General features: G+C 40.5%; 2 protein-coding genes, 2 long non-coding RNA genes and 1 pseudogene across 29 annotated transcripts; 2 read left to right on the top strand and 3 right to left on the bottom strand.

The window, feature by feature from the left end:
* Window positions 1-20,119: 20,119 nt before the first annotated feature.
* On the top strand, window positions 20,120-66,992 carry TTC1 (tetratricopeptide repeat domain 1). Of its 4 annotated transcripts, none has more exons than XM_038534878.1 (8): window positions 20,120-20,265; window positions 22,174-22,538; window positions 43,176-43,236; window positions 44,905-45,017; window positions 49,184-49,220; window positions 53,741-53,889; window positions 56,788-56,842; window positions 66,371-66,504. In XM_038534878.1, the coding sequence occupies exons 2-8, from the start codon at window positions 22,206-22,208 to the stop codon at window positions 66,502-66,504; spliced, it is 882 nt and encodes a 293-aa protein (XP_038390806.1). In that variant the 5' UTR covers window positions 20,120-20,265; window positions 22,174-22,205. The 4 variants fall into 4 exon arrangements, with proteins under 4 accessions (XP_038390806.1, XP_038390808.1, XP_038390809.1 ...); XM_038534880.1 differs by having other exon boundaries at window positions 20,236-20,311; XM_038534881.1 differs by lacking the exon at window positions 20,120-20,265 and adding an exon at window positions 20,596-20,850.
* On the bottom strand, window positions 35,839-66,514 carry LOC111095568. Of its 5 annotated transcripts, XR_005358353.1 has the most exons (4): window positions 65,764-66,514; window positions 65,377-65,510; window positions 64,281-64,363; window positions 59,767-62,321 (listed from the first exon to the last, which is right to left on the bottom strand). It is a non-coding gene; the product is annotated as an uncharacterized LOC111095568 (long non-coding RNA). The 5 variants fall into 5 exon arrangements; XR_005358354.1 differs by lacking the exons at window positions 59,767-62,321; window positions 64,281-64,363 and adding an exon at window positions 35,839-36,354; XR_005358352.1 differs by lacking the exons at window positions 59,767-62,321; window positions 64,281-64,363 and adding an exon at window positions 46,609-47,232.
* LOC102157293 lies at window positions 39,481-40,402 on the bottom strand (annotated as a pseudogene).
* Window positions 66,993-68,734: 1,742 nt separating the features above from the next.
* Window positions 68,735-81,344, top strand: LOC119871520. The gene is made up of 4 exons (XR_005358349.1): window positions 68,735-70,232; window positions 73,037-73,198; window positions 80,039-80,164; window positions 80,651-81,344. It is a non-coding gene; the product is annotated as an uncharacterized LOC119871520 (long non-coding RNA).
* Window positions 74,095-111,359, bottom strand: PWWP2A (PWWP domain containing 2A). Of its 19 annotated transcripts, XR_005358335.1 has the most exons (7): window positions 110,322-110,460; window positions 109,797-109,865; window positions 108,678-108,836; window positions 104,792-104,861; window positions 89,523-91,220; window positions 78,628-78,747; window positions 76,287-76,304 (listed from the first exon to the last, which is right to left on the bottom strand). XR_005358335.1 is itself a non-coding variant. In XM_038534875.1 (4 exons), the coding sequence occupies exons 1-4, from the start codon at window positions 111,291-111,293 to the stop codon at window positions 76,291-76,293; spliced, it is 1,710 nt and encodes a 569-aa protein (XP_038390803.1). In that variant the 5' UTR covers window positions 111,294-111,354; the 3' UTR covers window positions 74,095-76,290. The 19 variants fall into 19 exon arrangements, 3 of the variants coding, with proteins under 3 accessions (XP_038390803.1, XP_038390802.1, XP_038390804.1); XR_005358343.1 differs by lacking the exons at window positions 108,678-108,836; window positions 109,797-109,865; window positions 110,322-110,460 and adding exons at window positions 104,011-104,073; window positions 110,683-110,774; XR_005358338.1 differs by lacking the exon at window positions 108,678-108,836.
* Between the last annotated feature and the right edge of the window lie 17,563 nt (window positions 111,360-128,922).

Genomic DNA, 128,922 nt, shown 5'->3' with positions numbered 1-128,922 from the left:
GTTTCTTACACAGCAACAGATGACTAGAAAGGAAAGATTTCTACTTAGATAGTCTGACCCTGGAACCCCTGCACATAACCATTACCCCTAATGCCTAACTGGTGCCCAAAATGTGTTCACTCTCTTGACGAAGCTAATGAAATACTGGGCAAGATATGAGGTCTGGCCCCTTCTGGTCTTGACTTGCCAAGGAGACAGAGGATGATAGGAAAGAATAGGAGATTGGGCCAGGAAGGGATGTACTTTGTGGTTTGATTATTTGTCCCCAGCTTTATTGAGATATAATTAACAAATAAAAATTGTATGTATTTAAGGTATACAACTTGATGTTTTGATACATGTATACACTGGGAAATGGGACTACCACACTTTAATTAATTAATATACTCATAGCCTCACATAGTGACTTTTTGTGTATATCTGTCAAGAGCACTTAAGATCTACTCTCAACAAGTAGATACAAATGCAGTATTTTTAAGTATAGTTACCATGCTGTAGATTAGATTCCCCAGGACTTACTCATCTGGAATCCAAATAGCTAGAATTTTAATACCCTTTAACCAGCTTCTCTCTTTCCTGCCCCCCTCTGGCAACCACCTTTCTATTCTTCATTTTTATGACTTCAACTTTTTAGATTGCACATATAAGTGAGATCATACAGTATTTGTCTTTCTGTATCTGGCTTATTTCACTTAGCACGATGTCCTCTGGGTTCATCCATGCGGTCTCAAATGGCAGGATTTCTCTCTCTCTTTTAAAAAAGACTATCTATGTATTCATGAGAGACACAGAGAGAAGGCAGAGACATAGAGGAAGAAGCAGGCCCCTCACAGGGAGCCTAATGTGGGACTCGATCCCAGGACCCCGGGATCACACCCTGAGCCAAAGGCAGATGCTCAACCGCTGAGCCACCCAGGCGTCCCGGATATCGCTCTTTTTTAAGGCTGAATAATAGTTTTTTTTGTATACATCCAAATGGCTTTAATTTTTTCCCCGTCCAAATTAGGGGAGGCAGATTTGTGCTCTCCAACCTCCAGGACCTCCAAAGTTTATTTAGTATTGTGTTAGTTTGCTAAGGCTGCCTTAACAAAGTACCAGAAGGAGAGGACATCAATCTACAAGCCAAGGAGAGAGGCCTCAGAGAAAATCAACCCTGCTGACTCCTTGATCTTTGACTTCCAGCCTGCAGAACTGTGAGAAATAAATTATTGTTGTTTAAGTCACCTGTGTCCTCACACAATCCTTTCTCCATGCACGCCCTATATCCAAAGTCCTCTTCTTATGTGAACACCGGTCATAATGGGTTAGGACTCACTTTAATAACCTCATTTTACATTATTTAACTAACCTCTGTAAAGACCCTATGTCCAAACACAGTCACATTCTGAAGTCCTGGAGGTTATGGCTTCAACATATGAGCTGGGGATGGGGGGTTGGGGGAACAAGTCACCCCATAACAAGCACAAACAATCCAGAACTTTGGGACTAAAGCTATAATGTTATGAACACTTGTAACATGTTCACTGAAGTAGGCACCATAATTGTCTCATTTGTAGACTTAGAGAAGTTTAAGTGGTCCACAAGGATGTGGCTTCCAGGAGGCAGAGCCAGGCTTTGAATCAAGCAGTCTACCAGTCTTGCTTTGCACATACCCAGCCTCCTTTGTGTGCGGGAAGAAGAGATTCTCACCCTCCCGCTTCTCAAACTCCCTTCTCCTCTGCACACTCCCAACTCTGCCCTCTCTCTGGTCTTGGGCTTTTAGAAAATAAAGCGAGGACACCTTGTATGCTTCTCCTGCTTCCCCCATCCAGGCCTCACAAAACCTGCTGCCTGCCTGAATGTAAGGAAAGGGATGTATGGGGCAGAAATGTGGATGAACATCACAAATTGTCATCCAGTCATTCACTATCCGAATGTCCAGTCAATCCCCATCCAAAGGGTGAATCCAGCCATGAAGATGTTCTGTGTGTGTGCACGTTTATGAAGGATGAAGCACCCTGACTCAGCCAGGTGTGGAGGGGTCCAGCCCACACAATGAATCCAGCTCAAGGCCACTGCTCCTGAGCTTCTTCCAGAGCAGGGTTTGGTAAGGAGGCATCTGCTGCACCATCCAGGATTAAAGCATCCTCCTTCCTTCCCTCCTTCCCTGATCCCAGGATGAGCTCAACAGATTTCTCAGGAACGGACTCCAAAAACAGACACTGGTAGCTTCCCCAACACAGCAGACTCAGCAGGGTTTCCTCAGCCAGACCACTCTGCTGCTCCAGAGAGCCCCAGGGGAGAGCCAGCCCCCAGCTATGGTCCTTCCAAAGGAACACCTTGGGCAGGTCTTCTCTCTCCCCGCACCACTGGGAATTACCTGCAGGGAGATGTTAAGGGGCACCAGGTGCCTTCTCTCAGGATCTTCCCCACTGTAAGTTTCAAGCCCCAGATATTCCAGTGCAGTTGCTCTGGACCTTCACTGGCATTCCTAAGGTCTCCAAGAGTCAAGTGTTCTTTCAGCACCATGTACCATATATTACTGACCTCTTGTTTCTCTCCCACAATGTCTTCTCCCCCAATTCCATTTGATGATTAGATGTCATCACCTCAAAGAGGCCTCCCCTGATCCTGTGCTCTAAAATAGATCACCTCTCACTGTAGCTCCTTACCCAGCTTTCCCTTTTTTATAGCACTTGTCATGAACTGATCTTATTTATTTATTTGCTTGCTTGTTTACTGACATTAAAATGTGAATTCCACCCTGGCAGGAACTTGATCTGTTGTATTCACTTCTGGATCTCCAGATTAGAGAGTAGTAATTGGCACACAGCAGGCACTCATTAAAAATTTGTTGCGTGAATGAATGATGTCTTGGTATCTGGTCCCTGGCCAGGCCTCAAGTAGTGGCATGCTAAAGTTGCCTTTTACCAGCTATGAGGCCAATAATCAGCATGTCTTTCCAACCTTGCACTCAGTGACGAGACACTGGTAGCTTGAAGTCTGCTGACGTAGGAATATTTATACCACAAAATTTGGCAAATATGACAAATCAGGGCTTTGGTTTTCTTTTTTTGGAAGGCAGTTTACCAGCACACCACTTCTAATCTCTGAAGAAGCTCTTTCCTCAAAGGACTTTGGGTCACCTGGGAGCCCAAGCAATGCTGCCTCTGGGCCCTGGTGACAAAATCTGATCCTGAGCTAGAAATAGGGGCATTCTGCTTGGAACAAAGCTTGGTTGGGGCACTGTGAGACCTGACAGGTGACTTCCAGGTGTGCCATGCCTGCCATCGGCCTTAAACCCAGGATGGCTTTAGAGAAAGTAAGCCTCTCACCTGACCCATAAGTCTTAGATTGTTGACCTCCCCACTCCTGCCTCCAAGGAAGAAGGAGCCAGGCCTGGAGGCAAAAGGGCAGTGTTGTAAAAAGCTCCCGGAGACCATTTCCAGAAATCCTTCAGCAGTTGTTTCACGCTTTAGTTTAAATCACGCCGAGAGATTTCAATTTCCCTCTTTTGCAGGCTCACAAATATTTGGCGTTAGGTTTCTGCGTTTTCTGCCACAGCCTGGAGCCCAGATCTTCCGGCCCCGGGCGGGGGCGCAGCGCGCCCAGGTGCGCGGGTGTCTCCTGTGCGCGCCCCGCGCGGGCGCCCTGGCGTCTCCAGCTGCGCGCGGCAGAGGGCCCAGCTTCCCGGGGCCGCCCCTCGGCGCCCTTGGGCAGGGCGTCCTTCCTCCGTGCGTGCAGAGACTGGGAAACGGTTCTTTAGACACCGCAGTGACCCAGACCACTCCACGCTCCGTTCCCCTGAGCAGGTGCTCCGAATGGGCCAAGTGCGGCGGTTGAGGCGGACCCCGGCGCCACCTGCTGTCCCCCGTGCCTAAGGACAAAGTTGCTTTGCAACTCAGCTTGTACTGCTCTGCCGCTTCCTCTGAGCCCCGCATTGGTGTTTCAGCGAGCCAGACATTCTGGAAATCTGAGTCAGGACAGAAAGACATTTGAAGATGCTGCGCAGCTGACTTTGAAGATGAGAGGAGGGGACCAAGAGCCGGAAGACGTAGGCGGCCTTTGGAAGCTGCAAAGGGCAAGGAAACAGCCTCCTCTAGAGCTTCTAGAAGGATCTGCTGACACCTTGATTTTAACCCAGTGAAACTAATTTCAGACTTCCAGCCCGAAGAGAACACATTTGTGTTGTTTTATGTCATTAAGTTTGTAGTGATTTGTTACAGCAGTAATAGGAAAATAACATACATCTTAGCAGGCATCACACCCTGAAAGTGATTAGAGACCTCCATACTCACAACCCTTTAGCCGGTCTCTGTATTACAGATCCTTATCCTCTCCAGGAGGAGACAGAGGCAGAAAGTGCAAGTAATACTGATTTACTGAACTTGAGCCCTGTGTCAGAGAGGTCCCTCTACATCTGAGTCCCTTTCCTGGAGAGCTTTGAGGCTAGGGTGGAGAATAAAACCCAGGCTGCTTTTTTTTTTTTACCTGGGCTGTAGAGATGTGCCAGGGACTCCACACCGCTGTAGGATAAACGTGGGGCATCTCCTGGAGCAGCAATTTTACTGGATGAGATGAGATTTAAAACATTTTTAATATAAAACTACAATTTTGAGATAAAATAAGGGACTTCAAAGAAATTTTCCTCTCCCTTTAGCCACTTGCAATTGTGCTTCCCAGGAATACATTCACTTTGCCATTAAGGATATTTTGGTGGGAAAATCCAAAAGCTCCAGATTAAGAGATGTTGAACAAATGGTGGAATGTATAGTTAGATAAACCTTGACTACACAGAGGCCTCCAGGCAGAGGCTGAGGCAGAAACGTCTGAGGAGGGAGAACTGCAGCCCACCTGGAAGGATTTAGAAAGGCAGGGGAGGGGCACCAAAGTGGCTCAGTGGTTGAGCATCTGCCTTCAGCTCAGGGTGTGATCCCTGTATTGGTGTGCTGGGATCAAGTCCCGCATCTGGCTCCCCTGCAGGGAGTCTGCTTTTCCTTCTGCCTATGTCTCTGCCTCTCTCTGTGTGTCTCTCATGAATAAATAAAATCTAAGAAAGGAAGGGAGAAAGGAAGAAAGGAAGAAAGAAAGAAAAGAGAAAAGAAAAGAAAAGAAAGCAAGAGGGCAGAGGGGAAGGGAAGGTGTTCCTGGAGGGAGAGATTCCCAGAACATAACCTGGCGGGTTGGCTACTGTGTCATTAGAAAAAAAAAATACATGCAGAGTGGCCTGGGTTCTAGAGGCCTCTGATAGCACAGCAGGAAATTTTTTTTTCCATTAACCATCTATTGAGTGAGTAGAGACAGAGGCAATCACATATAGTGCTGGGGGATGGAGGTGGGTGAGGTAGTGCAGATATTTTGGAGGCAACTTGGCAACGTCTAAAACATTTTAAGCAAACACCCTTTCAATAAAATGTATGTTCTTGTACAAAGATGTGCAAAGGTGTTTATATTGTCTGTATCAGAGAAAAAGCAGAAGTAATAAGCTGTCTATCCTCATCTTTCCCCAACTATGGAAGAAGGAAGTCAACCTCATTATGCCCTTCTGGTCCTAACTTTTTAAGATACCATAACTGCTCAAGTGGTGTACTTTGCAGTGAGCCTACTTCATGATGATTTAAGAAAACACTGAATGGGCTGTAATACTAAACCACAGAATGAGGAAGTACTCTCTTTTACTTATGATTACATCGAATTGAAAGACTCACTTCGGTGCTCACAAATCCTTAACAACCCTCTCACACTTGCCAGTCTCTCCCCCCAACCCCGACTTTTTTTTTAAGTAAAAAGATAGCAGATCTCCAGATGAGAGCTTTCAGCAGACGACCTCAAAACTCCAATTTAATCATACTGTTTTATTTTCATTGTATTCAGTGATACTGAAAACTTATCTTTAGAGCAAGTGGCACTAGTGTTTCAACTATGCAGATGACATAAAATTTTCCTTTTAAAACAAATTTTATTAAGTGATGAAATCATTTTTCACTTTACCTAAATAATAGAGGACCTCAGAAACGACAGAAATCATGATGTGGTTGTGCTAATGACTGCAGTTTGGGAGATGTAAGTACACTGTTCAATTTCTGCTGTTAATTCTCAGGAACCATAGCACATCAGACCTTGAGAAATTATATGCTGTGGACAAAGTTCTGGTTCAGACTTGGATTGTACAGCCCCATTCACCCCCACCCTGTCACTGTGTCACTGTAGTGGAACAAGGAGAGTGAGCCAGGGAGGCCTGTGGTTTGGAAATTAAAGCTAAGCAGACAGGAGCTGGCTTCTGGTCCAAGGCTTTACAAGCTGACCCTGATGGTAATATAGGGCTCTGCTGTGACTCCATCACAGAATTTCTCTGCAGGGGAAGTGATGGCAGTTGGCAAAATAAATGCCTGGTCAATCTCACTGCCTCCAAAATCGCACCTCATCTTCTAGATGTGAAAGAATCTTCTAGAAATAGGTCTTCCTGAATTGCGCTCACACTACTAGTCCTAGTTATCTTCTCAAGAGGATGCCACTGGCAGGATCAGTCCCCGTGAGAAGTGAGGTCAAGATTATAATCATTCAAAATTTTTCTCATCATCCATCCTATTCCAAGAGCCCTCAGAGCAGTGATTACTAAAAAGCCCCCAAATGAACACCATCTCTAAACCTGAGATCTAGAGGGCTATTCACTTTAAGTTACAACAAAAACAACTGTCTATGGTTTAACCTTTAGAAAGATCTTACTAGATAAGAGAATAAGGAGTTCCCAATGTGCCTCAGGCTGATACCTTGAAAGGCCTGGGATTTTAGAGTAGACAGCTGGGTTCAGTAGTCAGCCAGCTGTGTAGCTTCTTGGGGAAAGGGGGACTCTAGAAGAAATGCTAAAACATCACTGGGATGAATTAGTAGAAAAGATAATTGGTTTCATTCCTGTTCCAGAAGATAGTTCTTAGAGATTTTTTTTAAAATCCATTCCTTCCTAACACAGACCTGACTCTGTACATATTTGGTCAGAGTCAACAAAAATGTTAGTAATCACAGCATAGAGCATATTTCATAAAGTTCTTGTTCTGCCTGTGTTTGGGAACATTCTCATGCAAATGCTTCTGCTCCTTTTAAGAATAAAGTTAAAAAATAAAAATAAATAAAAATAAATTTAAAAAAAGAATAAAGTTAAAAAATAGGTTATCAAATAGTGATTTTATTTTGGCTCAAAAATGTGTCACAAATCAAAATATAATTTTGTGCAGCCCCCTAGGAAGCCCAGCTAAAAGAAAGCCCTCGTTAATTGAACTCAGCTCCTAGGATAGAATAGTCCTGTTTACAAATGCGGGAGAGTTGGGCAGATAGAAGCTGGTTCCAGGAGGGACAAGACTAGTAGTTCAGGCATGGAGATCCTTGTCACATCCTTGTACTGCTTCTTTGTGTCATTGTGGTCATCAGCAACATTCCTCACAACCAACCCCATCCTCGGCTCTCCCAGACATGGAAGAGGGGAGATCCAAGTTCTGAACACTGATCAGCAGAAGCCACTAACTTCGGGTAAGAAAACTCTATCAAAAAATAGCCCCACCTTGAAAAAAGTGGGCCCCAATCCATGGTTATCTTCTGCCCCAAAGTCAAGAGACAGGAGAATGAAAGATAGACAATTGATACCAATTTTTGCTCTTCCTTTTTTGTACACACTGGAAAATAATGAATTCCCTTTCTCTAAGTGTCTGCTGGTAAAGAGTAATTGATTCACTTGAACTATGTGGGTGGCTAGAACAAGAATACACTAAAAATAATAGATGTTAGGCACACAAAGTCAGTGGGTGCCTCACCATCACTGAAATTCTGAAACCAAACAATGCATAGTGTGGGTCTGTTCCTGAGGAGTGGGTGATGTGTTTCATTATCTTAATTTTGCACTCTTTAACCTGTGTCCCCAAAAGATATCCAGTTCAGGAAAACCACAAAAGAGACTTAGAATAAGTATGTGAGATGCTCTCCTGAATTTTTCTTTGGAACATTCGTTTGCTTCACCAGTGCAAGGGGGCACCACTGGGTGATTTCTCTGATTTTTTTCTTAATATTTTATTTATTTACTCATGAAAGACACACACACAGAGAGAGAGAGGCAGAGACACAGACAGAGGGAGAAGCAAGCTGCATGCAGGGAGCCCAACGGGGGACTCAATCCTAGGTCTCCAGGATCACACCCTGGACTGAAGGTGGCGCTAAACTGCTGAGCCACTCAGGCTGCCTGATTTCTCTGACTCTATGAATTTTTATTTCTAGAAAATCAGTTCTTCCTCATTCTCACTAAATAAAATCTACAGGCAGAGTTTGACAATTTGCCTTTGAGGTGAACGTGGGCAAACAAATATTTTCATGCAGTACTCATGGGAATGGAGATAAAACTTTTCAAGAGAAGGTACATGTTAGCCATCCTTCAGCCAAGGAATTGCAAAAGCTGACTGCCTACTTGGTAGAAGGAGAATGGGAAAAATACAGAAATTAAGCACATATTTCATACTTTGATGAATTGTCCTGCTTGTGTATTTAAATAATTAAGTCAATGTATTAGCTCGTGCTTCCATAACAAAATATCACTGAGAAATTTATTTTCTCATGGTTCTAGAGGCCCAAAGTTCAAGATCAAGACATGGTTGGTTTCTACAAAGCCACTCTCTTTGCCTTGCAGATGACTGCCTTCTTGCTGTGTCTCCACATGGCCTTACCTCAGTGAGAATGTACATCCCTGGTCCCTCTTCCTCTTCTTATTAAGGCCATCAGTCCTATTAGAGTGAGGCCCCACCCTTACAAGCTCCTCTAAGCTTTATTACCCCCTTATAGGTCCTATATCCAAATACAGTCACATTAGGAGTTAGAGCTTCAGCATATGAATTTGGGGAGGACATAATTCAGTCCATAACAGTGTATTGAAATCTTCTGGAAGGATACACAGCACACCATTGTTAATGTCACTTTTGGGGAATGGCACTGGGATTTCAAGTGAGGCCTGTTCTTCTACTGAATTTTTTAAATGGTGCGCTTTTTTATTTTTTTATTTTTTTTAAGAGAGGGAGAGAGAAAGGGGGGAGGGGTGGAGAGGGAGAAGGAGAAATAATTGTAAGCAGGCTCCACACCCAGCACAAAGCCCGATGTGGGGTTCGATTTCACAACCCTGAGATCATGACCTGAGCCAAAATCTAGGGCCAGACCCTTAAATGGCTGAGCCAACCAAGTGCCGCTAAATGATGTTAATTTAAAAGTTGCTGGATGTGCAGCCCTGGTGGCCCAGTGGTTTAGTGCTGCCTTCAGCTTGGGGCATGATCCTGGAGACCCAGGATCGACTCCCACGTCGGGCTCCCGCATGCAGCCTGCTTCCTTCTCCCTCTGTCTTTGTCTCTGCCCCCCCCCCCCCGCCCGCCTCTCATGAATAAATAAAATAAAATCTTTAAAAATATAAAAGCTGTTGGTGATAAAAGGATATTAATTGGGAGGGGTGCCAAGTTTTAGCCTGCCCAGTACATCTACAGAAGCCCCACCAGCCCAAAGGGTGGAGAGACACATGCCTCCCTTCTAGGTCCCACAGAGAAGGAAACCTACTTTGGCAGGCAGCGGCATCCCACTCAGTCCCCAATCCATCAGTGCAAAGCGAAGGAAAAGGACCCAGTGGGGAAACAACTCCGTGCTGTACCAAGTCAGTAGCCAAGTGTATCTTTGGGAAGCCCGACTTGCATGCATCTTTACCCATTGGCCCCTTCTAAGGCCCATGGCATTACCCATGGCCCTTCTAAGGCTTCCACATGAGCCTTACAGCTTTGATTATAGGAGGTACAGCAAAGTGGCCACTGGAGCAGGACATGACCAAGGGTGGGACGGCATTTCGTGTTAAAAGATCCTTCTCCAAAAAAAAAAAAAAAAAAAAAAAAAGATCCAAAAGATCCTTCTCAACCTCCTCACAACCTCTCCAATCACTTCTCATGCCACATTCTTCCTGTAAAGTCAGCACAACTGGCAGAAACCACTCTTGCGGCTGATGCAAGAAACCTGAGGACTAGTGGGACGCTGCCTCAGTCCCTGAATTTGTATAAACCACCTAATTGCCTCCATGTCTGTGGTTGTTAGCCACTAATTATTAGGTGTTTTGTCTCTGTCAGCATTTTTCATCAGCTGTCTCTTTCTGGGAGACATGATAAGCATTCAGTCAAGGCCAAATTGGAGGCCTGTGTCACAGAGCCACAGCGGGAGGGTGGCCTGGGTGTGGGAAGCTGTATGTGGTTTTGAAGCCAGGAGCCAGTCGGGTAGAGAGCAGAGAACCATGGGGCACTGAAACCATGATGGTAATAACAACTGCCTGTTTCTGTGCACTTGAAATCGGGCCGGGCACCACCTTAAGTCCTCTCACCCTTGAACCCTTGCCAAGCAACGTCGAATTGAAGCTTTTCTAGGGAAGAGCCCCGAGAGGCTCCATCACCCTACTAGAAGAAGGACTATGTCAGCGAGAGAATGAGTTTGGCTGCACATAAGAGAGCACAAGTAACAGAGGCTTGAAGAGTCAGAAGATTTTGGTTTTCTCTCATGTGGGTAGACTGGAGGTAGGCCGTCCAAGGAAGGTGTGGCCACCTCATACTGCTGGGAAAAGCCCATGTCCCATCTAGTATTTGCCTGTACCATCCTTCTAACGTGGCCATGATGTCCTTCCTTCACTCCCAAAGAGGAAAGGCACAAGGGCAAAGAACTGACTCTGTCCCCCTTTTAAGGAGACTTCCAGAAAGGCCCATATGTGTGCCTCTACTGCATCACATTGACATTCTTTTCTGCAAGATGGCTATTGTGTGTCTGATACTGTGCAAAGCATTTACATATATTAATGTGTTTATCCTTCATAAAAACCCTGTAAGGAAGGTCTTTTCAACCCCTGGGTTCTAGTTTATTCTTTTTTTTAAAGTAAGCTTCACACCCAGCATGAGGCTTAAATTAATGACCCTGAGATCAAGTATTGCATGCTCTAATGACAGAGCATCCAGGCACCCTCACCCTGGGTTCTAGTTTAAGCCCTGGTAGTACATGGTAAGTCATCCCAAATAAGTCTCTTTCCCTCCCTGGCCCTCAGTTTCCTCATGTTTATGAGGGATTGGACTAGAGTTCAAAGTTCTTGCTTGGGCTCTATAGACTCCTATAGGGCCATGGATAAAATTCAGGGGGGATGGTCAGGAATTTGGGGAAAAACATTATATTCTTATTTTCACTGACCTCTAATTGAAATGTAGTATTTTCTTTTATTACGACTGTAGGCAACAGACCACAGTAATATTAGTAGAATCTGTGATTTTTTCAACCAAAAGAAATCACAGGCTTTTTATAGCATATTTTAGTTGTTTTAGATATGTTAAAATATTATTTATACTCATCACTACTGAGAAATCATGGTAGTTACTACTCCTGCCATATTTAATGGGTTACATACATATATAACATATATATCACAAAAATATATTTTTAACATTTCAGTAACTTTATTTCAGTATGATTTATTCTGTTCATAATCCTGTGGATTTTGTCTCATGCACTTGAAAACATTTTTCTGAAAGGGGGTCCACAGGATTCAGCAGACTGCCAAAAGAATCCACAGAATGAAAGGAGATGAAGAACCCCTGAACTGTGAGATTTCTGTGTCCTTCTGACTATAAATGAAATTCTGCCATTCATGGCCACCCTGAACAAGTCCCTCAGTTTTGTCTTCTGTAGAATGGGAATAACACATGCTTTGCCTAGCTCAGAGCTGCCAGGAGAACCAAAATAATTACATTAGGCACACTCAAGTACACAGGTTATGCATGTTCAGTACACAGGGTCACCTTCTGAAATGCTAAGTAATTGCTGAGTGTTGTTAAATCACTTAACTTTAGACCTATTTTCTAGAGATGCTGATGTTTTTTTTATCACTTCCAGATATGTCTCCTGCTCTAGCCATATATTCTCTAGTGCCAGATTGCAATTAAACTAGTATAAAATTCAATAATAATGGGGGAAATTCACCTTGAATGCACTTGGTTGAAGCTACTTAAGACCACAAGGAGACAAAATGAGATTTTACCAATGGGCCATATAGCCATAATTATCTTAGACTTTTTGAAAAATTTGAGTCAACATACCATGGTTTAAAAAAAGTCATGGATCAACCAGTCATTTCCTTTGCCATCTCTAAACAGAGGCAAATAACAGGGAAGTTGGGAAAGTTGGTTTCCTTCCTAATTTGTGCTTTTAAAATATCTGTGAATACTTATTACATATTTATTCATCCAAGAAATCTTCCAAGGTAACCATAATTAATGTTTTAAATAGCAAATAAAGATCTACAAATATCTTATTTGTTAAATTATATTTTAGAGAGGACTTCGAATTATGTTTAGGGTAGTACTGAGTGCTTTTACAGTCTTGTACTCAAAAACACAGGGCACTCTGAGGTGGTCAGCTTGGCCAAGAAAGATGCTTCCTAAACAAGCTGGTATTTTGGCCAATTTTCCCAAGAATTTATGGAAATACATACTCTGGGATGTCTTTGTTGGGGAGAATATTTGGTTTGCACAATGGAAGCTGCCTTTTCTTCTGGCTTTGAGAGAATTTTAGTCTGGTGCTGGGGTCTGAGCTATGTAGAGAACCTAGCTAAAAGTTAGACTTGGGGAACATTTTTACACTACTAAAAAGGAAAAACCTATTTTCTATTTTTTAAAAAATCAACAAACTCTTTTTTTTTCATTCTGAGGCTAATAAAAGATCATTCATCCATTCATTTCTGGACATGTGTTTCCTGACTGCCTCCTTTTTGCAAGGACTCCTTTGTGCCAAGGACTCAGGACACAACTCATGTGGCCTTTGCCCTTGTGAAATGTAAAGGCTAAGATTAAACACTTTTAAAGACCTGCTCTGCTCTGAGTATTTTACATATGTTAATCCATGTATGCTTCCCCATCAACTTAGAAGGAAAATACTATTATTATCCCTGTGTTACAGATAGGGAATCAGAACCTTATTGAGGTTAAGGAGCTTGTCCAAGTTTACAGGACTAGTCAGGGGCTGAGCTGCTATTCAGTCTTGTCCAGTGTGGTGCTACAATCTGTGCTCTAAAACACAGGTTGGCAAACTACAGCCCTTTAGCCAAGTCCGGCCTGATGTCTGCTTTTGTAAATAAAGTTTTATTGGAATACAGACATTCTCATTCATTTACATGGTGTCTATGGCTGCTTTCATGTGACACCAGCAGTCCAGCAGGTATAGCGGAGACTGCATGGCCTAGAGAGTCTAAAATATTTACTACCTGGCCATTTACAGAAAAAGTTTGCCAACTCTTGCTCTAAAACTCTGCTATACATTCTCTCTAGAAAAAAAGAAAAAGAAAAACAAGAGGTAAGTAAAATAATTAAAGATGATTTTTTTTAACATGTCATGATTTGTGAAATGGAGTGCTGTCAGACAGTACCTGGAGTGGTAGGGTCAGGTAGGAAGCATCCTCTTTAAAAATGCAAGCCCCCAGAGCAGGAGCCTCCAAGCTGAGATCTGAATCCTGGGATTGAGCTGCTTGCTGAGGAATTTGTACTTTCCTTAGCTGTCCAAATATCCACTGTCTCCACCTTGACCTGATCAGAAGCTTCTGATCCAGTTTTTCTGGAGTGAAAATATTTCTTTCCCCTTCAAAGGGAGACTGAGAGGATTCAATGAGGGGAATGACAGATGAAAATGTTCAGCACAGTGTTTGACAGACACCCAGTTGACAACCCAGTTGGCACTCAACATACATCCACTTCTTCCTTCTGACTATTGCCCTTGCCACCTGCCAGACCAAAATTGGCCCTCTGAGCTTGCAAAGGTTTGTACATCACGAATACAGGGCTTTATGCTTTGAGAAGGACATTGACATTTAATATGGCAAAATGAGGTTAGGAGTATGGTTCCTAACTCAGAACAGATTGTTTGGTCCAGCTGATGAGTCCCAAGGGAAAAAAATGTGCTAGTTCAGTCATTCCATTTGTGGTTGAGGCACACAAATTCCCTTTCTTGGTCCAAATGACCTAAGGTTGAGGGCAAAGAGGGGTTGCACAGTCAGGCAAGTGGGTGCAGGATGCTTGTCTTGGCATTTTTCAGGATGATTCACTCCAAGACAGTCAGTTCCATTGTATATGGGACCTTCATCCATCCATCATAAGCATTAGAGGCCTCATCTTTAACCAGGCTCTGAGCCATTTGCTTGACACTAAAAAACTTCTGAGTTTTCCTGCCAAGTATATATCCACATACATTTTTACAGATATAAATCACCTTCAAAATCACTCCTTTTTGCAGTTAAGTTTACTCTATCTGCCCACCCCTTTTGTTCTTTAGAAAAACATAGAGTTTGTGGTTAGACCTAGCTTTATGTTCTCAGTCTGTTCTATTAGCTGAGTGACCTTGGGGGAAACTTTTATCCTCTCTAAGCCTCAGTCTTTTTTTTCTTTTAAATTTATTTATTTAGTTAGTTTTAATTTATTTGAGAGATAGCACAATCAGGGGTAAGAGAAAAGGGAGAGGAAGAAGCAGAATTGCTGATGAGAAGGGAGCCCAACGGGGGGCTGAGCCTGAGCCAAAGGCAGACACTTAACCAACTGAGCCACCCAGGTGCCTTGAGCCTCAGTCTTATTTATAATAATACCTACCAGTGTCATCCATTTCTATAGTATTTGATTGCCTATTAAGTACCAGGCACTGTGCTAGGCTCTACAAGCTTGACGGCAAAAAAAAGAAGACAAATCTCTGTAGCTCTTACATCCTAGTAAAGGGACTTATAATATTGGAATAAGTAAATACTCAAGATTGCTACAGACATGATAAATGATAGAAAGGAGATATACAGAGTGATGTAATAGAGTGAGCTACTTAAGTGATATTAAGGCAAAATCTGAAGAATGAAAATGAGCAAACCACAGGAAGGGCTCTTAATGTCTTTAGGCAGAGGGACTATTGACTATTGAGTACAAAGATTTGGACATGGGGCAAATACTATTGTGTTTTAGGAACAGAAAGCAAAGTAGTATCCCAAAGGGAAAGTGGCACAAAATGATGTCAGAGAGGTGGGTAGAGACCAGATTTCATGGGTCTTATGAATCATGATAAGGAATTTTGGATTTTATTCTTATCAGAATGGGAAGTCAATGCCAACAGATAAAACTTGTACAGGATTAATCGTTTTTTATTATTATTTATTTTACTTTTTTAGAGAGAGAGAGCAAGAGTGAGTAGGTGGGGAAGGGCATAGGGAGAGAGAGAATCTCACTCAAGTTTCACACCCAGTACAGAGCTCAATGCAGGATTTGACCTCATGATGCTGGGATCATGACCTGAGCCAAAATCAAGAGTTGGACACTTAACTGAGCCACCCAGGTGCTCCAAGATTCATGTTTTTGAACATCAGCCTGGTTACTGCATGGTGAAGGGATTATAAGAAACAAGAGTGAAGGGAGGCCAGGGTCATCATAAGGATTATCTACAATTACAAATGTAAAATAATGAGCACAGCCCCTGACACATACAAGTTCTCTATGAATGTTAGCTAATGTTCTGAAAAGTCTAAGCCTACTACAGTAGAGACTAGCTTCATGTGCCTATTGAACACCTGAAATGTGGGTAGTGCAACCTTGAACTTAAATTACTTTTTTTTGAAAGATATTATTATTTATTTGAGAAAGAGCTCAAGTGCACAAGTAGGTGGAAGGATCAAAAGGAGACAGAGAAGCAGGCTCCCCACAGAGCAGGGAGCCCAATGTGGGGGTTGATCCCAGGACCTTGGGACCATGACCTAAACCGAAGGCAGATGCTTAACCAACTGAGCCACCCAGGTGCCCCATGGACTTAAATTTCTCATTTTATTTAATTTTAATAAAATTAAATTTAAAAATTAATATTTGATTCAGTCATTGGGAAGTAATTTGAATTTTTTTAATTTTTATTTATTTATGATAGTCACAGAGAGAGAGAAAGAGAGAGAGAGAGGCAGAGACACAGGCAGAGGGAGAAGCAGGCTCCATGCACCAGGAGCCCGACATGGGATTCGATCCTGGGTCTCCAGGATCGCGCCCTGGGCCAAAGGCAGGCGCCAAACCGCTGCGCCACCCAGGGATCCCCGGGAAGTAATTTGAAAAAAAACCTGGATTTGTGAATTTACTTAACTGTAAATTTTATGAAATATAAGAACAGATTCAAATATTTTCAATGAAAATCTAATGTCCAAATTGAGATGTGCTATAACAGTGAAATATTCACATGTTCCCAAAGACTTAGTATGAAAAATAGAATGTATTCTCTTGATTTTTATGTTGATTACATGTTCACATGAGATTATTTTAGATGTATGGGGCTAAAGAAAATATTATTTAAATTAACTTCACTTCTTTTACTGTTTTTAATGCTGCTACTAGAAAATTTAAAGTTAGATATGTGGCTCACACTATATTGCTATTAGACATGGTGATCTAAGGGAAAACAGAAATCTAAGAATTTAAATGCACAAAATGTTAGCTCTTGATTATGTCTCCTATCAGAAATTTCATTTTGAGGATTGGAACTGCGAATAAATAAGAAGCAATAGCATCTTTTGACAACACTATAGGAATACAGGATCTGCATCTTAATTATATATTTTATGTAATACCTCTCATCTTCAGGAATTCTTTTAGCATCCCTGGCTATTTCTGGACATTGGACCTCTCTTTGGCAAGTTCATGCACCCAGACTCTGGGAGAATGTGGAGAGTAGAGTTCAGGACTTAGAGGATCCTAGAGCATAAAGCTTTATCTTCAGAGCTAGGCTCTGTAAGCCCCATGGTCTGAATATATCCACTTTGGGCACAGAAAAAAACTGAGTCAGTCTAGCATAGATTTAAATCTCTAGTTCCGGGGAGGGTAGATGCACAGAACCTTCCAAAAGTTTAGCATAGTGTATATATAAGTCACCAGGGAAGGCAGGAGTGATTTCCATCCCTGCCTGCAGATTCTCCACAAAGCAATCTATTTTATGTTAAAGTTTGTGCAAGGATCTGTAGGAAGTGCGTTGGTTTGTTATTTCATTTAAGCTTCATGGAACCTTATGAAGTAGATATCAAGGTTCAGTGATTTGTCTAAGATCAGATCACACAGTTGCTAAGAGGCAGAGCAGAGATTCAGACCAAGGAAGTCTGACTCCAGAGCCTACATTCTTAACCACCATACTGGACAGTAATCCTATTGTCATGGCAGTGACCCAAAGAACCATCTTGAGTATAAGACTCCTCTTGAAAAAAAAAATAAAAAAGACTCCTCTTGTATCATCTCATGCCACTAAGAAATCCTAAGAAATCACCCAGCTGCTCCCCCAGAAAGAAAAGCAAAGAGAAAATGGTTCCTTTGCTATTTTCCTGATTCATTGCTGCATACACCATAGGGTCTTGTATGATGCCTAACATTCATTCATTATTCATTCATTCATGTTCAGCTTCCATTTGTTCAATAAACTTAGGGGTTCAGCCCTCTGAGGAGTGTAAATAAAAGCTTCACAAATATCACTCTTAATATTATCATAAGTAATGCTATTAATAATTAAATTACAAGTACTATAGTAATCATAATGTTGGTAATACTGTGAGACCATTAATAATAGTAATACAATAACTGCAAATGTTTATTGAGCACTTACCATGCTAAGAGCTGTTAATACTATTTTTTTCTGTCTTGAGCACTTCACTTATGCTTTAGATAAAACATGACACCATTTAATTCTTACAACAATCCAGTGAGATGACTCCAGGAGTCTCAAAATCTTTTTGTACAACTCATCAGAGTACCACATTACCCAGTGTTTTGGCCATAAATCCCTGAAAGAGAATCATTCACCCACGTGATAACAAAATGTTCATTGACCCCTTACAGCTGTAAACAAGACAGACATGGTCTCTACCCTGGGAAAATAACAACAGAACAGCCCTCTAGATGAGAAACCTTTCTTTTCCTTTTACATAGTGGCTTTGAGCACTAAGACAAAATTTCTGTGGTTCCAGGATCTGATTGGTGGACTTCTATTTGTAAAAATGTGTTTCTTGCTTTGTGCTCTCTACTTTAGCAATATCCAACTATTTATCATTTCCAAAAATATTCCTGAGATTTTTAGGATAGCCCTCAGCCTGTCCTGTTTGTTTTGTTTTTCCTCTTAATGAACTATTACTCTTTCAACAGTATAACTCAAATATCTTATTAGTGAAGACTTACCAAACTCGGCCAATTGAACGTTGGCTTTTCTTGGCTTAAAAAAAAAAGGGGGGGGGGATTGCTTCTTTCCTTCAGGCTCAGTAGTCCTTTTATCTTAGGCCCACTCTCTACCTCCCCTAATAGGTTGTGAGCTCCTGGGAATGGGGAAGACAGGAACAGTGTCTTATTAGGTTTCCTGTGACCACTACTGTCAGAAGGCCTGTCACATATTATTATTGGCTCTAATTTTCATTAAACACTATGTGTCAAGCCCTGTGCACGTTGTCTTCTAGATTATATCATTTCTTTCTCCCAAAACTTAAGGGGTTTAACTTAAACCCAACCCACGTTTACATATGGGGCAAATTTATATATCAAAGTTTAGAAGCACTAATTTACACTAACGTCACAAAGCTAGTAAGTGGCAAACCAGACTTAGATTTCAAATAATAAATAATCCACCTAAAGTGTTTTTCACAGCATGTGACACCTAACAAACACATAATCAATAAATGTTAGTTACTAGAATTGTCAAAGTTGGACAACTAGTAAAGTAAAAATGCTGACATTGCAACTCAAGTTTATTTTATTTATTTACTTATTTTGCTCCAAAATGCATAGCCTTTCTATTATACCAGAATTTATTTAACAGAACTTATTTATTATTATTATTATTATTGTTATTAAAGTGTAGTTGACATACAATGTTATGAGTTTCAGACATACATGATTTGACAATTCTGTACATTACTCAGTGCTCACCACCTAACTATGGTCACTGTCACCATACAGAATTATTACAATATTATTAGCTATATTCCCTATGCTATACTTTTCATCTCTGTGACTTATTTTATTTATTTATTTATATTTATTTTATCTCCTTGCACCTCACCAGACCTCTTAAAGGTCATAAGAGCACTAACTACTGAACAGTTTTTAAGTTCCTGCCATATTTTAAATTTTTTAAATATTAAAAGGTTTCCAAAATTCTGATATATTTTTAATGTTTTTTGTATATTAAAGCTTTTGACTTACACAAAAATGCAAGGGTGTGCACAACCTCATTTAGACATAAATTCAAAAAACAAGTTTCCTGAAAAAGCCCCTCCCAGCTATCTCTGCAATAGGTTCTGTGAATTACAGAAAACTAAGTAATAATCTGCTGTTATTGCTGATTACCTGTCTGGCTTCCTTAAGGGATATTTCGGTTCTGTATTTCTGGCATGGGGTCTAACAAACATTCAACAAGCATTTCTTGAATGGGTTCATTGGGCAAAAGTTCATTTTTGGTTCCAGGACCACTTAACACTGTTAATATTAGTGAAGACCACAAAAAGCTTTTGTTTATGTGGGTCATACTTATCAATATTTACTGTATTAGAAATGAGAACGGAAAAATATTTAATATTTATTAATTTACGAGAACAACACACCTATTCAATGCCACTGTATTTTCCAAAACAAAAAAAACCCTTTTAGTGAGAAGAGTGGCATTGTTTTACATTTATGCAAATATCCGTCTTAATAGAAGACAGCTGGATTCTCAAAGCTCCCTCTGCATTCAAGCCATTGCGCGATCACATGACAACATCCCCTGGAAAACAGTATATTCATGAAAGGAGGGTGGAAAAGGCAAATAGCAACTTAATATTATTATGAAAACTATTTTGATCTAGTAATGGGCCCCTTGAAAGGCACACTTTGAGCAAACTTTATTTTGGACAAGGTTTATGCTTCAAGATTCCCATCTGCATGGCCAGCTTCAGAAGTCAGAGAGGAGTAAAAAGTAACAGCCCGGACGCAGCCTCTTTTTCCTCCGCGCAGAGGAAGGCGGAGTCTTGCCGTAACCCAAAATGGCAACCGACACTTGCAATTCCGTCCGTACAATGGCGTCACATCACGCGACAGCAACGCGCTCTCTCCCCGAGGCTTCCACTACATTTCCCAGGATGCTTTGCCAGCAGCGACGCCATTGGTTGGCGCCGAGGGAAGTGCACTTGACGGAGCGGATATAGAAGATCCCGGAGGCTGGGAAGGTGAAGACGCGAGGAGCAGGGGACCTGTGAGTAGCTTCCTGGCTCCGTCCGCTTTGGCTGGGAGGGACTCAGGTAGAGGACGAGCCGTTGGGAGGCGCAGGGGGGGCCCTGGCTTAGCCCTGCGGCCCAAACTCGCGTTCTCACGGTAGACCCGGGAGCAGAGAGAAACAAAACATTGCTGTGGAAGCCAAGTCTTAATTAAGATTTTGCTGCTTGAAGTTCTCTTGGGGCGAGCTGGGACGAATTCGGGCCCGTGTCGCGGCACAGGGGTTGTTGGCGTGATTTTGCCGCGACGAGGGGGGTGGGGGGGCGGGGCTGCTGGCGGTCTGACTCAGCTGGTGCAGCCGCGGTCCTCAGCGAGGTACAGTAGGGTCCCCTGGGCTGCCCTTTAAAAGCACAGGTGCCCTCTGGGCCTGCGCCAGACCGGTGAGTCAGAGCCCGCGGAGGATACGGTTTGGGCAGCAGGACTTGCCAAAGCCTCCCGAGGGCTATGATGTCTGGCCAGGATTGAGAACCGCTCTTAGTGTCTGCGGCCGACCCCGCGGGGACCCCGAGGAGGACCAGATTCCCATTCCACTGTGACCTGCGTTGGCTCTACAACACACGTTTGGGTAAAGTTGACCCTCAGGGTTCCGAGCTCCATCAGAAACTTACTCTTGAGCTTCATACGGTGGTACTGGAAAGACAGGCCTGCATTTTTTAAATTTACGAGCGGGCTATTAATTCCGAATAAAGATTAGGGCCGTTTCATTTTCTTCTTGCCGTTAAACAATAGTTTATGCCTGTGTTTTGGCTACCCCGGCAAAATTCGAGCAGTGGAAAGAGGAAGAGCCACATTAAAACCAGTCTCCTGTAGAAAACAAAACAAAACAAAACAAAAAAAACAAAACAGTCTCCCGTTGCTTATATGAAATTCTGAAAGGAGTGTCAGTAAAAATTTGGCATTATGAACCTACGATAACCAGTTTTTTTTATAATAAATTTCAGTGACAGGAAGTTAGGCTATGTTTTGGGTTTTGATGCAGAAGTTTATATGTAATAGGATTTTTTTTTTTTTTTTTTTAGATTTTATTTATTCATGAGAGACACAGGGAGAGAGGCAGAGACCTAGGCAGAGGGAGAAGCAGGCTCCCCATGGGGAGCCCAGTGCGGACTCGATCCCAGGACACAGGAATTCTGACCTGAGCCACCGAGGCATCCCGGATTTTTTTTAATTGTATTTTATTTAAAGATTTTATTTATTTATTAGAGATGGAGAGAGAGAGAGAGGCAGAGACACAGGCAGAGGGAGAAGCAGGTTCTATGCAGAGAGCCCGACGTGGGACGCGAACCCAGGTCTCCTGGATCAGGCCCCGATTGGAAGGCAGCACTAAACCGCTAAGCCACCGGGACTGCCCCTGGATTTTTTTTTTTTTTTTAATTTTTATTTTACTTATGATAGTCACACAGAGAGAGAGAGAGAGAGAGAGAAGCAGGCTCCATGCACCGGGAGCCCGATGTGGGATTCGATCCCGGGTCTCCAGGATCGCGCCCTGGGCCAAAGGCAGGCGCCAAACCGCTGCGCCACCCAGGGATCCCCAGATTTTTTTTTAAAAAACAAGTTTCCTCTGCTATGCAAAAGTTGAGTGTTCTTGTCAAGCCTTTCCTGAGCTGAAATGGCCTAAAGCAAAGATTATCCACATTATCCACATGCACCCCTACCCCCATTTTCCAAAAGGTGGAGTTCTACCACTTTCCGTTTATGAAAGACCTACATGAATATTTACCTGTTTTCACTAATTGAAAGAAAACTGAAGGGGATTTTCACTTTTTTGGAAACTGTAACCATACTAACGTAGGTCTCTGTTAAAAGCTAAGTGGAATAAGGCAGACTTTTGGAAAGTGGTAGATAACTGTATAAGCACCATTACCTAACATATTTTCTCTTTCCCCAGAGCTTCAGCTTCACTTCCCTCACTGATACAGCATGGGGGAGAAGTCAGAAAACTGTAGTGTTCCAGAGGATCTCTTCAATGGTTTGAAAGTTACAGATCACCAGGAAGCAGAGTGTGCTAGTCCTCCAGTTTCTGATCCCAAAGATCACCATCTTCACAACAAGCTGCTCAAAGATGTTGAGGCTCATTCTCAGGAAGAAGACCAGGGAGAAGAGTGTTTTCATGACTCTAGTGCCTCATTTGAAAAGGAGGAGCCAGGAGTGGACAAGGTTGAGAACAAACCTGATGATAATGTGAATTCCTCTGAACTTGATGAAGAATACCTAATAGAACTGGAAAAAAACATGCCAGAAGAGGAGAAACAGGTAAATATTTATTGTGCATGATCTGCCGCATAAACTGCTTTTTAAAGTGAATAAATGTGGCTGCTACTAAAACACAGATTGCATCATGTGGTAAAGAGTTACTTGCCTATCTGTGTCCTTGTTGCTTCATTAGTGATGGAGCTAAGATAAATCAGTATCATGGCAAGGAAGCATTCACTGTCTGCTTGGCAGATTTCTTTCTTTTTTTTTACTTTTTTTTCTTTTTTTTTTTTTGTTGGTCAATATTGAGTTCTTATGTCTATCTTATATAATTTATTTTCTAGCACCTATATATAGCTTTTAGCTCTCAAAAAAAAAAAAATGCTATCTGTGCACCTGGATGGCTTAGTCCATTAAAGTGTCCGACTCTTGATTTTGGCTCAGGTCATTATCTCAGGGTCGTGACATCGAGGTCTGAGTTGGGCTTCGAGCTGGGCGTAGAGTCTGTTTAAAAATTATCTCTCTCTCCCACTCGTCACCCCCACCTCTAAAAAAAAAAAAGTCTTTATTGATTGTTGGTTGCTGAAATTCCATTCCTTTATGGGACACTTGTTAGACTTTAGAATTATGGTATGCTGTCTATTTGTGTTAATTCCTTAATAGCAACAGATGACTGCCTGAATATCCTAGTGGTGGTTTGGTGCAGAGTGCAGTGACTAGGGCCTGCATTATTTACATAATGTTCTTGAGGAACAGAATCATGTGGGATAGTAGTTATCATTTGTTAAGCACCTATAATAATGCCAGACACTGAGCTTATGAAATTATTTGTGTTTTCATGTAATCTTCACAACACACCTATGGAACATACTGTTCATACATACTTTCCCCACAAAAGAAAAGAACTTAGTAACTTGCCTGAGATCACACATCTAGTAAATGGCAGAACTGATTTTCAAACCTAGATCTGTTTGATTCTTAAATATAATGTTGAATTTAGTAACAAAAATAGCTGTCTTTCTACAAAGCAGATACGCTAATAAAATGTCCACTTTCCTGCTTCTTTGCCCCTGGGACATATCCTTACCTGGGCAACCCTTCACTTTTGGAGACAGAAGTCTTGGTATCCCCCATGTATCCTTCCTTCTCATCCCATAAGCAAGGCTATCTGAAGAGTTACCGTAACAACTGAGCTTGTCTGCAAAGAACTTGAATGAGATTTGTAGCCTTGGCTTCTGAAGAACTCACTCACTAAACAGCTTATGCTATTTTGATATTGGGCCGGGATACTAAATGTGCATTGTAACAGTGGGAGTGGGGAGGTAATGTGACATGGAGAGGAACATCTTGTCTTTCCTTAGGCATTTTTAATTTTCAAGCCTGTTAGTTTTAACATGCATGTATTAGCTTTTGTGCTAATGTGTGCTGCCAGAAGAGAAAAATAAAGGGCAAAGAAGAGCCAATTTCATAAACTACCTCAGCAGAAATGGCTCAGAAAATTAAATCACATACTCTTTGATAATTAGGGAAATGATTTTCCAGAAAGGGTTTGGTTCAGTTTTCATTTCCCTGGTGCAGGCTTTTTAGAAATGTTGATTAAATGTCTGTGTTGAAATGTTAGCAGTGCTTTTCTGATACCTTAATACATTTTGTCCTGATAGTGAATTTTCTACAGTTCCATTGGCTTGATAGTTGTGTGGTTTGGCTCTAGATATTACATACTCTGCTTTCCATTCCCCAATTTAGTAAAACTGTGTTTCCTGACCAGGAATCACATTTAAGTTCTATAAGTATTTAAAATAATTACTTTTATTACCTATAAGTTGAATATTCTAAATAGCGCAATGCCTATTAAACTTTTTTCTTCCTTTTAAAAATTAGGATGTAACTTCCATATAGTGAAACTGTTTAAGTTCTGTGTATAGTTCAGGGAGTCTTAACAACTATATATACCTGTGCAACTCACCCTTATTAGGATCCAGAACATCTCCATCATTCCAGAATCTCCCTTCGTATGCTTTACCACTCGTTCATTCCCTCCACCTCTACCAACCCACAGACCTACTGTTCTAATTCCCGTTAGGTTGGTTTCTTGAATTCCAGACTTTTGTGTAAATAAAATCACTTTTCAAATATAAACATTTTATATTTTATATTTGTATATCAACTCATGTTTTCATAGCTTAATTCAAAAATTTGTAACAATACCTCGTAGAAACAATGTGCTGTGGTATTAGCCATTGTTATAACTCCACTAAGGAAACAATCTCATGAGTGTACAGACTGCCTTTATGTAATTGTGGTGGTATTCTTAGTTATTTTTATGGCATCTTGATAAATATCTTTATAAAGTTCTTAGGAAACCAGCAAAATAGATGAAGAAATGTCTCTTCACTGCACATATGTTTTGGTTTTGTAGGTGATCTGAAACAGGATAGCTTTGATTTCTTTTAAAATAGACAAAGTTGAGATAATTCAATAGCAACAAAGTAAACAGAGCCAAAAAATGTGAAGACTTGCAGCTTCACTAATTTTTTTAAAGGTTTATGTATTTATTTTGGAGAGAGAGAGAGAAGAGAGAGAGAGAGAGAGAACATGCGCACTCAAGGAGGGGGAGGGGCAAAGGGAGAGAATCATCAAGCAGACTCCCCACCAACCAAAGAGCACTATATGAGGCTCAGTTTCACAACCCTGAGATCATAAACTGTGCTGAAACCAGGAGTCAGAGGCTCAACAGACTAAACCACCCAGGTTTCCCCTCACTGATAATTTTTAAAGGCAAATTAAAGCACTATGTCTCATATAGTTAGCTGATACCGTCAATGAGAGGATGTAGGAGTGCGTATACTAATTTCAAGAGTTTAAAGTGTTATATCATTTCTGTGGGATACAGGTATCAAATTTTTATATGGATGTTTCTTTAGACCAGGGCTATCAATAGAACCTTCTGCAGTGATGGGAATGTTCTATATCTACTCTGTTCAATACGGTTGCCTACTGGCCATCAGCTACCACATATTAATAATTGTCATCAGCTGGAGTATTTGAAATGTGACTAGTAGAGCTGAGGAACTGAATTTCAAAATTTTTTATTTCAGTTAATTTAAATAGTCACATGTGGCTAGTGTTTACCATATTGGGCAGCGCAACTAAACCTGATTGTTTTTAATGATTTATTTTAAGGAGTTAGAGTTGTGTACAGATGTTTATATAATGTGTACAGATGTGTTGCAGCATCATTTATAATTTTGAACATTAGAAATGATGTTCAACAGAGGGTATTACTTTAAATATTTTTGCCATTTTTATGAGGTAGCGTATTATGCAGTCATTAGAAAGATAAGTCTTAATGTTGACATGGAAGAAATGCCTGTAATGTTAAATGATTTAAACAGGTGTGATAATATGGCTTATAATAAGAGATATGGATATGTATTTGGTTTTTGTCCAGTTCCTGGCACAGAGTTCCTAAAACCCTTGGAATTGCCTAATAAGAGATAAGGGTATATATTTTTTTATTTATAACAATCCCCTTTCAACCACACATGAGGTGACTTTTGGAAGGCCCCTAAGGATGAGGTCTGGTTTTCAGAGTTTGAAGCTTTCAGCGCCACCTAGCCCACCCCCACCTCTGAGAAAGGGACGGGGCTGGAGGTTGAGTTAATCACTCATGACCAGTGATTTGACCAATCGTGCTTATGTACTAAAACCTACAGTAAAAACCCTAAGGAGGGACACCTGGATGGCTCAGTGGTTGGGCATCTGCTTTTGGCTCAGGCCGTGATCCTGGAGTCCTGGGATCGAGTCCCACATGGGGCTCCCCCTGGGGAGCCTGCTTCTCCCTCTATGTCTTTGCATCTCTCTCATGAATAAATAAATAAAATCTTAAAAAAAAAAAAAAAAACCTTAAAGAAGGGTTCAGAGAGCTTCCAAGTTGGGTGAACATGTGGAAGTGCAAGGATGGCACACCCAGAGGTCATGGAAGCTCAGTGCCCCTTCCCACAAACCTTGTCCTATGCATCTCTTCTATTTGCCTATTCCCAGAGTTATAGTCTTTAGAATAAACTGATAATCTAATAAGTAAACTACTTTTCTGAGTTCTATGAGCTTCTTTAGCAATTTAATTGCACTTGAGGAAGAGGTCATAGGAACTTCCAATTTATAGCCCATGAGTCAAAAGCAGAGGTGACAACCTGGACTTGCATTTGGCATCTGAAGTAGGGGTGGGGTTTGGGCCAGTCGGGTGGGATGGAGCTCTTAATTTGTAGGATCTGATGCTGTCTCTAGGTGGATCATGTCCAAATTGAGTTAAGTTGCAGGACAGCAACTGTAGAGTTGGAGTTGCTGGGTGTGGGGGAACTTTGCACATAGGGTTCCATGTGAGTATTAACAGTAAAGGAGACACACAAGAGGTGTTTTTCCTTTATAGCAGGTTATAGGATGCTATAACCTATATAGCAGGTTATAGGATGATTCCTTTTAAGTTAGAAACCTATGTGAAAATATGTTCATACATAAAAGTTTGGAAAGATATGTGGTATGATTATTGGGGAATTTTTATTTATATTTAATATACTTTTTGGAAGTATAGTTGATATACAATATTGTATTACTTTTTGGGTGTACTACATAGTGTTATGATAATTGTGTATTTCTTACCATGATAATGCTTACCATCTATCAGGATACAAAGTTATTACAGTATTATATAGACTGTATCCCCTATGCTGTACTTTTTGTCCCCATGACTTATTTTATAACTGAAAGTTTTACCTCTTAATACCCTTCACCTATTTTGCTCATTCTCCACTTTTTTTTTTTTTTTTTACATGAAGCACTTGTTACATTTATAACCAACAACAATGCAGGTTATTCTGTTTTGAGACTATAAATAAATAAAAATTGATTCTTTACAACCAACATAGGCTTTTTACCAAACAGCACATGAAGCTGACCTTTGAGGATTTGGAAAGAAATGTTATAATAGGATCTGCTAAGTGTTCCTCTTCAGGCAGAATCAAGTATCAATAGCTAAAGCCTGTTATTCAAGCTGACTTGACCAACCCTGTGGCTGAGAAGATAATCCGGGCTCAAGAGAAGTTCCAGTTCTCAGCAGAATTCATAAATCAAGAGTAATGGAGAGGAGGAGGGGTGGAGGCAAAAACAAAAAAAAGAAGTAATGGAAGAGGAAGGCAGTTAAGATTTTTAAAAAACAGGTAAAATCTCTTAAGAAAAGCACTGTATATGTGTGCGTGTATATCCTAATCTTTTGTGAAAACTTAAATGTCTGGGGCACCTGGGTGGCTCAGTGGTTGAATGTCTGCCTTTGGCTCACGTCATGATCCCCAGGACCTAGGATGGAATCCTGTATCAGGCTCCCCATGGGGAGCCTGCTTCTCCTTCCGCCTGTGTCTCTGCCTCTCTCTTTCTCTGTCTCTCATGAATAAATAAATAAAAATCTTAAAAACAAAAACAAAACTTAAATATTCACATGACCACCCAGAGCAATGGAATTTCAGGGGACATTTGAGATGTACTAGATCTGTGACACAAATAAGTGATTCTCAAAGGCTTGGCTGAAGTAAGGACAAATCTGGTCGCAGATGAGAATTGTTGCTATAATATCAGATGCAAAGGTGCTTTATAGTATGGGGACCTGTGGAACATACAACATTGTAGTGCTGTTGATCCTATAATCGAATCAGCTTTTATGGGCAACTTGTCACCATGGAGTTTAGGCCTCATGTATAAATTCCCTAGGTAATTCTTACATTTCGCTAAAGTTTGAGGACCTCTGTCTTGGGGCCTTCATTAAATAGCTGTTGAATAAATGGTATGATTATCTGGGCTGTAAGAGCCAAAAATTGATCTTACAAGTTACAGTTTATCTCATTCATTTATTCTGGAAGTGTTTGCACTTCTTCCACATGTTAGTCATTATTTGAGGCTCTTAAGGATACAGTGGTAAACAAGATAAGAGGGTTTCTCTTCTCTCATAGCAGCTGTATTCTAGTTGAAAGATATTTTTTAAAAATAAGATGAAGTGACGAGAGGTTGTGTATCAGCAAAGACTTGAAGGGAAAAAGGAGTCAAGTGTGTGACAGTCTGAGAGGAGAATATTTCACGCAAGGGGAGAAGGTATTAGCATGATTCCTTGGCTTCAGCTACTGGGTTGATGAATACCATTTACAAATACAGAGGAGAAGACATTGGGACTTTGAGTTCCTTAGAGCTCTAGTGATTTATTTATTTGTTTATTTTAAGATTTTATTTATTCATGAGAGATACACAGAGAGGCAGAGACATAGGCAGAGGGAGAAGCAGGCTCCTCACAGGGAGCCTGATGCGGGACTCCTCTCGGATCCCGGGATCACACCCTGAACCAAAGGCAGATAGATGCTCAACCGTTGAGCCACCCAGGCGTCCCTAGTGATTTAATTCTTGATGTAAATGAAAAAGTTTATTTGTAAGCCAAAATGCAGATTTAGTCATTTTAATGGGTTTGCTCTGTCCTGCCAATTGTTTGCACGTGGTATTCATTTGCAAATGGGTATATACATAGATCCCTTTAAGTAAGGGATACAAAAATCTGTTGCTGGGCACCTTGGTGGCTCAGTCAGTTAAATGTTTGCTTTTGGCTCAGGTCATGATTCCAGGGCCCTGGGATCGAATCCCACACCAGGCTCCCTGCCCCATAGGGAGTCTGCTTCTCCCTCTGTCGCTCTCCCCGGCTTTCTCTCTCTCTCTCTCTCAAATAAATCTTTAAAGGAAAAAAAAAAAAAGCTTGTTGCTTGGTGAACATGTATTCAGAGCACAAGGTTTCTGGGATTTTAAAACATTTCCCTTATTCTGAAAACATAAAGGATTGTTCTTTCCTTCAAGATGGTTTATGTTTAACAAGGAACCATTATTGAAGTATTGATTTGGAACAGAAGTTCTTTATCGGTTCTTTCCCTATCTCTCATTTTTCCTAAATCCTACAGTACTTAATCCTTTTAATTTCCATGTTTCTGCTACCTCATTGCATTATTTTCATAATTGTTTTCAATGTTGCCACTAACAGTGGGCATGTTTGCAGGGATCATTCTCTTGGTTGCTTCCCGAAAGTTTTCAGTAACTTCTATAGTGGTTTGCATCTTCTGTTAACCTTATGAGAAAACTTCTGATTTGTTGTTTCCCTTTCATTTCATTTCTAATGGGCATCCTTTTGAACTAAGATTGCCAAATTTATTAATTTTGAAGTTTATTAGTACTGAATTCAATGAACACTCTTGACAAGTGATCAAATAAAGTCCTAGAATTTAAGAATTGGAAGGAACCTTAGATTTCTGATCTTGAGTTTAAGTCAGGGGAAATAATATTTCCAAAATGTTTACTCCAAAACATTTGTAAGTTTGTGGGATAATTGTGGTTTGTTTACTGATGAACCAGTTAAAGTGGCATTCAGTCTTCCCTGTGTTTATTAAGGAAGATCACTTTATGTTTATGATCACTGGTTCTCTTTTTTTTTTTTTTTTAATTTTTTTTAATTTATTTATGATAGTCACAGAGAGAGAGAGAGAGGCAGAGACACAGGCAGAGGGAGAAGCAGGCTCCATGCACCGGGAGCCCGATGTGGGACTCGATCCTGGGTCTCCAGGATCGCGCCCTGGGCCAAAGGCAGGCGCCAAACCGCTGCGCCACCCAGGGATCCCTGATCACTGGTTCTTAAACTTTATTTTGCCTGAGTCACAGGAAATTTATTAATCATACAAAGTCCTGGGAATTATCTGATAGCACAGACTTGTAGGTGGCAGCCAGGAATCTGCTTTATTAATGAGCATCCCCAGGTCATTTTGATACAAGTAGAACTGTGGCCACTCTTTGTGAAATAGGAAGCCAGATTGACATACCACCAAGCTTCCAAAACACAAGTGTACCTAGTATACTAACTGCATCTAATATCAAAAGAAGAGTTTACCAATGGGATTTTTTTTTTACCCTCATCTGTGCTTGACATCTAAAAAAGACTTGTTGGGCAGAATTTAAGCAGCGCTAAATAAGGAAATTATTTCTATTAAGTTGAATTTTGGGAAATAGAATTTTTTGAGCTAAGAACCATGGAAATATTTCCAAAATTAGTTCCTCATAGAGCAGTCATCTTTGCTAACAAATATGGGACTTAATGAGAGGTCAGGTTCTAACTACAGCTTCAATCCAGAGAGCCTCCCTCCAGACTCCCTAGAGGGTTTCTAAGAGTGACTTGTGGAAAGAAAAAATGTATCTGTGTGTGTGAAGCAAATGATTCTGATTTCAAAGAAAACAAAACTGAAGCTTTTCCTTTTTAATGGCAAAGGAATTCCCTTCAGGATGCTTTGTAGGACAGGTATCTCTAGCTCTTTAAGTGTGTAGTTTTTTCATCCCACTCTGGATAAGAGCAAAGCAGAAAAGTTTTGTTTTATGTGCCTCCATTTTCCAGCCCTTTAGCAAGTATGTAGCTTTTCTTTTAACACTCTATTTTGACCCAGCTGTGGTTGATCTCTGTCTACACTGCTTGACACTTTTTATTTTGTAGCAATTACTTTGCAAAACTGCAGAGGGAAGCAGAGAGCTGCTGATAGATTTACAATATGGAAATTGACTTGCTGGTGTAAACCTTTTGGTTTTCTCCCTGTTGTCTGTTAATAAACACATGGTCACTCAGGATCATTAAGAGAATTTATAAAAATGTATTTAATTCAGGTTTTTGTCATTTAATGATAGAAGAGCTATACACTTAAAACCTCTAACTTGTTTCATTTGTATTCACTGATCTTAACTATATGGACTATTCCCTAGTCCAGGACAAGGTAGTGGTTTGATGATTAATAAAGGAATGAAGAGTACCTTCTGATATTTTTGCCAGTTTACACTAAGATGAAAATTGTATCAATTTAAATTCTCCAGAATTTGGAATTACAGAAAGCTATTCCTCACAGAGATTAAAGAGGAATTCACCTATATTCTCTTCCATTACGTATGATTTCACTTATTACATGTAGACCTCCAATATCCTTGGAATCTATTGTGTAAGGTGTGAAATATATTCTAATTTTATTGTTTTCCAGATGACTACCAGATTTTCCTAACATCATTTTCTTTAAAAAATTTTTTAAAAGATTTTATTTATTCATGAGAGACACAGAGAGAAAGGGAGAAAGGCAGAGACACAGGCAGAGGGAGAAGCAGGCTCCCTGAGGCGAGCTTGATGGTGGAACTTGATCCCAGGACTCCAGGATCACAACCTGAACTGAAGGCGGACGCTCAATCACTGAGCCACTCAAGGCCAAACAACACTCAAGCCCCCAAACAACATTTTTAAAAGTCCATCTTTGCCTCAACAATTTAATTATATTTTAATATCAACTTGGACTAAGTTTGTATCCTTTTCCAAATGCTCACCTCCTACTTTTTTGTCAGATTATCAATTAAAATCTTAGTTTAGCATTTAGGGGCGCCTGCATGTTTCAATTGCTTAAGCATCCAACTTGATCTTAGTTCAGGTCTTGGTCTCAAGATCATGAGTTCAAGCTCTGCATTGGGCTCCATGCTGGGTATGGAGCCTACTAAAAAAAAAAAAATTACACTTAGGTTGGATCACCACTGGAAGATTGTGGTGGTAATGAGATTTAAAAATAACTGAAGGATTGATTAAAGTATAGAAATGTGTTGTCGGGATGGTGTTTTGCAATATAATATTTCAAAGTTCTTTTATCACTAAGTATAATTTTCTATATCATATGAAATTCCTTTGCCCTGGGGGAATCCCTGGGTGGCTCAGCAGTTTGGCACCTGCCTTCGGCCCAGGGCGTGATCCTGGAGTCCCGGGATTGAGTCCCACATCAGGCTCCCTGCATGGAGCCTGCTTCTCCCTCTGCCTGTGTCTCTACCTCTCTCTCTCTCTCTCTCTCTCTCTCTCTCTCTGTGTTTCTCATGAAAAAATAATTTAAAAAAAAAAAAAGAAAGAAAGAAAGAAAGAAAAAATCTTTAAAGAAAGAAAAGAAAATAAAGAAAAATTCTTTTGCCCTGTGAGCCAAGAAAATCATTCCCTGGAAAATAAAATTAAAGATCCTGAGCATACCTGTATTTGTGAAGGCAAAGAATAGATTTTAAACATTTGCAAATTGAATTGATCCATCAGCAAAGGACACATTTTACTAATTCAATGGAAAATGGCCTTAGATTATGTATAGAAGAACAACTAAAGATCTGTGGTGTAAGTCCCTGATTCAGTGAGGTAAAGGTTTTTTTTAACATAGGTCTCAAAATGACTAGAGATGAAATCTCTGGGACTAGATGACATGTTCTAGAGCAGTGTCATCTTTTCAAGTGCCTTAATTCCTGATAGCAAGGGGATAAAAATATTTCAAAATTAAAGTTTAATTTTTAAAGATGAAAAAATGTAGTGCTTTCTTTTATATTTGATAATTTTTTAGTGTACCATTTTAACATTTTTTTTTCATTTTAACATTTCTAATTTTTAAACTTTTTTAGCTAAATTCTTTTAGTGGTTGCTATGTGGATTACATTATGCACCTTATTACAGTCTAGTTTAATATTACATAATTCCAGTAAAATATAGAAATTTTGATTCAGTGTAATTCCATTTCCTCCCCCTCCTTTGTGCTACCATTGCCACATACGTGTTATCAATATATGTTATAAACCCAACCAAAAAAAAAAAAAAAAACCCCAACCATATCATAATTACTGTATAATCTTTTTGTCTCTTAAGGAAATTAGGAGAGAAAATAGGGCACTGGGGTGGTGCAGTTGGTTAAGTGTCCAGCTCTTCGTTTCAGCTCAGATTGTTAGATCAAGCCCTGCATTGGGCTCCATGCTGTGCGTGAAGTCTGATTGAGATTTTCTCTCCCTTTCCCTCTGCTCCTACCACTTATGTGCATGCACGCACTCTCTCTCAAAGAAATAAATCTTTAAGAAAAGAGAAAACAATATATTTATAGAGCCTTTTATGTATTTACCATTTCTAATGCTTTTCATTTCTCCGTGTAGATTTGAGTTACTATCTGGTGTTACTTCCTTTCAGTCCAAAGGATTTCCCTTAGTACGTCTAGTAAGGCAGGTCTGGTAGAAGCACATTTTGTCTTTATCCATGAATGTCTTTATTTTGCCTTCATTTTGAGGTATAGCTGCATATCTAATTCTTGGTTGACAGTTTTTTTTCTTTCAGCATTTTTGAGTATGTTATCACAACTGCCTCTGGCCTCTTGGTGAGAAATCAGATAACACTAATAGTTTTGTTGTTCTTCTATACCTGATAAGTGTTTTCTTCCTGTTGCATTCAGATTTTCTCTTTGTCTTTGTCTTAACAGTTTGGCTCTGGTGTCTCTAGGTATGGATCTATGTACTTGTGGTTCATTGAGCTTCTTGGATCTTTAGATTAATATTTTTCATAAAAATTTTGAAATTTTCAGCCATTATTTCTTCAGATATTTGTTTTATCCTTTTTTCTCTTCTGGGACTCCCATCACATATTGTGAGGGCTCTGTTCATTTTTCCTATGCTTTTTCTGCCCTCATTTTTGCTCTCACTTCAAGTTTACTTATTTTTCATGCCAATTCAAATCTCCTATGAACTTTTCATTTCAGTTTTTGGACTTTTCAACTGTTTCTTCATTTTAAATAATTTATGTCCCTTTATCATGGTTCTCTCTGTTTTTTAAATTATTGTCATCATGCTCTCATTTAAATCTTCAAACACAATATCCTTTAGTTCTTTGAGCCTATTTATTTATAGCTGCTTTCAAGTCTTTGCTAGATCTAAAATCTGAATGTTCAATGTTCCTCTTAACTTTTTTTTTTCCTGATTGTAGGTCAGGCTTTTCTATCTCTTTTGATATCTTAAAATTTTTTGTTAAAACGACATTTTAAGTAATACTGTAGCATCTCTGGATTCTAGTATCTTCCCACACCCTCCTTGTATTATTTTTGTTGTTGCTTTTTTATCAACTTGTTTGTTTAGTAATTTACCTCAACTTAAGCTGTGCAATCTGTTTCCCCTGCAATATGTGGCCACTGACAGGTCTGCTCATTTGGGTTTTATTTTTGTCCTTGTTTTTATTTTTAAGTTTGGCCTTCTTGGGATTGCTCCTGTTTCTGCACAGCTTAGTGGTCAGCCAGTAACTGGTCAGAGATTATGTTCCAACACCTCAAACCAACAAGGCTTCCACCTACTGATTTGTTTGTGGATTTAGAAGTATATTACAATTTTAGGAAATTTCCAACTCTGCCCTGGCTGGACTTGTGTCTCCTCAGCATATATGTACAGGCTCCTGATAAGACAAGGGTGTGTAAATAAATTTGGCCCTCTTCATTCTTCCCAAGAATGTACACTACATCCAGTCCATCAGGGGTATTTGAAGAGCTTGTCAAGTACTTCTCTGTGTCTTCTATCTACCTGTTATATTTCTGTCTGGTCCATGGGTCCATAGTTTGCCCAGCCAGGGCTGTAGCCACAGATTAGTAGAACCTCTGACTTTCCCTGTTTGCTTACCACTCAGATTGCTACTTACTACTGACAATACCACTAGGCATGGATTGTTTTACCTTCTGCTTTGAATCATATCAGCCTTCTCAAACAGTGGAACTGCTGGTTATTCATGGCCTACCTTGCTGTATTAGAACTACGGTGTCAAATGCTGGGAGGAAGAAGAGGAGCAGTCCCTTGCAAATAAGCCACAGATTTCGTGGTTATTTCCTGAAGTTCTATAATTTTTCATGAGTGTTACTCACTTAGTTGTAAGCTTCTAGTCAGTTTTTAGGACACTGAAATGGTTGATTTTGATTATTTTGTCCAGTTTATATTTGCTTTTTAAATTAGAGGATTTGGTAACCTCTTCACTTTGCCACATCAGAAGTCCTACCCAGTAGTGAGTTTTGATCTGTGTAAATATTTTACACACTAAAATATTAAAATTAAACCAGAAAGGATAAGGGGGAAAGTCTTAAAATAGATTACAGAAACAGTATAACTATATCAAATTGATTACATAGCAAAGATAATTCCAATAACTTTGGATGCAGTACTCTGGCTGTTCACTCTTAGTAGGATACATTCTAAAGTTAGAATGAAACTTTAGAATGAAGTTTGAACTTCATTCATTTCATGCAATGAAATCTTGAACTTACATAGTAGGTTCGTTAAGAGTACTGATATTCATGTTGTAATTTCAGAACTTTTTTTTTTTAAGATTTTATTTATTTATTCATGAGAGAGAGAGAGAGGCAGAGACACAGGCAGAGGGAGAAGCAGGCTCCATGCAGGGAGCCTGACGTGGGACTCGATTCCGGGTCTCCAGGATCAGACCCAGGCAGAGCTAAGCCACTGAGCCACCCGGACTACCCTCAGAACTTTTTTTGTTGGTTTTAGGATAGAGCAAATGAGTAGATATATTGCTGTTATTGGAAACCAGAGTTTTCATTGTGGGAAAAGATGAGGAAGACTCCAGTGGTGTTCACTTGTATGACTACATACAAGATTTCATGTGTATGTATTCTTTGACGTGGGATTTTTGTGTTTTTCTCCTTCAAAGATGTATTTACTGTGTTTCTTACAGAGAGGGCCTAAAAACAGTGACTCACTAGTAACGGGAAACATACTAGCATCCAGATCTTGTTTTCCAAATACCATTCCCCACCAAAAGGATCCAGGGCTCCTTGGAGAAATAGCTGATTCCAAGGCTGGAGCAGGCATAGTACGAAGTTTTGCATGTGGAGCATAATGTACACTTGCTGCAAAGTCCACCTTTAGGACAGACCCAGGCAAAGGCTCATGCAGCTTCTGGAAGTGAGCTGGGGAGACTTAGGCAGGAAATGCTGGAGCACAGTCTAAAAGGGCCCTATGAGAGGAAAGGTGCAATTAGTTGAGGGCCTGGACAGGGGTCCCTCTTGCCTAGGTCTAAGGGCTGCACAGTGTTTTGTACCCATGAAACCATTTAAGCATTAAGTAATATTCCAAACATTCTGTGATGGTTTTATTATATATATGTATGTGTGTATGTGCACACCTGGTGCTCAGTTAAGTGTCTGCCTTCGGCTCAGGTCATGATCTCAGGGTCCTGGATTGAGCCCGGCATCAGGCTCCCAGCTCAGCAGGGAGTCTGCTTGTCCCTCTCTCTCTGTTCCCTGCCTTGATGTGCACATGCACTGTCTCTCTCAATAAATAATGTTTAAAAAAATTATCTCATACACACAGACATATTTTTTAATATATATAATCTGTGAGGCAAAACTGAATCCCCAAATTAGAGGTACTAATGTACAGTGTATTCAAAGAAAGATCATGCAGGATAAGAAGCAAAAGGGCTCTGACGAGAAGATATGCTTTGTGCTAGACTTGAAAACAGGAAAATCTGGACAGTTGGGAAGAAGATACAGAAAAAAGGGCATTCTAAGGTGGGGATCCATAAACAAAGGAATGGAATGAAGGATAAGCATGGTGGGTGTTGAGAGACAATAGAGATCAGACTGTCTAGTGGAGGGACTTGTGTTGGGTGGTAATGAGAAATGAGGTTGAGTAGAGTGGAATAGAAGTTTGATGTAGTGTTTAAAAAAAAAAAAAACCAAGTGAGCTTTCTGAGTCTTGATTTTCCTACCTATAAAATGGGTAGTTTAATACTTTCATACTCACATCTAGAATTGCCTTGCAAAGCAAATGAGTTTAGATTTTGAGAAGTAAAATACTATACTGATATAAGTTATATTAAATTTTGAGCACCAGGCAGAAACACTTGCAGTTGTGTTAATAACAAAATAAACTCCATTCATCAAGAGCATTATCTTGTTGGGGTTTTCCTTGACAGCCCTTGTGATGATTTATAATGCAGAATGTCACTCTTTCTCCCTGAGTTTTCAGTGATGGGGAGGACTATTGAGTAAAGAACCCTGTAAGATTTCTTTGGTTTCCATTGTTATGGAAATATATTCTAGAGCACATGTTTCCCTGTGAGGCCCCTGGAATGTATTAAAAGACATTGTTGGAACGGCGCCTGGTTGGCTCAGTCAGTAGACCATGAGACTCTTGATCTCTCGGGTCATGAGTGCAAGCCTTACATTGGGCATAGAGAGTACTTAAAACATTGTGGAGACATGAGAGGTCTCCTAACCGCATTAGACCAGAATCTAGGATGGTATGAACCTTATGATGCTGCTGAATGTCAGCACTACTAGTTCTTTTATGTGTGTATGCTCTTGGCATTTAGCATGCTAAGTAACACTTATTTGCTGTAAAATCTGTCTTTGGATTCCAGTAACATTACACAATATGCATGCCATCTTTTGGAGAAAGAGAATGTTCCAGCAGCAGCATAAACCTTAGTCTTTGTACTGGAATCAAGTTTGTCTCTTGGCATAGCTGGGAGATAGTGCAGCTTTCTCCTGAAAGTGCTATTTTTAGCTGTTTCCAAGGAGATGTTCAGCATGATATTGATAATTGCATTAATCCTCAATTTACACAATCTGTGGAAGCAGCAGCTCTTTTCCAGTGTTTACTGCTTAATGGGCCACTGACTTGTGATTATCAGCCAAAAAAATAAAATGCCTTCCTTCAAATAATTGGCTTCAGAAATATGTTCCGGATCTCTTCCCTTTGCCAGTTCAACTTTTAGACCTAGTTTTCTTTTTTTTTTTTTTTTTTAGACCTAGTTTTAAAGACACTGAGCATAGCATAATGTTTAAACTTACCTAATCTTCATACACCTGTAATTAATGTAACATATGTCATACACCTGAAATTAATATAACATTGTATGTCAACTACACTCAAAATTAATTTTAAAAAAATAGGGGGAAAAGGACATTGTGAGCTTTTCCCAGGCTGCCTACTCAGGCTGGCCATTATCAGTAATTCCTTCTGGGTATATCTTGGGTCTAAGTTTTGCCTACCTGGTATCTTAATGTTCTAAATTTACCAAAGCATGATTAAATTCTGCGCACACACACATACACAGGAGTCTGGTCTGGCAGTCCGAGTGCCAGTCTGTGTTCATAAAACATTCCTGATGAGTTCGCAATGGAGAACAGATTATATAGATCAGAAAGTAGCTTGAAATTAAAGTTAAAACAGAGGAGACTGAATGTTCTTAAAGGATTACTTTTAAGCTGTAGTAACTTGATGAGTTGTTCTTTAAAGAATTTTTGTTTTTGAAATAACCTTTCTAAAATATTTTAAAGACCTTTAGGACCTGTTATGCATTTATTTGTATGATCTCTTTTAACTTACTAATATGCTGCCCGACATTAATACATGTTCTATCAAACCAACTTTTCATTTCACTATGAGAACATTATTGGCCAATTATGCATAATGTGTGTGTGCATGAATTTAAAAGTAGCAATGAGTTTGCTATTACCTAGGTTGTAAGTTTACTTAATTGAAATTGTTTTGTAATTTTTAATATTATTTTTTTCATACCTCTGTCACCCATGTCTCCCTAACCCTGCCTCTAGCAACTGCCAGTCTGTTCTCTGTATCTATGAGCTTGGGATGTTTTTGTGTTTTGTTAAGATTCCACATATAAGAGAAATTTTAATTCTTTTTAAAATTCATTTATGATAGTCACACACAGAGAGAGAGAGAGAGAGAGAGAGAGGGAGGGGCAGAGACACAGGCAGAGGGAGAAGCAGGCTCCATTCACCGGGAGCCCGACGTGGGATTCGATCCCAGGTCTCCAGGATTGTGCCCTGGGCCAAAGGCAGGCGTTAAACCGCTGCGCCACCCAGGGATCCCCACATATAAGAGAAATGATAAGATATTTGTCTTTCTTTCATTGACTTATTTCATTTGGGGTAATCACCTCAAGATCCATCCGTGTTGTTGTAAATGACAGGATTTCATCTTTTTATGGTTGAATTATATCCCATTGTGTGTGTGTGTATGTGTGTGTGTGTGTGTGTGTATACATATACCACACAATTTTTAACGAGGCAAAAACTCTATTAACCTTGTTTCAAAGTTTATTCCCAGGCTTCTTCACCTTAATTAGCTGCAAAGAATGAATTGTATAGAAGCAAAAATTGAAAAGAGCTGCAGTGTCCAAGGGACTTGGGCTTAAAGATATTAGAGATCTAGATTTTATCAGATCCATGGACAATTTTAAAAAACAGTCATAATATAAAATATCAGCTCTCAATAACTTCTTTAAGTTTTGTCTTCTTCAGAAGTTGACTCAATTCAGTTTGCTTCATTCTTGGCAACGTCATCAAAATTCTGCACAAGATCTGGAACTTCATCATCCTCATCCTCTCCAATAAAAAGTGGTGCTTTTCCATCCACAGATTGTTTGGGCAGAGCTCCAGCCAGTCTCCTTAGATTTGTCAGACTGTCTTCACCAAACTGGTGTAAGACACAAGGTAGCATTTCTGTCAGCTGCTGTGTCTCCCCATGGCCTGGAACAGTGAAAGTGGTTGCTGCCAGGGATGCCTGAACTTTAGGGTTGTTAAAGTGGATCAGTGTTCCTTGGTGTGAACATTTTCATTTCTTCAATACCAGAAATACTGTTTACTGTTAGCTTCTTTAAGAACTGAAGTTTTTTATCATCTGCTGTAGCCATTCTGTGAACTACTTTCTTTCAGTGAGCAGTTCCTTTCCCATCAATGTGTATGTGTGCTTACAGTTTGGTAAGTTTCTCCTGGTCCATAATAGTTTCTTTAATTTTGTTCAACTGGGAATGTGACTGAGCAGGGGACTAAGGCTAGTGTTCAGGGGGACTCAGGCAGACCAGCTGAGATGCAGTTGCATAGATGTGAGTATGCAAGGTGGCAGCTAGAGAGAGGCTGGAAATGATGGCTGCACCACCATTTCTTTATCCCTTCATTCATTGACAGACACTTAAGTTGTGTCCGTATTTGGCTGTTGTAAATAATGCTGCAGTGAGCATAAGGGTGCATATATCTTTTCAAGTTAGCTTTTTATTTTTTTTTTCAAGTTAGTTTTTAAATTTTCTTCAGCTAAATACCCAGAAGGTAGATCATATGGTAGTTCTGGTTTTAATTTTTTTTAAGTAGGCTCACACCCAGCATGAAGCCCAGAGGGGGGGCTTGAACTCACGACCCCAAGATCAAGACCTGAGCTGAGATCAAGAGTCAGATAGATGCTTACCGACTGAGCCATCCAGGCACCCCTATTTAATTTTTTAAAGAACCTTCCTGGGCAGCCCCGGTGGCTCAGCGGTTTAGCGCCACCTGCAGCCCGGGGCGTGATCCTGGAGACCCGGGATTGAGTCCCATGTCAGGCTCCCTGCATGGAGCCTACTTCTCCCTCTGCCTGTGTCTCTGCCTCTCTCATTCTCTCTCTCTCTCTCTCTCCACCCCCTCTGTGTATTCTCATTAATAAATAAATAAAATCTTTAAAAAAAATAAAGAACCTTCCTATAGTTTTTCATAGTGACTAGGCCAATTAACATTCCTACCAGCAGTGCACAAGGGTTCCCCTTTCTCCACATCCTCATCAATGCTTGTTATTTCTCGTCTTTTTTAGAATAACCATTCTAACAAGTATAAGGTGGTATTTCATTGTGGTTTTGGTTTTCATTTCCCTGATGATTAATGATGTTGAACGTATTTTCATGTACCTGTCGGCCATCCATATGTTGTCTTTGAAAAAATGTCTGTTCACATCTTCTGCCCATTTTTTAATCAGATTGGGGTTTTTTTTTTTTTTTTTTTTGCTTTTAAGTTGTATGAGTTCTTTATGTATTTTAGATACTAACCACTTCTCAGATACACGATTTGCAAATATTTTCTCCCATTTATTAGATTGCTTTTTCTTTTTGTTGATGATTTCCTTTGCTCTGCAGAAGATTAAAAGATAATGCTTTCTTGTTTCTGGACTTAACAGAGCTACCTTGAGTCCCTTTTTATTCTAAGCCTGTGTTTTAGGTCTCCCAGTGATTCTGTGAGCCCCCAATATCTTTCCAGTGAATCTTCCCTCTTTAATTTTTTTTTTTTTTTTTTTACCTAAGATGTAGTCTTTTAGCTTCCGTTAGAGAACGTTATGATCCTAGCACCTCTGACCTAGGTAATACTAAATAAATGTGACCATATTCTTTTTTTTTATTCCCATTACTACTTATTTATTATTTTTTCACATTCCCTTAGAATAGCTCTGTTCCAGAAGTTGTATCTAAAATACTGTATCTGCCATACAGCTGGCACATAGTAGATACTATAAAAATGAGATTCAGTTTATACCCATCCTTTTAGTTTCTTTACTGAGATTCATCATCTAGCGTGTAACAATAAAGTATTTAGGACACACCCTTGTCTCAGCAGCATATTTACAAATCTACAAAGACATAATATTTTTACTTTGGTTCCTAATCTTAAGAGTACCAGTTGTTCAGGCTCCAGGCTTCTCCTGTGCATGAAATACCCTGCTGGCTATATTTCCTTCCTTTAAAGTTTTTATTTAGTCAGAAGCTCCAAGAATGAAGGAAGAGATTCATGGAGGTTCATTCTCTCATTCTCTCTCTCTCTCTCTCTGTCTCTCATTCTCCCTCCCTCCCTCCCTCCTTCCTCTTTCAAGCTCTTTCAGAAGGAGGCAGGCTGACACTTCTGGCAGTTCTGCTTGTGCCGACCATATTGCTAAGATGTTCAGGGCTGAAAGCACACAAGAACTCAGCATGTGCCATCTTTGCTCGGCAGAGTAACACTCATTCTGCCCGCCTTTGAGTAGAATGGGTGTTTGGCCATCTGTGTGAATTTCAGAGTTGTGAGAAGCAGCTCAGAAGCAAGAGATTGTCTGGGTTTCTTCAGACTTCACAGGGTTGGTCTGCTGACAGAATATTGCCCTGAACCTGCAGATGAAGTTTGCTCCCTATAGTGCACTCTGCTGGCATACCAGATATCTTCTTCACGCCCTAAGCCACATAACCCACTTGCTTGCTTGCTTTATTTATTTATTTATTTATTTTTATTTTATTTTATTTTATTTTTTAATTTTACAGAAAAGTAATAGCTCCGGCAGACCGAGTGGCTCAATGGTTTAGCGCCACCTTCTGCCCAGGGCATGATCCTGGAGACCCAGGATGGAGTCCCACATCAGGCTCCCTGCAGGGAGCCTACTTCTCCCTCTGCCTGTGTCTCTGCCTCTCTCTCCTCTGTGTCTCTCATGAATAAATAAGTAAAATCTTAAAAAAAAAAAAAAAAGTAATAGCTCATACTTATGGAGCCCCTCTTTGCCAGGCACTGTATTAGAAGCTTTATGTATATTATCACATTAACCCATAAAACTATAAAACCCCATTTTTTTAGATAAAGAAACCATGGCTTAGAAAGATCTGGAACTTGTCCACGAACACACATTTAATAAGTAGCAGATTAAAAATTTGAATTGATGGTGGTGTGCATGCCAGTGGGTATGTCATTTAGTTTGATTTTGAGTAAATAGAAATTAAATGATACCTGAATTGCTGTAAACATAGGAAACCTAGGTTTTGTGTTTTAAACATCAAGAATGCAATGGATGACTAGCCAGACAGCCATGTGTTTCTCTATATCTATTTGAGATTTAGATAAAACTGACCCAGTTCTCAAAGGTCAAGTTGGAAAACAAAAACAACAAAGTCAAGTTGCTGCCTATTAAGTAGCCTAATGAAAGCTCACCTTTTTGTATACTTTTAACATATTGTGAGAAATGATATAATTGTTGGATCTCTTGCAGAAAAGAAGAGAAGAGAGCACTAGACTAAAGGAGGAGGGAAATGTGCAGTTTAAAAAAGGAGGTAAGGCACTGGTCTCAGCCCTGGTGTCTGGTCATCTTGATTCCTCATTATGTCTTAGAGTGTGAAGAAACACCAAATACATTTAGATACAGCTAGCAAATCTAAACTGCTAACAGTACATTGTTGTTTCCCAACAACTTGGAATTTCAGTTTTCAGCAGGTCCAGATCATTCTCACCTGATGGTGACCACTTACCATATATCCCTTGGCACAGGCATACTTTTTCTTTTCTATAATCCATTACCAATCTAGATGGTAGGAGAGCAGATCTTCAGCTGATGCTTTGGAAAACTAACCTGGAACATTAAAAGGTTGGTTGCTTCATTGATGTAAAAATAGGGTCCCCCTTTCTCACTTGGAACAATGCTATAAAAACTGGCCCACTGGTTCTAGCATGGCCTAAGGAAGGATTTTGCTTATACTTTGGCTGGTCTTTTATGTGCCTTTTTTTTTTTTTTTTTTTTTTTTTTTTTTTTTTTGGCTGCCTTAAGTAGAGAGATGTTCTTCACGTCCTTCTGCATTTTTTACATTTCCTTAGGAATAATTTGGGTTCATTTGATTAATTTGGGTAACTATTTGATCTTATAATAGCTTATCACATATGTAAAGTATATATGCTTTAGAAACATATCAAAATGTATATGCTTTAGAAAACTAGGAGTAGTAACATTTCCCTTATTTTTTATTTATTTTTAAATATTTTATTTATTTATTTGAAGAGAGACAGAACATGAACAGGGGTTAGGAGGCAGAGGGAGAAGGAGAAGCACACTCCCCGCTGAGCAGGGAACCTGATGATCCTGGGATTGACCTGAGCTGAGACAGATGCTTAAATGACTAAGCCACCCAGATGCCCTATCCCCTAGTAATTTTTTAGACTTAAAATTTTTTTTCTTATATCCGATTTAGCAGTCATCACTTTTTTTCTTTTCCCCTAAGAGTTAATGATTCTGGGATGCGTGGGTGGCTCAGCAGTTGAGCATCTGCCTTTGGCGCAGGGCATGATCCCAGGTTCTGGGATCGAGTCCCACATCAGGCTCCCTGCGAGAACCCTGCTTCTCCCTCTGCCTATGTCTCTGCCTCTCTGTGTGTCTCTCATGAATAAATAAATAAAACTTTAAAAAAAACACAAATCTAATGGTTTTTATTTTGAAAGCATATTTCTTTGTATTTTAGTGTTAAATATTTCAAACCTAAGAAAGGAGTGAACAGACAATTTTCTTTTAGTGCCCCTACCATAATTCTGTGTGTGGCAATAAATAAATAAAATTATCATCATTTTCTCTTCTAAGGTTTTTAGTCAACCACTGATTTTTACATTGTTGCTTTTACCTCCATAAAATATCTCCAAACATTTTAGAGAAGCAGTTTTGGCCAGGCTGTCTCCATGAAAGCACAGCATCTTTAATGAAAATACATACATAGAATTTTTTTCTTTATCCCAAGCCATTAATCCCAGACTTTAGTCTCTTTCATCTGTCCAGTTCTCTAATCCCTTTTCAGTATTGCTTACTAAATTGATAAGCCAAGTGAAAGTTAAATATACAGAACATTCTACTTGAGACCTTTGTTCTGTGAATGGAAAGCTATGTATTCTGAGATACTATGGAATACAGTAATATGAGGAATAAAATCATAATGACCTCTCATCTTTTACCTTATTCTCAGATTATATAGAAGCTGAGAGTTCTTATAGTCAAGCCCTTCAGATGTGCCCATCCTGCTTCCAGAAAGACAGGTCTATTCTGTTTTCAAATAGAGCTGCTGCAAGGATGAAACAGGTATGTATCTTTCACCTGTTTAAGAAGCTCATGAACTTACATACAGTGTTTTCATAGGGTAGCTTCTCCCGCTCTCTCTCTCTTGTTTTTAAGATTTCATTTATATATTTGAGAGAGAGAGCATGAGGGGGAGCGGGCAGAAGGAGAGGGAAAAACAGACCTCCCCCCACCCCCACTGAGCAGGGAGCCCAATGTTGGACTCAGTCCTGGGACCCTGAGATCATGACCTGAGCTGAAGGCAGATGCTTACCTCTCTCAGCCACCTCGGTGCCCAGGGTAGCTTCTATCTCAAAACTAGCAGAGGAGCTGCAACTCTTGATTTTGGGGTTGTGAGTTTGAGCCTCACAGTAGATGTAGAGATTACTTAAAAATAGAATCTTTAAAAAAAAAAAACCTAGCATAGAGGCTTAAAGTTGCTGCCTCCCTTTTCCTGCCCATGTATTTCCCTGATGTAAAGGTCATATGGAAGATAGAAAAGTATTCTTGAAAAACTTGAGTCAGATTACTGCTGCCAACATTCTTATTAGAGTAGCTGTTTGAACACTTTCATGGGAGGAAGGAAGGCTGACAAAGTCTCCACCAAACTAGGACAGGTTAATGAAGCAAAAAGTCAAGTAGTACGTGTCCTAGAATAGCTGCACCTGCTTATTTTAGGCCTCTGGAATTCTAGATAAAGACTCAAAGAGAGGGAAACACCGATTAAAACTCTGAACTTCAAAATGCTTATTGCTAGGATTCTGATTTTCTGTCAAAAGTATGGACACAGGGAGAAATGTCCAACAGTTGGGATGAGAGGTGCTCCTAAATGTAGAATAGGTGTTAGGGAAAGTTCAAAAACATTTTGTATTTCCAAAGGATTGAGACCTAGCATAACAGTTAATGTAGAGGAGAGTGCAGTTGTATTTGTTTTGTGCCATATTAGTGTTAAAACTAAGATTTTGGGTGCCTGGGGAGTTCAGTTGGTCAGGCGTCTGCCTTCAGTTCAGGTCATGATCCCAGGACCCTGGGATTGAATCCCCTGCAGGACTACCTGCTCAGTGGGAGTCTGCTTCCCCCTCTCTGTCCCTCCCCCAACATGTTTGAGTGCCTGAGCTCTCGCATGCTCTCTCTGTCAAATAAATAAAATCTTTTAATAAATAAAATCAAAAGTTAGATTCGGTGTTGATTTGTCTGCTATTCCTATGGACTATTCAACATGGTTTCAATGGATTGAAATGTGAGTTTTGAAAAAAACATTACCACTTATTTATTTATTATGGCTATTTATATCCAAAGCACCAAGAGTAGGTTGTTTAGCATACCTTTAAGCAACCACAAAGCACAATCAAGATTGGGTTAAGTGGTTTTTTTGTTTGTTTAGAACAGATATTTATGTCACTTTCTCTTGTTACATGAAATTCTCTAGTGCCTCTACCAAAGTCACTTTTGATGACCAGAATTTTTTTTTTAAAAAAAGGGAGTGGGCTGGGGAATACTTGAATAATTGGATTTGAGGAAAGGGGGATCTTTTTGTATGTTTAAATATTTTATTATTGGATTCAGCTTCTAAGGTGAAGTGTTTTTAGAGTTATTCGTGTGAATGGGAGAAGAAATAATTTTTTAAGTTTACTTAGAACAATATTCATTAATATATTCTACCACTGATCTGAATTCACACTTAGCTGGAACAATCTTATCTTTTGCTTTTGCTTCTCGGAGATGGCTGGCCACATTCTCAGACTGGAAATTGTCATTGTGAAATGAGATCTGGGATATCTTCAATTTCAAAGAAAAGGCATCATCCCGTTTGGCTTCTGGTACTTGGAATTCTTTGTTTCCACAGTTGCCAAGTTATTGATACTGCCTGGGTTGAGCTCACATAATTGACCAGTTTTCTTGAATTAGGAAAGTGTATGGTCTTGCTGGTCTTTTGTCTGTCACATCCGAGGAGAACTCAAAAGAGAGTTGTTCTATGACTGTTTCCTGTACAAAGGATAGTGTTGGTGCATGTTTTGTTTTCTTTTATTCTTTTAAATTGTACTCTTAATGTTTTAAAAAGATTCTATTATTAGAGACAAAAACTTGCAGGATTAATACACTGAAGTGATTTAAGGAGCATATTTTGAGTTTTTCAAGGAGTGGTGCGTCAACTGCTTTAACAAGAATTTCTGAAAGGCACATTTGCAGGCTCAGCATCCCTGACTGAGTGACAGCGGCCAAGCTTTACATTTCACATCTGGAGAGAAAAGGCAAACTGGAGTTAGGACAGAGTTTCAGCTCTAAGAATGGCTGCACAAGAGCACATGAAGCCCTAAAAGTATAGGCCCTAAGTTTTAAAAACTGTCCTTATATGTTCTATATATTCTGTTTGTGTGTATGTGTGTGTTATAACTTATATAAGTTATGAAAGGATGGCAAATAGGCACTTTGGAGACTACCACTCTTAGCAACAGACACCTGGGTCCCCTGAGAGGTTAGTAGACTATGACCTTAAATAAAGGGTTCTGCAGTAAAATACCAGATTCCTTGATCTGCAGAGGCTGATTATTGAGAGGATGTACTGCAACTTAGTGGGTCTCTTAGGAGCACAAAGAATATCACCACAACAGTTGTACATACAAGTTGTAAAGATTTGCTGTTTCAGAAACTTTAAAAATATGAAATTGTCTTAGATTTATAGGAATATGGTAAATTGGAAAAATACTGAGTTACCCAAAGTTACACAGATTTCTTTACTACAGAACTTCATAGAGTTTTTAATATGTGAATTGTTAATGATGAACATTGGAAGAGATATAATATAGTTAGTGCCTCCCATATCACTCTATCCTTTTTTGTTTGCTATGGGTAAAATGCAAATGATATAAAATTTACCATTGTAACCATTTTAAACTATACAATTCAGTATTAAATGTGTTGACAATATTTTACAGCCATGACCACTGTCTGGTTCCAGGACTTTTTCATGACTGCAAAAGGAAATGCAGTACCCATTAGATAATCATTCCCCACCTGGAATTTTGGATGAATTCTAAAAATCAATTTGTTAGACATTGCTCTGAAATATTGTACAAAATATTAATATTTTCAATAGTAGCCATTATGGGAAGTATTGAACATTTATTCTTTGTTGTTTTAATATTTATTTCTTTATTAGTGCATGTGTGTATGTGAGAAAGGGGAAGAGCAGAGGGATGGAGAGAATCTCAACCATATTCCCTGCTGAGTGTAAAGCCTGATATGGGGTGATCTCATGACACTGAAATCATGACCTGAGCTGAAATCAAGAGTCAGATCCTCAATTGACTGAGCCACCCAGTTTTGAACATTTATTTGAATTCATATTTCTGTAATATGGTAGAAAACTTATAATTGGGGGGAGAATAGACATTTTAGAGCTTGAAGAGTTAAATAGTAGGCTAGTGTTAGAGCTGGAATTACAGTCTAGTTCTTTTGGCATCCAATGTTCTTCTCACTCTCCCATGCTTCTAGATTCAGTGAGGTAAATTAGATATCTTATTTCATGAATCATTTTGTATTTTTGTATCAATGGAGAAATTAAGATTTACAACCAAGGGGTGCCTTGTGGCTCATCAAGTCAGTTAACTGTCTGACTCTTGGTTTCTGCTCAGGTCATGATCTCAGAGTCTGCTTGAGATTATCTCCCTCTTCTCCCCCTGCTGGCTCTCTTTCTCTCAAATAAATAATAAAATCTTAAAAAAAATTTTTGTAGCAGACTAATGACAAGCCACTCCGTGTCTCTAATGGGCCCTCTGTATACTTTGTGGAAGATACCAGTTTGGGTGTGATAATACAACAGCTAGCCAGAGAGGGGAATTATGAACAGTTATTCATATATCAGTCATTTGCTCTGCTTATTGATAATTTTTTCTCAATATCAGCATTCTAATGCGAAGTGCCTTGCAAATTTAATAGATCAGTTGCAACAGTCTTTAAAGATGTTAGGAAGAAACTACTTGAATAATTTGTTGCTAGGAAGCTTTCACTTCAGAGCTGTCACATTTTGAATTTTAGGTTGGAAGTAACATTCGTGTTTTCATGTGATTTCTTTTAAGAGTACTGTGTATCTCTATAAGTAGTTATTAATGATCAGCTTATGTCATTGAGCCTTTGGGCCATTAAGATTGAACTAGGGTGACACATAATAATGTTTTATTTCCTTTTAGGACAAGAAAGAGATGGCCATCAGTGACTGCAACAAAGGTATAACTTTTTAATCTTGTTATATGTTAACATATAAGCATTACCTCAGCTGAGCAAATAGAGTCAGTCAAATGTGTGTAGTTGACCCTTGAACAACACGAGTTTAAACTGCATAGGTCTACTTATACGTGGATTTTTTTTTTCAATAAATACAGTAAAGAACTCTAAATGTATCTTTTCTTATGATTTTCTTAACATTTTCTTTTCTCTAGCTTCTATTACTATAAGAATATAGTATATAATATATATAACATGCTAATCAACTGTTCCTGGTAAGGCTTTGGGTCAACAGTAGGCTATTAGTTAAGTTTTGGGGGATCAAAAAGTATATGTGGATTTTTGGTTGCATGGGGGTTGGGGGTCAGCGCCCCTAACCCCTGCATTGTTCAATGGTCAACTCTACTTGTACATGTGTATCCCTTACTCTGGGACTTTGAAAGAAGAAGCTTTATAGTTCAGCCTTCTTAGAAGTACTGTATAGTAGTCATCTTAGCATAAACACACTTTTAAATGGAAAGTTCTGTCAGTTTACCCTGTATTAGTGAATATGTGAAGAAAAATTCAAAGCTGCCTTGGCAACAGAACTCATGGAACAGAATTTACTTGTATGTAGTGTCTAAATTACTTTCCTTGGGGATTGAAATTGAAGCTCTTAGCTGTTGCTAGGGCATCTGGATCTGTGTGTTTGTGGAGAGGGGGGCGGCTATCGGAGGGGCAGCTTCTGTTAGGAAATTGGGACTCTCTTCACATGCAGTAATTCTTCCAGACCCACTTGCCATCATTTTAATTATCTCTTCAAGTTCCAAACAGTGAACCAAGACTTTGCTCTCTCATACCTGAGTTTCATTACAGTCTCTTCGTCCCACCAACTTATAGAGACACTCCCAGCCATAGGATCACTTTTGGGTTGTTAGTTGGTTGGTTTTGGTTTTTTCCCCCAAAGGTTTCCAGATAGGCCTGACCATTGTCTTGCCTTTCTGACCAGCTTGGTTTGGAGAACACACTTTTCCTTGCATCCTACTACTCTTAGGAATTCCTAGAAAATTACTAGTTTTTGTAATTTCTTTTTCCAGTTTTTTCCATCTTTGGATAATATTTTCTCTGAGAAAATTAAAGAATTGGAAAGAACTTTGTATGTTATCTAGTCCTACTCATGCTCGGCATGAATTCCTCTTTTTTTTTTCTTTACATTAATTAATCACCTTATTTCTGGCTTTCTTGGAGATATTTGGTATTTCTTGATATCTGAATGAAACTGTTAGTACCTTTGAATCCAGCGAAGTACTTTTAATCTATTATATGTTGGGCTGGAACTAATTCTGAATGTGCTGTTTTGTTTGGAGAGAAGAAGGTGTTCAACCTTATTTTGTGTGAGATGTGTGGGTTAGAAGTGTTTAAATTAGGAACAAGTTACTGATGTTTAGACCTTTTTCTGTAACCAAATCATGAGAAAATGCCTTTTAAGCGTGATTAGCAGGGCATACACCAGGAAAAAGTTCATTTCCAGCTGTACCTCAAAGTGTAGGGGTATAAAAATGAGAGGAAGCAAAGTGTTTTCGAGATTTGTTTTTGGATTTGCTTAAACTAATATTCATGTGTTTAAACATAGTCATTATTAGCTGTATACATTGTACTCATAGACAAAACCATTGACAGTAGTATGGTTTACTACCTACCCACACCAGATACATATGTATGGCTCACTCAGTTCATAAACCTTCTTGGTATAAGACTTAACAGCGTCTTTGTGAGGTCATATTGGAGCTCATTAGCACTAGTCATGTGGAATAATATTTAATATTAGTATTTAATGTCACTCACCTTAGACATTTTGGTTTTGGCATAAAGTTAAGTTCATTCTCTTTACATGGATCAGGAAAGAAAAATCACATGGTTAGGGTGTTGTGTTGATTTTAGAGGTTTTTATAAAGTGATCTTGGGACAAGTTCTTTCTCTTCAATATATATTTGCATTATTAGAATTTATCCACTAGTTGAAAAGGAGGCAGTGTCTGGGTTAAAATGTAAACTAGGGGGTTGAGTTTTTTAAAAAGATGTAGTAGAGGTCACTGGAGAACTTTTCCTGTGGATATTATGATATTGCAGTTGGGAATATTTTAAGAGAAGATGATGTACGAGACTAAGGGGAGGTTGACTGCATGTAAAGTTGAAATGTTATGGGATTTGGGTTCTTCTTTCAGAAAACCTTCTCCTGAACCAGTATCCCCCACTAACTACTGTACCATTTCTCTGACCCTCTTCATCACAATAATTATCTGTCCTTGCTGTGTCTATTTTGTCTTCTCCCATTCTCTCCTCATTCCACATCCATTAGGCTTCTGTTCCATCCATAGCACTGGGAAACTTCACTTGTAAAGGTCATCCACCACTTGATCTTGCTCAACTCAATAGTTGCTTCTCTATCCTCTCTTTTTTACGTGCCTTCCCAATGCATTTAATAACACTGTATCATTCCTCTTTTTTGTTTGTTTGTTTGTTTCATTGGCTATTCCTTCTTAGTTTTGCTGGCGTCTCAATCATTCTTGACATTTTTAAAGTTGCTAGGTCTTAATCACACATGGGGCCCTCTTCTTTTTTTTTCTCTATAAATTTTCCTTATGTGATATCATCCAGTTCTTAAACATTAAATGCCATCTGTATGCTGGAGTTTATATCTTCAGCTCTTCCCTTTGGTCTGGACCCCTGTATCCTGTCGCAAACTTGACATCTTAAGATTCTTGGATGTCTGGTTAAGCACTGAAGATTTGAGGTGCCCAGAACAGACTGAGACCTCCTCAGTCCACTCTCCCACATACCCATAAACAACTTATAGTTTGGTTTTTCCATTCTTAAAAGTGGCATTACCATCCACTCATTTATTCTCTTTCATTCCACATGGTTAAATGAATTAGCATGTCCTATGGGCTCTAATTCAAAGGCATATACTCAGTCTGGCCTTTTCAATCCCTCTCCACAATTATCAGCTTAGCCAACATTTTCTGTTATCTGGACCACTGCAGCAGCCTGCCAGCTGCCTCACTGCTTTCATTCTTGCCCTCCATGCTGTGGCCAGAGGGATCTTTTAAAACTGTAAATTAGATGATGCCTTTAGTCTGTCTACTTGAAACCATTCCAGTGGCTTCTCATCACACTTAGGAAAAAGTATCAGCTCCTTTCCCTGGCCAACAAGGCCTCCATGATCTGGTCTGTGTGTATCTTCAGTTTTACCCCTTCCCCAGCCCTGAACTTTGTCACTAACATGCCGATGCCATTACTGTTTTAGAGCCTTTACTCTTGTTGGTCCCTCTTTCTGGTACACTCCTTTCAAATGGCTGCTCTCCCTCAGATATTCCCTTTTCACTGTCTTTGACCACTCTCTGAGGTTACCTTATTTCCCCCTTCATTTGCATTTACTTATCTTGTTTTATTTTTATGTGGAGCACTGTGACAGTCTGAAATGACATATCTGTATGCTGTCTGCTTTTTGCCTATTAGAATAGCTTAAAGCTTCATGAGTCGGAGGACCTTGTCTGTCTTGTTTACCACTATACTCCAGAGATACACTGGTGAGGTACATCTATTAGGTAGTAAAGAAATAGTTACTGAAAACAGATATGAATAAAAATTGAATATATTACTTGAAGGAAAAAGTTCTAGAGCCATGACCTTGATTTTTGACAGAAAAATAAACAATTAAAAGGAATAGGAGAAATGCAGTATAGTTGATCTAAAACCTGGCCCAGGGGTTTTTTAGGACAGTCATCGCTGATAAAATAAAGGATATTATGCACTGGTGACCTTAAGGTGTTGGAATAGAAGTCTGAAGGAACAATGAGGTTTTAGCTAAAAATGTAACCTCAGTAGTCACGGCATAAGCTCACTTGTCGAGGCCTAGGAAAAAGAGAATGATAGTCTGCCACCAAATGGTTTCCCCTTAACTCTTAATTTATACCTTCAGATTCTCTCTCACTTCTGCACCATACACATGGGCTCCGTGTTCTGGCCTGTTCTGAACTAGATGAAGGGCAAGTATGTGAAAATAGGACTTTGGGTATAGACCTGGATTTAGTAAACTACAGCCAACAAGTCATATCCAGCCTTCCACCTGCTTGTGTTATAGTGCATGAGTTAAGAATGGCTTTTACATTTTTAAATGCTTGGAAATCAAAAGAGAAATATTTTGTGACATAGGAAAATTATGTGAAACTCCAAGTCCAGTATCCATAAACAAAGGTTTATTAGAGCACAGCCATCTTGATTTACTTATACATCATCTGTGGTTGCTTTTGTGCTACAGAAGCAGGATTGAGTAGTTGTGACAGAGATGGTCTGTCCTGCAAAGTGGAAAATATTTATTATCTTGCCCTTTACAGAAAATGTTTGCCAGTGCCAGCTGTAGCATTTGACAAATGACTCTTCCTTTTAGACCCTTGGAGGATGGTTAATAAAGAAACACAATATAGCTGGGGATGTGCAGGCCCTTTTTCTTCATGATAACAATGATATCTTCTCTTTTTACAGCAATTCAGTTAAACCCCAACTATATCAGGGCAATATTGAGGAGAGCGGAGTTGTACGAAAAAACTGACAAGCTAGATGAAGCCCTGGAGGACTATAAATCCATATTAGAAAAAGATCCATCAGTATATCAAGCAAGAGAAGCCTGCATGGTAAACCTAATTTTTAAAAAATATTTTTTATTCTTGTGCCTGTGTTGCTACTCATTGAATCTTAAGTAATCCTTTGGGACCCAACTACCTTCCATTTATATATTTTTTTCCATTTACATATTTTTAAGGGCTTAACAAAATATATGGGAGATCTAACTTTGAAGTGGTGGTCACAGACCCTCTGTGACCATGTACAATTTAATTTCCACTCTGTAAGCCTTAATTGTGCAAACCTTTAATCTATAGGATTAATAAGAACTGTTTCATTGTTGGACTAAGGAAATCTTTTGCACTATAATTGTACAGTTTAGTCCAAAATGAGTCTCAGTATTAAAGGTAAGTATTACAGGTAATAAACTTCTGGTTTTCTGCCCATCCTTTTCAGTCGCCAAGTTTCTATTTACTATCATATGGCCAGCCTATTTCCAATTAAATATATTCCAGATTAGCCCTATTACATTAAAATTACTCTTACTCTTGTCCATGGCACTACAGGTTTTGCTTTTAATAAATGTCATAATATTTTTATGTCTGTTGTCAATTAGCTAAATGTTACTGGTTTTCTCCCCTTAAAAACTTTAACTCCAGGGGCACCTACATGATGCAGTTGGCTGAGTATCCAGCTGTTGATTTCAGCTGGGGTCATGATCCCAGGGTCAGGAGATTGAGCCTCACTTCCGGCTCCACCCTTAGCGGGGAGTCTGCTTGAGATTCTTTCTCTCTCTCTACCCCCTCTGCCTCACCTACCCATACTCTTTCTCTCTCTCTAAAATAAATAAATCTTTTAAAAAAAATTACAAATTAATTTTTTTTAACTCCAGATCTGTGCATCTAGCTTTAACGTACTCTTTATCTCTTAAGATGCAGAGCAGCATATACTCTAAAAGATATGCTACAGAATCAGATGTGTAAGTGTTATTGCCCCCAATATAGTGGATGTTCAAATAAATTCAACAAACACTGACTTCATTAAACAGATTTCTTCACTGCCAGACTTTTCAGAGAGCCATCAGGATGGAGAGGGGTGTCATGAACACCAGCCCACAACACAGATCACAGGCCTCCAGCAGACAAGGGGGAAGGGAAGCTACAGATCTGTTTTATTTAAGCCAAACTTTTTTTGTTTTTGTTTTTAATTGAAACCAGCATTTAAAAATTAGAAGATTTTACTAGATGGAAATCTAAATCAGATTCTTCTTAAAAATTGGGAGATAGGGGCAGCCCGGGTGGCTTTAGTGCTGCCTTCAGCCCAGGGCGTGATCCTGGAGACCCAGGATTGAGTCCCGCGTCAGGCTTCCTGCATGGAGCCTACTTCTCCCTCTGCCTGTGTCTCTGCCGCTCGCTTGCTCGCTCTCAATAAATAAATAAAATCTTTTTTTAAAAAATTGGGACATAGATGTAGACGTTCTGGGTCCTTCTTGAACTGCTGTGTATTGGCATTCACCTGGAATTCTCCAGCTCACCACTGACCACATCACTCTCTGTTGCCCATAACGTGGAATCCTTTCCTTATTTACGTATCCTATGTGGCTGCTGAGAGCATTTGAGCCTCTGCTATTTAGGATTTCCCACTCATTTCAGACCTGAGAAATATTGACTAATTGCTCTGCATTAATGTCTTAGGTGGTTTGGGTTTTGTTTTTACACACACTTGAGATGAACTCCTTTACTAATAACTGATTATTTATTTATCTAGAAATGGAATAATAGAAGACAGACTGGTTTGGATCATTAAAACACATAAGCATTTTGAAACCAGATTTAATCCTTTGACTTTTGACATCTCTGAAGCGTGGTAGGATTTACTTAAATTTGAAACAAGGAAAGAGAATAGAGTTCTTAAAATCTTGGCCAAATTCTTGGTGGCCTCTCTATTGTGATCACATTAGTTTTAAACCTTGTAAAAGGAAGCCTTTTATATTAGTTGTTATGTGCATGAAGAATTTATTTTATTTTGAATTATTATATCTGGGTTATTAAAATTGCAAGTACTTAGGGCCAGTTACAGAACTAAAAGCAGCCATATGAGACTCTAACCTGGATCAGTGGTTTTCAAGTGGGATGATTTGGTTTCCAGGGATGTTTGGCAATATCTGGAGACACTTTGATTGTCTTGGCTAGAGTGATACTCTTAGCATATAATGGCCAGGGATCCTCTAAACCTCCTATAATGCACAAGACAGCCCCCGCCTCTCTCCCCCCTGCAACAAAAAATTACCTAGCTAGAATATCAGTAGTGCCAAGATTGAAAACCTTGAATTTGGTGATCATTTAGGAACATCCAATATTGATCTGACCATTTTCAACAAATTAGATTATAGTAAGAAAGGACTTCCAGTTAAAGAATACAAATCAGCCAAAAAATTTAAAGATATATGACCCATAATCCCACCACCTAAAAATACAACTGTAAACATCTGGAATGTATTCTTTCAGAAATGTTTTTGTCTATATATTTATCAGATTTTTTTTTTAATTTTTTATTTATTTATGATAAGCACACAGTGAGAGAGAGAGAGGCAGAGACACATGCAGAGGGAGAAGCAGGCTCCATGCACCGGGAGCCTGACGTGGGATTCGATCCCGGGTCTCCAGGATCGCGCCCTGGGCCAAAGGCAGGCGCCAAACCGCTGCGCCACCCAGGGATCCCTATTTATCAGATTTTTATAGAGGTCCTCCCCAGGCCACTGTGCCCAGAACTGGGAATATAGCAGTGAACTGAACAAGGCTCCTGTGTTTGTGTAGCTCCCTCACAAATACTTTTTTTTTCTGTATTTAATAGGATCATATATATGTACATCACCTGATCTGACTTTCACATTAAGTTTTTGTTTTTCAGATTGAAAATAAAGTCAAAAGATTTTTCACCAACCCTTGTTTCTCCTCTTTTCCCCTCAGAGATTACCTAAGCAGATTGAAGAACGTAATGAAAGGCTAAAGGCAGAGATGTTAGGTAAGTTTGCTTCTCTTTCTTTCTCATGACTCTAGTAGCTAGGAGGTGCGGAGTGAGGGAAAGCAGGATTTGGTACTTTTTGCTGGAGGAGAACACAGTTAGAAATAGCTTTGAGGCCCTTCATTTGTTTTGTGAGCTATAACCATGGTGCTAGCAGGGTCTGAGCTGTCTTTGACTCTAGAAGGTTTAGAGTGGTTTAGAGAGGATGGATGTCAGCTTTTGAAGAACTAAACTTCTATTTTGTTTTTCCTGAGAACTTTGCCCACTTCAAGAATGCAAATATAATTCAACCTGGGATCCCACTAACCTCTATTTCAGATCATGAATCTCATGAAAACAATTGAGTTTCTTCATTGAGTAAATGACTTAAGTTTTAAATTTCATTAGAATACAGCTATTGCAAATGCAAACCATGTCAGAAACAAGGGAATGTTTGTTTTGCAAATGGAATTGAGAGTGTTTGAGAAGACACGAAGGGCAAGTTTGGAGTAGATAGAGGAACAGAAGACTGTAAGTAGAGCATAGGACAGATGGACTCATGGTTTAGTTCTTATATTTGTCAGAACATTTTATAGTTGGAATCAGAAGCCCTCTCATGAACAGTCTGCTTGGCTAAGGGGAGTAATGGTTCCTGGACTGAGGCCTGTCCAGCATAATCTCTCTCTGATATTTCCCTGCTCAAGATTTGTTTGGTTCCTCCTTGAAATGAGTATTTTCTAAATCCACCATGTGGGTTGAATATAATATATTGCAATCACATGGGCATAAAGGAAAAACCTTAAAATAAATTGAACTTGGCCATTTATGGCCTTCAGGTATCATATCTAGAGAATGAGAACATATTTTCCAAAGAGTCACTCTGCTAGCAGAGCTGATTAAGAAAAAGCCATTAAACCTAGACAGTCCACAACCCTCTGGCCTCTGCTGAGAACTGTTTGAGAGTTGGGGAGACTTCGGGAGCCTTCTCCAGTTTTTCCAAAACAGGCTCTTTCCCTAATTTACATATTTAAATATGACACCATGTTTGAGCAGAAAAATTATTTTGGAGGTGCTCTTTCTTCAAAGGAGAAGGAAAAGAGCATTTTCTACCTATACTAACAAGGACTCGGTTTTAGAAAAAAGACAGTATCTGTACTTAACTGAGCCATATTTCATGCTGAAAGAGATGATGTTGGGGTGGCTCTGGTAGACTTGGAGGAGACCCTTAGACGGTTTTTTTTTTTTTTTTTTTTTGAGCCAGTATGAAACCGTAAAAGGATGTATATAAACTGAATCTTGCAGCCATTGTCAATTTTAGATGGAATCAAAACTTCATTTCTCCCTGCCTGCCTGGCTCAGTCCATCTAAAGTCTCATGAGCTAGTTTCTATCTCCATGGCTTTGGGCTTTACTTATATTGTTCTCTCCATTTGAAATATTCAAGTTGAGTTCATTCTCCTTTGCTTCTGTAATGAATTCTCCTCTGATCAGACTTAAGCAGTTTAAGTTGTTTGGTAAATAATATGTTTGTTGTTACACATAAATAGTGTGAATGGCTTTATCTTCTCTTTATCTTCTAAGTATAAGGACCATGAATAAGATCTTGCCTTTAGGTGTTCCCTACCATCAGAGAGCCTAAAAGAGAGAATGACCCTGTGTGGAATCCCAGCCCCACAAAAGCTTTCTGGAGTTCTTCCCTCCCTGATACAGATGATGTAACTGTGCTTCACATGCTAAGAGAGCCTTGGATGCTACTCATTCTGCAAAATAATGTCACCCCTTAAATATTCTGAGCAAGTTTTTTGCAGTGGACTGCACAATTTTTAGTGCTGGTTTCTCCAAGGATGCTGGCTTCTGCTGAAAAACCGGCAGTTAAAGATTTGAAAAACTGCTCAACACCATTTGTCATTGGCATTTACGAAGTTAGGTAATTATTTAACAAAGTGGGCTTTTATTTAGATTTGTTCAATAATCTTTGACTTGCTTTTCTTTTCTCAGTAACTTGACTGCATTTTTGTTGGAAAGAAGAACCCTGTAGCTGCCTCCATGATGGGGGGGGGGGGGGAATCCTAATTTAAATAACAAAGGGAGTAGAACCCACTTAAACATCTTGCTCCTCCCTTCCTAGCCTGTCATTTAGAAATATCATTAGAACAAGAGTGGAGACCCATAGTGGCCGTCCATCATAGTGCTGCAGTCCTTGCTAATCAGGTTGGCTTCAGATTTGAGGAAAGAGGTCAGCAACTGAAGTGTTTCCTTTAGTCTTTTTCTCTGGAAAGATTAGCTCCATGGCTGTAATAAGCCAGGAAATTTAAACAGTGAAAGGATTTGGGGGATGGTTAGTGGTGCTAGGCAGAGCACCCCAGGAAGCTCAGAGCTTTTTTTTAAGTGACTGGTAGTACAAGTGATCAATGCCCTATTTATTTGGCTTTGCTTAAATCTAGTGATTTTCACTTTTTTTATTTAAATAGATCTTTTTTTTTTTTTAAATTTTTTATTTACTTATGATAGTCACAGAGAGAGAGAGAGAGAGAGAGAGGCAGAGACATAGGCAGAGGGAGAAGCAGGCTCCATGCACCGGGAGCCCGATGTGGGATTCGATCCCGGGTCTCCAGAATCGCGCCCTGGGCCAAAGGCAGGCGCCAAACCGCTGCGCCACCCAGGGATCCCTTTTTTTTTTTTTAAAAAAAAAAAAAAAAAACACCTTATATGGGGATCCCTGGGTGGCTCAGCTGTTTAGCGCCTGCCTTCAGCCCAGGGCGCAATCCTGGAGTCCCAGGATTGAGTCCCACATCAGGCTCCCTGCCTGTGTCTCCGCCTCTCTCTCTCTCTCTCTCTGTACTCTCATGAATAAATAAATCTTTAAAAAAAAAAAAAAAACCTTATATGATTACACCAAATTAGAACAGCTAGTTAAAGAAAAAAAAGTCTTACATGAAACCACAATGTAGAAAACAAAGAGTGGTATTTTATTTGTATGATTCAAATGTATAGCATTTTTATAATCAGAATAACCAGGCAAGTTTGAGGAACATAGAAATTTGAAATCAGATTTGGATGGTAGGCACAGCCTTATGAGTAGCTATATCTAATTTATTTCCTGTTTTGGTTTCACAGCATTAAATTTTTTCCACATAGGTAAACAGTAAAAACACTTTCAGATGAGATATTTTCAGAATCCCTGAAGCTCCTCTGCTCAGCTGGAGGAAACTGAGGGCAGATCTTTAGTGTACTGCTCTGCCCTCAGGAGCATCTTCAGAAGCATGGCTGTTTAACCTTGGGGAGACAGATGAGAGCCTTCCTGGGGTTAGGTTCTATACACAGGGAGTGGTGAGGTGAGCCTCATATTGGTAGCTATGCCAGGAGAGCAAGAGATGTGTACTTGGAGGCCAGATGATGATGCTCATATAGATCTCTGAATAAGCCTTGGTTGCAAATAAAAAAGAATGGGATTGTGTATTTTCACAAAATGTGAAAGAGACACTCTGCCTGGGCAGCCTGTCCCACTGATCACTAGTGACAGGTATCCCCAGTTAGTTTTTAATATCAGGCTTCTCTGATCAAGATTCCACTGAACAGCTATGAAAGCAAGGTATCTTTTGGGGCTGGTTCTCAGAATGCATTGCTCAGACCAGCTTCACGTGAGAACTCATTCAAAACGCACATTTTCAGTCCTTCTGAATCAGAGATTGCGGTGGAACGCAGCACTCAGTTCTGACAACCCCTCTACGTGTTTTCTGGTGCATACTTGAGTTTATCCTCCACTGTGAGGGGTGTGACTGCTGCATGGGAGCAGCATCATGGGAGGTGCATCGCAGGGATGCAGCCAGGAGTGGTCAGCCGTTCTGCTCTGAGAGAGAAGCAGAGGTCACTAAGCAGAAGCAGCAGGTCACTGAGTTTTACCTTTCCCTCTTTGTGCTGTAGCTGCAGCAGAGAAAAAAGCAAAAGATATTTGAGAATGTACTAGACTTGAGATTGCAGACACCTCTCTGTGGCCATCGATTCCTTGCTGTGTTCCATTTCTGGTGTTTATTTGGACAAGGTGTCACTGGAGAAATTGAGTCAGCTCACTGTAGGTTGTCACCATTTATCAAGTCCTAGGGTGGTGGCATTATGTCCCAGTAGCAGGTATAGCTTGTGTTCCAACAGTTCCATGAGATGCTACTCTTCTTACCATAACCAAGAGCTGCCAGGTTCCTGTCCTGACCTAGAAAATCTAGAGCCACAACTTGAAATTCACTGATTCCCCCAAAGGAACCAGAGACAAGGAGCAGGACACAGCTCCAGAATCCTTTCCCACACTGCTTCCTGCCCAGCTGCTCTGGCGTACACCTGGGCCTTGATCACCATCCAGCCCAGGTCTTCCATTTGTATTATTATCTCCTTATAATCTCTTGAGACATATTTCTGCTCTCCTGATTCCTAAAGTTTCTCCAGAGTTCACTCCTGGCCATTAGCAACCTAATGAGCACACATTTGTGAACTGATTTAAGAATGCCATCTTGTACGATGCCATGATCAAGAACTACATAAGGATGCTTAGGAGTAACTTGTTCATTATCTTGGCAAATATTGGACACATTCTGTTGGCTCTTCCTGTGCATGACATGCTTCTCTGCTCTGCATAGTAAAGGGTCCTAGACCCAGCTCCATTACCCAGGGTCACAAGAAAGCCTTGACATTGTCACTGACTCTTAAAACTGCTAAAGCCATATATGTGGATACCCTGGAAATCCAGGGTTTTTTTGTTTTTTTTTTTTTTTTTTCATATTTCTCTTCATAACACCCTCCCTAATCCTCATTAGAGACTATACATGCAGTGTTTTGTACTCTGGCCACATTAGTGTCTCCAAACCACTTCCTTGCTGTGGTTATTCCCTCTGGAAGTATCTGTGTAGATTTTCACTGCCCTGCTTTCTGCTTCATTTCCTGGTTGTCACTCCATCAGCTCCTCTCAGAGGAATGACTCCTGCTTCTTTGACAGTTCTTGGTAAGGCTTGTTTCAGCCTCCACTTTCACCCAAGAGCTAACGTAGGCATTTGATTTGGCTGTGAATTTTTTCTTTCATATCCTGTGCTGTCTCTTGATAAGCCTTTTGCTCAGAGGAAAGCAAGAGGCAGCTTGCGTGGCTTAGGGCCTACGTCATAAGAGGAAATGTGGTGTCAGGATTCAGGTGTATCCCATGGGGCCCAAACCCCAGGGATCTTAACAAATGGCATTCCTGTCTCTCTTCAGGGTAAATGGACTACTGTACAGTTAGTATCTCCAAAGAGCAGTTACACATAATGAGTCCGTGGGTTATTGTGATACCATGTTGCTTGGAAGCATGGAAACTATTATTTATCAAATCTGGATCCAGTGACAGGCATCAATCTCTAGTCCTAAACGTTCTTGTCTGAGCACAGTTTTGGACTCTTCTCTTTGCCTGCAATCTAGTCTCACAGAGGAGATCCTAAGTCAGGGACATGTTGACACATTCTGGCTGAGTGATGGTACCAGATCTGCAACAAATGGAAATTAGGAAATCCAGTTGGGTACGGCCCTCATAGGGGGGAGGGTGTCGAACTTGGCAGCCAGCGGAAAGGGTGGCAGATAAGCTAATTTGGCAAATGATCCTGTCTTAGGGACCAGAAGGCAGGCTCCTTAGTCTCTGAGCATCTAACCTGACTCTAAACAGCAACAGGAAAACTCAGTGTGATTGTATATATATTTATGAGCATCATCTCTACTGAAGGTGTTTCTCTGCTTTTGCCATAAACAGCAAAAGATGAATTCTTCATAAACCAAAAATTTGTTGGTTCTACCATAATGTTTTGCTCTGTTCCCTTCTGTTCTCATTGGCCTCAGTCTGATTTCAGAGCTGCTTTTTTTTTTTTTAAGATTTTATTTTTTTAATTATTGTTCTTTTTTTAGGGAGTGGGGAGGGGCAGAGGGAGAGGGAAAGAATCTTAAGCAGGCTCCGTGCTGGGCACTGACATGGGGCTTAGTCTCACAACCCTAAGGTCATGATCTGAACTGAAATCAAGGGTCAGACACTTAACCGACTGAGCCAGCTAGGCACCCCTTAAGATTTTATTTCTAAGTAATCTCTACACCCAACCTGGAGCTTGAACTCACAACCCCGAGATCAAGAGTTGTGTGCTCTGCCAACTGAGCCAACCAGGCATCCCTCAGAACTTCTTTACCCAACATTATAGATATTCGAATGTTTGTTCAGTGAATAAATGGCTTCTTTCCCATGATGCTGCACTAACTTTCTGTCAGAATCCCCTCCAGACTCTTTCTTTGTTTTTAAAAGGTTTTATTTATTCATGAGAGACAGAGAGAGAGAGAGAGGCAGAGACACAGGCAGAGGAAGAAGCAGGCTCTCCATGGGGAGCCTGATGGGGGACTGGATCCCAGGACCCTGGGATCATGCCCTGTGCGGAAGGCAGATGGTCAACCACTGAGCCACCCAGGTGTCCCCAGGCTCTTGTCTTTTGATTCATTCTTCCCTTTGCCACAGTGTTATTAACCCTTAAAGTTCAGTTCTCAAGCCATCGGTGACCTTCCCTGTGGCACAAGAACCAGAGACCTCTGGCCTGGCTCATAAGAACACATCCTGCCAGGATGTGCCCTTCCATCCAGCTTGGAGCCCACTGGACACACTGCTCGCCCTTGCCCTCCCTTCTCTATACATTTATTTAAACCATTTTTGCCTGCCCTGCCCACTCCCTCCATCTCAGATGGCCGCGGTCCTGTCTGTTCTTAGGTGGGAATTCCTGTGCACACTCTTAGAAAAGACCAGATCCCCCCCCCCCCCCCCCCCCCCCCCGCTTGTCCAGGGAGGAATCTTACTAACTCTCCTGGCACTCTGTATCTCAGCTTAACACTGAGCTGCCTTCTGTGTGTGTGTCTCGTCTTCCCCATCACGTCTCAGCTTATTCTGGTGCAGTGATTCTCCTGTCTTTGCATCCCCAGCACACACAGCAGGATGCCATCGCATAAACTTAGGACTGTTGGTTGAATTCAGGTCTGGTAACCTCAGGTCTTCTCTGATGTGGAGACTTTTTTATTGTGTGTGGCTAATAAGTTATCTCAGGCACTTCGTGTCCATTGTCTCATTGAGCAAGTGGAACTTCCCATGTCCTGTTCTGTTCTGGAGATAATGTAGTAAAACTATTGTAGAATATTCTAAAGGCTGAGAACGGACAGAAGAAGAATGATCGCCTTATGTAGGTTGAGTCCCCAGAGAGAGAAGCAGGGTCAGATGAGAAGTTCCAGAGACTGATAAGGGGAACACCTGTAGGAGGAGTGGGTGGAGGGGCGGGAGCAGAAGCTGTGTGGAGCAGAGAGCTGGCGGTGCCCGTGGCAGAGAGAGGGATGCTGGCTAGGGAAAGTCACAAGCTGCGAGGACCTAGTGCTGAGAAAGTTCCAGCAGAGCCACTGAGGAGCTACAGTTGCCTGTGGGAGTACCTTACCTGCCGCTGCCGGGCTCTGTCGGGCTCCGTCAGCAGGCGACAGGGATGCACAGCCCTGGCATGCAGCACAGCCACCCTGGCACCTGTGGCCAGAGAAGCACGTTTGCACACATGCCACTCTAGAGAAGCAAAATATGCGAGGCTCATGGTGGCAGGCAGTTTCCTCCCCCAGTCAGGCCAAGTGGAAACCTGCAAGAGGTCCTAACTGTCCTTTTCCATCTGCAGCTGAAAGGCTTGTCCCCCTGCCACCTGTGGAACACAGTGGCACACCAGCGTCCTGGAACTGCCAGGACCTTAGGGCACTGCCAAGTGCACTCTTTCTGAGATGCCTGTCTCGCCACCCCTGCACAGGCCGGGGAGCTTCTGCCCAGGGCCCACTTTAGTCCTGTGTTTGTCACCCTGCCAGACAGAGTTTCTCAGAAGCTGAGAATAAACTTTACTCCAGAGCTCCTGCTGCATCACATAGTAGATACTTTACATTTGGCGCTTTCAGTGCTTGCTCTGCAGTGAGATGGACTTGCAGTGGGCTCTCCTTCCAGGGGCAGGGGGAGGGATAGGGACCTGAGCAGAGGCTTGTTCGTGTAGGGTGGCCCTGCCGGTCTCAGGCAGTGTGATGTGACTCCTGGAGATTCATTCTCACTTAACTCCCTCCGTGTCAGGAGAGCCAGGGATTGTGCCAGTGGCGACATTTTACTCGTCTCTTTAAATGTTTGTTCCCTCCCTGTCCTCCTTCCTCAACCCCAGAACAGACTGCCAGGGTTCTGGGGAACTCACACCTAACCAAGGGTGCCCCCTCCTCTGTGCTGGTTGTGGCCCCTACCTGTGCATCCATCTGCTGGAGACCATGCCCTAGTCGGCACCCGTGTGCAGGGCTGAACTGTGCCAGCAGTTCTCCTCAGATGGGCACGCTCAGCATTATGTGTTCAGGTTTAGGCTGGGGAAGCCTGCCTGCAGAATGGTCAGCCTGGGTTCTGGGAGCTTCCCCAGAATACGGTGAGCTCTGGGGTCTAAGTCTAGACTGAGACCAAAAGTTTTTTCCATGAATTATCAGAAAAGACCTTGATGTTTAAGGGCTGTGTGTCTAGAAGTTCTTTACCTGGGCTTTACTTCAAGGTGGGACGCCTCAGAGAAAGCTGCTAACAAGCAGGATGGTGGGAAGGAACCTATAGCTCCGATGATTAAGGATTTCTTTCCCTTTTACCCCCGTTGTCCTCTCCATTGGGAACAGACCTGCAAGAAAAATTACAACAATTTAGAAAGGGTCGAAACTGTGTATTCACCTATCCCAGCCAAGATTTTCCAAAACACCCTTAGTTTCAAATATTCCATCTTATTGCCCCATGAGTCCCTGTAAATCTCTGAAAAATCCTGAAAACTCCAGCTTGTGACATACAAATTCCATGGCACTCTTAAATGTAGAATCAGCATTAAAATCCTAGGTTATACCATGTGTCTCAGTTTTGGCTGTTGGATGTGAGCTCACCTGGGTTAAGCCTGAATCCGAGGGAGAAGAGACTGAACTGTTGAGGTTGGCAGTGCTGTCAGATGAGCAAGAGCATTTGACATTTCTCATTTCCTGAGAAATGACAAGTTTGGTGTAGAAGCTAAGGCTTTCCTTAGTAAAGCAGGAGGCCCTTGAGTCTGAACCCAAGCTCGGTAGAAATCTGAGAGGGATCAGATTCAGCAGGTGGCTGCTGCTTTCCTCAAAGAACAGACTTGGAGGGTCCGCCGCCCTCAGCACCAGGCCCTGGGACTTGGCAGGATACTTTCAGCCCCCCAGGAACAACGGTCAGTTTGGCCATCATCCATCCCAGGGCCTGTGTCCTTTGTTGGTTCTGGCCAGTTAGAACAGGAAACTTTGCTTTCCCAAAGGGAGCCAGTGGTGCTCCCTCACGATCATCTACAAAAGCACGGGTGTGGGGGTGAGTGGCACCAAAGTGACCACATTGCTGAGGGGCTAAAGGGTTCATAATTTTAAAAGCAAGATGCTCTTTATATTTTGTAATCAGATAGTAAGGCAGGATCAGTTGGGGTCTTCCTCCTTCTGTTTATTCCCCATATTTATCTGAATTTTCCATTTTCCATTACAGGTAAACTAAAAGATCTTGGGAACTTGGTTCTTCGACCTTTTGGACTCTCCACCGAAAATTTCCAGATCAAACAGGATTCCTCTACTGGTTCCTACTCCATCAATTTTGTTCAAAATCCAAATAATAACAGATAACAAAGTTCACAGTAGCTTGTAAAGCTGGCTTGGATATTTTGTGCTGCTCGCTATTAGCAAGGGGGAAGGCCCTGCCAATATTTAACTTTTAAAAGCATTTTATCTCAAAGACAGGCTACCCACTAGGGCCCAGTTGCTCCCTTTTCCCTCTTGTTTTATGGTCAGGGTGAAACACACTTCTGATGTAATAAGCCTAATTGGATTTCGATGTCTGTGTGGCTGTTGCCCTTGGTTCTGGCTGTTCTTTGCTTTGTCCAGGAGGAAGCCTGCTTGTCAAAGCTGGTCTCCTCAAGCTTTCCACACTGGCCCAGGCAGAGTATCTCCCGGCCTGAGCAAACTGCTGGTCAGAAACTGCCCAAACATGATTAATGGGGTTCCCGCCTACTGTCCCCTCTCCCTGAGTACTCCCACTGCCCAGGCGGCCGGGCATGGGCTCTGGCGTCTCCTGGTTTCCTCTGTGGTAATAAACGCTTTCTGTGATGGTCTGAGCTGGCTTGTGGACTTTGTCCCCGTAACGACAGCTGAAGCACCAGGCTTCTCTGGCTTCAGGAGCAGTGTCGCTAAGTGTTACTGGAGTCTACAAATCTGCCCAAAGTCTTAGTTGCCAACTTGAAGATGATCTTGAAGAAGTGACCATTCTACCACATGCTAGAAGAAACTCCATCTCACAAACTCTCTTGTACCTCTTCAGTTTTGTGCAGATCATTATGAGATGAGTGTTTTTATCCAAGCATCTTAACAGTTTCAACTTAAAATAGCTTCATTCAGGTATGGTGATACATAAACCCCAGAACAAGCCGTCGTCTTAGGCTCCAGCAACCCAGAGGTTTCAAAGGTAGGCTTAGGATCTTTTTCCTAGTCGTCAGTGATTGCTGGTGAAAAGCTTCCAGTTCTGGTTTGAGTGTCAAAGGCAGGGACATGCAGGTTTCATCTGAGAAAGGAAGCGCACATGTCATTCTCTGAGTGATGCTGGAATAGGGCCTACTTCCAGTAGGAAGGATATGCTGCTGCTTTGATCTGTTCCTCGAAGCCCCTTAGAAAGTGTTGGCAGGTAGCAGGATGACGTGCAGTACTAACTGAAAAGGTGAGCATGTCTTCCAGATTTTGAAATGAAATTCTTCATAGAATTAAGGGGAAAGGGAAAAAGCGTGGTTCCTTTTGCTTTGCTATCTTTATGGCAAATCTGGCATCTCATATTCCAAAGTGTTTGTGTGACATCACAGAAGTTGTACAGGAGCCTGGGCTGAGCACCGTATGGCCCAGCTCTCAGCAGGCAGTGCCTCCTGTGCAGCCGACGGTGCCAGAGCAACAGCTCTCAGGTCTTCTTGCCTCAGGACCCCTTCACACTCAAGGAAGTTTAAAGAGTGTTTTGGTTTATGTGGATTATGTACCTTGACATCAACCAGATGAGAAACCAGAGAATTCTCTTATTAAACATCTAGTTAATTCCTTTAAAAATAACATATATTTCCTGTTAGTATAAATAATATTTTTAGAAAAATATCTCCTAAACCAGAAACATTTCAGTAAGGAAAATGACATCAGTTTACATTTTTGCAAATCTTCTTGTGTGGCTTGATAGAAGATAGTAAAATTCTAAAATCTGCTTCTGCATTCAGGCTGTTACAGTTACGTCACGAAGTCTTGGAAATCCTACGCTGCACATACCTGTGACAGCAGGACAGTGAGAAAAGCACATGACCCCTTAGTATTACTGAGAAAATAGCTTGGATCCATGGAGACCTGAAAGGATCTCAGGAACTCCTCAGAAGCCTTAGCCCACTTATTGGCTTTTTTTTTTAATGTAAGCTCTACACCCATTTTGGGGCTTGAACTTGCCCCCAAGATCGAGTCACATGCTCTACTGGCTGAGCCAGCCAGGCACCCCTCAAACCATATTTTGAGAACTACTTTGTTAGATTATGACTTTCAAGCTTAATAACTGAGACTTGGCCAAGGTTGGGGCTGAGATTCCTGAGTACCTGTCTGACCCTCCAGGGAGTGGGGAAATAGACGTGTTTGCCTAGATACAGCCTGCCTCAAGACATTGCTGTTGCTGCGGGCTCTAGAGGTTTTGCTTCTCAGGCCTTCTCCCTCTTTGTCTCCCTTCTCCTCCTCCACCGTCCACCACCACCACCACACCGAAATCTCACAGTGGCCAAGTAATGCATCTGGAAAGGAAAGGAAGGGAATCTAACTAGATGTGCATTTTCTTAAGCCAAGGTGTGTTTTGGTTTTTTTCTTAATCAACCATAGTTATTTCTCTACTTACAAATCTGGAAGAAAAAAATAGAGTCGAACTTTTTGAAAATGTTTGACAATACAATGAATGGAATAGAATAGAAATGTTTGTATATGCTCCTATTCCAACAATATTGCAGTGGATCAAAGTAATTTTGGATCTCTTTCTAGAATTTCCTTGAAGACTATAAGATACATTTTATTTAAATACTATGCTCTCCTATTCCCCCTTTGCCTCACGACCTCCTGGAAGGTAAGGGCCATGTTTATTTCTTTATAGCACCAACATCTACTTCTCTACCAGAAACCTAGTAAGTTGGTATTAAAGGTATTTTATAAGAAGTGTTCTCAGTGTGAATAACAATCACTATCCAGAAGTCTCCAGATTCTGTACCCTTTGATTAGTACCTGGTTTTTAAAATGTCTCCTTGCTAACCATTATCTCAAGGTAAGTAGAAACTAGTCATTTTCCTCAAAATTTTAAGACCAGCAAGTGATTCAAGTGTCAGCTTAGAAGGTTTATGTGCTGTTTTTCACCTTACCCAAAGGGTGTGGTGGGAGGCAGTGAAAGTCAATAGCTTGGTTTGACCTAGTCTAGACCAGTGGATTGATCTGGACTTCCTGGATGGCCTCAACACCCTGCAGTTTCTAGTCCCGGTTAACTTTGTACAGTAGTGTTTTTATTTGGATAGATGGGCAGTTCTGGCTGATTTAGAGGGCACACCTAGGATTACTCAACAGTGAGCCCAGTATTTGTACACATGAAGCTTAAAAAGACACTTTGCAAAAAGAATCATTTTAAGCCAGTCCAGGCCATCATGTGCCACCGTGTAGAGCATTCAACCTGGCTCATAAGCATATGGCTCCTGGTCTTTAAAGGTTCATTTTTGCATTTTAAATACCTGCAAGGATTTATCTTGACGTTTTCAAAACTCCCCACCTTGTCCCAGATCACATTTCCACTGAATCCTGTGTTCTCTGTGCCTCCACACTATATCTTAGCTACCCCTCCAGCTCTTACAGAGCAACTTCCATTCACGGAACCTCCTGCAGAAGGCTCACCCAGGAAACTGGGACTATTTCTCCAACAAAATCTTACTCATCCGGTGCTTTTTCTGTGAGGAGTACACCGTAGATTAGTTCCTTTCTCTCACATCATGGATCTGAGTTGTGGTTAAATTCTGTTCTTCAGATGGACCTCTTTTTCTAAGTCTGAATTTGCATATAGGTTTACCTTCCATCACAAGCACTGCTCCTGGGTTCTTCCCACATATCCTTTTGCTCCTTGTCCTACCCCCCAGAATGCCATATCTTATTACAAGTTGTTGTGCTTATAGGAATAGAGAATATTACACCATGCTGAGATGTGGAGGCTGGGGAGTGGCCGAGCCTACTAGCTAATGACCTGAACATAGCAGCACTGGGCCTACATTTGAGCTGCAGTAAAATGCCAAGACCTCACACATTGGACCTTCAGTGTTCCTCAGGTATAGTTAAAAGCATGAATGTTTGTTAAGTCTACAAATGACCAAAGTCCTATTTTCTGCAGTATTCTGTGTCGTTGAAGGTAGGGAACTGCTTTTGGAAACGTTATTGGTCCTGCTGAGTACTTGTGCTCGTGGGGCCCTGAGCTGGCCTCTGAGATGGTTGCTGGGTTAGGCTTCACACGGCTCTCATGCTGGAGTTCAGACTGGTATAGGGAGACCAGAGACCTTTTGGAGGCATTTTACTGTCAACAGACTGGCGTGGGATGAGAAACTGGCAGCAGGTGTTAATTAAATGTAAACCTGATTGGAAGATATATTTGCAAGGATTGTCTGATCCTAAGAACTAACCAGACCTGCAAATCCTTTCTTTTAGCCAGTGGTGGAACGTCAAAGGGGAAGGTAGGGAACACCTGTGCAAGTGAGTGGCCGCTTGAATCTCAAGAAGAAAGAGCTTTAAAGAGAAAGGTCCAGTAACCATCTAAGACCAGAGTACCAATCTAAGAAACCTCCTAGGACAGGAAAAATCAGTGACTTAAGCCTCCATCCCTCTTCCTCTTATTATTTGAGCTTTTCCTTAAGCTTGCTGTTGGCCTAAAAGGCAGCATGGAACTTCGAGAGCTGAGTGTTTGGGGCACAGTCTGTCGGCCTCAGCCCAGGGGTCACTGCCAGCCTGGGTAGGTTTGTTCTGTTTGTTCCTATTGTTGTGATCCTGCCGCCCACCTCATCCCTCCCTTATTTCTTAAGGCATTGAACTTTTTTTTTTTTTTTTAAGATTTTATTTATTCATGAGAGACACGGGAGGGGGAGGGGCAGAGACACAGGCAGAGGGAGAAGCAGGCTCCATGCAGGGAGCCCGATGTGGGACTCGATCCTGGGTCTCCAGGATCAAGCCCTGGGCCGAAGGCAGCACTAAACCGCTGAGCCACCTGGGCTGCCCCGTTGAACTCTTCCTTTAATACTTAATCGGTGTGTGCTGTGTGCTTGAGACATACCCCTAAACCCTAGTAAAATCCTGGAGCAATTTCAGGGACATGCGTATGCTCCTTTTCAGCATGCCCCCCTCTGAACTGCAATAGTAACATGCCTAGTCCTCCTAGCACCTTCATTTCCTTTAAAAGAGGAAGTATGTGCACACTGTACCATTAGTGGCTAGGACATCTGTTCCTTCAGGGAACTCTATAAAAAAGGAGGACCAAGCCCACTCACGCTCCTGACACCGCAATGCTACCAGGCAGCCCGAGAGGTGGGGCTGGCATTACCCTGGAGCATGAGAACAGTTGCTTCAAGCCCTTCAAAGGGAAATCAGAGAAACTAGTAATGTTCATGAAAACTAGTGAAGATGGCCTCATATTCCAAAGCATTAAACATTTCAGTCTTCCTGGCTCCAGGCTGCTCATTGATGAAGCTGGGGCTGGACACTCAGGGCTTGTGAGTTAGTCCAGTCTGCCTTTACCAATGTTTGGAATACTTGGTAATAGGAATATTCCAGTCTTGTAATTTTCCAACCTTCTGAGGTCTGCAAACTAGGAATAAGCTCCATCCTGTAGGAGTTAAATTCTGTCAGCCAGAACTAGAAATAGGACTCTACCTTCTTCCTTTCACTCAAGGGGAAAACTTTGGAAACTCCCATTTCCCTCTTGCTAAAGCATGGCATGGCCTGCTGTCCCCCTGCCAGGGAAGCCACTGTTCAGTCCCAGCTCTCAGAGCTCTTGCTTGCTGAGAAATAGAGCTCACCCAGGTGGGAATTCTACCTCGGGCCCTTTGCCTGGACTCCCATTAGGCAGCCACCTCATACCACCAGAGCACCCCAGTGCCCTCCAGCTCCCCAAATGTAGCAACTCAGAAACCCACAAATGGTCAAGTCTCCAAACAGCCTAAAGACAGAAATCCTCAAGGAGGCCTGGAATGGGAAGCAGGGGATTGGAGTCAAGTGGGGCAAACAGTTTGCATTTCAAAGCCTAACCCTGGTGGACAGTCTCTGGTACACAACATTGTTTTGTAGGGATAGTCTGACTACCCCAAAATAGAATGTGCTGTTTGCAGCTTTGCTTCATGAAGTTAACTGGGAGAAAAGGTCAGATCACTTCCTTTGTGACACTGATTAAATCCTGCCATTGACAGAGTTGGCATTAGAGACCAGGAGTTAGAGCTTCTGCTTATGCTGCAAAAGTGTTTCCAGCCCGCCTCGTTTTCTACAAGTGTTGAAGCTGCTGCATTTATTTAAAACATATGAAGGATCACCCCCATCCCTGTCTTCCACAAGGTTGCTTTGTGTCTCACTGAACCCCTGGCTGTGCTTTTCTAGAACAGTGACACAGCAGGCACTCCTTTACCTCAAGGTACTTCACATTGCTGATATAGTTCACCTTCCTTGGATCGTAGGTCTGAGCTGTCCATTCAGAACCCACAGGAATTAGGCACTGACAACTTAGAATTCAGAAAGGTAAGATTATAGACTATTTCACTCAAGGTAAAAAAATTCCCTGTCTTCCGTGTTTTTGACCAGTGCGGCTACAGTGAGATTGTGTCAGGAAGGTAACTGGCAGGACTTCGATCAAAATCCAAGTCTAGTTTAAAGCAGGTCATGCATCTAGAAGCATCCTCCTCTTAATATCACCGGTTTACTTTGCTTCCTTTGTGTTAGAAGGTTCTTTTATATACAGAACACCTCACAAGGAATTTAGGAAAGGCCTAATTCTATAAGTATTCTTAACTCTTAGGTATGGTAACCTAGCCACTGGGCTTGGCCAGCTCTTTCTTCCTCTTGCACAGTATTCCTGAGTTGTGTTCTCTTTTCATTCCAGGTTCAGTACTTTCTTGATATCAGAGCAAAGGAGTTGTTAGTCCATGAAATTTCATTGTGATGTTAATCACCAGAGAAAGGTGTACTTAACAATATACAGTGTGCTCTATTCCAAGCACTGAGGGAAGAATCCTTACTTGAAAGAGGACAACTGAATTATCAGGTATAAAAGCACAAAAACAGTTTTCTACAGTGCATACTTGCTGCGACATACCCCACATGTCCAGGATGGTACCAATACCTTCCATACACAATTCCAGGGCATGAATCCAAACTTCTATTTCCTTACATGAAGACAGCACCAGGAAGGTCCTAAGTTGTAGCCATGGGTCTCTGCACTCATTCCCTCTCCTGATAGGTGTGTCTACAGACACATGTATGTTAACATGACTGGGAGTGTGGTGGGGTGGGTGTCATGTGGAGGCTTTCCAGATAATGTGCATGTGGCTTGTTTACCTTGGTTCTAATTCCATTTTCATTACTAGGAAATTCAAGGGGGGCGGGGTAGATCAAAACAGACTCCATGTATACTCTGGAATAACAGAGCCTTCCAGAGGCTTGCTTTTCCAGAGGTGTGGGGGAGGCACACTAACCGAGGTTTTTGGTCAGTCTAAAAATTCTCAAATTTTTAGAAATTTGAGGTTTTAATTGGCTCATTTTTTCCTAACAGTGGAGTGTTTCTGGTTCAAACACATCGGACATGCTGAGCTTTTAAAGAAGCAACCATTTATCCGTAAGGGCAGGACTTCTTAAACCTACCAGTAGATATTTGCTCAATTTCATCTAGCTCCGAAGGGTAGCATATTTGTTTCCATCAGAAAGGAAAACAGTAATGTTTGTGACAGGATCATAATTAAACTCTTCACCCTTCCTCTATTCCTTGGTCGTAGAGGGTCCCATAAAAAATCTTCCAGTGATTATATAAAAATATGCTGTTCTCCTAAGAAAGCAGTATTACTTAAAACAGCTCCCTAAGGAACAACTAGTGGTTGAATCTTACTGGTTAAAAAACAGTAACTTAAAAACCTAACTCCTAAAAAATAAAAGTTTTTAAATAACTAAATTTTAAAAAATCAAGACTTTATTGGATAAATGTTACACAACATTCTTTAACATTTAAGTCTTAGCATACTTTAGATGAGAAACAACTTTTTTCATTCAAGTCTACAAAATGAAATAGGCTTGTGAAGATTTGAAACACAGACAAAGGTAGCATGAAGCAAAGCTTAAATATTAAGCAACTAAAGCAATGAAAAGTGAAATAGCAACATGGTATGTCTAGATTTTAAATACCACCAAATTTCATTTATTAAAAAATGAAAATGGCTTATAACAAAATGCCTTTGAGAATTTTGTCATGAGGAAAAAATATTTAGATACTTAAAGAATTGGGAGAGATCAGGTTTTGCCTTTGTATATTTCTTGGTCATTTCCATCACTGCGCAAAGAATTCTAAAGCTTCATTAAAAATCCTTATTATACAGTCCACCATGGCTTGGAGTTACCTGGGTCTTGAAATGAGCCTGAAAGGTACTGCTGGTGTTCAAGATCAGAAAGAACAAGATGGACCCAAGCCTAAGCCCTAGGGCCGTGAAGAGAGGGTACCATGGAGGTACACATCTTTAGAGCTCCCTGCTGCTCCAGTTCCTGAGCTGACTTTTTCAGATTTGATCAAACGTGTATAATGACTTCATGAAGTTTCTAAAAACACTTTAGCATGCGCTCCAAACTTTTACTTACTTGTAGCATAATTAGAGTTTATATTAAGCTCACTAGAAGACGGCCCACCTTTTCTTCTTGAGTTGTAAAACAAGTCCTAGGCAGGGCTATTAGATGTTCTCCAACTCTCACTCAGATCCTTTTCTTAATCCTGAGTGTGGGGTTATTAAGTAATTCCAACCTATACAGTAAGATTATGGAAAGTTTGAACACTTGAGCCAAATGCTCACTTATCAGTTATGTTGCTTCAAATGAATTTTATATTTTATTTTTTGGCATTTTTTTCCCTTTTTTGTACTAAGTAATCAATATGGATTATCTTTCTGGTTTAAAAAATAAATCAGTATTGCCACTAAAAAACTTCAGTTTTATTAAAAGTACGGCACCATCAAATATAAAATGCCTTAAAAATGCAGTTCTGATAGGTCCATCTGGTTTTGTCATGAAAGTTTTCTCCATTCATTAAAAAGAAAAATTAAGGTTTTTCATAATATGTATTTTCCAAAGACAAGAAAAAGACTGTGGTCTCCACTAATAAGAATTCATGTTCCATGCATGAAAGCTCTTTATGGGTCTGTTCCTACTGCCTGTTCCCAGGGTCAAGTCCCACCTGACACCTGGAAGAGTATTTTGCACTTAGAAGGGAGGGCTCTCCATGAGAGAGGTCCACATCAAAATTCAGGGGAAAGCCTTTCTACATCAGTAGAATGAAGAACTAGCTTAGAGTATTCATTTTCACTCTAAGGTCAACACTAGCCTATCCACTTTGAGTCAGAATTTAAAAGGTAAGAATGTAGTTATGAAAATGTGCACAAAATGTTAAATACTGGTGGCAAATAAATACATCTTAATATGTTCTAACAAGCAAACGTATATTCAAGATAATACAGCCCTGCTTTATTGAAGAAAGAAAAGATCCAAATTCTCTTTGCGGGGTGGGGCACTTTGCCATCCTTTTAGTAGGATGTTAGAGAATCTTTTCTCTTGTTTCCACTGGTACCCTGAAGGAGACTCTGGTCTCGCTTGGGTAGGTGCGACTCTTGCTGTGTCACAGGAGAGCCATCTTAGAAATGCCTTTGCTCATATCTGAACTGATTAACAAAACCTTGGAGAAAGCACAGAGTTTCTGTTTAAAAAATAATTCAGCATCTTTGTCATCATCCCGTGCCTTTTAGGCCTGTCCAAACTGTACTGAAAAGAACTTCACATTCAGAAAAAGTTACGGTCAGTGATAATCTTCATACATAAAATTCAAGTGAGTTCTTTGCGTGTTTCATAGCACTTTTCTCCTCCTCTCATGCATAACTTATTGCAATAGTTTATTTTTTTTTTTATAAAACATTTCCCTAATACCTTTTCTTCGATTTACTATAGCACAGTTTGCAAGTGCCCCTTTATTATTGACTGTGGGTTTTAACCACTGCCTTAACATTTACTTCTCAGTGCAGCTTTAAACATCTGAGTCTCCAATGGCATTCAGTCCTGATGCTCTGGTGTGGTGTCACTGTGGTACGGGTCCATGAAACCAGCAGCCTGCTAATGTCTTTGTGCTGAAATACAGTAAAGAAAAGGAAGAAAATGTAGTTAAGCACAAGTAAATGGGACAAAAATGATGTCCTCATTGTTTAAATTCAGTAGATTGAATGTTTCCTTTAAACCAGCTAACCTTAACCGATATATGAGAAAACAATGGACTTCCACTCTTAGCCAGCAGAAGCATTCATTTTATTTCCAAAGTACATCTGGCCACATTCCAACACAAAACTGTTGTCACCATCACAGAGTTAATCTGCATTTGAGTAGATTTTAAAAATATTTGTCAGTGAGTATTTGCCTGATGTTGGGGCGGGGGAGCGTTTAGCTCCGTTCTCTGCTGCCACTTCACTGGTATCCATGTTAACCTTTGTAAGTCCACGCAGCTGCCGTGGACTGCTCTGAAGCGCCAGCAGCCTTCTTCTAGCACAGACCACCTACAGACTTAGGCAGATTTAAATGTGAAACCAACCTAGGTGCAGGTCAGCTGCAGACCCTACTGTCTGCATATGTGCAAAGAGCAAACCAGGAGGATGGACGGTGCCTTCCCAGAGGTAGACACAGCACATCAGAAGGCATCCAGAGCACCGTGTTGCTACTCGAAGACAACTTCTGTACACTAGGTAGACTGACCACAGAGTCCCTTATTACACCAGCACACAGGATCTCATGAGCAGAGGCGCTCTTCACCATACAAGGCTTATAAAAATTCCTGCTAGACAGCATGACCAGAATTTCTGACTAACATTATCAACTTCCCTTTAATACCAAGTGGTAAGAACCCCACGGCAACCCTCTATCATCTTTGGTTAATGCCTCTCGGACCTGGTAGACTAAGTACCAATAAGAGCTTAAATTCTAAAAGAGTTGATCATGGAGAGAATGATGATTTTTTTTGGTCAAATGTATTTTTAAACCAAAGATCTGTGGTGTTTTCAGAATAACAACTGACAAAACAAATGCAGAAGAGAAAAAGAACCCCCCCCCCAATCCTTCCCAATATTTAACTTCCAAACATTTCAAAGGAAGTGTCTTTGCCATTCTCTGGTAGAACTCTTGAGCTTCTGTTAGCTTCCTGGGTTGCCTCCCTGACTTATTGGATCGAGGCCTATAAAACACAGTAACAGAGCATTCTATCACGTTTTTCTCAAGCAATGAACAATGGCTTCTAGCCGTAAATACCACACACATCAGAATAGAAGGTGAATTGTCTTTACTTCTGAAGAAACAGAATCATTAATACCGTTAAATTTGACACTGAGCTAAGAAACGTTTAGTTTTTAAAACTAGTATCGTGTAATACTCTTTTAGACCCACACATAACTTTGTAAGTAAACTGAAAGAAAAAAAAAGGTAAACAGCCAATCCCATGCATAATTCCCTTTCCTTCTATTTATCACTCACTATTTGGCTTCAACCTTAGGGAGGCCTATTCAAGTTGACAAGAAAGCCCAGGGTTGAAGCAGGTCTTATTATTCATATGAGAGGTGCAGAAAACTAACACTATTCCCTCAAGAAATCACCCTACCATCCCTATAGTACAGGTCAGCGTCCACAATCTCCCAGCCTCAATCTCTGATCCAAACTGTGCCATTCTGACCCAGCTTGCAAATTACAGGTCCTATGCAATATCATGGCTCTTTATTGGCTGCAAACACCATATGGTTAAATAGCCTTAATTCAAGGAAGCAAAATGGGATCATAAGTTCAAAAGCAGCACAACAGAAATCCTTAAATCTTTCCAGCTGTATAAAAACCCAAAATAAGCCTTTAAGGCACTATCCAAAGAGGTCTCAATAAATGTACTTAAAGAGATTACGGCCCCTCTGAGTTTTGACTTTCCTTATGTAAATGACAGTGGTTTTGAAGTCAATTCACTGAGAACATATATATGTTCACCTATGGACATACATATATATATATATATCCTTATATATACACACATTAAGAATGACTAAGAAGTTAAATGGATATCAAAGTGACAAAGAAAGACTGAGATAGTGAAAAGATAAAGAAATCCACTATTTGACTTCCCACGGAGGCTCCGTTGCTATTTGACATAATTCTACAATCTGATACCCAACTTTTACCACCCTAGGAGAAACTCTCATTTCACAGGCGTTCACAGGAGGCTAGCTCTACTTTTTTTAGCACAATTGAAAGTTATTTTCTCTCATTAAAATTGTCACCTGCATGAGGTACACCCAGCTACCAAGGTCAATGAAAACTACAGAAAAAGAACTAATGAATTCTTTTAGGTCTAGCCTAATCTACTTTAGAATGATTAAGTGATGACATGATGCCCTCTTCACTTTGTGGCAGGGCTTAACACAGACAGACCTGCCCGTCTCAGTGTTAACTTCAATGCTCCCAGTCTGAATCCACAGTGGTCTGTCAGACACTGTAAGGGAGCAGCAGGACTCGTCACTGTCTGATGTAATAGCTGCCATTTGTTGAGACCTATGGTAGAAAAAACCAAGTTAACAAAAATAGAGCAGTCATTTGAGTTCTTTTAAATCCATTTTACAAAAAAAAAAAAAAAGTTTTAAAAATAAGACCAAAATTCAGTTGAATTTTCATAATGAATGTAGATAACTTGCTGACTTCACAGTAAGTGAAGCTTGGGTACTTAAAGAAAAGACTTGAGGTGTTGACACACCAGCAGTGGCCAGGAGAGGGCACTCTCCGGCACAAGTCAGTTCAGCAGCAACAGGCCTTGAGGCGCCCACACTAGGATGCTGCCCTCCAGGCTGACACCCACATAATGTTCCAGCTCAAAAATTTCTAGCCTACCACTTAGCTAGGGTTGGAGTAGTCCTGATCTCAGTATTCAGCGAGGGCTGAAGTTGTCATCCTTGTCCATGTTCCCTCCCTATTTTGCAAATAACCTTTTAATGCCCGTGACCACCTATGCACACTACTCAGGACCTCACCCTCCTGTGTGAGTTAGTATCTGCTTGAAATAAGTTTGCCAGGATAAGCTTCCTCACTTGGGCTTTCAGAGCAGACTTCAAATACAAAGAATAATTCAAATGAAGAATAGCTATTTTAAGACTTATTTTTAACATATTTGCTTGTATTCTTACTCCTCTATTTTAAGTATAAACAATTCATCACATCATGGTAGTCAACTCTGGGATCATTGATTTACAGGATCTTCAGTCTTTATAATGAAATAATTATTTTTAGAATACTAAGGTACATAAGAAACAGTAACATATAATCAAAACTTTTTTAAAAGGCTTTTCTGACACTGAAATGGAAAAATCTCATATACATGATCTATAATTTTAACTGAATTTTAACTCAAAGGAGAACAATTTTCTTAAATGAGATTTAATGAGGTTATTCACCTTTTTGTTCATGGGAAAACTTAAATATACTATGTAAGTATATCTTATATACTGAAATACACTATTAACTGTAATCCAACAGCAATCACAGAAGAAAAAAAGTAATCTGAGTGCACGAAACCATTTAATTTTGAACCTCTCCCTCCAGAAGTCAAACTTGTTAGGTTTCAACAATCATTCTAAATCTCTTCTTGGGGGCACCTGGGTGGCTCAGTCTCAGCGTCTGCCTTGCCTTCAGCTCAGGTTATGACCCTGGGATGAGCCCTGCATCAGGCTCCCTGCACAGCAAGGAGTCTGCTTCTGCTTCTCCCTCTGCCCCTCCCCCCCCCGCTGCTCAAGCACATGCACGCTCTCAAATAAAATCTTTAAAAACAAGTAAATCTATTCTTGGATTCTAGGTAAGAGAGTCAAGAAGCTGCCTCGAAAAATGATCACCTTTTGCTGTACATTCCAACCCCGAAACACCATAAAAATATCAACATGCCTGTCTCAGTCCACAGAACCTGGCTCATGAGTCTTTGGTGGTAATATCTGAGTTTCCTCTCAATGCTTTTAGGGCCTCAGGGGTTTCTTTAGAAACAGACCACACATACAGGATCCATTAGGAAGAGCCAGGGAGCCCTGGTGGTGATGCAACAAATGGAGGGATACCCTCAAGAAAGGCAGTGTTTTACTGGAAATTATCCTTTAAGAGAAAGCTTATATGCCACAATGGCAACTCTACCTGGGAGGCAGCAGAAATATAAAGGGGCAGATCAGAACAGGGGAAGTCATGAAAGAAGGAAGGAAGTAATGCTATGAGAGCAAAGTTTAAAGAGTTAATATTATATACATGTACCTATTATCTTGCAGAACACTCTAAGTTTTCCCTTAATACAGTGTAGTATCACACAACATGAACAAACAGGAAAAGCAGAGTGCCTCGTTCTTCAATAGACTTTCTGGTTTTCTAGCCTTGGTGCTATTTTTCTAAGCAGTCATTCTAATATGATTTTAATTGTTCTTCCCAGCCTACCAGGACTTAAAACAAGATGCCACTCCCAGCCGGATTCCCAGATAAAAACTAAACTGGAGGTGGCAATCATAGATTTATAATCAACAGCATCTCAAAAATGAGCCATGGGTAAAGAGGACTATCTTCTGGAAAATATGGCCACAACGCACACAGATCAAGGCTTTAGAATGTGTATTTATTTCCCTCCTAAAAAGTGGAAAGAATCTACTCAATCATACCAGTAGCAATAAAAAATAAAAAGGAATGTTCAAATTAACAGCCATTTTTTTCACCACTTGACAAAAAATATTAAAACACTAGGGTCCCAAGGGAATAAGGCATTTGCGCAAATCAGCTAACTTATGCAACTTAAAAGCCAACAGGCATAGCTTCATGGTTCTAATATCTTTTTAAAGCTCTCCTAAGAGGACCTCTACTCCAGTGAGCCCCACAAGCGCAAAAACTTCTCTTGCCTCTCTAAAAGGATTTGGGATGTGCCAGGTTTCTGGGATGGTGATTGGTCGTTTGTATATAACTGTCTCAACCAGAATTACTCTTCCTCATTCATTCACGGATAGACATCATTTCTCCTTTGTCAGGCCCTGTGCTTGGCATAAGGGAGAGTAGAAACAGGAGATGAATATACTGGAGTTTATGCAATACATAAATGAATGAGGCAAGAGCTGAAATAGGAGGTGAATGCAGTTCATTGTAATCCCCATAACCTCCAACCCAGTGCCTTCCACAAATGCCTATGGGAAATAGTTCATGCCTTCTAGATATTTATGGACCATCATATTAAGATTATTGTAATCTCAGATAAGAATATATTATAACACCTTTCATTCATAAGGAGTATATGCTGCACAAAGATAATTTCAAAAGCTACCAGGATGAAATTCCTACACCATACACAGAAAATGGTGGTTGTGGCAAGGATGGCAAGCTATTTCTATTAGGTCTTATGCTAGGCATTTTACTGCTTTGAATATTTAAGTTCTCACAATTACATTATAAGGAGGTATGATTTTTCTCCTTATCACAGAGGATGACATTGAAGTAACCTAAGATCATACAACTAGCTTATAAGAAGCAAATCCAACTCTTCCTTTGAATATAGGAAGAAATCTGGCTCAAGACCCTGTACTTTGAGAAATGTGCCTAAAAAGTGAGAATGATTCTTTGCTCAGGGTACCTGGATGGCTCAGTCGGTGGAGCGACTCTTGATCTCAGGGTAGTTGAGTTTAAGACCCATGTTAGGTACGGAGATTACTTAAAAATCTTTTTTAAAAAATGATTGTTTGGTCAATAAAAAAAGCTGGTGTGGAGCACCGCTGGTCACTGGCAAGTTATAGAAGTATCCATTTCTGTATTTTATACTCAACAGGATAACCCTCATGTTCTTCCAAAAATATTCTCCCCAGGGAAGCAAAAAACTGTTTTACTGGGGGAAAATTATATCCCTTCTAGGCTTTTTCAGTAACTTTTAAGTGAATCTTTGTACTGGAGAGAACTGATAAGGGACACTGAGAGTTAAAAAGTTATCTTACACATTTCTTTTTAAAATGTCTTTGCTAATAAAACTTGATATACATTATAATTACAAGTTTTTAGTTTAAATGAAAAGGGGGAAAGCGTGATAATAACAGCCTAACACTTTAGCTATGGCATATGCAATTTCCTTCTCCATACAGGCACTAGGAGAGAAAAAATTATGAGTTTTAAATCATAATTTCTGACTAAGACTAGATTTCTAAGTCTTAACCAATAAAAAGAAGCTACCCGTCATATTCTTATGATACAAGGAAAATTCTATATTTAAATTATGGCTGAGTTTTCAACTTACTTTCTAATGAGGCCTTATAGAACTACCAAGAATTTGAAGAAGAAAATTTTAATTCACATTTAAACCAAATTTTAAGGGACGCCTGGGTGGCTCAGTAGTTGGGCATCTGCCTTCAGCTCAGGGCGTGATCCCCAGATTCAGGATCGAGTCCTGCATCGGGCTCCCTGCAAGGAGCCTGCTTCTCCCTCTGCCTATGTCTCTGCCTCTCTCTCTGTATCTCTCATGAATAAATAAATAAATCTTTAAAAAATAAAAAAATAAACCAAGTTTTAAGACCAGGTATTTTTCAACTGATCTTTTTCAACAACAAAGTTTTACGAAATTGTTGTACAAAGTGTTCAATAGAAGGTCCATAAGTTAGACAACATATATTACAAGCCATTTAATTTATTCAGTGGGAAAATAAGAATTTGACTCAAATTTGGTATTTTCATAAATCCTTATAATTTTGGGGTCCACATTTCTTTTCCTTTACACCTCCCCACAACCAATCTTAACTTGTGCCAGAATAACAAGAATCTATAAGAAAAAACAGAAGTTCAGCAATTACTTTTTTTCAGAGATTAGATACATTAAAATCTGACTCAATCCATCCCAAGATGGATTTAAAGACATGACATAAAAATAATCTAAGGGGCGCCTGAGTGGTGCGGTCAGCTAAGTGTCCGACTCAGTTTCCACTCAGGTTGTGATCTCAGGGTTGTGAGATCAAGCCCCAGGTTGGGCTCTGCACTCAGGATGGAGTCTGCTTGGGATTTTCTCTCCCTTTCTCTCTGCCCCTCCCATTTGTGCTAAGTTTTTTCAAAAAAGTTAATTCAGCATTTCCTACTGGAGTGTGGTACACAGATGATCTAGAATTTTAATAGTATGTATGTCAGGGATTATATGTTTTCTATTAATTGCACTGAAATAAAAAGTGAAAAAGTGGAGCACCCAGGTAGCTCAGTTGGTTATGATTAGCTCCGGTCATGATCCCAGGGTCCTGGGATCTAGCCCCACGTCAGGCTCCCTGCTCAACGGGGAGTCTGCTTCTACCATCTTCTGCCACTCATGCTCTTTCTCACAATCTGTTACCATCCCTGTCTCTCAAATAAATAAATAAATAAATAAATAAAACCTTGAAAGAAAAAGTGAGTACACAAATTTGAAAATATGGCAAAAGTGTGATGGTGGGTAAGTAAAGTGTTGTTGGAAGCTAATTAATTCCATTATTGAAATAATTTAAGTGGTTTCCATATTCATAGAGTTGTCCAAAACAATTATTTTTTGTCACTGGGAGGGAATGGTTTTAACTTAAAACCTCCTCATAAGAGACTTTAACAGGCAAAAACAGTCACACTAACTCACCTAAAAATTTTACCAAGAGGCCATTACAGTTCTTAAAAATGGGGTGCCTTTAGCACTGCATAGGACTGCAAGTTGATCACAAAGGAATCCTGGAAGCCAAGCAGCCAAGGTGCCTGTTCCAATCACTGTGCTTGACCAAGAAAAACATTCCTGTGACTGAATTTCCAAATACCTTCTAGAACGGTATCAGCCCAAATTTAAAAGATTTCTATCAAAATCCAAATTACAGAGTGTAATGATGCTGACAGATACACAACATGTGAATGTACTTAATGACACAGAGCTGTACACTTTTTAAAACATGGTAAATATGGTTAAGTTTTATGTAAGGTATACTTAACACTTTTTAAAATACAAAAAAAAAAACCTAAGAAATTACAGTGTTCTATTAATATTACAGGAAGAAAATAATTTCCACCTAAAGTCACAAGGAAAGGGGGAAAAAAGTCCTTGAGTCTATAAATATTAAGTCTCCTGAGTAAAGATTAAACAAAAAGAGTTGAACTGTTTCTCTTCTGATCTTGGGGTCAACTATCCATGGTACAGCCACCAAGACATCCTGGAAAACTAAAAATACAGAGAGCCATCTATATCACTATGACTTTAAACTTTCTGTTCCTTTGTCCAAAATAGCACAATAGAGCATAGTAATTGCTAAAGCTTTCATTTTTTAATTATATGCACTCTCTTGAGTGAAGGCATACTAATATTTACAAACTGTAAATACAGAATATGAAGAGCCTATCAACTCAGTTAGAACCAGGTAAAGTAACTCAACTCATTCAGCTTAGCTGTTTTATTTTCTCCTGGCAACTGGCATGGCACCAGCCTCTCCTCGTTCTATTTCTGAACTGCCTGTATCAGGCATTTCCAGTAGAGACGGTCTTAAGAACCACCATACTAATACAATCTCAAGGCTAACGGTAAATATGTCCCAACTTAGAAATAGGATCTTCCTTCTCTCTGGCAAATTCCGTATTGAAGGCCTTCACTGGGCCCAAAACAAAACAATACCCTGAATCAAAACATGGGATGAACTTTTCTAGACATTTGCCAGTCCCTTCTCTGCCAGGAATACTAAACAAAAATGAACTGATATAGCACAAACCATAGAAGAATTCACAGTTTAAAAGGGAAAATCTAGTTTTAGATCCAAATTATAGATTTCTTAAGGTACAAGCTATACCTCGTTTTATTGTGCTTCACTTTACTAACACTTCAAGGATATTGTTTTGTTTTGTTCTAACAAACTGAAGGTTCAAGACTTCAGTGGAGGAAGTAACTGCTGATGTGGTAGAAATAGCAAGAGAACCAGAATTAGAAGTAGAGCCTGAGGATGGGACTGAACTCTGAGATCTCATGACAAGACTTGAACAGATGAGGAGTTGCTTCTTATAGATGAGCAAAGAAAGTATTTGAGATGGAATCTACTCCTGATAAAGATGCTGTGAAGATTGTTGAAACAACAGGATTTAGAGTATTAGAGAATTTAGAATATCCCTAGTTGATAAAGGACAGCAGAGTTTGAGGACACCAGTGTTGAAAGAAGCTCCTCCGTGGGTAAACACCATCTAACAGCAGTGCGTGCCAAAGAAAGAAATTGTTCCTGAAAGGCCGAGTCCATTGATGCAGCGAGCTTCACGACTGTCTTAAAGGGCCACAGCCACCCCACCCTTTAGCAACCAGCAGCCTGATCCGTCAGCAGCCATCAACATCAAGGCAAGACCCTCCGCACCAAGAAAAGATTATGATTCACTGAAAGCTCAGATGGTTAGCACTTTTTAGTAGGACTTTTTAGCTAAGGTATACCTTGTTTTTTTAGACACGATGCTATTGCACGCAGACTGCCATACAGTATAAGTAACTTTCATATGCATTGGGAAACCAAAATATTCATGACTCACTTTATCGGGACATTCACTTTATTTATCATGGTGGTCTGGAACCAAACCACAGTATCTCTGAGGTATGCCTGTACTTCCAATTCCCGATTCCGTTACTCTATGTGAAGGAATTCTGTATGTATGTAAAGGAATGCAAATGTGTCTTTCCTTCAACATAACCAATATTAAGTACAACCTGCTCAAAACAGCAGTGCAAATCAGTATTTTGTAGATTACAAACTCAGACCCACTAATGAAGATACACATTTGATTTCAGTAATACCTTCATGTTGCCTGAAGTCTGTCTTCATATCTATATTCTTGCCTATTCTACTTAATACTAATTTAAAATTACTGTTTCTAGAATTTCCCATCAAAACCACAATAGACACACCATGAAGTCATGCAAATGGGCTCAAGACTAATCAACTTTACTTTTCCTATCTCACTGATCGCTTTGATGTCGGGCTCCACATTTGTAAGAGTCGAGGGCTCCACATTTGTAAGAGTCGAAAAGATATTCCTCTCAGAGCGTGGGTGGCTCAGTCAGTTAAGTAGCTGCCTTCTGCTCAGGTCATGATCCCAGGGTCCTGGGATCAAGCCCTGCATTGGGCTTCTTGCTTAGCAGGGAGCCTGCTTCTCCTTCTCCCTCTGCTTGTGGGCTCTCCCTTGCAAATAAAATCCTTAAAAATATATATATCCCTTTCAAATGAATAGTCAGCTTTCTGTTCAATATTCTGGGAAACTAGAGAAAAATACTCTGATGCTTTAAATTTCTGAGCAATTCTAGAAATAAAGACATCTTTGGCTGTTACAGCTCTTACTCTCACTTGGTTTCTACCCTTGCTAATCTTTTGTTTTAGCCACCTTAAGAAATTTCCATTTGCCCTAACACGTATAGAGAAGTAGAATCACAATGTTGTTTACCTAAAACTAATGTAACATCGTGTCAACTACATTCAAAATTTCTTTAAAAAAATTTATTTTAAATTCCCATTTGGATAAAACACTTAATATGCAGATATTGGATTAGTGCTTAGTACATAAGAAATGCTTTCAAATGTGTTTCCTTATTGAAACTTCAGATGAAATAAGCCAGTTAAAATGGAGGATCAGGGGTGCCCGAGTGGTTCAGTTGGTTAGGCATCTGCCTTTGGCCCAGGTCAAGATCCCAGGTTCCTGGAATCGAGACCTGCTTGCTTCTCCCTCTCCCTCTGCTTGTGCTCTCTCATGAATGTTCTCTCAAATAAATAAAATACTTATTAAAAAATTAAAACAAGGGATGCCTGGGTGGCTCAGTGGTTGGGCATCTGCCTTCAGCTCCAGGAGTGATCCCAGGATCGGGGATCAAATCCCACACTGGGATCCTTGCGGGAAGCCTGCTTCTCCCTCTGCCTGTGTCTCTCTCATGAATAAATAAAATCTTTAAAAATAAATAAAAATAAAATGGAGGAATCATTTGGCAGGATAATTAGAGATCACGTACTTTAGTGATTATGCTTCAACCTTTCCCTCAGTGGTATAGACTACATAAAATTGAACGTTATTTTTGTTCTCAACAATCATGACTATTCCCCTCCGACAAATCAAGTTTGGTTTATGCCACCAGAGCACATTTTCCAAAGCACTTGACTATATTAGCAATATCCACTGTCACACCCATTATGTTACAATAAAACTCACCTGGATCATTACATGAAGCCCTGGAATTACAGAAGTGACTTTTTGCTCTGCCTTACTTAAATTTTTGAACCTTTGATTCCAAACTTTCAAAAATAACTGAACAAGTTCATTAATCTAAAACAATACTCAATAATCTTTTAAGATAGTTCCTTAAAACCCCTCAATCACACTGTGAACATCTTTCAACCTGTTATAATCAAAGAATTTTCAAAATAGTATCGTTGTTTCTGTTTGCAGGAAAGAATATGTTCTACTCAGGTAAAACATTTTTTTTCAATTGTGTGTTTATTATAATCAAAAAGCATTGACTGAGTTCCCCAGAAGAAATTCTACTGGTTTTTTGCAGAAATCGGTACACAAATCATCAAAGTCCATAACCTTAAGGAAGCTACAGATCATGGATTTTAATCTCCATTAATCTTATCATTAATTCCATAGGTAACTAAGACATTTCAAATTGGATTACTAAAGAAAGTTGCTCTCTTTAAAATTTTCAAATTTCCAAAACTGCCAGACTGATACTATATCTAATTCAAAAGGTAAGCTAGACACAAAAATCTATGAAAGCAACTTGAAAAGTCTTGGCATAAACTCTTGGGATAAAAAATAGGATTTATTTTTCACTAACAATAAAAAGCTAAAAATTGAAAATAAAGTCAAATCTGAGGGGCAGATGGACCACGTAGAAAATAGTGATCTAAGTTACCAGGCCCAAAAGCAAGGATACCGGAAGCCAACCAAGCAGAAGAGACTGGCTGTTAACTACACGAGTATTTAAAACAACAACAACAACAAAAAAAAAAAAAAAAAAAAAAAACCCATGTGATGATATATTAAGGCTAAAAATGAGGAAAACTAAACCCACACATTTATGAACAATTGGCAGGAGGGCCTCAAATCCAGAAGCATATCAGACCTCTATGCTATAAAACCTCATTTTCAGAATATATGGATAAATCACTTCCTTGAATTTTATCTATGATTGGGTAATATATTCTCCGATAGGACAAATAGGAAAATAAAGGTTTGATTTTTTCCATCTCCTCCATACACTATTACCAAGAATAACTTTCTACCATCTTGAAATTTTTCAAAGCTTTTTGAGAAACACACACAAATAATTCGGATTTAGTCGATTTTATTTACAGCTTTTTTTTTTTTTTTTACATTTCAGAGCATTACACAATTACATTTTCTCATTTTCTGACCTGCAAACAGATACCTTAAACGGAAATATTTTTTAAAAATTATCAAATTAGGTACATCCAAAATGCAGTGATTACACATATGACAATTCACAAAGTGTAATTTACCAGGACGTATCCTAAGAATTTAGGAACAGCCAGTCAGGAGAAATCTGACCAAATTTAGCAATCAACTATTTACATATCCAAAGACAAACCTACCTAAACTCCCAAACCAGAAATTTGAAAGTTTTTGTTAAATCCCCATTGGACAAAAGAAAGTGATGCTTCAAACCTTGTCAGCCTTACAAGTCTTAACCCCAAATACTGGGCTATTTCCCCAGTTTGCAACTGAATAGCAAGCATCAGTTTGTCAAACACCTAAGTATCAAAGTCTTGCGCCATTATGCACATAGAAAGGCTAAGTATTCATTAATTAAAAAACAAGTAGTCATTAAATATCCACACTAGGTCCCGCCCCCACACTCACTCCCTCCCCTCAGCTCACCAGCCCTTACTGCAATCCCAAATATGCAACCTGTGTCACATAGTGACAGGCTATATTTATATATATGTATGTATGCATACACACACATATATGTACGTGTATATATATATAAATATACACACATACACACAGTACTAGGTACAAATGGCAATTAACAGTCCCTGCAAAAATTCATTTTCAGTTGAGGCTATGGCTCCTATGCCTTGGGATGGTTTGACTTCAAAACTGAAAAATACTGCTAAAATCTCACTTCCTTAACACAAAATTTGATTGCTTGTTCAGTTTAAGCTTCTCAGTCTAAAAATGGCTATAAGGTAAGTATAAAAAAGCAGCCAATTGAGTACAATTTCTCTTTCCGATTTGGCCAAGCTATTTCGTAGACATTACTCCTAACTAGACTAGAATATCTGTGGCGCCTTCCAACGGTTCTTGCCTACCTTACTGTCCATGTTCACGTTTCAAACTGTGTCAACAGAGCCCGCACTTCAGGGGTCAGCTGCTTGGCAGCCTTAGCCGCCTCTGTGATAGCCTTGCGATACAGGCCCTTTCTCTTCTTATTAAAGCGTGACTGGAAGTTTTCTAAAAAGGGGGAGAGTTGCGAAAGAGCAAGAAAAGAGGTTGTTGGAGACCCAAACCATGAAATACGGGCCTCCTGTCGGACTAAAAGGCCGTTATCTTTCCGGCTCACAGTTATAGTAAGAATACGGGCTGGCCACCAAGGGAAGCCATAGATCTTGGCCCAAACAATGTCCCCTACACATATGGTCCTGCCATCTGGTGTGACGCATTTAGAGACGTTTTTGGAAAAGACTTTCATTTTCAAGGAATTACTGAGCTTTTTCTCTTCCTTTGAAGAGGAGGAAGTGGAGGAGGTGGAAGGTGCATGCATACTGCCTGGAGGAAAATCAAAGCTTTCAGAAGAACTACACTCAGAGTTGGAGGATTTCAAATCATCTGTGCTATCAATGCTACACACTGAAGCACTGGAAGAGTCAGATTTCTTTTGATTTAGGGTCATGTAAACAGAGATATTGCTTTTGCTGCCCTTTTTGCCCAGTGTCTGTGGTTCATCCTGCTCACCAGGCACAAGCACTTCATTTGTGTCCTGAACCTCACTGCTGGCCTCTTCAGGGCCTTCTGAGGGACTCTGATTTTCTGAAGGGGCCTCACCTGCTGAGCGGGTAGAGGTGCAGCGAGACTGGGGCTTGGGTGCCATCTTGCCACTCCGCATTTTCTCAAGTCCTGTCTTCAAAGAAGAGTCATTTTCTTCATTCCTGTACCTTTGTGGTTTTAAACGAACCCGGGGTGGAAGGGAACCTGAGCTAGGACTCTGATACCGACGTGTGAAATGGACTTTTGAATGTGCATTTTTGGATGTAGAGGTTTCACTTTGCTTCTTTTGTGCCTTTTCTTTGGCAATTTTCAACACTTCCCGAGCTTTTGCATGATCCATGTTCTTACTCTGGAGCACTTTTTTAGTACTTAACTGAGCTTTTGATGTATTTGCCTGAGCAGAAACTTTGACTACTCTGCCTCTGCTGTGAGCAATATTGGAAACCTTAACCACAGCATTTCTTTTCTGGCTTTCATTTTGGTTTTTCCCATCCACTTTATGGTCAGTTTTCAGTTTTTTGTTCACAGTAGTTACACTTTCATTTTTCCGTTTTTTATCTTCATATTTAGAAGAGTCACTTGCACTACTACCTTTTCTAATTTCTTTTTTCTCTGCAACAACACTGTTTTTACATTTGTCACACAGGACTTGCCTGGGTCGCAGTTTAATAGCATTCATTATTGAAGTAGGTTCTTCCCTGTACATTTTTCGTTTGGGTCGCTTAATTTTCCGAGGCGGTGGCTGAGGTATTGACTGGTTATAGGTGTCCCTGATAAACAAAGGGGGAGGGTAAGGTGCTCCTTCATGGAAGAGAGGTGGCGGTTTGGAAGTCCATAGGCTTTCAGCCAAGCCTGGCTCGGGAGGCGAGATGGGAGAAGGGTCATCGGGAACAGCACCATTCACTTCACACTTGACTCCTGTCCCTTCTTGGAATGTATTACTTTGGAGCTGCATGGCTTCAGGTTTATCCTTATATTCCCTTTTGGGAAACACTGTCACAGGGATCCCATGGGGCCCAAACCTTGGAAAGAAATGAAAGAAACAAAGAAGCCATTTACTCAACGTCTATAATTCAGTTTCTTAAACTGAAACAACACCTAATGTTTGTTCATTTGACCTTTCCTGAAAACTATTTTACATTAAAGAATAAAAATAATCTACTGACCACCTCCCCCCACCCCTAAAAGCCCTTCATTTTTTATTGGTCCTACATTTTAGGTATAAACATATCAGGTATAAACAGATTATACATCTAGGTTTAAGTTCAAATGATTATTTTAAGCATCACTGGAATAGCTGACATTATTTAAAACAGACCTTTCAATCTTAGATCAGAAAGGCATTCTATCAGATAGCTTAACAGTAAATGTCATTTGATATTACATTCACTGATCCATGGACAACAAATCCAGTAAATGCAACTATAAATTTGCAACATACATGTCTCCCTCTGGTTTTAAGAGCTTTCAAAAGATTCACAAAACAAATTCAGCCTTAACTACCTAAAAAACACTGAATTAGCAAAATTCCATCTCAACTTCACTTAATCACTAAATATTCAAAGATCAGCTGCTCCTTTACTCTTTCACTCTAACTCTTAAAGCCCTTTATCTAGCTCCTGCCCCCAAAACCACAAAAAATATGAGAAATTCAGATGCCCAAATTACCGCACAAGCAGAAGGTATAGAACTATGGCTTTCTAACATTTTAAAAATGTTAGAAAAATCACACGTTAGGAATTATTTTCATGTTGTAATCTAATAACATTTATGTATGTCTACATGCATGCATATATACATATACAAATATACAAATACACATACTTAAGCCAAAGTTTCACAAAATGTTTAACCTTATGTGATATATAATGGTATTTTCCCTACTCTGATCTATTTCATTTGTTTTAATGCTAGTGACACACATTAATGGATTTTAAAACTGGTCCGGACCCAGTATGCAAAGCACTGGTATAGAACACAAATCTTTACAATTCTCAGTTTCTAATAAAACAAGGTCAATAGAACCTTTTTTTTTTTCATGTGGACTTAGAAATCACTGTGATTTAGTCCTCCTGGGTTAAACATCTTAAAGCTAAACCTGCTACAGTGGTATCTGCACATAAAAATAAAATCACACCACCAAATAATTCCATCATGTACACGTTAACATGTTAATTCTAAGCACTATTTGATGCTGTCTGAATAGCAGTGAACACAATTCTAGGGTCAATCCTTTAAGGCAGAGGGTCTTAGAACCAAGGATCAGCTTCAGAGAGTCCAGAACTCTTAAGGTACAAATGTCTTACATGTCTTTCTAGAGAATGAGTCTTGGTTCTCATATTCTCTAACATGATGTTATATCCCCCAAAAAGGTTCAGAATATCTTTGTTGGGAAGAAATCCTGACATGAAGTTCTGAAGGCTGTAAACACACCTAAACTTGGAAAGGGACGTACTACTAAGAGCCAATACCACCAGTTCTGTTTCTTATACCTCAATTATTTTCTTCCTCAAGTCTTCTGTTAGTTTGGAGACCACAAATCAACAGCTTGTGATAAAATACTTACAAACCACAAAGGAAGGGGAAAGCTTTTACCTAGGGTGGGACAAATTTGAATCTGGGCTAGTCCACAAAGGACACCTTCTTTACATCAGACTTTGCAAAGTGGCTTTCTATTCTAACATGGCATCTAATACTTAAAATGTTTGCTTCCTATTTACTTGCAAGGCAATTTGAGCATTTAGCATTTTCTTATAATGTAGGTGCTCAATGACCACTTTAAGATGAGAGAGAGAAACAGAGCTACATAAACAATGTAACTCATCTGAGATGTGACCACTAGTGGCATCAGCAATCAAATTTCTAACTCTTAAAAAGCTATCATTTTGCCCCATTGCACTTTCACATGGTGTTTTCACAGGAACAAATAAAAAATACCCATCCTTTTATTAGACATAACTAAAATTATAATCATCCTAATGTCTGAGGTAGAGTTTCACACCTATTCTTACCAACTTTGTATCCATGATGTTACTAAACCTTTCTAGATGCAGTTTTTGTATGTGTAAAATGGGCTAACACTATTTCCTACTTTAAAGAATTCAGGTAGGGAGTAATAGGAAAATGCCAGTCATTTTCTTGATAAAATTTACTTCATTTAATTAATTTGATCTTATTTTCAACTAATTTTCTAGACATTAAGATCATTTCTATATCTTTAATTTATAATCTCAAAGTGAGGACGATCTAGCCAATTATTTTAGAACTTTATGCCAAATAAGCTGTAGAATCTATTATGTCTTCCCTCAGGTAAAGTTTAATAAAAATATTAATTTCACGTCTGGGTTTTTTTTTTTTTTTTTCCTTGCCTTTCCCTCTAAAGCATATAAAATACAAGCACTGGGACGCCAGGGTGGCTCAGTGGTTGAGCATCTGCCTTAGGCTCAGGGCATGATCCTGGAGTTCTGGGATCGAGTCCCACATCGGGCTCCTGCAGGGGGCCTGCTTCTCCCTCTGCCTATGTCTCTCATGAATAAATAAATAAATCTTTAAAAAATAAAAATAAAGTATAAGCATTAACCACTTTTAAGTAACATAGGAAGGCACTTCATTATGTAATAAGGCACCAAAAAGGGGAAAAAAGAAACCAAGCTGGGAATTGTGGGTGGTAGATGTTTGGCAAAAGCAAAAATATTTTTAAGTAATAAAAACTTTCTCATGGGCAGCCCAGGTGGCTCAGTGGTTTAGCGCCACCTTCAGCCCAGAGCATGACCTTGGGGACCCGGGATCGAGCCCCATGTCAGGCTCCCTGCATGGAGCCTGCTTCTCCCTCTCCCTCTGTCTCTGCCTCTCTCTGTCTCTCTCATGAATAAATAAAATCTTTAAAAAAAAAAAAAAAAAAAAAAACTTTCTCAAAGGACCAGAAAGATTAAATCATCTTAAGAAGAAAAGGGCTGGGATCCCTGGGTGGCACAGCGGTTTGGCGCCTGCCTTTGGCCCAGGGCGCGATCCTGGAGACCCGGGATCGAGTCCCACGTCGGGCTCCTGGTGCATGGAGCCTGCTTCTCCCTCTGCCTGTGTCTCTGCCTCTCCCTCTCTCTGTGTGACTATCATAAATAAATAAAAAAAATAAAAAGAAGAAAAGGGCTATCCAATGTACTACTCCATCTCAGTAATCACGTTGTCTTCCTAACATGGATAACACTTAGTAAAATGACAGTTTTCAAACTAAGGGTGGAGACGTTGGTTGTGCAATTTCCAGGATCACAATTACCATTTAAATTTTAAAATTCAGAGTCTAAATATATGTAACTGCAATGAAACTGTTTCATGTATGTATGTACATATACATCCACATGTAAAAGACATTTGTAACTATGCTCAAAAGTTTGAAAACCATCCATGTATGAAACTGTAACCTTAATAAGAATATAAAGTAGCAACAAAACTATGCCCTCTTTGGGCACCTGGCTGGCTTAGTCAGTACAGCATGTGACTATCTCAGAGTTGAGTTCAAGCACCATGTTAGGCATGGAACCTACTTAAAAAAACAAAACAAAACAAAAAAAAGAAACAAACAAGAAACCTCTTTAAAATCCCAAAATCTAACTTTTCAAGTGTGTTCTATAGAAATCTGCAACATAACACTCTGTGGTGTTTGAAAATGAAGATTCCTAGGCCCTGCCTCAAGACTGAATCATTAAAACCCTCCTCTAGAATGGAATACAGGATTTAAATTTTTAGCAAGCACTTTTGCATTAGCTTTTTCTAAGGTGAAGGTATTTTTGTCTCAGGTGAATGCTCACCAAAGGATGACCTCAGCATAGGAGGATTTCAATCACTCCAGAGGTGGAAGACTGACCAGTATCCTTTGCTTGAGCTTTTTCTAGAAGAAAATCTCACAAATTCTTTAAGACTTGAACAGTAAAAGACAAAAAAAAAAAAAAAAAAAAAGACTTGAGCAGTAAGATACAAAGTATCTCTCCTCTTTTCCCTACCCCTTCCTTCATGCAGCAAGAAGGTATTAACGTGTCCATGACTCATCCTAACCCTTACCTATTTTCAGTGTTCTTTAACCACTACCCAAAAATTCTAAAGGAAGAATATACAGGTATTATGGCTTACTTAAAAATAGTTTCTGGGGCACCTGGCTGGCTCAGTCAGTGGAACATGTGACTCAATCTTGGGGTTGTGAGTTTGAGCCCCATGTTGGGGCGCCTGGGTGGCTCAGCTGGCGAAAGAATCCAACTCGGGGATCCCTGGGTGGCGCAGCGGTTTGGCGCCTGCCTTTGGCCCAGGGCGCGATCCTGGAGACCCGGGATCGAATCCCACGTCGGGCTTCCGGTGCATGGAGCCTGCTTCTCCCTCTGCCTGTGTCTCTGCCTCTCTCTCTCTCTCACTGTGTGCCTATCATAAATAAAAAAAAAAAAAAAGAATCCAACTCCTGGTTTCAGCTCAGGTTGTGATCTCATGGTCGTAAGACTGAGCCCATGTTGGGCTCCCCACTCAACGGGGAATTTGCTTAAGATTCTCTGTCTGCCTCTGTCTCTGCTCCCCTCCCTTGCTTGGGGGCTCTTGCTTAAAAAAAAAAAAAAAAAAAAAAAACACCAACAAATTGATAAAAGATTTGAAAACCTTAAAAAAATAAGAATAGCTTCTGAGGAAAACCAGGTGTACCAGAGACCTTTCTGAACTATCTTTGAAAATTTCTGTGAATCTATAAAATAGAGTTTTAAATCTAGTTACCTTCTTAATAATTTAGGAGTAAAGACAGCCAAAATTTTGAGGAGGGAGAACATTGGGGCTTAATAGTTATTTTGTGTCAAGGAAAACGGATCTTCACCTAATGTGAAGGTGAAGCAAATGTAATACAGAGCATTTAGTAAGCCCAAATTCAAAATGTGACTATCATGAAGGGTAAGAATATTTTCTAAATTTAGGTTCCACTTTAGAGGCCTGAGTTTTATTGATGATTCCAGCTTTAACTAAATGAAGCTTTCATTCACCCACTGATAAAATTATGGTATTTGCTTAATCAATCCTATACCTAAACATGTTTCACTCCTTGGAGTGAAAACTATAATCTCAATTCCCTTTCCACAGAAATATGTCAAACAAAACAAAAATGTTGACCAATAACTCTTACCTCTTACTCTGAAAGTTCTTTTTTAAACACTGATCTACTACTGTTTATCAGCATTAACTTCACGGCAACCTCAATCACCTCATCTCTGACCTAGGAATATATTCTTCTCCTTCCTGTTTATAATAGTTCAATAGTACACAACTAATTTCTCATTTTCTTCCTTCAAATTCTGGTTGCCAAAGTTCCAACTTTTGGAGGAAATTCTTCTAAAGAATGTACAGTAAAAATTTAAAAACTAAGGTATTATATTTTAGGCAAGCAAACAGAGGTCCTAAGAAATTTGGCACTCAAAGAGTTCAGAATAGTTGAGACAGGCCCTAATTTTCTAGCTGGACCAGACTTCCCTCCAATAAACAGAAAACAAAAAGAAATCTTTCCTTCCCAGAATTATGTTCTCTTAAGGATTCTACAGTAAAAAAAAAATTTATATGCAATTAACCACATGAAAAATAATCCACATCTATTTCAATGCAAGCAGATGTTTTCAGAAATTACTTCTTCCTTAAATTAGCAACAGGTTAAATCACAAAGGAGAGAAAACTATAAAGCAAACTTATTTTGGTTCACATTTCATCTCTGGAAATTGGCTATGATATCAAAATTTACTCTCAGGACAAATGAAATTAATTCAATAAGCTATACACAGAAAATATTTTTTACAAAGTAAGTGTTTATATAATAAGCTCCCCAAAATTCTGGGTATATATCCAAAATAATTGATAATGGGGTCTCCAAGAAATATTTACATAACCATGTTCATAGCAGCATTATTCACAAGAACCGAGAAGCAGAAACCCAAACACCTATCGACAAATACATAAATAAAACATGGTATATACATACAATGGAATACTATTCAGCCTTAAAATGAAATCTCACACATGCAACCACATGGATGAACCTTGAGAACATTATGCTAACTACAGTAAGCCAGAAACAAAAACAGAGAGACTGTATGATTCCACCTTCTTTAAGATATCTAGTAGAATGGTGGTTGTCCATGATTGAGGGGAGGGAGAAACAGGAAGTTGTCTAATAGGTCGAGTTTTAGTTTTATAAGATTAAAAAGTTCTGGAGATCTGTTTCACAATATGAACTTAACACTAGTTACTGAATAATATACTTAAAAATGGTTAAGATAGGAGACACCAAAGTGCCACAATCGGTTAAGCCCGCTGACTACTGATTCTGGCTCAGGTCAAGATCTCAGCCTCCTGTTGGGCTTTAGCTTTTGTGCTCAGCAGGGAGTCTGCTTGAGATTTTTTTCTCCCACTCTGCCTTACCCTGGCTCACTCTAAAATAAATAAATCTTTCTAAAAAATGGTTAAGATGGCCCATATTATGTGTTTTTTACCACAATTAAAAAAAATTGTAAAAAAAAAAAAAAAATTTGTAACTGTATATGTACCTAACTTAGAAGGAAAAAGTTTGATAAGAAGCAGTGTAATATTTTCATGGTAGTAAAGGAATGATGCATACAAAGGAAATAACAGTAACTACACTGAGGGAGTAACAGGACAACACCTTGACCTGAGGGAGAATCCAAGTGAACATTACCAATGAAAGCAAATGATGCCTGCAATACCTGAGAACACTTCTTTGCCTATATAACCCAAACCTTTTGTAACTATCAGATAAACCTAAATTGAGGAATTAACCCCTATTACATATATTCTATTGCAGCTAAATGCAATACATGATCATTTACTGGATGAAGAAAAAAGCTTTAAAGGGCATCAATCACTAGGGGATCCCTGGGTGGCTCAGCGGTTTAGCACCTGCCTTTGGCCCAGGGCGCGATCCTGGAGTTCCGGGATCGAGCCCCACATCGGGCTCCCTGCATGGAGCCTGCTTCTCCCTCCTCCTGTGTCTCTGCCCCTCTCTCTCTCTAGGTCTATCATAAATAAATAAATCTTAAAAAATAAAATAAAATAAAGGGCATCACTAGAAAAATTGACAAAATAATGAAACACGAGCTGCAAATTAGATAAAAGTACTGTTTCTTGAATTTGAAAACTATTGATCTCAGGACCCCTGGGTGGCTCAGCGGTTGAGCGTCTGCCTTTGGCCCAGAGTGTGATCCTGGAGTCCCAGGATCGAGTCCCACATCAGGCTCCCTGCATGGAGCCTGCTTCTCTCTCTGCCTCTCTCTCTGTGTCTCTCATGAATAAACAAAATTAAAAAAAAAAAAAAAAAAGAAAGAAAACTATTGATCTTAAGAAATAAATGCACAAGTTTTAGGGTATATGTAACCTACTCTCAAAATACTAAAAAAAAATAAAGAACAATAAGGCAAACATGGCAAAATACTAAAAATCAGTGAATCTAGAGAAAGCTTAAGAGTTCTCTATGTTTGATATTTCAAAATAAAAAGGTTTTAAACATTAGTTGCAAAAAATATAATCTTAAATTTAGCTCACCACAGCTCCACCAAAACATTTAAGCAAAGAAAGTTTATATGAAAGAAAATTTTGGGGCACCTGGCTGGCTCAGTCAGTAGAGCATGCAACTTGATCTCAGGGTCATGAGTTGAAGCCCCACACTGGGTGTGTAGCCTACTTAAAATAAATGATAAATTTTAAAAATTATCCTACTTAAGCAGAAATGTCAGCAAATACCTCTCAAGTACCACTAAGCACAAAATTTATATTCAGGTACAACTATGTTAATTATTCAGATAGTATAAAACTAAGTCCCAGCCCTAGAACCAAACTTCAGTAGTAGGCAAGACCAGAATGTAACACTTCTTGCCAAAAGAAACTTGAGAGGGAAAAGAATCACTGTGGATTAGTGATCAGGCAACCAGCTTTGCAGGAAAGGACCACACCTAGAAGGGCACAGGTAGAGTTATGGAAAAGGGAAACAGGGAGTGGTAAAGAGTGGTTACACATTTTTGAATGCTGGTAACCAATTTCAGCTGGTTTAAAAAACTGAAATACTGAACAGGTGTAGTAAAAACTAACAAATGACCAGATGCAGCATTAGGAATCGGAAGTCAGCAACCTGATTCCCCTTTCCATGAGACAGGTAAGAATTTAGAGGCTTAAACAAGCAATAAAATAAAGATAATCCATCTGGCAGTAAGAGAAGGCATGCTGAAGAGTGCATATGAGGCAGAGCACTGCTAATGAGGGTGTGTGAGTGTGTTGAATGGTAACACTAGTCTCTTACAACGAGGCCAATGACGGCTTCTGATTATACAGTGATGTGATTGAAAGTGTCTCAATCACTGTTAAAAACAAGCTCAGCGAAAAACAACAAACCAAAAACAAAGAAAACCAAGCTCAGCTATGCTAGTCTAGTCCCATCATCTAATAAATGCAAAGAAAAGCACAAAATTATCTTCCTTTTGCTAACTTTGAAATGCGTCATTCTCAAAGGGGAGCACTTTTCAATGTTTTAAAAGCATAAAGAAAACAGAAACACTGTAAGGACTAAATTTATCCGAGACTAACTTTTTCTTCATGAGAGAGCCCATAACTTCCTCACAAGCCATCTGTCCCAAGGGGTTAGTGGGTAGAAAAGATTGAGAAACATTCTATACCATACTTTATGCAAGGATCTCCTTGTTACCTCGTTACCTAGTAAAATAATAAATGTCATCCATCTTTACTAAAAGGGGAAAATTATACTTCAGGTATTACCTGAAGCTTCTACAAATCACTTCAAGGAATTTTAAAGATCTAGATCATACTGCAATACAACAGGATTTAGGTTGAGTGGCTAGTCAAGTAAACCCATACTAATTAATTCTGCCACTTAGGAACTACTTATTAAAAGTTGTAATAGTTAATACATATAGCACTTACTATGTGCCAGGAACTATTTTAGTACATACTTATTTACATTAACTCATTTAATCACCACAACCCTTTTAAAGTGTTAATACTACCCCGTTTTAGAGAGAGAGTAAGCGACCTTCCCAACATCAAACAGGTAGTAAGCAGTAGAGCCAGCATATGAATCCAAGCAGCCAACCCGAAGCCACTTCTTTGCTGGTACTCCTACACCACCACCACACTAGCACCACCACTACTACGGCTACTGCTACTGCAGCTGCTGTTGCGGCCGCCTCCCTTCATTTCATCAAGTTACTTAACCCCTCTCCTCTGCCTCCACCTCCCCACTAATGAAGTAGAGGAACTCAGGTCTACATGCTGATTTCTCCCATGGAGATAAACAGGCTTCAGAATTCGGAATTTTTCTGGCTTTTCAGATAATAAGCAGCCTATCATCAAGCGTATTACTACTTTAGCAATGAAACAAAAAAACAAGGCTGCCTGGGTGGCTCAGGGGTTGAGCATCTGCCTTTGGCTCAGGGCGGGATCCCAGGGTCCTGCATCAGGCTCCCCGCAGGGAGTCTACTTCTCCCTCTGCCTAGGTCTTTGCCTGTGTCTCTCATGAATAAATAAAAGTTTTTATTTAAAAAAATAAATAATAATTTTAATAAATATAATTTTAAATATAATTTTAATTATTATATTATAATTTTAAATATAATTTTAAATATAATTTTTAATAAATAAAATTTTTTTATTAAAAAATATTTTATTTATTTATTCATGAGAGACACAGAGAGAGGCAGAGACACAGGCAGAGGGAGAAGCAGGCTCCTCAACAGGAGCCCGATGTGGGACTCGATCCTCAGACCGGGATCATGCCCTGAGCCAAAGACAGACGCCCAGACGCTGAGCCACCCAAGTGTCCCGAATAAATAAAAACTTAAAAAAAAAAAAAAAAAAGGAAATGAAAAAACATTCACACTAAATGGGATATATAATCTCACATAATTTCAGTCAAGTTAGGTTTTCCCACCAAAAAAGTTAAAAGTTTAGTTTTCAGAGCTTTTTGGATATCGGAATTGTAGTTCAGTAACTTCAAAGGATTATCATATAGTTTAATTAAGAATATGCATAAATAGGGGCACCTGGGTGGTTCAGTCTGTTAAGCATCGAGGCTTGGTTTTGGCTCAGGTCATGCTCTCAGGGTCAGGTGATTAAGCCCCACCTCAGCTTAAGAAGTATAGTCAGTTTAAGAATGTCTGTCTCGGGATCCCTGGGTGGCACAGCGGTTTGGCGCCTGCCTTTGGCCCAGGGCGCGATCCTGGAGACCCGGGATCGAATCCCACGTCGGGCTCCCGGTGTATGGAGCCTGCTTCTCCCTCTGCCCGTGTCTCTGCCTCTCTCTCTCTCTCTGTGACTATCATAAAAATTAAAAAAAAAGAATCTCTGCCTCGCCCTCCCCTGCTCATGGGCACTTGTGTGCTCTAAAATAAATTTAAAAAAAAAAAAGAACATGCATAATTGCTCACCTTAGAACCTAGTACACAGTAAGTAAGCACAATATATGGTAACTATTATTAAGGTGCATTCAATTTTATTAACTATAAGTGAATATGAGTGATGTTTTTAATTAAAAACAAAGTATTACAAGAGCAATTTGCAGCAGGGACTACGGATATCAAAATGGGCAAGGAGGTACGGAAGATAACTTTATTAAGATAAAAACAAGGGGATCCCTGGGTGGCGCAGCGGTTTAGCACCTGCCTTTGGCCCAGGGCGTGATCCTAGAGACCTGGGATCGAATCCCACGTCGGGCTCCCGGTGCATGGAGCCTGCTTCTCTCTCTGCCTATGTCTCTGCCTCTCTCTCTCTCTCTGTGACTATCATAATAAAAATTTACAAAAAAAATTAAAAAAAAAAGATAAAAACAAAACACGCATCAACTATGAACCAGGAAATACCTTTCTAAGTAACTGATGGGGAGGGATGCTGCATCAATGTTTTAAAATAACATCTCTCTAACCATAAAAATTTACTCAGTCTTTTAAAAGTCTATCGAATCCTCTTTTATAACAGCATGATTGCTTTTGGAGAGGGTAGGGGGTAAATGCTAATAATTTAGAGTTTAAGCTCCTAATCACATACCTTCAAATAATCCTCTAAAAACTTACCTGGATATCTAGGTTTGGAAATAAAAAGAGACAACTATAGAGAAAACACTTATGCTTCAGTCTTTTTAAAAACACAAATACTAGTAACAACTGTATGGTATTCAAATTATTATTCCTTAATAGTAAATTCTTTTTAAAAATAATCATCCAAGAAAATTGTAAGTGCCATAAAGTGCCAAATATTTTTAAGAGCAGACAAATCTTGACCTCACTTTTGTACATCACAGAGCAATATAGCTGACCTATTCCCAAGAAAATGAACACTGGGTATATAAGGATCTTTTTCACTATTATTAATGTAAATACAAATTCTTGAACAGAATTCCCTTAGTCTAGGCTCTAAGACACCAAAAGGCAGTTTTACATTTTCTAGGTTTCTATTATGAATTCTAAGTACTTTTAATATTTCTCTTGTATTATGTCTAATGGAGTCCACACCATACAGAGGCCTAAATTATTTCTCAACAGACTTTTTCAAAATAACTATTTCTCAATTTCTAGTTTACCAAAAATAGGCTGTTCAAAAACTTACAGTGTTTTAGTCTTTAAATTATTTTCCAATTCAGCCAGCCAGCACTTAAATGCTGATCCTGTGCTCAGGGAGACTCAAATATGATGTTTTCTGATTTCTCTCTCAAGTGGACTCCACTGTTGCCAGGGCCAGGCCAACCAAGGCAAAACATCTCAGAACCATATATGAAGAAAAACCCCACTTCCAAAAATGCCCAAAGTGTTCACTAAATTGAACTGATGAGCTATTCATATTTCAAAAGCAGCTATTGCCTGGTTGAGAGAGTAACAAAGAGTTTATCATTTCTACCTACCAAGATAACTCCTCCTTAAAATCATAAGCTAAATGAGAATGGTAAAAATAGAAGTATATTAGATTTGGAATAAGATTGTTTTCAAATCTTAAAGAACTGCATATTGTTCAAAAAGGGCATCTTTTCCCACTAATATCTTATATTTTAATATAAATATAAAATATATTATAACTTGGGGCAATTTACTTAATCTCTGAGCCTCAGTGTCTTTATCTGTGAAATGGGGATTAGCAGAATTTACATCACTGGATTTCCCAGAGAGTAACTGAAAACAATATAAACAAGGGGGTTGGCCCAGTGCCTAGTTTAAGAGTGAGAAACATATAGTGTTATATAGTGCCATATATGGCAACCTTCCTATATGGTGAGAATATGCAGAAAGTGAAAATTAAATATCAAATACTCAATTATGAGTTTTAAAAGGCTAAAAAACACTATTCTATTGTAAGGTGACTGTATAAAATTGGTCCAAGGGAAAAAGATGAAAGTTATGAACTACTAAATTCCTAGTAGGCAACCAGATTTAAGAAACCTATTTGCAAGTCTAATTACCAGTTCTATAATAAGGATCTGGATCTGCCACCCAAGTGGCCCATCCCCATATGTATTGCTTACTTTGTAATTACATCCCAATCAAAATTAACCAGTAACTTTTAAGATAGGTTTAACAAATTTATGGCCCTATTTTGGCAAAGCTACTCCCTAAAAATTGCTTATCTCCAAATATGGTACAAGAATCACCCTGCATCAGAATCATCTTGGTTAAAACTGCAAATTGGAGTAGAGCTCAGAAATCTTAAGCACATTTGTTTACAGGATCACTGACCAAAGTATTTAGCAAAAACATTCTATATTAAATTCACCCAAAGTGTAACTTAACCTCCACTTACTTTCTTGCAAGATCTGCCACTAGAGCAAGCTCTGTCTTGCTGACAATGTGTGCCTAAATTAATCTGGGAATTTAGGGAGAATAGGGCCAATAAATATCAAGAAATAGGATGCACTTCATAGGCACAAATAAGTACTAAGAACATCTTTCATTTTTTATCAATGTGACATTAACTCCACCATAACAGAGAAGATGAATACATATTGCACAAACCCTTTAATAGTTTCCCAGAGAAAAATGGATCTTAGGAAGCTTAAATATAGTTTTATCAAGAACTTTGCTTTGAAACAGTACACAGTGAAGTATGGTCTGTCTTACACTAAAAGGCTGAAAATTAACCTCATTAGAAACCCCAAGTCCATTAAAACATGCCTGGCATAGTTTATGTTTACAGTATCTAGTTATCCAGTTTATAAAACTTAGTTTTAAAATCTGTTTTTAATACCATGATGTTTGTTACAGGATTTTTACAAACTAAGTTTTTAATGTCCAACAATTCGTTGCAGTGCAACATGCTAGGGAAGAGAGCACTCTTTCAATACAACATATACACTGGTTTAGTAGTGGGTGTCCTAAATGTCTGGATCAGAAAGTGATTGGCATTTGGCTCTGGGCTTACTATGGGAACCCTTTATCAACACCTTAGAATAAAAGCAGAATAATCACCAAAAAAAAATGTGTTTTAAATATGTATAACTCAACACAATTATTCAAGCACACTATGTGAGGACCTAAATTCTCAAGCTGGATGCTTAGTATAAGCTACTAATACCACTACTCACTGCTTCACCAGAATGGCTGTATATTTTTCCCACCAAAAGTAGAGCTATTGCACCATACGTTTCATGGTCTCTGTAAAGAAAAAAAATCATTGTCTTGGTTTATATTTCCTTAAAAAACAAGTAACTTTTCTACAAATTATTTTAAGAACTTAGTGAAATCTGAAGTTTTTTTTAAAAGAAATCCCCTCGATTCTCTTTAATTAACAGTACCCCACAGATACACACAAAATGTCAGTATTTATAAAAGGTCAATTCTGAAATATAACTAGCTACAACCTTTAAAAAGTATGTACCAAAAACTTAAAATGACAAGGGTTTTTATGCATAAACATTTACTTCATGACTCCTTAATTCATATCAGATCCAAAAAAAATGGAATTCAAGAGATTTTTCAGGTATTCAAAGTGGTTTTATAACTACTTTTCAAGATGTAGAGAACAGCAATAAAATAGTTGAAATGATCCCTCTGTGTAGTCAGAAACCCTAAGTCCCAGTAAATACCGTCCCTTCAGGTATGGACTGAGCTGATAAATACCTTTTCAGAAACTAGGGCTGAAGACTTTTACCCTTTGCAGATAATCCTGACTGGTTAAATTTTTCTATATTTGTAATCATTAAAGTTAGATGTGTGCTAAAGGATAGGTCTCAAGTGTGCAAGCAGGTAAGAGGTTTCCGTATCATTTCTACTGACCCAAAACAAGGGACGAGAGGCTTTCTAAAGAGGCCCTCAGAGGGCTGTGGTGGTTGTCCCTTCAGTCTGCTCCTGAAGGAAAAGAACTATTTTTAAAAGTCATGGAAATTCATCTAATGGGATGCAATTGGAAAAAAATCCAAAATGTGGAAAATTCTGCCTAAGTCTATGGCTTAACAAATCAACTTCAAGGGAATAAAATATAATGGCAAGAGAACTACAGATGAAAAACATGAAACTTATCAACCAATTACAAAGTATAAACTTTAGTTGGATCCTAATTTGAACAAAACTTAGATGTTGACTGAGACGTTAATTTTGAAACACTGAAATTTTAACACTGACTCGCTATAGGATGATAGAAAGCAACACTGTTATTATTTTAGTTGCAATAACAGTAGTACATTACGGCTTTAAAATACTTCTTTTCAGAGATCTATACCAAAATTCTTATGATGAAGAAAACATGTTTAGGATTTTCTTCAAAATAATCCAGTGAAGTAGACATAAGATGAAGCAAGTTTGATTAATAGTTGATAAATGTCAGAGCAAGGATAATACATACATGGAGGTTCATTTCCCATAATAAAAACAAAAAAATTACAGTACAACCACTGATTATTCTAAAATAATCATTAAGACAGTTTAGCAACCTGAAGGAATGTGAATTCTATAATGCTAAAGAAGAAACAAATGTATGTTTGTCAAAATTTCAAAAGTTTAAGGTTAGGGAAGAGACCAAACTGTATTTGTGGGTTAGCTGATTACTTTTATCTGCTACTATTAGATTATTGGCTTTACCTATTCCTAATGAATTCAGGAGTAGGCAGGTAATTCAAACTATCTAAGACAGCTGGGTATAAAACAACAGAGGAGGAGCCTAGAATAAACTAAAGAATGCCATAAAAGGGTTTTCAGTTTCAAATAAATCCTATGCTGGGGATCCCTGGGTGGCGCAGCAGTTTGGCACCTGCCTTTGGCCCAGGGTGCGATCCTGGAGACCCGGGATCGAATCCCACATCGGGCTCCCGGTGCATGGAGCCTGCTTCTCCCTCTGCTTATGTCTCTGCCTCTCTCTCTCTCTCTCTCTATCATAAATAAATAAATAAATAAAAATAAATAAATCCTATGCTACATAAAATTTTTAACCAGATATTCAAGTATCTTCATTTTTAGGGTGACCATGTCATTTGTATAGTAGCCAAAGCAAGCTACTTTGAAGACATGAGGGGGAAGTAACAATCAAACTGGGATGATACAGGAAAACCATACGACCTGGTCATCCTACTCACTCTATACATAAACCAAGTCGTGAAGTTTATTTGCTTGTTTGGGTTTGTGAACTGCCTGAAATCGAATGAACCTCCTAAGAACTAGAGAGACTGGAGCCCAAAGAGGCACGGAGTTTTGCCCAAAGTCATAGTGTTAACTAGAGAGCGTGGCACCAGAAGTTGGACCCCAACTACCTTGACACTCTGTCCAGATCAATCTGCTACTACTTGGTAAGTGGTACTATCACTTTCTATTCTTTTAAATTACGTGGGTCCTGTTCCTTTTCTCCATGAAAAGACTCTCCTCAAAAATGTGCTATTCAATCAAATAACTAAAAATAAGGCAAAAAATACTACAATGATAGAAGGTGAAGAATGTTAAATGCTTACAAAAGCAGAGTCTAGAGCAATCCATATATATGACAAGCTGTATATGAGGACTGAACACAGTGAACAACTCTTCCAACTTTAAAAAACATTTCTGTACCATGGATAATGCCAGAATAAAATTATCAAAAAGGCAGTAACTGGCCCTTTTCCTTTTTAAGACTAAAGAAAACAATACACATACATGAAGCACTTAATAGTCTCCCAAATGTTAATTCTTTCCTGAGTACCTCACTGAACAGGCAAGAATCACGACTTCAGAGGCTGCTGTGTGTTCTGCAATACACAGCTAAAGCTAAGGAAATGAGGAAGCTCCAGAGCAGAAGGTCTCATGGCTATTACCTGACTAAAGAATCCATTTGCTCCAATACCCATACCAGTTGTATTATCCTGTACAGCTACTGAAATCAGGATAGGCACTGAAGTTCAGAAATATGCAGTTTATTTAAAAGAAAATTTGTCAGCCCAACTTTCTAACATGAATGTAGAAGTATAGGCTTTAGAATCAGATCAACCTACATTTGAATCCTTACTTTGCCATTTGTAAGCTCAATGACTGGCCAAATTAAATGAACTTCAATTTCCTCCTATATAAATGAAAAATACCAAGAGTTATAAAGACTAGAGCAAGTGGTACAATGCCTGGTACATAACAGGAAGCTCTTGTTATTTTTACCCAAAGATTTCATTAAATGGCCAATTCGAATATGATGCAAACTGTTTTTAAAGCAGCTGATTACTGTAGTCACAATCGTGGTACAATCTAGAGCATCTACTGGATTATCAGTTAACTGCGCATCGAGTATTCAAGCAAGGTAAAGCACAGATTACAAAATATATGGGCAGATCTGCTTTTCCGTTATAAAAAAAAAAAAAAAAATACCCGGGCAGCCCGGGTGGCTCAGCGGTTTAGCGCCGCCTGCAGCCCAGGGTGTGATCCTGGAGACCCGGGATCGAGTCCCACATCGGGCTCCTTGCATGGAGCCTGTTTCTCCCTCTGCCTGTGTCTCTGCCTCTCTCTCTCTGTGTATCTCTAATGAATAAATAAATAAAATGTTTAAAAAAAAAATACCCAACTAGTCATTCATTAGTCCGATAATTCCTTCAAGTGCTAAATCTTAAAGACCCTTTTTCTTCACCAATTCCACAATGTGGTTACCACCCAAATAGAAACTTCCAGAGGCAGGGACCATATCTCGTAATATTCCAAATACTAAGAGGGTGCCTTACACACAGATGTGATCAATAAATAATAGTTGAATGAAAAGGTGACAGGATTTCCTTGACCTTTCACAAAAGATTTTCATGACACAGACCTTTCACCTCCTAACATTAAAATGCAAAAGGTTCATAATAAAAATAACTCCTTCAACCAAAGAACTGGTGTCTGTAAGAAGCACGGTTGGCAAAGCAGAACAAAAGTCAAAAAATATACTGCCATTTCCTATCAAAGAAAATTTTAAAAAATAAAACACCAACACAATGAGCGCCTCAACAGAGGAAAGAACTATCCGTTTCACTTCCAGGAACAACTTACCTTTTACACCTTCCTTTTGCAGATTTGAAATCCAGATTCTCACACAATCACTGGCCTTCACTTCTGTTTGATTCAATAGCATACACACTACTGAGTCTCTCTCTCCTTCACTATTAAATACATCAGTAGGAAGCACATTGGTCTCATCCTGCTTTCTAACTATGAAAACATAAGTACAAAGGTCCTAATCCAAAATTCTCAAAAAAAAAAAAAGGAAAGAAAACTAAAAAAAGCTTTTGAGGTTAAACAATGTACAGAAATAATTGTTGGGGTGCCTGGATGGCTCTATTGGTTAACCGAAGGACTTGGTTTCAGCTCAGGATCTCATGGGACATGAGAAGACTCCGAACTCAGTGAAGAGTCTGCTTAAGATTCTCTCCTTTCAATTCTCTCCTCCCCTGCTCATGCTTGCTCTCTAAAATACATAAATAAAAAAAAACCTGGAAGAAAAAAAAAAAAAAAAAAAAAAGAAGTAGGGCACTGGGTAGCTCACTCGGTTAAACATCCACTCTTGGTTTCAGCTCAGGTCCTGATCTCATGGTTTGTGAGATAAACTGGGGAGGTGAGGGGGCTTCCCTGCTATGAAGGAAGGAGTCTCCTTGGATATTCTTCTCTCCCTGTGCCCTTTCACCCACTCGTGATCTCTCCCAAATAAATCTTAAAAAAACAATAATTATAAAGGCTCCCATCTTCTTCCCTGCCCAAGGGCCCTACTTCAATGTGTATTTTTATATTTTTTTATTTTCTCAGGTCTCTCCTGCCCTCTAACTGCCTTCCACAAGTATATTAAATTCCCTCCCTCCCTCCCCGACCGGCCTCCAAATGGGAAAAAGATGGTGTCTTTGATGCTACAGCAAGGAGTTAAAAATAAAACATACTGGGGGTGGGGGGACATACTGGGGGCCCCTGCAGTGGCTGAGTCCTTAATCATCTGCCTTCAGCTCAGGTCATGATCTCAGGGTCTTAGGGGTTGATCCCACCCCAGACCTGCTCAGTGAGGAATCTGCTTGTCCCTCTGCCCCTCTCCCTGCTCAATGCTCTCTCTCACATAAATAAATTTAAAAAAAAAAAAAAAAAAAAAACATATTAAAGTAAGCCATTTCCAAACAGGTGAGATACCCATCAGAGTGTGTGCTGTTGCAGGAAACAGAATGGAGAGCCGTGAATGGGAGTCTCTGCACTTCATATCTGCAAAAGAAGAGAATACAAAGGTTAACTTAACTCTAGACTTAGGATACCTTCTTTACCTGTTTAAAGCAATGCCCATACACATTTCAAATCAACGATGACAATGTGCTAAGCCAAAGGCTTGCGGGTGAATTCCACCTTCTTGCCCTTCGTACGTAAACTGTTACCTACAGTTCAGAAGTCGATTATTTGGGCATTTCGATACCATGCCACCTTGATATTATAAAATGTAAAAACAAAAACAAAACAAAAAAACAAACCCAAAAGCTCTCTCTTCTTTAGGCCTTTCTTAAAACTATCACTTTAATTAGCCAAAGGTGCTTCCCCGCTGCAGTTATCCAAGGGGTAATTAGCTCTCACGGTGAGCGGAGCAGTCAAGACGTTCGCGTCTGACGAATAGTCCCCCCCCCCCCCCCCGCCCGGGCCCCGGCCCGGCCGTAAGGGATGACAGCTAACCTTTCGGGGACCCCGACGCACACGCCCCTTTCTCCAGCCTCGATAAAGGTGAATTTCAGGGGGAAAGCGCCCCCACGAGCAGCGTCCCCCGCCCGGCTCCCGGCACCAGGTCCTCCGCGCAGCTCCTTCCGCGGCCGGCACTGCCCCAGCAGCCCCGGGGGGCGCGCCGAGCCGGGCTGCAGAGGTGCGCGCGGCCGCCGGCCACACACCTGCGCTCTCGGGCGCCCACCGGGGCGGGGCGGGGCCGCGCTCGCGACCCCAGGGCTCGGGCGGCCGCAGGCCGGGGCGGGGGGCCGCGGCGGCTCGCTCCCTCCCTGGGGACCAAGCGGGCCCGGGGGCGTGCTGGGGGCGGGCGCGGTACCTTTTGGACAGATCCATGAGGACCCCGGAGAAGAGCTTCTCCCCCAGACGGAACGACACGACGAGCGCGTCCTCGATGATGTGGTCCAGCGTGACCCGCACCTCGGCGCCGGGGATCAGCTGCGACACCGCCGAGTCCACGCGCGCCGGGGCTGCGGGCTGCGGCGGCGGCGGCGGCGGCGGCTGCTCGGGCGCGGGCGCGGGCGCGGGCGCGGGCGGCTGCGCGGGCGGCGCGGCGGGGGCAGGCGGGAGGTCGGCGGGCCCCGGAGGCGCGGCCGCCGCCGGCTCCGCCGCCCGGGCCGGCAGCTTCTCGTCCGCCTCCAGCTCGGGCCCCGCCGCCTCGGGGCTGCGGGCGGGCTCCCCCGGCGGCGGCGGCGGCGGCGGCGGCGGCGGCAGGGGCAGGGGCGGCAGCGGCGGCTCGTCGGCCCGCGGAGAGGGCTGCTGCCCGTCGGCCTCGCCGTCCGGCACAGACGCCTCAGTCGCCGTGACCGGGAGGGGGTCCGTGCCGGCCTCGCTGCCGGGGATCGGCTCCATCTCCGGCTCGGCCTCGCCGGCGCCCCCCTCCCCGGGGGACGCTGCGGTCGCTGCCGCCTCTGCAGCCACGGCCGCCATCTTCTTCCTGGCTTCTCCCTCCTCCAGCTCGGGGCGCAGCGGCCGCGGCAGCGCGGCTCGGTTCCCTGGGCCTTCCCCTCCCTCCCTTGGACACTCTCGTCCCGCCCTTTCCCTGATGCTCGTGATTGGCACCGCGCCATTGGTTCCGGCCTACACCCCTCCCGCCCGTGCGACACCTCATTGGCCAGGCGGGGGCGTCAATCGCCGGGCCGGTCCCGCCCCCCCAGGCGCAGTCGGAACTTCTCATTGGCCGCGCGAGTTGTCAAATGTTGAACCTTGGAGGAGGCGTGAGGGCACCGGGGAAGTCACAAAAGCTGAGCCCCATGCTCATCGCCTCTTTCTATTGGCTGCAAGGCGAAGGAGAGCTTTACGGTTGGCCTGCGCTCTTGCCCATTATCAGTCAGGCTTTCGGAGGTGGGAGAAAGGAGAGAATCACGTGGCGCGCTAGTTCTTTCAAAGGCGACCCGGGGAGAGGGGGCGGGGGGAGGAGCGACAAGGCAAATGCGGGAGGGGAGCAGCTTCCCAAGAATCCCTGCGCCGAGCTCCTTAGAATAAATGTTATTTCTAGGCGCGGACCTGCTGGCGGCCGCGTGTGGGCACGACAAGCCTCCTTGACAAGGCCAACTAAAGTTTGAAAACCATTCTAGACACACGTTTGGAGCTCCTGCTAAGCTAGGCACTGTGCTCGGCGCTGGGGGTAGGATGATGTTGCAAGGCGTCCTCCATAACCTCACGACAGACGCTCCAGCCCCCACGCAGCGACTGTTTTCCTTGACTTCTCTCCACTTTCTAGGAACAATGCACCTACTTATTTCAAAGTAGGAAAATGCTCATCGTGACAAGAGGAAGGGACACCGTGCGTACTGTAGGAAGCTGATGAACATTCCAGAGAGGAGTACTGAGGCATGGGGGGACTTACGTGTGAATATTGTTTGCTGTCTCCAAATTCACTGGAAAGTGGACGCACTTGCTTCCTTGCTTAAGCCTTTTCTTTTCCCGGCCTCTTCTATGTGACAGGTTCAAAAAGTCTCTCTCTTCCATGTCTTAAGGCTCCTACTTTTCTTTCCACTCTAAGTCTCTCGATTTGTCGTGTCTAGAAGAATCTACCGAACCCAATTATTTCAGACTGCACCGCAGAATCAGCTTATTCTCCAGAAGAGATTGTAGGCATTGAGAATGCCGACAGGAGGGAGGGGAGAAAAGTTGACAGCATTAAGGGGAGTAAAAAATGAAATTCCAGGGGTTCCTGGGTAACTCAGGTCATGATCCCAGAGTCCTGGGATGGAGCCTGGCATCAGCGTTGGGTTCCCTGTTCAGTAGGGGAGCCTGCTTCTCCCTCTTCAGCTACCCCTCCTTGTTTCTCTCTCCCTCTCTCTCTCTCTCTCTCAAATAAAATCTTTTTTTTTTTAACTTAAATTCTAAATAATTACAGCTAACATTTATTGAGTGCCTTCTGCCTTTCAGGGCCTAGTACAAACCGGTAATATACCATCTCAATCCTTACACTACTCCTATGAGACAGGTACTATTATTATACCCATTTTGTAGAAAAAGAAGCTGAAGCACAAAGAGAGTGCCCAAGGTCACTTAGCTAGTAAATTTCAGAGACAGAATTTCAAGTTTACACTAAAAGGACTGAAAATGGCAAAAACTAAGTGTTACCATATGCCCTATTTTAGGTCATGGAGCTCTTGGGAAAAGCTGATAAGAAATCATAATCAGTACAGGTTCAGCATCTCCAAAGTAACAGAAGGAAATTAAATTACTAAGTGTCCACTCTGTCAGAGATTTTCCCATAAGCTCCCATTTAAAATCCTCTGAGTGAAGTCTTCTCCTTCTTTTCCAGATGAGAAAACTGACCCTTAGCCAGGTTAAAGATCTCAGAGGTCACACAGCTAGCAGCAGATCCTATCTAACCCAACTCTGTCAAGCGCATGACTATTCCACTCACTCATTCATTGAACAAATAATTTATCTCCTGCAAGCCAGATGCCTGCAGTAAATGAACAAGGATCTCACCTTACAGGGCTTTCACCATGATCACTTGGTCTATAATTCACCATAGTCAGTTAATTAAATATTACATATAGTTCTATGAAACTCCTAGAGCCATGCTGAGTTCCCACACCGTATAATCTATCAGAAGGGAAAAGAATACAATTCAGGTCCTGGGACCTGATTAACTCTTGTAGTAATTCATTGCAAGATGCTACAGTGAATCACTTAAATTAAGGTTTTATGGCAGATTGCGGCATACCAAGTCCTCCTTTTAAATCACCATTTTCATCCTGCACTGAAGAGTCTCCTCACCATGTTCACATCAAATATAACCCCCTTCACCTTGTTTTTCAAGGCCCTCTCTGTTCCTCCTCTATATTTCAGGCTTATTTTCTACTATTCTTCAAGCTTGCTAATATTGGGAGGATCTGGCTATGCATCTTTCATCCATTTATTCAACAAATAAATGTTGAAAGCCTACTATGTGTCAGTTACTGGGCTAGCCAGGCTGAAGGCATGCAGAAAGAAGATGAGAAAATTAGTTGCCGGCCGCCTAGAGCTTATTTTTCTAATTAGAGAGTTAGAAAATAGGCAATGAATACACAAGATGATTACAGATTATGAGAAATGCCATAAAGGAAATAAACAGGATGAGATGATAAGCAGTTATTGCTAGCATAGGGGCAGAGAATAAGGTGATCAGAAAAGGTCCCTCTGAGGATAAGACATTTTTTGCTAAAATGCAAAGGATAAGGAGCCAGTTTTTGACACTGTTGGATGAACATTTGGGTCAAAAGGGACAGCAATTGCTAAAGTCCTAAGGCAAAAGAAGGCTTAGCTTATTCTAGAAAGAGAAAGAGAACCAGTGTGGTTGAAAAGGAATGAGCAAGAAGATAGATAGGTGAAATAAAGTTGGAAAGGAAGACAGGAGCCCAATCATATTTTATATACCTCGCACAGAAAAACAAGAGATTCTACCCTCAGGGAGCTTCAAGTCTAGTGGGAACCTAGCTTTCGTATCCGAGTCAGCCTCTTCCTGGCATAGAATCAGCATAGAAGAAGCCCTTGGTATTTGTGGAATGGATAGCCACACATGGTATCTGGGACTAGATGGATAGTTAGATGAATGGATGGAGGGTTGGATGGATTGTTGGAAGGTTGGATGGTGTCTTAGCCCAGTCAGTTTGCTAAAATAAAACACCGCAGACTGGGTATTATAAACAACAGAACAGGCTTATAAACAACAGAAATATATTTCTTATAGTTCCAGAGGCTGGAAATACAAGATCAGGGTGCCAGCGTGTTTTAAGTGATGGCCCTCTTTCTTCTGGGTTGCAGATATCTGGAATACTTACATGGCAGAAGGGGGCAAAGGAGCTCTCTTGGGCCTCTTTTAGAAGGAAATTAATCTCATTCATGAGAAGCCCACCCTCATGACCTAATCACCTTCCAAAGACCCCCATCTCTTAGTATCATCACTTTGAGGGTTTAGGATTTTAACATATGAATTTTGGAGACATACAAACATTCAGAGCATGTTCAGATGGATAATTGATTGATTGGACAGATCATCAAATGAATGGACAGATGGGTGAATAGAAAAGCAGAAGTGATAAGGAATGCAACTGACTACTCAAGTGGATTCTCACTGTCACAAGCAGACTTTGATCTTGAGCTTTGCAGGGTACTATAGTTTTGTGGCTAGAAACTCAGAGTAGAAATGAATGAACCTGTATGTGACTCCCCAGTTGGCCTCTAACTATATGATCTGGGCATGGGGTGGGCACCTGGGTGGCTCAGTTGGTTAAACATCTGCCTTCAGCTCAAGTTGTGATCCCAGGGTCCTGGGATTGAGCCCTGCATTGGGCTCCCTACTCTGCGGGGAGCCTGCTTCTCCATCTCCCTCTGCCTGCTGCTCCTCCTGCTTGTGCACCCTCTCTCTCTCTGTGTCAAATAAATAAATAAAATCTCTAAAACAATAACATGGGGATCAGAAACTCAAGCAAAAGGAACTGACTTACTCAAGGCAAATGGAACTGCAAAGCCATGGTGGCTAAATGAATTGTTTCTCCTATTCTAAGACTATTTCTGTCCAGTAACCAATACTTCTCTTCTAAAAGCAGATCGCCTACTCTCAAATAAAGACTGTAATGGATAACTACTGACAAACATGTCAATCATTGGCTCTCTCTCCATGTGTCTCAGTGGTTCTCAATGTATCAAGGGATCTCTCTGAGAAAGTGCTGGAAGCGATTTTACATAGTGTGTGATCCCATTTACATAAAGTACCAAAACAAGCAAAACAAATTTATGCTGCTAGAAGTTAGAATAGAAGTCATTTTTGACCAGGGAAGGGGGACATTTCAGCTAATGACTAAAAGGGAATATGAGTGGAGTTTTCTAGGATTCTGAAAATTTTCTATTTCTTCATCTACCTTTGTTTACACAGGTATGTTCAGCTTATAAAATTTCATCAAGCCATGCATTTATATGTGATTTTCTGTATATAGATAGATGTTATCTATTACAGCTAGTGTCTGAAACATTATACATGTATTTTATCACAGTGTCTATGGGCAGAAATTCAGGCATAGTTTAGGATCCAAAGGCTGGATCCTTTGTTTAGGGTCTCTCTCAAAACTGAAATCCACATGCCAGCAGGGGCTGCAGTCTCACCTGAAAGCTTGACTAGGGAATAGCCCACTTCCAAGCTCACTCACATGATTCTTGGCAGGGTTCAGTTCCTTGGTTGCTTTTGGCCAGAGGTTGCCCTCACCTCTTTGCCACACGAGCTTCTCCATAGTACAGTTCATGATTTATAGCTTGCTTCATCAGAGCAAGCATACAAGAAAAGTCAGAGAGAAATGGAGCAAGCAAGAGAGAAGTCATAGTCTTTTATATCCTAATCTCAGAATAGGCATCTCATCACTTGTGCTATGTTCTCTTCAGAAGCATATCAACTAGATCCAGCCCAAAGCATAAGGCAAGAAGATTATACAATGGCATGAGTTCCAAGAGGCAGGGATCATTGGGAACTGATTACCACACAACTCAAAGGTTTAAAAAAATGAAAAGGAAAAATATTGGAGATGTTTTCCTAAATCTTCCCCCACCCCCGTATACTCATCCATAGACTCTGTTAAAGTGTCTTGTTCCATATGGATGCTTTATAACCCATACCACCTGCCTCCTCGTAACAGATCTTCACCTCAGACAGGCTGGTGAAAGAGGCCATCATATTACAAAGGTCGATCCTAATATTGAGAACAATCCCCATAGGGAGAGCCATCATTGATCTAATCATTTAATGAGTATCTACTATGTGTGAAGCAGAGGTAGAGACAGCAGCCAGATGAGCCAGGATCAAAGGTTAGCTCCATTTCTCTCTGACTTTTCTTGTACCAAGGCACATCAAAGATGGGCACTGTCCTGAGACATCTTCCTCTACAGTCTTGGGTGTTTTTTCACATGCTGCCCCTCCCTTCTTTGTATATTTTCAACAGCCGCCATGTCAACAAAATTACTTAAAAATGGACACTACTTTGGAGGGAATGGTTCTAGGCTGACCATCTCAATTTGCCTGGGGCTGAAGGGTTTTCTGAAATGTAGGACATTCAGCGTTCAAAGTGGTACAGTCCTGGGCAAGCTGTGATGGTTGGCCAGAATCCATGCTGCATGTTTTGCAGAGATGGACGCTGATCCTCACAACAATCCAAAAGGAAAGGGAGCCTCAGAGAGGTCAAAGAAAGCCTCCAGAGCTGGAGATAGGATTAGGATGGGAACTGGGCCTGTCAGTCTCCAAATAATGTGCTCTTGGCAACTTTGATTTCTTGGCTATTTCTTCCATTTCCTTCACCATCCCCTGGGACAGGATCCTTGGATAAGTGGCATATCAGTGTGCATTTTTTGTCTAGCCTTCTAGTTCAAAGCCTACAGGTTAAACCTGACTAGATTCTAAACTCCCCTGATTGTACCTACCCTCTCAAAAAAAATCCTAAGAACATTATTTATTTGACATTTCTCTCAATTGGGTTCTCCTACCATTTGAAATATGGCAGCTCTTAGATTATAAAAATCTTGTAAAGACTCTAATTTTATAGCTTCCTTACAATAGTGCTTATCCAAGTAATGATTCTTAATCTTTATCATGGGCTTATTTCCTATCAGGCATTAAATCAACTAAATGGTGTTTTATCCTTATGACGTACATTTCGTAATTATTACCATTACAGGTTAGGAAAGTAAGGCACAGAGAGGTTAAGCAAATTGCCCAAGGTCATACCGCTAGTAAGAATAGGTATCAGATGGGTTGCTTGGCTGGCTCTGTTGGAGGAGAACGCTACTCTTGATCTCAGAACTGTGAGTTCAAGTCCCATATTGGGTGTAAAGAGTATTTAAAAAAATAGGTATCAGAGAACAATACCTATTTGCTCATTGATTACAAAGAGCTCCTGTGTTTTCTCTAGGAAGACTATCACTTTGCTCTGATAACCTCAAGTGAAGCTTTTCTGAAAACCAGTTGAGAACCTCAGCTAAAGAGATATATGTGATATGAGAGCCAACCTTGAAAAGCCTCTACCTCAAGATCATTTTGATAGAATTGCTCCTATATTATGACAGTTTCTCTTGGTCTCAGTTTCCTCATCTGTAATATAGGAATGATGATCATCATCTCTACCTCAAATAGTTGCTGTGCAAGCGCCTGGGTGGCTCAGTCAGTTAAGCCTCTTCCTTTGGCTCAGGTCATGATCTCAGGGTCCTGGGATCCAGCACCAAGTTGAACTCCTCACTCAGCAGGGAGTCTGCTTGTCCCTCTCTTTCTCTCTCTGCCCCTCCCCGCTACTTGTGTTCTTTCTCTCTCTCTCTTCTCTCTCTCAAATAAATACATAAATAAAAATCATGCAGCACTTGGTTGGCTCAGTCAGTTAAGCGTCTGCCTTTGGCTCAGGTTATGATCTCAGGGTCCTGGGATAGAGCCCTGAATGGGGCTCTCTGCTCAGTGGGGGGCCTGCTTCTCTCCTCCGTCTTTGTGCCTCCACCTGCTTGTGCTCTCTTTCTCTCAAATATAGAAATAAAATCTTTTTTTAAGAAATCAAAATAACTCAAATAGTTGATATGAAGTTTAACATTAAGTCGAATCATGTCTGTGAGGTGATAACTGTTCTTTTTATCCCTCCTAGAGCTCTAGAGGTCTGGGTAGGAGCATGGAAGTAATTTGGTGCATCCAATGTAAATTCTGAGCCAGAAGCTGGGGGCCAGGCACTAGTCTCAGCATTTATCTCATGGCTTTTCACGTCCAAGCAGCTATTTCAGTGTTTACTCCCAGCCATTCCTCTGACTACATATGCAAATACAGTTCTAAATTGCTTTGGTTCATTTTTATGCCAAATTCCTACTCTCTATTTCATTTGTATTTGTTTGTTTTTAAAACAGCCAAGATTTTTTTTTTTTTAGGAAGGAATGTGTGTATAGCTATATATAGAAAACAAAATACAACACAAAAAACCTTGTGATGTCTGTCTTGTTCATCACTACACCTCTCTCCTGGAGCACAGTGCCTGACACGTAGCAGGCTTTCAAAAAATATTCGTAGAATTCATAAGCAAATGACTAACTAAGTGAATAGTTATTTCTGGGGGGTAGAATCAATGTGGGTTTTCTTTTCTTTTTGCTCATCTGCATGTCCGAGTTATCCCAATTTTCTCATTTTCCTATAATGAACATGTATTTAAGAAATGTTTAAATCCTTACTTTACCAAATAAATATATAACTGAGTGAATAAACTAGGGCCAGGGTAGCCATGCAATGGGAGGATTCCAAACACGGAATCGCTGGACAGTAGCGCGCTGTTGCAGGTTGAGTGGGTTGCCCAGGATCTAACGTGGGAGGAAGGATAAGAGAGTCTGCATCCTAGAACCCAGACGCTTCACCATCCTGTAGTTACCGTTCTCCTTTGGGTCACAACACATCATATTTTACTCTGGTGTGTTTGCTGGGTGAAGGCAAGAAGCAAGTCCCAGAAAAATTTTTTTAGGCACTCTGAATGATATAAGGAATTCTCCGGAAGAAGCGGAGGCTTGAGTGTCAGGTGCATCGAATTGGAGGTGGCGCTGCTCCTGACCCCGCCCCACCCCACCCAGTCAGTGAACCTTCAGAGGTGACCCCCTTCTGTAGGAGTTGGCTCCAGTATCCAAATCCCAATTCCTTCCAGGCTCAGCCCACTCCACCCTGGTCGGTGGATGCTGACGAAGAAGGGAACAGACAAACCAATTTAGTTGTCGTCCTCTCTTTGTTCCCTTGACCTTGAGGCACTTAACGCAGCAGAGCCCGCGGTGCAGGGAGCCCGGCAGAGTTCTGGAATGAAAGGCAAGAGACCTTGGAGGGCTTTGGGGGCCCCGCACTCGTTTTCTCTACTTTGGTCACCATAGTGACTTCTCTCTGAAGCTTCAACCCTGTGGTTTTTGCTCGATATTCATTCATAATAAGGCCACCCCTGCGTTTTCCGCCCACTGGGGAACAGAGCACGGCGCGCGTTTGCAGTCACATGGTTGATGTGCTGGGCCTTTAAACAGTGCGCGTGTGGGGTGTGTGTGTGTGTGTGTGTGTGTGTGTGTGTGTGTGTGGATGCGCAGGCACGCATAGCGCGGTCCTCTGCTGTGCAGAGCGAAGGATCAGAGCTGGGAAAGAATTCAGTTCCCCTCCGGGCCTGTTCCCATGGTTTGTAGAGAAGGGACTTGCCCAAAGTTTCTCAGCCCTTCCGAGAGAGACGCCCCTACTGGAACTAAGTGTCCTGAGTCCACGGTGTCATCCCAGATTTTCTAACTTCTTGGCCTTTTGTGCCAGGCACTGGGGTCACACTTCCTGGGAATGTCACTAAAGGATACAAAAATTTATGGTAACCAGATCCTAAGCCTCTAGTAAAAGCCCAGAACTAGAGCTCCCATAGTGAGACAAAGCACTTCCATTTCCAGTACAGATATGCAAGTAAATTAGCCCATTTAATCCTCAAAATTACCCTGCAAAGTGACAACTATTATTCCCTTTTAAATTGAGAAACCAAAAAATAAATAAATAAATAAATTGAGAAACCTGTGGCATCAGAGTGATTATATGGAACAACTTGGGAGTCAGAGGTGAATTTGAATCCTAACTGTGTAATTTGCTAATGATAAAGAATGGCATAAAAGCTCATCAGTATAGATGCTGACTTCAAATTCAGTGAGATGAGGTTTCCCTGCCATTTCCCTGCTGTGTGACTTTACGCAAGTTACTTAACTTCTCTGAGCCTCTATTTTCCAACTGTAAAAAAATGGCATAATAGAACCTATTTCACAGGGTCATTGTGAGTTTTAAATAAAGCAATAAAAAAAATTTTTTAAATAAATAAAGCAATACACATAAGTCACTTAGCACTGTACCGGACACTTAATAAATGGTTTATATTATTCCAAAATTAGAAAGTACTCTCCTGCTAGAACTGCTGGTCACAGACAAAAAGAAAAAATCTACATCCCACATCCAGGCTCACCCAGAGACCAATACGGAGTATTTGAAAAAAAAAGACATCCCAAAGAAAGTAAAATGAATTTGAAAGATGCTTTTCATAGCTTGATTTTGCATTTTTAAAAGATTCAGTCTTGGGAAGGGAAGAGTTGAAATCAGTATCTCAATGAATGGATAAAGAAGATGTGATATATATATCATATATATACAATGGAATACTACCCAGCCTTCATCAAAAAAATGAAATCTTGCCATTTGCAACGATGTGAATGGAACTAGAGTGTATTATGCTAAGCAAAATAAGTCAATCAGAGAAAGACAATTATCATATGTGGAATTTAAGAAACCAAACAGAGGATCATAGGGAAAGAGAGGAAAAAATAAAACAAGACGAAATCAGAGAGGGAGGACAAACCATAAGAGACTCTTAATCATAGGAAACAAACTGAGGGTTGCTGGAGGGGAAGAGGTGGGGCGATGGGGTAACTGGGTGATGGACCTTAAGGAGGGCACATGATGTGATGAGCACTGGGTGTTATGTAAGACTGATGAATCACTGACCTCTACCTCTGAAACCAATAATACATTATATATTAATTAATTGAATTTAAATAAAAATAAAAATAAATAAAAGGGAATTTCTCTAAAATAAAAAGAAAAGAAATCTGTCTCTCTCTATAGCTTTGCTTCTGATACTCTCCAGAACTATGCTATGCAACAGGGTGGCCTTCAGCCTCTTGTGGTTACTGATTACATGAAATGAACCTGGTCCAAATTGAGATGTGCTGTAAGTATAAAACATACCAGATCTTAAAGACTTTAGTGGGGGACTCCTGAGTGGCTCAGTGGTTGAGCACGCCTGCCTTCAGCCCAGGGTGTGATCCTGGAGTCCCACATCAGGCTCCCTGCATGGAGCCTGCTTCTCTCTCTGCCTATGTCTCTGCCTCTCTCTCTCTGTGTGTCTCTCATGAATAAATAAATAAAATTAAAAAAAAAAGACTTAATGGGAAAATTTTTTTAAACATTTTTTAGAATTAATTTCACACATTACTTTTGATGTTTCTAGTATGGCTACCAGAAAACTTTCAGTGCTGTATGTGCCTCACATTATATTTCTAAAAGACAGAGCTGCTATAGATAGAAGCATGGAGTTCCATCTCAGCCCACCTGTGGGGGTCTCTCTCTAATTCTTTTTTTTTTTTAAGACTTTATTCATTTATTCATGATAGACATAGAGAGAGAGGCAGAGACACAGGCAGAGAGAGAAGCAGGCTCCATGCCGAGAGCCTGACGGGGACTTGATCCCAGGTCTCCAGGATCAAGCGCTGGGCCAAAGGCAGGCACTGAACTGCTGAGCCACCCAGAGATCCCCTCTCTCTAATTCTCATAACAATATTGTCTGGAAGATATTGTTATCTACATTTACTCCTGAAGAGCAAACTTAAGGATGCCAACCCTTCATTTTGCCAGATAAGGTCATCAAAACCCACTACTATTATGCACTGTCATCATTTCATAAAAGAAAGACTTTGTAATATCAACATCGTTGAACATTTCAACTGCATAAAAGAACACATTGCCCCCTCACAACTGTCTCATAATAAAAGCAGCTGGCATTTCTCAAGAGCTTACTATTTTAAAGGTACTGGGCTAACATATGCTTTTGCTCTTTCAGTTCTGTAAAACCATGAGGTCGGTACCATAATTATCCTCATTTAAAAGATAAGGAGATTGAGGCTCTGAGACCCACCAGCTAATAAGTGGGGGCTGTAAGATTTGAACTCCCATCTGGTAAACTCTAAAGCCGGTTCTGCATTGATTGTGCCTCCCCATAGTAGTTTCAGGAATGACGGCAGTTTGCATTTGGCTATAAGTTTGCTGAGTTTTGTTTTTTTTTTTAATTCTATTATAGGTTCATAGCCTTTCTCTCTCAACCCCACCCCAGTCTGTACTTGCATTTGGGAAGAGATAATTACAGTTGAAGTGACACTCGTATTTAAAAGGAAATCAACACATCTGCCTTCATCCTGCATGAATATGGAAGAGGGATTTCTTTTCTTTTCTTTTCTTTTTTAAGATTTTATTATTTATTTTAGAGAGAGAGAGTCAGAGATAGTGACAGAGAGCAGGAGCTGGGAGGAGAGGGAGAAGCAGGCTCAATCCCTGGCATGTGCTCATGACCTGACCCGAAAGGCATGTGTTTAACCGACTGAGCCACTCAGGTACCCCTGGAAGAGAGATTTCTATCTAACCAGCCCCTTCTCATTTTCCCTTCCAATGGAAAATGTCAGGAAGCTCTGGAGACCAAACTGAGCCGGATGGGAAGGCCCTGGTGCCCCAGGTCTAGTGAAGAAGACCAGGCTGTAGTTGGGCTGCTTGTCTCCTTCCCATTCACAGCTTGAACGGCACCTTCCATACAGCGGGAGACCAGGTGTTGTGAGGGGGTCATCACTCTACCTAGCCCTCTCCCCACCTGACAGAGCATTTAGAGCCAAGTTGCTTGGGTGGCTCAGTGGTTGAGCATCTGCCTTTGGCTCAGGTCATGATCCAGAGTCCTGGGATTGAGTCCCCCATCAGGCTCCCCACGGGGTGCCTGCTTCTCCCTCTGCCTAGGTCTCTGCCTTTCTCTGTGTGATTCTCATGAATAAATAAAATCTTTAAAAAAACAAGTTTCCCTTACCTGAGCTACAATTCATGTCTGACTTGGCCACCTCCCAGCTTTCAGCTTCCAGAGCACAGCCCTTACGGAGATCATGGAGATCATGCCTGACTTCTAAAGTCAAGGGGGAAATTTGCTCAGTATTAACCTTCTCCAGACAAAATCAAATCAAATCTCTCGAAGTTGCAGATTTGCAGGGCGGGGGATTAGGGAAGCTGGCATTTTAAAGCTACAGGGTAAGGGGAGGCCATAATAATCATGTCTTCCAGTCATGTTGGGCTTTGTGACTATAATAAGTACTTGCTAGGAGCTTTGCAAACATGTTATCACTTAGTCTTCATAGCAACCTACGAGGTCGGTTTTATCCATCACACAAAGGAGAAAACTGAGGCTAAGGGAAGTGAAGTGACTTGCTTAAGGTCACACAGCTGCTAATGGCTGAGCCAAGACCTCAAACCTAGAATATCATACTCCAAAGCTTAGAACTATGAACTACTTTGCTCAAGGTCACATCATAGCTGGTAAGTGATAGAGCCAAAATTCCAGTTAAAACAAAAATGGGAGAACATACCCTTTCCAGCAATCTTGTAGAGATTTAAAAATGATAATACCAAAAATGAATCAAGATGAGGTAAGATGAGCATTCTTTCAAGGACTCAATCCTCTGCAATTTGATAGTTCCCTTTTGCATAGCAATTTGATAATTATACAAAGACCTTAATTTTTCAATCCCGTTTCTAGGGAAGTAATCTTTTGAAAACTTTATGTATAAGGAAGTTTTCACTATATACTTTATTAAGGGGCAAGGTGACAAACAACATAAATTTCACCAAGGACTGGTAAATAAATTATAATATGACCATTCCATGGTATATTACACAACTTTAAAAGTTATGTTCATAAAGATTTGCATTAATGTAAAAAGTGTTTGGCCTAGTCTAAAAGGATAGACAATATTATAACAATGACTGAAGGTATAAAAAATCCTGAGAATATATACTCTAAAATATTATGGTCATGTTTGAACATTAGAAATAAAAGCCATTGTCATTTTTCTTCTATATTTTTGCATAATTAAAATTTTCCATAAGGATATATTTCCTTTAATAGTTAAATATTAGCCCCTATAAAGAGTATTCAAAAGTATGTGCTCTGGTCTCTGCAAGCTATTCCAAGAGAAAGAAAATCATAGTGAATAATGTCATTATATTTGGAATAAGTGTAAAGCAGCTCAAAGTGACTAATTTGAAAGGAACATGAGAATTTATCCAGACTCTGCACTTCCCCCTCTCCGTTCTACTCCTTTACCTGTTTGTTCCTTTTCATCACTGATCACTATATGGAATGATAAATCTTATTTCCTTATACACTAACTTAATTGTTGTCCCTTCCATACAACTCCCCCATTGCCTCCACCCCTGTGTCTACAACAGTCTCTGGCTGTCAGTAGGCCTCAATAAAGATTTGTAGAAGAAATGAATTCACTCTTACCCTGACATTCCCCTAAGGCCAAAGTGTTGTTAAGTTCACTTAAAATCAGTAGTTCAAAGAAGAAAAATTGAGAAGAAAAGGACAAGAACTTAATTTGAAAATATGTTTGATCTGCCTGGCAGCCCATAGAAGAACCATTACCAGCCTGCAAAGGGTCAGGATACCCATCATAGATCATTCCCATTGCCAACCTTACCAAAAGAATAGTCCCTTGTTGGCCAAAAATGCTAATAAAACTAATTGCCATATTTGGAATGTTTACTTGCCAAGGATTCATGTATTACTATCATTTCATCTTCATACTACCCTATGGATAGATATTATTATTTTCATTGAAGGAAATGGGTCACAGAGAGAGGCTAAATAATTTATCTAAGGTCAACCAGAGGCTGGGTGGTGGAGCCAGGATTCAGAGTTAGTGCCATGGTCTTCATTCCTGGATAAGCATGATAAAATGGAGATTTCCAGACCTCCTCTAAGTCACCAACTCAGGACTCCCTAGAGTTTGCCCCTGGGATATATTAAAAAGTCTCCAAGGATGTATTGAAGAGTCTCCACAGGTGACCTGAAACCCATCAAAAGTTGAAGACCTAGACCTAGTTCAGTCTTAACCCCAAACCCACCTTTTTAACCTCTCACTTGTCTGGGACCCAGTACTAATCATGTTTTCTTACTGCCCCAGGTGAATCTTTGCTTTGGAGGACCACTGATGGATGGTCTTTGTGAAGGCTTTGGTCCAACGATCACCTTGCAAGATGTGACTTTGTCTTTGAACACAAGCACTTGGGTACAGAGGATTCTAACAGAAAGGGTTTCAAAAAGCAAGGCAATCTAGTATCTTCTGAGCCCAGGTATATGCCTTCCACTCAGCCTGGAGCCCTATGCCCTCTTCCTTGTCTGTCTGTGTCTACCCATTCATCTTTCAGATCACAGCTTCCTATCTAATCATATGAACTCTGTACCCCCTAAAACACAGCTTTTTCTGTTTGAATGATTATTTACTTGTTACTCTTTGCATTAGACCAAAGAAAGCAAAAATCAGGCCTTGTTTTGCCCATCTTCAAACCCTACTCCCAGGCCTACCATGTAGTAGGCACTTAATAAATAACAGGTCTCCTACCATGTGCTAACATCTGCAGTGAGTACTTCATACATGTGAACTCATTCAATACTTACAACAGCCTGATGCCCACTGCACAGATGAACAAATGAAGGCATAGACAGACAAGTGGTCACTTCAATGTCTAGAAGGCTCAAATATACCAAACTAGTCGACAGCAAAGTCTAGATTCAAACCCAGGCAGTTGAACTCTAAAGCTGAAACTCGGGATCCCTGGGTGGCACAGCGGTTTGGCACCTGCCTTTGGCCCAGGGCACGATCCTGGAGACCCGGGATCGAATCCCACGTCGGGCTCCCTGCATGGAGCCTGCTTGTCCCTCTGCCTATGTCTCTGCCTCTCTCTCTCTGTGTGTGACTATCATGAATAAATAAATAAAATCTTTAAAAAAAAATAAAGCTGAAACTCTTGATTAATTCATGTTTTGGTGGTTGACTGATTGATGGTTAATTAATGGCCTATAGAGCCACCACCCATAATTCACCAGCTGGAGACCAGAGCTAATGCCTGACCCTGGAGAGCTGATCAGAGTATCCCAGCAACATGGCTAGGGTACCAGTCCTCAGAGATGCAGGGTACCCTGGGAAAGAACAAGTTTTGAGAGCAGCCTTGAGATTATATTCTGGTTCCATCACTTACCTCTCTGGGCCCTAGTTCTCCCATCTGCTATATGGGTTAATCATTACTACCCTCACGACTCTTAGGAAGGTGAGACAAGCCAGTATACATGAAACATGATACATCATACCTGGCAGAGCGTCTACCACACATTTGTTTCTTTAATCAATCTCTCTGTCATCTCCATCTAAAGCCTATTCTAATAAGGCTCTAGCTTTTTCCAACAAACATTCTCCAGCTGAGATCCAGAGGCAGCTGTGTCCTCTGCTCCTGTCTGCCTGCTCGCTCTCAGAATGCTCTCCTGCTATTTCTAGCTCCTCTCTCATCAAGGTCCTTTCCCATTTTCCAAGGTAGCTAGGATACGGACTTGTTAAGCCTGGCCCTAAATTCCCTGCGGAGGCCAGAGCAGGGCCTTGGGCAGGTGGCCACTCAGGGAAGCTGAAAAGGACAGAATCAATAGAAACAAATTTGTCCTGAGAATAAGGGCAAGGCCCACCATGCCCCCTGGTCTGACAGCAGCTCAGAATCAGAAAGGGGAAAAAAGGGAGGGTCTTCTTTCTCTCTTTCTTCCTCCCTTCATTGTTTCCTTCCTTCCTTCTTACCTTCCTTTCTTTCCTCCATCCTTCCTTTTTTCTTCCTCCTTTCCTTTCCTTTCTTTCCTTCTCTTTCTCTCTCTCTTTCCTTCTTTCTTTCTGTCTTTTTATCTTTCTTCCTTTCTTTCTAGATAAAGGTCAGTGGTTTTAAAAGGACTAAAGATTTGGGACTCCAAATATTGATTAGTATTGATTAGGACCCCTGACAAACTAGGATGGACAGTATCTTGGGAGGAGCAGGCTATTGTGGCACGTTTGAGCATAAGGAAAAGTCAGAATCAGAAGTAATTCCTCATGGGTTTTTGGCTGGTTGAGTAAACTTTTTGCTTGGCAATGAAGGCAACTGGCCGAACCTCACCTGCTAGGCAATGGTCCATTTATTTCTGAAGTCCCTTCTGAGCACCAGGGAGGTGCTCATGGAGATGGGCACCAGGGGATGGGCACATGGAGAGATTCCAGGCAAAGATCTAGATTCAAATGTCCTTTCCTTGAGGTACCTGGGTGGAGCAGTTGGTTCAGTGTCCAGCTCTTAGTTTTGGCTCAGGCTGTGATCTCAGCGTGGTGGGATTGAGCCCTACCTGAGGCTCTGAGCTTAGCATGGAGTCTGCTTAAGACTCTCTCTCCCTCTGCCTCTGTCCCTCCCCCACTCTCTCTCTCAAATAAATAAATCTTAAAAAAAGAAAAACGTTTTTCTTTTTTCTTTTTTTTTATTTAAGATTTATTTATTTATTCCTGAGAGACAAAGAGAAAGAGGCAGAGACACAGGCAGAGAGAGAAGCAGGATTCATGCAAGGAGCCCAACGTGGGAAGGCAGATGCCCAACTGCTGAGCCATCCAGGCATCCCCAAAAAATTTTTCTAATAAACACATGCACACAATGAATAGTTCAGACCACATGGAAGAATAGAGTGAAAGGTAAAGCTTCTTTCCATCCCAATTCTCAGGTTCTTGGGTATAATTATTGTCTTTTTTTTTTTTTTTTTAAGTAATCCCTACACCCAACTCGATGCTCAAATTCATGACCCCGAGATCAAGAATTGCATGCTCTACCCATTAAGCCAGCCAGGTGCCCCAGGACTATTGTCTTCTTTCCTCCAATGTATTATATACCTTCAGATCTCCTAGTCCAAGCATTTCCTTTCCCATGAATTATGCCAATTGCCAAATATGTATGAAACTTCTATGTGACAGACACTGGACTAGATACTGAGAATATCATGATAAACATAGAGACACAGTCCCTGGTGTCAGGGGCTACAGGCTGGTGAGGAAGAGCATAATAGACAAGTAATTGCATATGCATAATTATTCAACTATAATTGTGAAAAGTGCCATAAAGGAAAATTATAGGCATATAATATGGCTGGCCAAGGAAACAACATTTAAGCTGGTGTCTGGAGAATGAGTAGGAGTTAAAAAGGAAAAAGTGTTCCTGGCCGGGGGGGGGGGGGGGGGGGGGGGGGGGGGAGGACAGCATATGCAAAAGCCCTACAGAGGGAACCTGTTTGGCAGGAGGAGTTGGGAGAAGGCAGGCGTGGCAACACAGAGTGAGGGGGGGCTGTGAGGTAAGGCTCAAGGGCAGGCAGGGCTGACTCAGCCAGTGATCTAGAAGATCTGGCAATCGGCCCAAAGCTTTCCAGAGTTGTTA

Source organism: Canis lupus, chromosome 4, assembly GCF_011100685.1.
Source record: "Canis lupus familiaris isolate Mischka breed German Shepherd chromosome 4, alternate assembly UU_Cfam_GSD_1.0, whole genome shotgun sequence".
In the NCBI taxonomy this organism is placed as follows: domain Eukaryota; kingdom Metazoa; phylum Chordata; class Mammalia; order Carnivora; family Canidae; genus Canis; species Canis lupus.
The sequence above is the reverse complement of the archived record's forward strand: the minus strand, read 5'-3'. Positions and strand labels throughout refer to the sequence as shown.

Coding starts and splice junctions, on each gene's coding strand:
- TTC1 (XM_038534879.1), top strand. CDS start 22,206: ATGGGGGAGAAGTCAGAAAACTGTAGTGTTCCAGAGGATCTCTTCAAT. Junction 53,890..56,787: donor AAGCAAGAGAAGCCTGCATG/GTAAACCTAATT, acceptor TTTTCCCCTCAG/AGATTACCTAAGCAGATTGA. Junction 56,843..66,370: donor GCTAAAGGCAGAGATGTTAG/GTAAGTTTGCTT, acceptor TTTCCATTACAG/GTAAACTAAAAGATCTTGGG.
- PWWP2A (XM_038534874.1), bottom strand. CDS start 111,293: ATGGCGGCCGTGGCTGCAGAGGCGGCAGCGACCGCAGCGTCCCCCGGG. Junction 91,221..110,682: donor CTCATGGATCTGTCCAAAAG/GTACCGCGCCCG, acceptor TTTCTTTCCAAG/GTTTGGGCCCCATGGGATCC.